This window comes from Lepisma saccharinum, chromosome 1 (assembly GCF_977018435.1).
Source record: "Lepisma saccharinum chromosome 1, izLepSacc3.1, whole genome shotgun sequence".
Lineage (NCBI taxonomy): Eukaryota > Metazoa > Arthropoda > Insecta > Zygentoma > Lepismatidae > Lepisma > Lepisma saccharinum.
Genome location: NC_139229.1, coordinates 21898323 through 22036819, shown reverse-complemented (window position 1 = coordinate 22036819; position 138497 = coordinate 21898323). Strand labels below are relative to the sequence as shown.

Here is a 138497-nt window from a genome sequence, read left to right as displayed (position 1 = left end):
CTCTATAGCTGACTGATTCAGGGAATCTAATTCTTCTTCCGCAGTTACAAACTCTTCATCATCCACACCATGGGAGTCTTCTTCTTGTTCAGTTAGTGTCAAAGCATCTAGAATACAGAAAGTCATCACTGGAAACATCTTGACTTTGAAACAAGAGTCTTGAAATGAGCACTCTTATTCTCAACCTGAAGAAAGTCTGTTTTTTTTTGCTAGTCTTATATATCACTCTTTTATGGATATGCAAATAGTCAGCACACTTCACTCTCATGTGGCCCCAGTCAGAAGACATTTCAAACTCAGACCTTTCCACAAAACATCCTATACCTCAATCAATCAGCAGAATCCTCACAAAAGGTTACAGGTACTGTTGGATTATAAATTTGGTGAACTGCTCTCTTTGTTTGCCTGTTTACAACTGAACTGTGAATTCATGTGTCCTCCCTTTTATGTGCTAGGCAAAACACACAGAAGTATCTGGATGGTTCCAGAATGCTCTAGAAGGTTCTGTTACATTCTGGAATAATCTGGATGGTTCCAGATTGTTCTAGAAGGTTCTGTTAAATTCTAGAATTATCTGGAAGCTTCTACATTGTTCCAGAAGACCTTTAATGATTTGGAAGGTTCTATGTAAAGAAAATCCAGAAGAATAAAAACATTTCACCAGTTCCAACTTTGTTTTGTTTTTACTCCATCACATTGAGCACATTGGTCCGAGAGTGGATTTTTTAAAAGAACATTATGTAAAATTCCAGAACCAAAGTGGCATGTTCTCCTTTTCAGGATATGTAGCACCCTTAGATATACAACTCCTGTAAAATTCTCAGAATTCTTGAGATGGAAGTTTTTGAGACAAAAAAGTTTAAAAAAACTGTAATATAAAGGGGTCTCGTGTTCGATATCCGGTGGAGGCACATAGTGTTTCGGATCCCAATTTAAACTGTAGATCCAGTCCCAATTAGCTTATGTGTGCATAAAGTGGACTTTAAACAACAATTCAATCAATCAACAGTTGTGTGACGATGAATTATGAGACTGCCATAAGAGTTAAGAAAATTGTCATCAGATACTGGCTGGTAAAACTTCCATTTACAAAGTGGATGTAGTACAAAGGAGAATCAAAAAGTAAGGTGCATATTGAATTTATTCCGAAACATGAATGAGTACAAATACGAAACTGCAGTATGTTATCCACATAGTATCACACTACAATTCCACATAGTCGCCACTGCAGTCGAAACATTTATTCCAGCGGGAGACCAAATCATCCATCCTGGTCGCAAAAAATTCTTGCTCCAAACTGTTGAGACAGGTTAATGGTAGCCTCTTGCACTGTTTGAATTGTGTCAAAATGTTTACCACGGAGGTGTTTCTTCAAAGGTCCAATCAGATGGTAGTCCGAGGTCCGAGAGGGTGAGATTGGGACTGTACGGAGTGTGTTCGAGAACCTCCCACTTGAAACCACTGATGTGTGCATGGGTGCCATCTCGCATTGTCGTGCAAGAATACCACACCCTGTCGTAGTGCTCCTCTGCATCTTAATTATTATTTTTTGCGTATGGCAGTTTTAAGTTTGTCCATAGTTTGGCAGTACCTCTTGCTGTAATTGTTGTACCCTGTGGCAGGAACTCCACATGAATAACACCGAATAAATTCAATATTCACCTTACTTTTTGATTCTGCTTTGCATGTCAGAATTAGTGGTGGTGTCATTACAAGGAAGAGAAGGGGTGTGGATACATTGAGCTCACACCCAAGTAGCCTCTATAAAAGACATTTGGACAATGCAATAAATATTCTAGCAACTTGGTTAAGTGATTATAGCATAGCTAAAACTTTATTGTGCAAGTAACGTAGCATGTATCTACTTCAACATCGAAGTTGATAATTCCAATGTTCCAGTGTATATTGAAAATTGTTTTGGAATTATTGTTTTACTGTCCCAACGCAAATTATATATATTTGATTGTGGTACAAGAGTTAAACAAATAATTCCATAAAAAAAGGTGAGTGCTAGTTATCTAAAGGAGTAAGGTAATTTGCTTTATATTTATACATAAATTATTTATTTTGGTAGTGCACATGGTTGTCTTCTCCTAGTGACATTTGTTCTGCTAAGACTTTGTTTATAAAATACATAAGAAACCAAACAGTAGCATTAAGAGATTAAAATACAAGAAAAAATATAATTAAATGAAAACTCATAGAGGACTAGGAGGTTTGTTCCTATCGTTTATATTAACTTGCACTCATATGTGTGATTGTTTCTTTGTCATGATATTTGTCACGGACATAAACAGTACATTCCCTACAATTGTTAAATGCCACTTCAAAATGAAACCAATCAAATGCAATATGTCACTTCACTATGGTATGAAAGAATGCAATTGATTGGATCTTTTTCAAGTGACACATATCACTCCTTGCTTCTTAGTTCAGTGTGAAAGAAGCCTAGACAACTGATGTGTCAGACTATAAGTCTACATCAACATGTATTGTCTACACATAATCTATGTATAATTTACATTGATGGATAGTTTATATAGCCATCAATGGTGCTGTATACAGCACTAAAAATTAATTTTTAACACTGTTTAAGAGGAAACGTGAACTCCTTCAATCATAAAATAGGAATTGTAGCTTTCCTGGCGACGTGATTCGAACAGGTGTTCTCGGGTTACCAGCCAGGTTAAATTGGAGTTAGCTTCCTTTCGAGGGCATACATTGCTCTCATCTTCAGGGAATATGCACATGAGAGCAATATATGCCCTCGAAACGTTGGAAGCTAACTCCAATTTAACCTGGCTGGTAACCCGAGAACACCTGTCCCTCCAATCATGTTGGTTCATATTTGACAACTATCATATTTACAACAAAATAATTGTCCCATATTTTCTCCTCACCAAGGTGAACTGTAGACAAGAAGCACATGGCAATGATGAGGGAAAAGTGGAATATTTTCCCATCAACCACAAGAATATTTCAGTGTTAGCTACTTAGATAGAAATTGTAAATGTGAAGAGGAGTGCAAGACAGCTCATCTTTCTTCAACAATTGAAACACAGGATACTCATATTTCATTTCTGCAACGCTAGTTGTTAAGCCCACCTCGTCACCATATTGTCATGTGCATTACATAGCATCGTATGAGAACCAGAGGAACATAACTTTTAAAAATGCAGTCTTTGGTTTTGTTTAATCTATCTCCTCTGAGGAGCTCTATTTCAAGTCGGATCGATAAATCTCCTTTTCTAATCCTTAGCAGTATGGTAGAATCAGGTTATCTCCAATTTACGGACTCTTTTTAAGAGTCAGACATATTCGCAAGAATGCACTATTTCCTCTCTCCTGTAAATTTGATAAATTGGGAGTCACGTCTATCTGGTTTTCACACGACAATAGTTTACATTGTGTATGTGTAGATGTAGAAGATCATTGTTTACATATACCTAGGTATACACACATTACTGGACTAGACATGCCATTTGTCCAAACTGTAAAGGACTCTAGGGTATATTATTTTCATATTTTAATTTAGTTTACTTTCTTTGGGATTGCATGATCGACTTACATCTTAACTTGTGATCTTTATGGTAGTTTGCTACACTGTGCAAACATTATTTTATCTATCCATTGTTGACTAAAGCCTGTACGGCAAAAGAATAAACTTCAAAATTCTATTTTTGTTTTTTCCATCGAAAGCCAGGAAGGGTCACATGAACCACTTAACCAATTGGCTTGGTCCAGTTGCCGTGGTGAGGGAAAATTCTTGTGGTAATCTGCGTTGCCAAATGTTTCGTCTTGCGTCATTTTTTAAACAGGTGGCACCCTCAACAAGATCAAGCACGGCGAAGCCTAATGGTTGCCCCCACGTAGCAAGCAAATGGGTCTCCAATTCCCTGCCTCTCTCTGAAATGCTAGCAAAGGGTGCATGTTGACAGCAAAAGGTATTGTGTAAAACTGGACAAAATCAAGCATGTAGCAACAGCACTTTCCCCTCCCTCTTGAAACTCTTACAACTGGAGGCAAAATGTCTGGGTTTCCTGAAATTTATTCTTTGGCTGATCGGAGATTCTTCACTCTTAATTGTTCAATCATGTTATTCTCTTTTTATTGTCAAGGATGATGGTTCTTTAAACATTTCCTGGTTACTACACCTTTTCTCCCAACATAATTGCTTATAATTTGATTTGAAATAAAATGTTATGATTGTGATTACATCACATGCCAATTAAAATTGTAAATGACAAGATAAATCTGCAGTTATCTTCGTTATCATAAGATACCAGACTGTGATAAATGCATTTCTCCCTCAGTTGTTCTCAATTTTTTTGCTAGTTTACAGCGCATTCGGTTTAGCCTGAGCTCTGGCATGCGAAAAGCGGGAAAGGTTTGTCGTCTGCAGAGGACACCACGTGACTCATAGAAGCAGTGTTGCAATTCACGGAAGTTACAATTCTACTAGACATGAAACTGCAAAGGCTTTATGCTGTTGTCTCATTAAAAAAAAATTAAAAAAATAATACTTACGAATCTAAAGTAGGACTCTGTCCTTCATGATCATGAAATTCGTCAATTGTTCTACGAATAACACCTTTGTCAAATTTGTTCACATCACTTTAAATTCCTATCTTTTGCGTGGTTTGCTAGGTGCTACTAATCTCTTCCCAGTTACTTTGTTGTGATCATTTTCATTTTAGATCCATTTCGAAGTACTTAATGACATGTCAGTACCAGCGGAAACATGCTTTTGCATTTGTTTAACATTCGATGCAAGGCCAATGTCAGCTTCTTTCTTCATAAACTTATGCACGTTGAGATAATTTCTCTACTCTGACTGTGAATCACTTTGCATTCTCTGCAACACAGGTCAACAATCACCTTACTAGTGTTAACAGAAATTCCGCCCCTCCCTCCCTGGAGGGGAAGAGGGAGGATTCCTCTTTCGCTGAGGGGGCTTAACAAATGAGTGTTTCACTGACAAAAAGAATCCTCCGTCATTCTTTTCCTTGAATTATCCACCTTCTCAAACTGCCACTTTAAAAAAATAAACTAAATGCAAGTACCAAACACCCCTAGCAATAAGCTCTGACGTCAGATTATGGATGTAGGAAATTGTTAAGGTGGTTAGCAACTCTGCTCTCAGTGAAACTCTCGCATCGTCGCGCTGACGGAAGGCTTCTGCGCAGCTGAAGGTCAGAGCTCAAGCTAAACCGAATGACCTGTACTACATTTAATTATGGAATTACATTGTATTTTATATAAATGTATTTCGTGTGTTCCTTTTGAGAATGTATCTCTCTCTGCATGTGTGTGAGTAAGAGAGAGATCTTAAAATAATGTCATTTACATATATTTTGTGTACACAATGGTGTAATTTAATTAATAAAACATAAGATACAATCCTTTGATGTTTTATTTCAATACATATTAAACACATACATGACTTAAGAGGGAGGGACGTACAAAGAGCCACTGTGTAATAGCTGGATAAAGTAAATGCCACACAGGTAATACAGATGGTGGTATTTCCTGAAAGTGATGTAGGGAAAAATCCACCTATCTGCATGCTTGCTTCTAGTAAATTAATTCGCAGTCCAGAAAACTTGACGGGAAGCCCACTTTCTGTAAAGAACAGGGTACATTTTTGTTCTTTTGATATGCAACTGTCAAGGGGATACAAATTGTAATCTATGATAATTCATAGGCACTGGGTCGACTTGTATAATTGTTCAATGTGGTGCCAGCCAGAATTCAAAGAAATTACTTAAATTTCTAGGAAGAAACTTTTGTTGCAGACTGTACATGTGGGGATCAACTTTGTGTTTCTTGCAGGTGGGCCCTTGTTAGTTTTGTTACGCAACTGCACCATGCTGGGACTGTAGATACAGCGTTCGGTATGACTTAAGTACCGGACCCCTCTCCGATTTTCTTCATATTTGGCATACTTACTAATTGAGGCCTGCTAATGACGAATCTGAAGTTAAAATTTGTCGGAAATGTCTAGAAATTGCTAAATACTTGCAAACCATTGACGCTAGCCCCACAAACCATTGACGTGTAGTTAGGTTAGTTTCGGTTAGGTTAGGCAAACATGGTTACAATTTCGTGTCGTGGTAGTATCAGGATCTAGAAATTGCAAAATAATTGTGAACTATTGATGCTAGCCCCACGAACCATTGGCGCTAGCCCCACGAGCCATTGACGTGTGGTTAGATTAGTTTCGGTTAGGTTAGGCAAACATAGTTAAAATTTGGTGTCATTGTAGTATCAGGAATATATATAACAAAATATATGAAACAAAAAATTTCGCGAAAATCGATGGTTTCCATTTCAAAAACTAACACCTTATTTTCGCTTATTTTGCAATTTCTAGACGTTTCCGACAACTTTTAACTTCAGATTCGTGTAAAACTTTACTATAACAGAGACTGATTTCTTCAAATTTACAGGAGAAAGTACTTCCGCAAATCATTTTCTGTAGCGTTGTTGATGTTCGTGAATGTAGTTTTGATCCATTTTAATTCGAATGCATGTGGTTTTCAACGAAAACCTATTTCCAATGCGCTATTGCTGCTGCCGCCATTTGCTTTCTGCACGAAAACACAATACGCTCTCGTATTGTCCGTATAGGCTAAATTGAATGAAAGGGGTACTAATGGAACCTAACCTAACAGGCCTAACCTAACCTAGTAGTCATACCTAGTCCCCGTGATGGTTCGTGGGGCTATCGTGAATTTTTGGGCTAACAATGGTTTTTGGGGCTACCCGTGGATGGTTTGTGGGAAATAAGGAACAACAGTAAGTACTCGTTAATGTGAGAAATAGACATTATTTTCGTTAGAAATTCATTATTTCACCTAAAGAAATGTTCCGCAATACAGAATAGTACGTTAGCAATGTAAAAAATTGCGAAATAAATCATTGATAGGTGTCTCCAGTATAGTAAAGTAGTAAAAATATGCGTAGCCCCACACACCATTCTCGCATAGCCCCACGAACCATTGACACATAGCCTCACAAACCATTTGCAGAAACGTACGTTCTTCAGTTACAAAAACACTTTTTTTTTAAAAAAAAAAAAAAATTGATCAAAAACGTGAATACACGTTAAAAAATGATCCGCGAAGCAGATAGGTAAGTAGAAATGTCAATAATTGACGAAACTCAGAAGTTATAGGTGTCCGAAGGATAGTAAACATTTACCAAAATCTGGCCAAATACTATATAAAACAGATTCACTGCTGCGTTGACTTCACAGAGTTAAAATTCAAACTCTGCTCCCCGCGCAAGGATTCCCAGCACAGAGAAAGATTGCAAATGCGAGCACTTATCGCACAACATTAGAGAAACCTTGCGTTCTAACGCCATACGAGAAAGAACTACGTTGTTAAGTTAGGTCTGATTATATATATATATATATATATATATATATATATATATATATATATATATATATGCTAAGAGAACTAAAGCTAGCTTGCTTAACTTAACAACTTAGGCATTTTGCCTAATAAAAGAAACTTTCCCGGAGATGTCAGAACGCAAGGTTGACCTAGTGTTGTTCAAAAAGGGAGACCCGCGCGGGAATCGGGATACACCTGATGCTGATAACAATTGACAAATGAATTTGCGAAGTATGGGGTATGTATGCTTTCAATGTGCACCAACTATAACAACAAAGCACAAAGTAAGGGCAACATTTTTTTTATATAACATAAAGTTTGACAACTGTGGTGTAGCTAATGATTTGCTCAATTTTTATTATTTTTCACCTTTTACACCTGCATTGTAAGCATCTGGTACGTACCACAGTACTTTTCCTAGGTTGCCTATTTGCATGACGTGAATTTTAATAGTATTCCCGGCAGGATTACAGTGAAGCTGGTTCACAGGTTAGAAATAGTTGTTGCAGGTATGTGCTCTAAAAGTACCGGAAGTGGGAAATGCCTGTTCCGGTAAATAAAGAGTCCTCCCTTGCTCACTCGGTGGCCTAGGAAGTTAAATCGTTAGCTTTTTATCTTTTCACCGAAGTTTCCGGTTTCGAGTCCCCGCTTGTACATCATGGTTATTTTAGGTGTTCTTCATATAATCGTTGCAATTATCCAAAAGTGGAAGAATGAGCAACATAAATTGGGGGAAATATAAGGGGTTCACTTGGCCCAAGTTCCGATTGTTTAATTCAGAACTGATCATCTTATTCTCGCACATTTAACGTGATACGATGTCTGCTCGAATTACACACTAAAGAGCTAAAGAGGCATAATGAATACTTACTAGCTGACCTCCATGGCAGATTGGTTAGCACAGTGTGCTATGATGCCAGGGGTTCCAGATTCGATTCCCAGCCTGGGCATGGGTGTTCTTTGTGAGTGTGCAATGATCTTGCCTTACAGAAATAAATTCACTTTTCTTTACGTATTTATTCCATTTATATTTTTGTCAAAATGTACTCCCCACCAAAATGTTTATATGATTAGAGTGTGTATTATTTAACACTTTATTTCTCTCTGTTATGTACACAATACATTGGTAAAACTTTGGTATGGTGCCAACAGATTTCTTCATTTTTACACAAGAAACTACTTACGGAAATGAGTTTCCGTAGCATTTAGAAGTTTGTGGAGGTATTTTCTTTCATCGTGGAATCGATTTCACCGGGAAATCATGTAGGCCTATTTTACAACAGAAATATCTCTCCGATGCACAATTGCTGTTTCTTTCTTGCTTGCACTACGTGAACCAAATGTTGCGAACGTTTGATGACTAAACTCCCTGTCAGTGTTTACAACCAAGCCGGTTTCTTGCAAGATGATGACAATTTTAACTATGTTTGCCTAACATAACCGAACCTAACCTAACCTTGCCATGCATAGTTTGTGGGGCTAACCGTGCATGGTTCGTGGGGCTATTCATCAATTGGGGCTATCCGTGAATGGTTCGTGGGTATTTTTCAGTTGACAAGGTTGGAAACACTGCATACTCACTGATGATCTACCACTCGTCAAGCTGTCTCGCCATATTGTGTCGTATGGAAGCGCAAGAACAATGATTACTCCTCATGTCACAAATTGAAATTATTTTCGTGAAAAAAGCAAAATAACACCTTGAAGAATCTTTCGCAATGCAGAATACGTAAGTACGAATGTTAAAAATGACGAAACAGACGAGTGAGAGGTGTTGGAACTATACCGAAGTTTTACCACATTGTTTTAAAGCAAGAGAAATATGGTGCTGATTACGTCACCTACACTATAGGTCAGATAAGAATGTGTGGGTGTATCAACATTAATGAAATGTTTGTGCAAATCTTGTAGTGTATTCAAAATCCATATATGTTAAACTTTAATCAGTTCTCTTTCGAAGTTATTTGGTTGGTTGATTTGGTTTTTAAGTCGACTTTATGCACAGTAAGGCTAATCGGGACTGGACCTACAGTTTAAAGTGGGATCTGAACCACTTGTGCCTCCAATGGGTATCAAACCCGGGACTCCTTGATTACAAGGTGACAACACTACCACTGTGCCCTCTTTCAAAGTTAGTGTAGATTGACATACAGCAATATGGTTGTTTATTTTGTTTATTTTGTGTAACTTTTTCTGCCATTTTGGCTAATTGCAACAATAAATTCATGTAAACAAGTTGATATCTTTCAGCTGAGCAAATAGAAATAAAATGGATCTTGAGAATTTTATTTTGGACCAGAAAATGAAAATCTGGAATGATAAGCAGAAGTTACGATTGAAGAGACAATCTCTGGAGCATAGTTTTTCCTCTTCACTGGTAAGTAATAATTTTTATCATTTCTGACACTCTTGTAGACAAATAACAATGTTTCGTCATGTCATGATATGCATGATTACACTGTAAATAATTTTCAAAATAACATGTCCATCAAAGCTAGCAAAGCAATAACAACTGTGATAAGCAGATGATAATCATCTGTTGCCTTAATAGTTACACGTGACACGATTGTTGCCTTGTAATCAAGGGATCCCAGGTTCGATACTCAGTGGTGGTTCGGATCTCACTTTAAATTGTAGGTCCAATCCTGATTAGCTTTACTGGGCATAAAGTGGACTTAAAACACAAACTCATGTGACACGATCGGCTAAATTATCTTGCATGTTTTTTTAGCTACTCTTATATGTATGTGATGTAATTTTTTAATGTTGTACACTAGAAAGGGAAATACATTTATTAGATTGTGATTGCCAAAGTGTGAAAATTCATAGGAACATTCGGACAGTAATTCTGGGTAGTATGATGATGTACAGGGTGCGGAGAAATAACTCCTGGATTTCATATGTAAATAACAAAGCAACGGTAGATGTTATGCAAAATTTTATTTCATAGTTGGAAAGAACAAGGTTTACCATTTTGTGGCTCATTTCCGCCTTGTTCGAAATGCTAAAGTTACTGACAGGAAAACCATTTTGTTGTGGGTGTAAACGTTCTGAAGATAAGGCTTGGCTTTAAAAACTAAGCCTCCTAGCAGACCTCACAGCGTACGGACACCACAGAATGTTGAAGCAGTGAGACAGGCCATTACGAGATCACCACAACGGTCGGCCTGTAGGCATGCTGCTGGTATTGAAATTTCTGATCACAATCTATGGAGAATTTTCCACTTGGACCTACATTTCCATCCTTAGAAATTGATGGTTGTGCAGGAACTTAGTGAACGTGACTGAACTAACCGATGTGAATCTGCTGACGCTATCCAGCAAAATGTTCCACATAACGTTATTGTGCTCTCCATTCATGAAGCACACTTTCATTTGTTGGGCTGTGTGATCAACAGAACTTTCGCTACTGGGCTCCGACTAATCCTTGACAACTCCATAAACGCCCTCTCCATAGTGAACATGTTACTGTGTGGTCTGCTGTTGCTGATTTTGGTGTAATAGGCCCCATCTTTTTTTTTAGCAAGACTGCTGACCATTATGTAGGGATGCTACACAACTTCCTGCAGCCGCAATTGAACGAACGTGGAAATTTGGTTGTGTGGTTCCAACAGGATGGTGCCACAGCACACACAGCATGCATATCGATGAACGTGCTGTGTGAAATGTTTCCAGGGTGTCTGATCTCACTTCGAGGTGACAATCCATGTCCAGCTCGTTCCCCCGATCTTCCACCCTATGACTTATTTCTGTGGGTGTACCTGAAGGCTAAAGTTTGCCAAGGAAAGCCGAGGACAACCAAGAAGCTGAAAAATGCTATCCGACAGGAAATCACAGCAATAACACCAGGCATGACTAGGAGGGTAATGCAGAGCTTCAGGGTGAGACTTCAGAAATGCGTAGATTGTGAAGGTCGGCACTGGACGATATTATTTTCAAAAACAAAGTGAACTACGTAGAAATTTGTAACACACATCTCCTGTGTGTGCCTAATCTACAAAGTGAACTATGTCACATAAATGATGACTTGTGGCCAGGGTCGGATTAAGACTAAATTGGGCCTGATGCTGTCACATCAAAACCTAACAATGAAATACCATCAATTTTTTTTCTGTACAAATAACTTCCAAGGTGAAAAATTTACTATGTCGCACGTACCGAACAATAATAAAGTGCCAACAATCGCCAAGATATTGCAAAAAACGCAGCTAAATTAGTAAGTAAACTGTTTAACGTAAAATTGATAGCATTAACTTGAAATCTTCGATGAACAATAAACACAACGATCTTATAGTTATGTCACAGAAAAAAAAAAAGGTAAAGTGTTCCCCTGTGCATAGCACCATGCCATGAAGGCGTATAGGGGGTGTGGGGGTAACGCCCCACACTTTCTTGATCTGGTCGTGAGTGGGGTGATGTGATCAGCATCACGCCCCTGACCGCCTTTACCCCCCAAGGTTTCCCCCAGGTACCCATGTTATTCGACGCTGGGTGAACGCCGGCGCCGCTTCCATCGTTAGAAAAGTTCCCGGATTTGAACCGGCCGGGGATCGAACCCGGGACCTTCAGCATGGTAGTCAGACGCGTTACCGACTGAGCCACCGCGGCCACCGAATAATTGTAACTGTATAATAAGTAAGGCTGTGTCTAGGCGTTCGAAATTGGGGCTCCAAATTTCATTCCAAGATTTATTTTCAGGTTAATATAGCAAAAAAAAAACTGTTCAGTTTCGGAAATTTGTCGTCTCTTTTCATCTGGGCCTATTTCAGGAATGGGCCTAATGCTGCAGCATCAATAGCACCCACCTTACTAGTTTATTTAAGGTACCAGGACACTAAGCACATACTACTCGCGTAATTACTGCTCCTACCTACTGCAATTCTGTAATTCACTTTCTTAGTTTGTATTTTTTTTATTTTATATGTACTATGTACCATATACATATAACTAAATAAATGAGAAAATAAGTTCAGAAGATTTGACATCCTAGTTTATTTAAGGTACCAGGACACTAAGCACATACCCTCAAATGTATGCGGGTGGAGGTGGGCTTACTTCGGGGTTCCCTCATTTTTCTTTCTTTTTTCCTCCCTCTGTCTGTAGAAGAAAAACCTTCCTTTTTTTTTATTTGCTCAATAATCCTTGTCCAAACTCTTTGATTGCAATATTTATGGCACTGTAATTTCTGTTGTGGTTTTGTTTCGTAGGAGATTAATGGAGCAGTCTCTTATCCCTGTCATGCACAGGTAATTATCTACCTTAGCTACATGCAAAGAGCTCAAAGGGATATATTGATTAATCCTGCCGGTCATGGCCAAGCACCTGTCAGCTTACCATCAGAGTTATTGATTTTTGCATTCTACCAGCACATACCAGTTGCTCTTGCCAGGATGGCTGCTTTGTTACTAAGTTGTGAACAGTGAAAGTTGTCCATTTTCAGAAATAAGAAGTTGTTTTTTTTTTTTAGTGTCAGTGTTGCAGTGATAAACAACATAGATTTGTAAAGATTGTCATTTTTATTTCAGGAGCATTCTCCAAATGAACCAGCTTCTGCAAATCATGAGAATGTGGAAAATATTGATCCATTGCAAAATTCCTTACTTCCTGTAGATAAAAATGATATTTATCAAACAAAGCATGTGCCATTTGTGTGCCATAGTGATAAGTCGGTAGATATTAACTATAATGGAGCAAGTGGAAATTGTTTGCAAGAAGTATATAAAGAGGTGAAACGTGCTGAAAATGGTGTACAGAGGAGAACATTGGGTGGCACCAAGGAATTAGAGGTAAGTTTTTATTTCTTATACTTATCATTACAATTATTATTTCATTTTTATCAAAAATATAGTGTATGCACTGCTGGAAAATGGCAAAATATAGCACTTCATCTACATAAAATGTTTACATAAGGACTGTCTGCATGTGCTCAGCACTATACAATTATTATTATTATTATTATTATTATTATTATTACTTACACAATTAATTATTAAATGCTAACTGAGGTTAGCATAAAATTATTATATTTCAAAGAATCCCACAAATTTGTGTAACTAAATTTTAAAACTATTTTCTTCTCTTGTATTATTTAATATATAGTATGGCTCTGTAAATTCCTCACCATGACACTTGATAAAACTTGATCAGTAGTACATTTCACTTATTTTTAGTTACTAGGTGCTTATTTCAGCATTAGTCTGCCATGTAAATGAAATAAATAATCTTGTTAAAATTTAATTGATAAGCTTAAAGCGATTTAGAATGTGCTGTAGAGTGGATGATTTTTTTTATTGTAGTAGTGTGATTTGTAATAGTACTATGACACATAATGTGAAAAATATATATATATGATGATCATGAAAATTGTAGGATTTTAATAATGTGAAACATTTCTGTCTTGTGGATTACATTACCAAGAACACAATTTCAGATTTAACATTTCACCTTAATTCAATATCAATAGCCTCATTTTTCTTTTCGTTTTAGTAATATCAGTACCGAATTTCAGGAGGTAAGTGCATAGAATACAATGCATTTTTATGCACATACAACATATTGTAATACATTATTGCAATACAAAATCATGCTGATTTTTTTTTTCAACAAGAAAATGCTCACTAAGTGTGAGTTCTTTATTATTTTTATTTAAACACAACCATCTTTTTTCACTTGTTTTACAAAGATTGTTTTCATGCTGTGGCTTGAAGGTGTGTTTTAGTGTTCTCCAAATTCAAGCAAGTGGTTTGAATATATTTATGCATGAATATTAATATTGAAGTATCTTTGGTTGTGGTGTATTTGCACTTTTTTGATTAGTGTTTCTGCTACATTTTATTTAGTAAAATAAGAGATGTGTGAGTCTTTGACACTCCACACATCATTTTTTATTCATGAGCCACATTGGAGAGTGTCAAGATGGATAAAGTTGAAATTTTTCTGATCCTTTCCTCGATCTAGGGTTCACTTAGCCTCCAATAAATGGATGCCTGTGTAGATAGGGTAGTAAAGGCAGCCAGAGGATGGTGCTGATCACATCACCTTCAAAGAAAAGTGTCTTGACATATGAATGTGTGCACCCCTACCTTCACATCATTCCATGTCCCTTCATGATAAAGTGCAATCATCACAGGGAACTTACCGAACCATATCTCCTCATTTATGTCTGGGTGGTCATCACAATATCTTCTGTACTACTCCCTAACACAATTGTCAGTTCGTAAAGTTTGATCTCTACGCTACACTCGTCTTAAGATTATTTTCAGCCACATTATAGCCTTCTATTTGCTAATGGTTCACTGTGAATTTCAGGCAACCACCATGGCAGAGTGGTTAGCACAGCATGTTATGATGCCAGGAGTCCTAGGTTCGAATCCTGGCCTGGGCATGGGTGTTGTTTCTTCATTAATTTTATCATATCATCGCATCATCACGATAGCCAAAAGTGGCAGAAAAACAACGCTAAATAACAAAAGTCAAATTACTGTGAATTTCACTTTCAGCAGGTTTGCAACATTTAAAAAAGTAGGTGCATGTACACTGAGATCATGTGCAGATAGGCAACATGTTGACACCATGCTGGAGCTAGGTTACCTGGGTTCATGGCCAGAAATTTGTTTCTGAGTAACCCTCCCATATATTTCACGTAAGGGTCATTCCACATGAAATCACCCAGTTGAGAGAGAATAAGTTGCTTCATAGTCATGGATTTGCTTTTTTTTTTTACTGATAGATACACTTCGTCCAATATGACAAATATGGAATATTAGACTTGTCCAGCAAATATGTTGAAAGTTACAAATGTTTGAAAATTTGAAGATTTTCAGAAATTAGGTGGATAAACGAAAGCACCTTGTCACACAATATGTGGAATATTGTGATGATTATGGTATTGTTGGAGAGGAGGAGGACAGTCATAACCGAAAATATCTGTTCCCATTCATACCTGCTTAGAAAGTAGAAAAATCTTCCAAGAAAGTACTGTAATGTGTTGTGTTGAAAAGAACACTCCAATTCGGGTAATTGTTTGATAGGGAATCCCTGCTTTTCCCACAATAAAAATTGTTACACAGCATAATCAATACATGCTCAACATAATATTAAAAAAATTAAAAATAAAATGTAAAAATATCACAGGTTTCAGTATTCAGTGTATGAACCAATGTTTCCACTGGCACACAGTTATATTTTTGAAAAATGGTGCTAAAACACTCACAAATTACCACTAATATGTGTACACATAATATTGTTAGTAATGTTGAATATGTGGGAGAGGCAATTACTATGATGATTATTCACTTTTAGCTCACAGAAATTGTACTAAGACCAAAGTTTTTGTCCAGAATGCATATGGGTCAGTCCGTACCGAATGGTCCAGCACTGGTTATTTGACCATTTTTAAGAGATTTCATATTTTTGTGGTTCTAACCCCTATTCAAGGGTAGTTCAAAGCAGGCATTATTTTTCTAAAACTCGGCTTCGTTTAAAAATGGTTGTCATTTTTTATTTCATGACTACTGGCATTTTTGACCTTTGCAGACAGTTGCGAAAATTATGATTACTCAGCTAAGAAAAATGATAGAAAGCTGTGTTAAAACACATTATTTTCATTACATTTTAAGCTTTATTGTATGTTGTGTACTTTTTTCACCATCTCTAATGAAAATGGCAAAATTTTAGGGCCAAAACTGATATTCAATGTTGAAGAAAAATCAAAGTTAATGAATGTCTCTTCATGAATTTCATTATATCATCACTAGGGATGGACAATATTGTAAATTTGATATCGCGATATATCATCAAGAAAATATCATCACAGACGATACAATATTTCCATATTTTTTACATATCATGATATCGGCAATATATCATCTCCACGATATGTATCACCAAATATCGTGACGATGTATATGATGATGATGTTATATTTCTCTTATGACAAATTGTCTTTTAGTTTCACTTTGTGAAGAATTTTAGTGTTGTCATTAACTTCCATAATATGTAAGAGCAACTGGCTATCCTATACCTTCTTGCAGGTCGAGAAAATGGTTAGATTTGGAGAGTACTCACCTAACAACCCTCAGATTTCTTCTGGGAAACCATTATTGGGTTTAGGAGCATACGAAGAAAGGCACCAACAGTTGGTTGACAAGAAGAAAAAGGAACTCAAAGATAATTTAAGCCAGGTAAAGTTTGTCCTAATGTTTCTAAGGATTTTTAGTAAAGGAAACATACGGGAAAAAAGGCCTAACCCAGAAATAATTGCAACACAATTTTTTTTGTGCCAGATTGTGCGGAATGGTATAGTAAATAATATATTGAAAATCCTCCATCCAAATGTTTGGGGAAATACCGCCATCTTGGAAAATGGCAACAAAAATTCAACTTGAAAATAAATAAAATTAATATCGAAAACGTGCATTGTACACAAAAAGTAAAGAACAGCAAATTTGCTAAATTATGTTTTTTGTTTGATAGAGCTATCATAAATCTTAATTGAATTAGAAAGATTAAAATATTTTCCTTAATTTTTAGAATTAGCATAAAATTTAGTTTGTGACAAACAAAACAGCAAATATGTAAGAAACTATATAATTTACTTATTGAAAATGGAATTCGGGCAGATGTTTTTGGGTCAAATCCACTGGTAGACCAAGCTTAGCATTGAGCAAGCATTCTTTCTAATTGCACTAAGTAGAAAGTAAACTGTCTTTGTCCCTCCCCCTCGCTCAGTTAAGACACCAAATAGCTGCCACTGTGTGCATACATTTTTAAACAACAAAAATAACATGTAAGTAACAAACGCCACGTGAACGAAACACTGCACAAAACAATGTATTATGTTCTCACCAATATCATAATTGCACTACGACGACAGGGGTATCTGATTCGAATCCCGGCCTGGGCATGGATGTTTGTGAGTGTCCAGTCATCAATTTCATCATAACATCACTCATTCCCATCTTTGCAAATTAGCCAAAAGTGGCACAAAAGTGAAGTAAAAAAAAAATCAAATCAATCAATCAACCAATATCATAGGAAATGGAACACACAAATTTAGGGAAACACATTAAATTACATATCTCCTCAACCCCTGACTCTAAAGGCACGAAACAAAAACTAATCTTTAGAGGAAATCATAATCTATGAATTTGGTTCAGTGCGATTAGGACGTAAATTACATAGTTTCTTACATATTTGCTGTTTTTTGTGTCAGAAACCAACTTTTACGCTAATTCTAAAAATTAAGGAAAATATTTTAATCTTTCTAATTCAATTAAGATTTATGATAGCTCTATCAAACAAAAACCATAATTTAGCAAATTTTCTGTTTTTTCATTTTGGTTTTCTTCACTTTTTGTGTACAATGCACCATTTTCGAGATATTATTTTTTTTAAATTTTTAAGTTGAATTTTTGCCGCCATTTTCCAAGATGTCTGATTTTCCCCCAACCATTTTGATGGCCGATTTTTAATATATTATTCACTATACCATTCCACACAATCTGGCACAAAAAAAAATGGTGTTGCAATTATTTCTGGGTGAACTGTATATTTCCTCTACTATTTAGAGTTATCACTGATTTGTCACTTGCTTGTAGGAGGATGAAAGTAGAAATTGTAGTTTTATTATTTATTTATTTAATTTATTTATTTATTTAATGGGACAAGTTAATAAGTATCAACTGGAAATGGCATGTGTATTTGCAAATTTTCAATTAATTGTCTAATACTATATCTACTTCTTTAGAAGTAAATTCATGTTGTTTTTTTTTTTAATTCTAAATATGAAATCTTGTCAGAGCCATCTTGAAATATACATTTTTTTTCAGTTGCTGAACACATCGCGTTCTGAACTAAATATTGTTCATTTTAAATTAGAATGCTGCACTACCATTTATCAATTTTGGTAAATATTATTAAGAGGAAAATAAACCATCTGGCCATTATAGCAGTGGAAGAAGTAGAAAAGTTATTATTAAAATCCAGTTTAGAACACATTTGTAGAGATGTCTTATATGGTTTCAACGCATGTTCAAAATGAGAATATTGTTTCGAAAAAACATTTTATACTCCAAATTTAGCATTGGGTATTTCCTTTTTCTCGGTTTCTGGTGAATCTAGTTTGGAAAGAAATAAAATGAAGCGAATTTACTTTCTTGTCATTCATGTTGTCAACATATGAGGTGCTTAGAATCGAAAAACCCTCCAAATCCATAGCAGTCAGATTTTCGAGAAGTGCAAAAAAACTATGTATAATAAACCAAACAGTGTAGGTCAAACATTTTAAATCACGTTGAGACATTTACTTTACAAAAGTAGAGTATATTAATTATTCCTTTATATTCATAAAAATATGGACATATCGGTTGTTAAAATTATTGGCAGTTTTACCGATACAACAATATGACTATCGACTCATAGCAGTAGATTACTGATTACTCTGTTACTTTGATAGTAGCAACTAAACATCGTCATTATAAAATTCCAGGTTACTTGCAGCATGAATACTGAACCACTGAAAGTGAATGAAATGCATACTTCAGTACGTGTAGAGCTCATATTTATGGTGAATAAAAGCTTCAGATTTTGGTACAAAAATTGGTACATTTTGGGATCAAAAGTGATATATAAAATGGCATTTTGATGTTAAAATGGTGAATAAGACACTAAATTTGATTTACAAATTCACTTATTACACTAAATTAACTACCCTTCTTATGTAGTTGTCAGAATATTAACTTTATTGCTGTGTAAAGGACTCAATTTTTGCTTCTCAAATACCTTATTGGCCCGAATATAAGTCACACCCTAAAATTTGAGTAGAGAAAATAAAATTAAAGATTATACCCGAATATAAGCTGAGGGAAGAAAAGAAAATACCAGTAACCATTTACCAACAGATTCAGGGAAATATAATTAGGTAGGTACATATTTTATTTTATCATAAATACAGGACATACAAAATACAGTATCATTATTGAAAAAATAAGGTTACAATTGTGTGCTATACCTACTTCTAAGATAGCTTTCTGTTAACTACCAGCACAGTACTTATTAGTACGCCTTATTCCCAGGCTTGATGATGATTTCTTCTCCACACGATCGTTCATATTGGCGACAAACCTGTAGATCCACTTCAGTAGAAATGAATACCTGTATAAGCTTAGAGAAGAACAAACACAATCTTAATAAAAGCAAAGAGTATGTTATCAAGAATGCGGACAGAGTTTTTACAATGCCCAGTTACAAACAACAATGCTATTGTTGCGTTATCATTATTTCAAATGATAAATCAGTACATTTTTAACAGCATATGATTTGACGAAATGTCATAATTTTTTTAAGGTCGCGAATATAAGATGCATCCTAATTTTTCACAATTGAAATTTGGATGAAATGTACGGCTTCTATTCTGGCCAATACGGTATTTACTTACTGCAGAATTAATCAATTTTCCGTGATTTGCATAACTTGCAAGATAATACACACCTCAGAAAGTGTTGTGGTGGTAAATAAACTCTAAATTTCATGTTTAAGAGTTATTTTGTATCATTTTCTGACAAGACATGTTAGTAAAATGCACCTCACAGCTTTCAGAAACATGAAAAATGAACATCACAGTGCGTTAAATCACATTTCGTGTTTCCATTGAAAACGAAATGTGTATGCCTCTATGTAAAGCTAATTATTTTGGTTGATTTCACTTTCAGCCTATTGAAACACAGAAGCACAAGGAAACACCAGAGACGGGGCTTTGGTTTACAGATGAAGCAAGAAGTGTTCAAGCAGTTCAGGCTCAGCCTCCGGCTCCTAGAGTGATCTATATTCAAAGGGAAGATCCTAATCCTCCACCAAGGTTAGAACTATTTCTTATTTCATTGTTCATTTCATAGTATGTTGGCCAACCGCCAGCTTGTTTTGTCCAATGGTGACAGGTATGAGGAAGTTAAGGAGTCAGCAAGGGTTGGAAGGCATAGATTTGGTAAGAGAGAAAGAACGTTGGGAGAGACAACATGGCGGTTGGGTACAAAATACGAGGAAAGAGAAACACGATAGTGTTTTCTTTATTTTTTTTGGTTGAGTCTACAGTCGAACTATGCAGGTAAAACATCTTTCTTTCTATACACCTAATGCTAGCCTTCCTTATGGCGTAGTGATAACGTCGTCGCCTTGTAATCAAGGGGTCCCCAGTTCGGTACTCGGTGGAGGCACATTGCACAGTGGTTTGGTTCATACTTTAAACTGTAGGTCCAGTCGCGATTAGCCTTCCTGGGGATAAAGTGGACTTAAAACAACAAATCAATCAATCAACCTAGCGTAGATAAGTTATTGCATTAATAAAGGTGTCTGTAGGAACTGCTTGATCGTTTTGATCCTTTCAATTACATCCCTGAAAGCCGCAGAAGGCTACATGGTGGAGATGCGAATGATCAATGCAATTCTTGCCGGCACTTTGATTAGTACAAGGTACAGTCAAATAAAAACCTTAATTTGTTTTTGACTTTTATGTAGCAGATTTCTTCATGTAAAGTTGCACACGTTTGCTGCATGTTAGCATGCTGATTCACATATATTTTCAAGTCTGAGTTATTGCCTGTATACCTCAGGAAGAAGAATCTTTGGAATTTATGTGCTGTCAATTATGAACCACCGCGAAGGTCTTTCCACCCATCTGCATGTGGACTGAGGCCATTGTCGAACTTCCTCCTGTGGCATGGCGAGCATGCACAAAGACATTGAATTTTCATTTGTCATAGGATGTCTATTCGTTTTAGGCTTCCAGAGGGCAAGAAACCACTGTTCTTCACTGGTGCATGTCTATGTAGGAGGCGCCATCTTTAAAATGACAAAAATGGTGTTCCGAAGCTTACTTGATCAGTGTTGCAGTCTTGAGGCCATTTTGTAAATAACAGTTGATACATCATGCAAATTTGAGCTGTTTACATTCTATCCTGGAATTTTTGTCAGACGTTTAAGATTTCAGTTGACTCTTCCTCATAGATTTATGGAAATGTATGTTATTAAAGATCTATAAGGTTATAATTAGTCTGTGCTTGCATGCAACATACATATAGCATACAACAATTCTATGACGCACATTGTAGGTGACCATGAATTGGATCATTCATTAAATGTGATCCAGAGGTTAGCGGAACAATCGTTTCCCAATAATGAAAGCCTAGATCTTGACAGAATTGAATCTCCAATTTCAACTTGTTCTCCAAATCTCATAACCAGGAGTAAATCTAGAGTAAGGCAAGTAGTAGTAGGCGAACAGACAGCCCCACTTGATCTCTTTACGGCTAAGCGCATAGGGTGCTGTTTCGCACAAGGAACGCATTTATTTAACTTCCATCAAATTGCATGCAAATATTGTGAAAAAAGAAGATATAACATTCTAGGTTAAGTGTCCGCCACATGTTGCAGTTATAAGTTGATACTTAAGCTAGATAAAGCTTATTAAAAATATCATTAATGAATATACTTCAATTTCTATGGCGAATGAAAACTCATGCTCTTCAACTTAAGTTTTCACAAGTTTCATTTGTTTTTATTACCAAACTGTATACTACTTTCTGGATGTGCCTCGTATTAGAAGCGTAATTTGTGAACCAATGTGAGAATATAACAATACATCTCCTATTTCCAAGCTCAATGTTTAAATGTAGACTTTAATTTTTAAACATTAAAATATGCAGCCATGTTAAAAATGTAAACTTTGAAATATGCAAATCAGTTAAAGTATGCAGTTTTTCCAGTTAATCAATTTAAGAAATGTAGTCATTGTATGCATTCTTTTGATTTCATGTATGTGCGAAGGAATACCACAGCATAATATGTTTTCTACTTCCAGGCCACCACCTGTGGTTGAAATTGTTAGAAGGAGGGACCGTGCTACCTCACCACCCATAGTATATAAGGAAAAGTATATTGTAAGTACTTCTGTATTTTATGGTGTACTGTCCTGGTACTGAGCATGATGAATAGTTGAATCAGTCTCACCGTGGACGGTTCCTAAGTATGGGCTTCGGTTTACTTTGGCAGTGTTTCACAATTTTGTCTAGTAAGCATTCTTCCTCTTCGTTAAGATACATGAAGAGGAGCAGGAAAGCAACACATACAATGAAAGAAGAAAATATACTGTAATAATAATAATTCAGTGAAGAGTCATAGTGGTCTAGAGAGTAGGGTATCTGACTGCCGCATGGGAGATCTGGGTTCGATTCCTGGGATGGGGGATCTAAGGTCAGAATTTTTCCAACCTTGTCCCCACATAAATGGCTCTGGGGCTCATCCAGCCTCAAATCAATGGGTACCAGGGGGCAACCTGGGGGAGTAAAGGTGATCGGAGTGTGGTGTTGATCACATTACCTCCAAAATGGCAGAGATGAAGAATGTGTGGGGCCCTACCTCCACATCCCCTGAATGTGCCTTCATGACATGCTGCTATATGCACTGGGAACTTTACTTTACGCGTATCTTAATATTTCAGTGCTAAGATCTGTTGTAGTTTTCTTTCATTGATTAGATGACGATATTTATGCAAATAATTGGAACTTAATGTTCGTAATGAAGTATAATTTAATATGTGTATCTGAGTTGATGAGAGTGGACTCATAATTTAACTAATCTGTTTCAACAATGTGGAAAGCATATATTTGATTTATTTCAAATCTTGAGCATAGTTGTAAAAATCATACATTGAGTATAGGATTAAGGGCATATCAATTTGATGAAATTACCAATCATTTTACTGATCTAATATATCCATAAATAGCCTATAGGTAACATTCTGAATTTTGTGACCTAGTTACGAATATTAGTAAAGGGAATATTTGCAATTTTATCTCAAAATGGTAGAATTTCAGTGTGTGTGTGTAAATTCTAAAATAAACAATGCTTTTTGATCGGGTTTGATTTGTATTTTCTATTTATATTATTTAATGCTTTTTTTCTGAAGTTGAAAATCTCTCCAAGTTTGCAGTAGCTGAGAATAAGTGCTCATTATTGCGCTAGTTATGTAACAAAATATCAAGTACACTGCTCTAGACCTTTAGGTATTTTCTAGTCTGCGTTTGTGGCATTCCAACATTACGTGTGTGACATTTCACACATAAAATGTAAGGTTCTAGACATGAGATTGGATTAAAATATTCATAATGAACTGATTTCATAGATTTGTGAAGTACTTTGTGGTGCCTACTATCAAATGGAAAAGAACTTGAGTATGATGCCATAGCCTGAATGCATGAAAAGTGTTCAAGAAAATGTGTTACCTGTTTGACGCTTTAAAAATATAGCAAAGTTTGACTTCATTTGTCTGTCAAGCATATGCTACACACACTAGTATTTTTTGTTGGTGGAAATATGCAGATTATATGCATTCGCAAACATTTAAACCTTAATGCAATTAAAAACAATAATAAAAATGCTTTATTTTATTATTTACATGGGGTAGGATCACTTTTCGTGGAATGCCGCATTTGCTGTTTAGTTTTTTATTAAATATTAGGGATGGGACAGATTAATCGGTACTCTATCAATATCACCTGATGTAGGCATATCGGTGCATAAGTTTATCACTAAGATGACCGATTACACTGGGGAACAAAATGGAACTATTCTTTTGGCACATGAGGGAAAATACCTGATCCTAATAGAACTTTTCACACTGAATTCAAATATGTAAGTAGTTTTTCTCCATCACCCACAGTTTTTTTGTGACACCCAGGTTAAGTGTGAACATTTTTTATTTACTTTTTTCATATATATTTGGTATGGTCAATAAATAACTGGCTTAATGCCGTGAAAAAGCAAAATAAAGTGGCAGAGCGATGAAACTTACGGGATATGTAGGCCAGGCTGGGGTACACCACATGTCTGCGAGACGAGTTCCAGACCACGTCGCTAGGTGGCAGGTCTGGCAGGGAAGGGAGGTTGTGTATGTGCAATTTACCTCCAAGGTGCCAGTCAGTCATTCAGTGAGGTGAGTCATGGCGTTCACAGTGTCAGGTGCCTCAACAACGCAGGGGAGTATGCCATTACAGATGAGTCCATTTCTGCTGTTGATGACCTCATACTGGAGTGTCGGGGGATTAGTCTGAACCAAATTGCAACCGAACTCGGCATTAGTCATGGTACAGCATATACTATTGTTCATGAACACCTTTTGCTGTCAAAAACTGTATCACGGATCGCTGAACCTCCTTTGTGGCACCTGACACTATGAACGCCATGACTCACCTCACTGAATGACTGACTGGCACCTTGGAGGCAAATTGCACATATACAACCTCCTTTCCCTGCCAGTGCTGCCACCTAGCGGCATGGTCTGGAACTCGTCTTGCAGACATTGGCGTATCCCAGCCTGGCCTACATATCCCGTACGTTTCATTACTCTGTCACTTTATTTTGCTATTTCACGACATTAATCTGGTTATTTGTTGACCGTACCAAATACATGACACATAACACTATTCAACTTACCTAAAATGTGAGAGTTGTTGATTTTCTTCTATATTTCGCATCTGGAAAATCCCTCTTCAGCATCCAACAGTAATCAACAAGCATTCTTACACTCCATTGTCCCTGGTACTTCTGTTCTATGACAGAGATGTCTTGGTGGAAATGCTCCCCGTGTTTGTCGGGGAAGAAATCCAGGTGAGAGTCCAAGAAATGTATTTTGAGGGACATATTACACCCCATATTTTGGTATGGCTGTAGTAAGAGTTCACCCACAATTTCATGGTAGTTCGGAGCTTTACAATTTCCTAAAAAGTTTTGCACAACGCTTTTAAATTATTTCCATTCTGCTTTTCAACTTTGTTTAACAGACCGTCGAATTTTTTATCCTTTAACAAAGCTCTAATTTGGGGACCCACAAAAATTCCTTTCTTGATTTTAGTGTCACTAACAAGAGGAAATTTTTCCTTCAACTAATGAAACCCAGCACCATTTTTGTTCATCGCCTTAATGAAGTTTTTGAAAAGCCCTAACTTGATATAAAGTGGAGGAAGAAGAATCATATCAGTGTTGACTAGTGAGGAATGTACAACATTTTTCTGTTCAGGTGTATTCTTGTTTTCTTGATGTAGTGATTATTCTTGTCCCTGCTGTCCTATTCGCACAAGAAACAGCAAAAGTTAGTATAGTCGAGCTGCAAACCCTTTAACAAGGCAAATTACTTTCAAATTGCAACATATGATCCAGCAATACTTGTCATACTGAATTTTTTCTAACAGCATTTTCATATGTTTGCTTCATGTTAGCTGTATATGCTAAAGGCACAGAAGGAAATGTGTTCCCATTGTGCAAGAGGACAGCCTTCAAACTAGTTTTTGAGGAATCAATGAACAGTCTCCACTCTGTTGTTTCATGTTCATCAAGTAAATCCATCACAGCACCAGGGTTGCTACGCGAGTGGAAAACCGGGAAAAGTCAGGGAATTTGGTTGGTCAGGGAATAGTCAGGGAATTTTGCATATTTTCTGGAATTTCCACGCATTTTGGAGTTGCAGTAGAACCAGTTACAAAATGAACGAACGGTTCATTTCCACTTCCGAATTCGGTTCTTGCCATTCCAGTCCCCCCAAAAGATTCAGTTCAGAAACTTGTTCCTCTCATCATTATGACTTTTAGTCTGTTATGTACAAAATTATGGTTCCTTCACATTTCGATTCTATATTTATTCACTCTCGGATCTAGGTTCTTGGATCCGTTCATTTTGCGACTCGTTTTTGTGAACCTGTTCAAGACCGGAATTTGGAGAGAGGCGTGAGATTTTTCTTTAGAGAACAACCTAGTCAAGATGAAACCTACGCACCAGCCATCCTCAGAATTTCTTGCGGAAAAAATGTTGCTTTAGCTTTGTGTGTGGTGAGGAAATTTTTTTTCTTCAAGAACACACTCGTTCTCTTTTAATATGTGAAGCGGAGCAGGTTGGTGTTCGGACAGTTCATTGGTTTTGAATCTGCAATAAAGCTTGAAGAGCAGAATTTCATGTAACTGGCTGTGTTGACGTCACACTGGACGGGTGTGGATGCCAAGTAAAAACAAGGGACTCACTACTTCGTTCCCCACGTGAACCCGTTCTGTGAATTTGACTCCTTCGTTTGCGACCCATTCAGAAGCAACCTGATCAACTAGTTCATTTCCTCGTTGTCGTAGTTTTTACATTGCAGAGATGTGTTACACTCGAGAAATTAGTGAATTTATGCAGTATCAGTGACGTCATTATTCGAATATGCACATGTTTTGCGCATGTAGAACGAATTTATTTTTTAAAAACTGGTGCGAAATAGAGGAATTAAACGTACGCTGGTCACACATCGTTGTTAGGTTATGAATGTTTGTTTGATGCCGATAGTAATTTTACGTATTTTTTGTGTGTAGAATGAAATTATGCTGAAAAGTGGTGAAAATGGGCCCAAGTTCCTTTTGTTTTATTACGATTTCATCATTCTACAAATGCAACTTTTACATGGTTCGATTTCGATTTATGTCTGTTAACACATACTGCAGAGTTTTAGCGATTACTTAAGATTTTGTCAATATATGCTTTTGTGGTTAGGTTAGGAATGTCAGGTTTGGTTGTCTTAGAATTAAAATAGACCCTGAATGCACTCTACTAAGGTTCCGATTTATTTCTCCATTCATTCTCACTAGTTTACGATACTTACTGTCGCTTGTCAACCGGAGAATACCTTGTCCGTGGGAAGCGTGTATGATATGATTGCGTAAGGTCATTATGAAGTTTTCTTTTCAACATAAATAACTTTTTTCGGATCCAAATAGTGCTCATTATTTTAAGGAAGGTTCAAATTTCGTATCACAATGATTGCCAAAATTCTATGATAATTAGTCTTCCTGCAAGGAAAATTTGAAAAAAAAAAAAATCATAAAACATTCAGAACTGTTACCACGTAATATGTACTATTATTATCAATAAATTAAAAAATATAATCATTAAACTTATTGCATTTTCTAAATGTAAATGACCTAATTTTCTGTTGTTTCTCATTTGTATTGATATAATTGAGGTTGTATGCAGGTTACATTGTAAAGCTTTGATATATGCCACATTTTTTTATTAATTTTTTTACACCACCTTAATTGTAATGACTTAGTGAAAATGGGGAAGTACAATAGTTATTTATTTTTTCATTGAATAGCATTATATTAATCACTTGGTAAATTTTCAGCTAATAAGTGTATATTCATATTCAAAATAATTAACGTGCTTGCATATTTAATTGAAAAACATGAGGTTCAAAAGCAAAAATCATGACGAGAAACATGTTTGGAAAAATTTCATTTCTGGCCTGGAAAACCTGGAAAAGTCAGGGAATTTCATAAGCAAAAAATCGTAGCTACCCTGCAGCACAAATATTATTACAATACACTAAATCGTTTCCTTTGGAATAAAAATCTTCAAACTCTTCCTGGTGGTTATGAAAGAAACACACTTTGGTATCTTTCTGAAGAAGATTCCATCCTTTCAGTCTAGATCCCAAAAGTTCGGCTTGTTTCTTTCCCAATTTCAAATCCCGAAAAAGGTAGTGTAATTCACCTTGTGTTAACAGATGAGGTTCACAGGAAGAGGCTTCGAAAGTATAATGATCTTGCTTGTCATTTTGAACTTCGGTAGCTGCCTCATGTTCCCATTCATCTTCTACAGAAAGATGTGTAGGAGATGTGGTACAGGTAAGTCCTCACTGTGAGGTACTGGCCTCATAGCAGATGGTAAATTTGGATACTTTATTGTGTATTTGGATTTACTACTTCTTCCTTTTACCTTTGTAATACAGAAGTAACAGTTCGATGTATGATCTCTTGGTTCACACCACTCAATGGGTTTGGCAAAGCTCATGTGCCGAGAACCCTTAAGCCACTGTCAGACGTTTCACACAGGTCGAACAGCAGATATGAGGTGCCCAGTTCTTATCTTGATCCCCCATTTCACAACCAAAATATAGTTCATAACATTATTTAACCAGTGGAGTCAAACTTTGTTGTTGATCTTTAAATCTCCACACACATAAGAGAAGTTATCTGGATGATTTACACACTTTCTTGCATATTTACTCACTATCGAACATAACACACTTAAACATTAGCTGTAAATCACTAGACGAAACAAAATTCAACCTCACTAAGTACATACATACTGAATGTCCGTGCAATAGTGACACAATTATGAAGCATAACTCATATGACTCTGCAGGCTGTCTGGCACCATGTCAAGATGCAGCGCCACATGAAATATCCTGCGCATTCACTGCCTGTTGCTAAGCACATACAACAAGGACATACCTGTGAGGGGAAAGGGGTCTCGTAGGGCTACAGTCCCCCCCCCCCCCCGAAACGAAATTAATCGCAGCCCATTATTATTTAAAATTTTCCACTCAAGGCACATCAAATACGAGGTTTGCCCCCAACACACGCAATGTGATTCAGCCTCCCCCCACAAAATAAAATCATACCTGCATCATTGTGCATTTGTAAATATTAAATTGTTTGTCCCCACCTTCTCTTCCAAATCATTTAAGACATTGTTTTACATATATACATATATATGTACATATATATCACAGAAAAATACATAATATTCCAAGAAAGCAATACAGAAGGTTGTTCGCTTTATATCCGTCCATTTTTGACGGGTACTCACCTTAAGAGATACCGTGCCGCCACCACCGATCATGTTCTATTGGACCCCCAGCATTGTGGACTATCGCCCGGCATCGCAGTTTCCATTGCAGCAAGCTCCGGCGCAGGACAGGCATGGGAATTCTGTCCCACTCCTCCCTTCAAGCTTTCCATAGACCATCCATGTGCACAGGTGGTGATGTTGAAGACGTCGTTTCAACAGTCCAAATGCGCAAAAATCCATTGGACTGGCATCTGGGCTTTTCACAGGAATGTCTTCAAACGAATGACACGAATTCCTAATTCCTCTGCCATTTCCTGATAAAAACGTAGTGATGTTCTGGCAGTATGACTCGAAGCCTTGTCCATATGGATCATCACCTGGTTCGCTTCCATTCCATACAATTGTGGGATGTCTCTCCGATAGATAGGTGTCAGAATGGAGTCTTGGAAGTATCTGGCATTCACCTTCACGTTTTTGTCCACCTTGCGTATCATCAACTTACCCTCATATCCGAATCCCGTCACAACCATAAAGCCATGAGAGAAACTTTCCCTGCACTGACGAACAAAGTTGCTGTGCCCCTTGCCATCAATGTCATGGTATGTGATCGCCCGAATGTGACCACCAGCAGTGAGATGGACATATGATTCATCCATTGTGACAACTTTCTTCCATTTGGAACCTGCCAGGTGCCAGGTACTTTTCATACAGTTTCCTGCAGTTCGTCTTACGTTCGGCAATGTGACGCGGTAGAAGGTGGTGTACACGGGCCTTCTGCACACACTTCAACCTGAGGCGCTTGCAAATTGTTTTGTTCACAGTTGACGGTGCGAGATGAAATCTGGGGGGCCATATCACATTGAGTCGGGGGATTTTCTTGGCACGCCAATCAACGGATCTCCTTCGCACTACGGGTGACACTTTGCTTGCAGCCCTTCTCCTTGTGGTTTTCGTGGTTGAATGTTTCGCAAGAAGAGCCTGTTGTGTGTAACGGGCTACAATAGCTGAGTCCATACTTGAATTCAGTGTTAAAAGTTACATTAGAAACACATTTATACATTTCATGTGCCAAAAACCATGTTCCCTAGTATTATTATACTGATCCAATTCTGGCATTTTGTTATAATTTCTGCAGATAATATCCATTCCCTACTTTTTAAGAAAGTAGATATCTAAATATGCAAATTCTTTTGCATTGTAGTAACCTGGAAATACACATTTGAAGGGTTCAGGTGTAAAACATGGTAAGTGACATTTTGGTCATTTTAGAGTTACAAAGTAAAATGTGCCATCCTTCAAATTTTGAGTGGAATTGCCATGCCACACAATTTGGATTGGACTCAATGAAGCTTTCTGAAATTGGTAAACACAACACAGAAACAATTATGTACAGTATAGTGTCTAATAACCTTTTTTATTCATGAATTCAGAAATGACCAAAATGTCACTTACCATGTTTTGCACCCGAGCCCTTCATTTATTAAGGAAGTAAATCAATCATTCCGCTTCTTCAAGGACCATTTAGAATTTTGTATCAGATTGGTAGAATATCAGTTATTAGTATCGGTAAATTTTATGTCAGTATTTTATCGGTATTGGCCAACATCTCATATCGGCCAATCCCTAGATTTTTTATTAAATAAAATTAGATCACCATAATGTACAAGAGTAAGCATAATGACAACTCATATATATTTTTTTTGCAGCAAACTTCTACTCAAGTTGATAATGCAGTGAACACTGTTCCAATAGTGCAGCAACAGCAACAGCCACCAGTGCAGATCATTGTTCTTAAGGATGAGTCTGTTGCACGGAAATCATTTTCAGCTCCTCAGGATCATGTCTCTCAAGTGCCCCCTGTTCCGATTGTGAAATACAGTAGTGCCTCATGCAGAGGTAGGTGCGCTAGGTGCAAATGATGCTTTAAGAATAAGAAAAAGATTAACCTTTCAACTGGCAAGTGGAATTTTGCATTTTTTTTTTTTTTGTGGGAGGCTGGAGCTATTTTGATGGTGTGTACAAATATTTCTAGGGCTAGGATTTTTATGACTTAACATTTTTTTTTGTTAAGGCAGGGGTTCCCAAACTTTTTCGTTTCACGGTGCCCTTAGTGTTTCAAGATTTTTTCTGCGGCACCCAAGTTAGAAAGTAGGCCTATCTATCACTTGCAGCACTCAGTTAGTGTGGTTAGATTGCTTGCCTTAAGTTAAAAAAATAAACACATTTCAAATTGAGAAACAAATTTACACATAAAAAGTACTAAATAAGCACACACATTGGAATAAGTGTCATTTCAGTGAAAATATTAGAACATTTCGCGGTGCCCCTGAAAGCCAGCCACAGCACCAGGGTGCCATGGTGCACACTTTGGGAACCACTGTGTTAAGGTGATGTGTTCCCTAAATATATAGAAATTCATAAATCAAGGGCATATTTTGGGCATATTTGTCGATTTCTGCATGATAGAGCATATTTTGATAGATTTTCGGTCATATTCAGCATATTTTTGCTTTTTCAAGGAATATACAGCCATTTTCGAAGTGGATTTATTCTTACTCCCTGTTCACTCAAGTTGTTGATTTTTTTTACAATTATACGTCCCAGTTTATTCCCTGAAAAATGGTGAAAACCAGTCTCCTTTTCTAATAAAATGAAATTGGAAAATGGACCCAAAATACGTAACTCTAAGCAAATACGAGGGTGAATCAAATATGAACGAGCCTTGATTGGCTAAGCGTCGGAATGGGTAGCAGGGTGTGATAGGGCATGTGCGGCCGGTTGGTGGGGCTGTCATGAGTCAGGAACCAGAACAGCCGGTGTGTCGCATGCTTCGTTTAGTAGCTCTCATGATGAGTGAGCAGTGTGTGCCAGTGTCTGTTGCGCAACCCATAATCATCAAGTTCCTCACCCTGGAAAACGTCAAACCGGCCGAAATTTACCATAGACTGCAGGCCCAGTTTGGGAATGGTACCCTCTCGTGGGCAAAAGTGAAGGTGTTGTGTAAGGAATTCCAGCAAAGCTGTGAACGTGTTGCAAATGAAGTGCACCCCCGTCGTCCTCGCACCAGTGTGACGAATGACAACATGGCTCGTGTTCGTGAGCTTGTCGAACAGGATCGCCAACTCACTGTGAAGCAAATTGCAGCAGAACTTGGTGTGAGCTATGGAAGTGTCCAATCAATCATCACATAGCACTTGGGCTTCTGCAAAATCACAGCTCGGTGTGTTCCCAAGCTGCTGAATGTTGCTCAATTGCTCGCCAGCTTCACACTCGTTTTGACGTGGAAGGGGAAGCATTTTTGCATCACATCGTTACCTGTGACGAGACATGGGTGCATCATTACACCCCAGCATCCAAGGGTGCCAGCATAGAGTGGAGGAGGAAAGGTGAAGGAAACCCCGTGAAGGCCAAAGTTCGGTTGTCTGCAGGGAAGGTGTTGGCCACGGTGTTTTGGGACTGGAGGGGGATCCTACTGGTGGATTTCTTACACGAACGTTGGACCATCAACGCACCCTACTACTGCGACCTCCTGGATCAAGTTAAGGTGCAGTATTGGCGGAAACGACGAGGCTGTCCCATCTGCCAGGTCTTGTTCCTCCACGACAATGCCAGACCCCATACAGCAGGTGTTACGTGGCAGAAACTGGTGGAAATGCACTGGGAACCGTTTCAGCATCCACCGTACAGCCCAGACCTTTCACCATGTGATTTTCACCTGTTCGGACCCCTCAAAGAAGCACTTGGGGGCGAGCGATTTGCGACCAACGATCAGGTGGAAACCTTTGTGCGCAACTGGTTGGCTACCCGCCCAGCTTCATTCTACGAGAACAGCATCAAGAACCTACCACAACGTTGGGAAAAATGTATCACTAAGGGTGGAGACTGTGTAGAAAAATAGGATGTGGCAATGTCTCTGTTTCCTTCAATAAATTTTGTTTTTCTGCACAAGGTTCGTTCATATTTGATTCACCCTCGTATTTGCTTATCGTTGAATTTCTTCGAAATGTTGATCACTGTTTATTTTCTGCAAAATTATGATAACTACCTTCCTCCCCTATTGCAATGCAGTGCACAATATGGACTTTACCACAAAACTTCTGTGCAAGCATAAAGTGAACTAAAAATAGTATGTGAAAATATCTCAGCATATGTTAAATATTGATGTTTGAAACAGTTCAGTTGTAAGGTCATATTTTTCAAATTATAATGCATGTTTTTTCAAAAATTTTAGGTCATAAGAGTTATTTTGTATATTTTGGTAATTTGTAGGTCATAATAATCCTACTCACATGGCCTGTATAATAACACTTTTCAGTTGCTTTTAAAACTTAACTTTGTTACATACTCAATAGGAGCAAATAATGTAATAGTTTGCCAAAGAGATTGCACCAGGCATGCAAGATTAAGAATTGGCATAATATATGTGAATAACTTTATAAATAAGAACAAAACAAATCGGAAAGATGAAAAACAATAGAATATAAACTTTATAAATAAGAACAAAACAGTTTTTCTTGTATGTACGCATTGCTTGCATTATAGAATTATTTTCTTGTAGTTTACGGTTATTACAAGCATAAGAAAAACAGTTTTTCTTTGTGACGTTTCAGGAGAACACACGCTCCTTTCATCAGACATTTATTTTCATTTTGACTAAAGATACAGTTATAACAATGGTTAGTAATTTTTAAACAAAAAGAATCCGTTATATAATGGACGTTGTCAATGTTACATTGTTGTAATATAGCAACTTAACTGTGAAAAAAAGCAGTCTGTTGTATTTTTATTTGAGATTTTTTAAATTATGAATCCCAAATATCATCAGGTAATTCAAATTCATCATTGTTTTCACACAGTCTCTTGATGTTTTCTGTTACATTAAATTTCAAAGATGGTGGCTTACTCCATTTGTGAAAAAGAAAACTCCAAACATCAAGAGACTGTGTGAAAACAATGATGAATTTGAATTACCTGATGATATTTGGGATTCATAATTTAAAAAATCTCAAATAAAAATACAACAGACTGCTTTTTTTCACAGTTAAGTTGCTATATTACAACAATGTAACATTGACAACGTCCATTATATAACGGATTCTTTTTGTTTAAAAATTACTAACCATTGTTATAACTGTATCTTTAGTCAAAATGAAAATAAATGTCTGATGAAAGGAGCGTGTGTTCTCCTGAAACGTCACAAAGAAAAACTGTTTTTCTTATGCTTGTAATAACCGTAAACTACAAGAAAATAAGAACAAAACAAATCGGAAATATGAAAAACAATAGAATATATTATAAGAAGACAAAAAATAAATATAAAAGAAATAAATTAATATATATATTTGATAAATCAAATCAGTGATCATATGTAAGTTAATACGAAAATTAAAGAAGTCGAAGCACTGATACAAGTTTGTGTCTTTGAACAGATATTGCATCTGTCTGATTGATTTACCATTCACATAGCGGAAATTTTGTTTACATCAGTGGTGGCACGTTCCAGTCGACGCCCCACAGCACTTTTGGTTGCGCGTTTCAACCGTAGCACCTACTTGGATGCACGTGTCAGTTGTTTGGCACCAAGTATACACCCTGTTGTACCCAGTTAGTGTTGGCGCGTTCCAATCACAGCCGCAAGGGAGGATATTAGTATAATTCCCAAAGCTTAAAGGATAAAGGAATTCATTAAATCGTCAAAAACATAAATAAATGGAAATCCAGGGGGAAGTTCACAAAGAAGACAAGAAGGAAGTCCAGATCCAGAACGTCCATTAAGAAGGAAGTCAAGATCCAGAACATCCATTAAGAGGGAAGCCCAAATAGAAGAATATACAAATTGAAGAAAAGAAATAATAAAAAACATATTGAGATGAAAATTGCCTGTGTATGAAAATTACAGAAGAATGTAGCTTATCATGTAAATATTCTTATTCCATGTATCCTGTGTTCAAATAATATATACATATGTTGAAACGTCTGCATTGGAAGTCATCCTGTCTGGTTTCGTTGTCTACAAAGAACCCTACCCTGAAGATATTCTAGCTGAGGTTTAAGATTAAGATTTATGCACCTTGTACCAAATAGAGATAGCAATTTCTATACCATCTTTGAGATAACTCACAAACCAAGATGGCACAGACTTTCCAGAATGCTAGGAAAACTCATGCACACATTTGTTTTTGAAGAAGCTGTGTATAAGTTGTATATTAATCTGATACACGCGGCCTGATTAATCTGATACACACGGCCTGCAACAGGAGACACCCTGAGAATCAGTTTGATGCGCATGGCAGGTAACTTGTTAAGGGGAAGTAGGTGTGAATTTCAGCTACACCAATACCATTGAACTATGCCCAAGGCAATACTGCTTTGAACTGATGCCGACACACTTTCCAAAAAGTTGTTCAGAATATTGGTTAATATTAACCCAGCTTACCCAAGGGGGAGGGCTGTCAGGCCCACCCCCTCTAGTTTTCAATTTTTCAACTCTAAAAATTTTTAGACAAAATTAAAAATAAATTACATTGTTTCCTAAGGTTTTTCCAAAATTTCTGTATTACTTTTGTTCTTAAGAAAATAAAAGTAACGTACGTAGGAGACAAAACTCACTTGGTGGGCGAACCAGCCACTCCCTTTGTTATTGGACCCACTCATGCCATTGACAGTGTAAAATTGGTTGGTAATGATGATAATTTTTGTAATTATTACAATTATTATATAACTGCATCTATGTAAAACAAAGTGGCCGCAGTGGCTCAGTCGGTAATGCGTCTGACTACCATGCTAAAGGTCCCGGGTTCGATCCCCGGCCGGTTCAAATCCGGGAACTTTTCTAACGATGGAAGCGGCCCCGGCGCCCACCCAGCGTCGAATAACATGGGTACCTGGGGGAAACCCTGGGGGGTAAAGGTGGTCAGGGGCGTGATGCTGATCACATCACCCCCACTCACGACCGGATCAAGAAAGTGTGGGGCGTTACCCCCACACCCCTATACGCCTTCATGGCGTTGTGCGAAGCACAGGGAGGCACTTTACCTTTTTTTTTAATGTAAAACAAAAAAGCATTGACGAAAAATTAATATGTTTTTTGAGAGTTTTAGTGGTTGATAAAATATGTATGTGCCACTCATTCAATAATTGGTTATTAATTATGGTAATTTTTGTAATTAATGGTGCCACCCAGGGGGGGTATTGGCAGCCAGAGCCTAGTGCTGATCACATCACATCACCTCCAAAGTGGACGAGATCAAAAATGTGGGGCTCTACTCCCACATCCTCTAAATGTTCCACGGTGCTATATGCATGGGGAACTTTACCTTTGCCTTAATTTTGGTAAGTGTTATAATTAATAAATAACCAAACTTATATAAACAAGGAAGCAGTGATTCAATAACAAAATGATGAAAAACAGGGTGGGCCTGTGCCCCCCCCCCCCCAAGGTAAGTAAGTTTGTTGTACGGCAAGGGTAAGCTAGGGGTAATATATAAGTTTTCTACTGAAATTGTATGCATCAATTTAAAAAAAAAAAGCTTTGCTTCAAAATTCTCAAAGAATTCCATTGGAATATTAAAAGAACTTTAACCTTATAATTTGGCACATGGAGGAGATTAGTATGCAGACATTTAAGAGTAAATGCAAGCTTGACCAGGACTTGAACCTGGGTCTGACATATTCCAGCCTTTGTTCCTGCTGCAAGTTCTTCTTCCCTGCGGTTAGTCTCTTTACCTATTGTTTCAGACATTACCCAAAATTCTAGAAATCCCTATTTTTCTCAATATTATAGGATATCTGTTATGAGTACATTGCTCTCCAAACTTACTTCTTCATAATTTGTAATTAAAATCCAAGTCTTGTGTAGATAACACTGGAAAGATAAGTGGAAGCATGTAAAATACATGTAGTGCACAGTGGAACCCCCATTTTATATTCCGCGGTTTTACACTTTCCCGCATTATAAAGTCAATCTTCATGATCCCAACATAGCAAAATATTGTTACATTTTCCTGCATTTGGTGTGTAAGGGGTGACTCTTCCATGTAGTACACCCAAATGTCAACCTCACTTCCACGTAGCACACCCTGGACTGCATTTTGCAGGCTAACGAGGCTCTGGTGTCTGGACTCACAGCCAGTATAATCCTCTGTGGGGCTGTGTGTGTGTTCTCCTGTGTTTTATCGTTACGTGTGATGATTACCCCTTTACAGCCTCAGCTTTTATCGTAAGTAAGAATGTTTTAGTCCTCCTACATTACAGTTATGTTACTTGTTATATTTTAGTTAAGGTGGACCCCGTATAATGTGACAGATGCAAAATAGTGCTGGTCCCCTGAAAAACTTAAAATCGAGGTACCACTGTACTTGGTGAATATTTTGGCAATGTGTAGTGAAAGATTGTATTTATTTATCTTCACAGATCAGCTGGAAGCAGAACTTAAGAGGACAGGTTCTGCTTACCAACCAAGTTTCTTTGAAGACCAGGCAAACAGAAGGGAAGCAGGTGAGTTCATTTTTGGTTGCGGAGATAATGTATTGGCATGATAATGCCTAAAGAATGTTCCTGTGTTTTTGTTATGCTATATTAGCAATTGTTAGGTCAAGGTTATTGTCTTGTAAATAAATGTTTTTGACACAAATACACAAATTTCTATTAGGGACACACATTTCTATAGTTTGGATGCTGTGCATGATATACAAGGTATGTACTGAAAGTAATGAGCCAAGTGATATTTCTCAATGTCAGAAAACACTATTTTTATTCTACCTATGGTAGTATATAATTTGGACCTTGTTGTTACTTTTACACATAACATCCAGATCGGTCAACACATTTGTGCCACCATAACTGGAGCTGGAAAATGCCACTCTTATAGAAGTCTGTTTCAGCACGACGTAACAACCGGTGAAACATCCTTTACCTCGTCATCGTTGTCAGACTTGGTACCTCAAATGCTGTTTGTTCTTCACCTGGGCAAACAAGTGAAAGTTGGATGGGGCTAGGTCTGGGATGTATCGAGGGTGGGGCATTAGCTCCCAGCACATCTTTTCAATTTTCTGTACTATGCACCCAGCTTTATGGGGATGGGCATTGTCATGTTGCAAAATTACATTGTGCTTTTGATGACCAATAGCCTTTAGATGTCCTGCATAGCACTGTGTCCAATGTTCAGATAATGTGCAATTTCTCGTACAGTTATTGTCCTGGCACTTTGGATAAGCTCGTGAATCTGGTACGTGTTGTTGCGCGTGGAATCAGTTTTCAGTCTGCCACTACAAGGCTTATCAACAATGTCTCTGTTAGCATCTCTAAAATGTTTCACCCACCTTTTCATTGTACTGTAACCCATGCAGACATTTCCATAGAAGTTCTGTAAAGCTGACGAATTTCTGCAGCTCCAATATTTTCACTAACAAGAAATTCCATGACAGCACATTGGCGAATTGAACCGATGCCATTTTTCTCCTACTGACAGCACTGACAGCAAAATTTTGCATGCGCCAGCATGTGGTTCATGCAGTGAACAACAGATGGCTGTACCTGCCATACTTGTGGTTTCAATCGAAATGGTCAAAGCCCGAGAGTAATCGAACAAGGCTCACGACTTTCAGCACATGCCTTGTACTATTACAGTTTGTTTCTTAAAATGTCCCAAACTTTAAAATCTCTCTCAAGTGGTGGAGTATTGTACGTATAATAAACTTTACAACTTATTAAAAACCGATACAGAAAGCTATGCGGTAGTGTTGCAGTATGCAGATATAAAAAATATAACAATTAATCACATTGGATCACACATGAAAATATATTTTTTTTATGTTCATTGGTCTCTTTTTCATATGTAATGAACTCATATACATAATTTGATATGTATTTTCTTTTTGTGCATTATCTATGTTCCAATATAACTACAATGGCTGTTCAAAAAGAAACCAATCTTTTATAAAATTGAGAAAATTGTAATATTCACCAGCTATTTGGACCTTACTCCTTTCACTGTGCACACACTGCTCCGACTGTTTCTTCCAGTCTTGGAATGCCTCCTGGAATTCCAGGTTTGGAATGGCCTGCAGGTCCCGTAGCGAAATCTCCTTGATCTCTTTTATTGTCTGGAATCTGTGACCTTTGAGGGTTGATTTAAACTTGGAAAAGAGGAAAAAGTCTGCTGGTGCCAAATCGGGGAAGTAGGCTGGGTGTGGGACAACAAACGCTTTGCTAAAAACTCCCAGACAATGAGTGAGGAATCAGCAGGTGCATTATCACGATGAACCATCCAGGACTTGTTCTTCCGCATCTGTGGCCTATTGCGCTACACCTTTTCTTGTAATCAATGCATGATGTTAAAGTAGAATGCTGCATTCATTGTGGAACTCAAAATAGACAATCCCCTGCCAGTCGAAGAACACGATCAACATCTCTTTAATATGGGATCTACTCATTCATCATCCTTGATGGAGGTTCGACCCGATCTGAAATGTCTTACTATTCGTAACACTGTGCTCAACCGAAACATTCCTCGGCATAGGCTTCATGCAACATGTCGTATGTCTCTTTGAAAGTTTTCTGCAATTTCACACAGAATTTCACACAAACTTGCTGCTCTTCCAGTTCCTTCATGGTAGGGTAACTGAAAATCGCCATAGGCACCCAACGCGATCTATTGTGTTACTGTGGTTTGCAACATCTTTGAAAATATAGCATTTTTATAACTACGGACACCATTAGGTACCACAACAGTTGGTTCTCTTCAACAAATTTATATACCGTACAAACTTTACAAAAGGAGTTTGGTTTCTTTATGAACAGGCATTGTATTTCTCATGTATGCAGGTATCTGTGTGTGTTGTTTGTTTGTTCCAAACATGAATTAATGATAAGTTCATACTCATTTTTTGCTCACATACATCATGCACATAATGAAGTAGAGTGTTACTTACTGTTCCTTGGATTATAATGTAGGAAACATAATATCCAACAATGTAAAATTGGGTTGTAAATTTACATTTTGTTTACCTTAATAAAGTAAATATTTCAGGTAGTAAATTGAGTAGAATATTTCTGAACTTTCTCCTTGTCTCCTTTCAGGTCCACGTCCTAGAAACTCCTTCAATTATCACATTTCACAGGTATTTATTATTTACTTTTAATTTTAATTATGAGCATGTTCTACGAGAACAAATAATAATTTATTTATTTTATTTTGAAAGTCTGTCCGAGACTATATTGATGATTATGTACCAAAAGCTGAAACTTATTCTCCGAAATCCAGTTCAGTATCAAAAAATTAAATGTTAGAACTAATGTACATGAAAATTGTAACCTTTTTAGAGTTTGAAAGCAAAGGAAACATACTTAAATGTAGTAATTCTTCTTGAAGTTACAGCTTGTTTTGTTACTCTTACACTAACACTTTTATTTCAGTACAAATAAAACAAGCAGAAAAAAGTTTTGGTAGCGATTTCAGCTTTATGTATGAAGCTTTCATCAGGCTAATTGATTATACAATGACTTGTTTGAATGAATGAATTGTTGGTTTAAGTTCACTTTAATCACAGATGGGCTAAGGACTGGATTTACAGTTTAAAGTGGGATCTGAACCACTGTGCAATGTGTCTCCAATGGGTATCGAACCTTGGGTCTTAGGTCTCTCTTGATTATAAAGTGATGATGTTTCCACTACAGCACTGAGGAGGCCCACAATGACTTATGACAAAGCTTTTCAAAATAGCTGTTTAAACTGACAAATTTAAAGGGCAGGGGAACAGTTTCCACCAGGCTCTTCCATCCAAGTCAGTTTTGCCAACTTAACCATTTTGGAGCCAGATCTGGCTCTTTTGTACACTCGTTTGGTTGTGAACTGAGGAACCTGCCACAATATGTTGCCATCATTGGCTCTGGCTCACATAGACCAATTTAATGCCATGAGTATGTGAAATTTTGCACATGACGTGATATTGTTATATTGACTACGTCACCCCACCCTCTGTTATCTACCCAGCTACTTTTTTATAGTACCATGGCGTACTGTTCCCAGTGGCACAGTGGTTGCATCATTGCCTTGTAATCAAGGGGTCCCGGGGTCAATACCAGGTGGAGGCCCATAGTGGTTCAGATCCCACTTTAAACTGTAGGTCCAGTCCTGATTAGCCTTACTGTGCATAAAGTGAACTTAAAAAAATTCAAATAGACATAATATTGGGTCATTCCACATGAAATCACCCAATTGAAATCAAAAATATGCTTCCTAGTTATGGATTTGCTTGCAATTTTTATTACTGTTAGATACTTGGTCCAATATGACAAATGTGTAATATTAGACTTGTCCAACAAATATGTTAAAAGTTACAAATTTTTGAAAATTTGAAGATTTTCAGAGATTTGGTGGACGAACAAACTCAGCATGTGACATAAAACATGTCATATCTCGGAAACTATGTGGAGTATTGTGATGATTTAAGTATTGGTGAAGAGGAGGAGGCCAGTCCTAACAGAAAATAACTGTGTTACCAGTCTTACCTGCTCAGAAAGTAGAAAAATATTTAACCTTTAGCCGCCTGACGGTCGATATTTCGACTGCCACATGTCAATCCCTTAACGTGGGATGGTCGATATTTCAACCAGCAGTATGCAGCAGCAATTAGCGTGCAATTTCTCACTACACACGATATTTCAATTCTGTCTTTTTTTATCTTTATTATACTTACGAAGGTATGATGTACTCGAATTACAAAACAATACATCCATTCTTACTACTATTAACAGGTGAAGTTTGAAAAAGTTCTTTGTTTCCCTTTTGTTACTGCCTTATTACTATGGGATAGATTTCTAAAAGTGTCTATAACTTGTATACTGCTTCACCTTTCTGAAAAAAAAATTCTACAAACTATATGTGTTTTATCTAAAAAAAATATAGCTCTGATATTATATTACTTCCCTACTAAGAAATCCGGAACTTCGATTCTTGTTCAAAATTGAAAATCAATTTTAGCCTTAAATTTCATCCATTTTCATTAGAGATTGTAAAAAGAGGCACAGAATATAAAATAAAGCTTCAAATGTACTGAAAACAGTGTTGATTACCACAGCTTTCTATCATTTTTCTTAGCTGAGTTATCATAATTATCACAACTGTCTGTAAATTCCAAAAATACCCGAATTCATGAAACAAAAAATGGACACCATTTTTAAACAAAGTTAAGTTATAGAAAAATAATGCCTGCTTTGAACTACCCTTTCATAGGAGCTAGCACAACAAAAATATTGAAAATTTTAAAAATGGTCAAGCAACGAGTGCCAGACCATTCGATATGGACTGACCCATATGCATTCTGGACAAACAAACTCTGGTCTTAGTACAATTTCTGTGAACTAAAAGTGGATAATCATCATAGTAATGCTTTTCCCACTTATTCAACATTTCTAACATTATTATGTGAACTCATATTAGTGGTAATTTGTGAGTGTTTTAGGGTCATTTGTCAAAAATATAGCTGTATGCCAGTGGAAACATTGGTTCATACACCCAATACTGAAACCTGTGATATTTTTACCATGAAAAATATTACCTTTCTGATTTTTTAATATTATGTTTGACATGTATTGATTATGCTGTGTAACAATTTTCATTGTGGTAAAACCTGGAACTCCCCATCAAACAATTACCCAAATTGCTTTCTTTAAAGATTTTTCTACTTTCTGAACAGGTAAGAGTGGGTAACACAGTTATTTTCTGTTAGGACTGTCCTAAGAGGAACAAAGACAGAAAGGAAAAGTAAGCATAAGCCATAATAAAATAGATAATTTTACCATTGTGATTTTGTGTGGTATAATGTGCATGTCTCAACTTTATATTCTATTCATGTTACGGAACTTTAGATGCTATAAATTATTTATGCACACATGCACTGTGCTTACGTATCCACATACCAGTTTATTGTTTTCGATTAATTTTATTGGCCACATCCACATGGGAACTTATAGTCATTATAGATGCATGTGAATATGAAAGCATGATTCATATGTATATATATGTGTATAAAATAAGAAACAACTTAAATTTTAGTGCTTATCATGGTTGTGATTCTACGAATGTACTTTAGACAACTGACCAGCTACCCGATCCAAAACCTCGGAAGGAGGTATACCAGAAGGATCTTCTGAGGCAGATCGAGGAGAGGAAAAGAGTAGAGGCTGAAAAGAAGAGGCAGGAAGCTCAGGAGGAGGAGTTGTTTATGAAGCGAGTAGTGGAGCAGCAGGAGAAGATGCAACGGGAATTTGAAGAAGAGCAAGAAAATAAAAAGTGGAAGGAGGAAGAAGTAAGATGATTTTAAGTATTGCTGATTTTGTGTGTTGTTTCTTTGAACACGTCTAATGATTTACCTCATAAGCATTATATGTACAGGGTGAGGCAAGTCAGTTTACAGAGGAGAACAAATACGTACATAGAAACATACACATGATTAATATGTAATGGTTACAGGTACGGTACATGTTCAATATGCACACCATCTGCTTGAATGCAAGCTTCGATTCGATGCTCTCAGTTGCTTAAGACGTCTGCTAGTGTGGTGGGGGTGATTTGGGAGATGGTGGTGGTCCAGGTTCTTAATTTTCTTAACGTAAATCATGGCCTTTATGTGTCTCTACAAGTAAAACAACTCCCACCCTCTTGTATTTCAATAGCATGTCAGTAAACGCAACAAATGAATACATATGATATCACCTATGTAACCTGACTTTTGCTTCACCCTGTAGATTGGCAGTTAAAACTGAATCATCCAAAGTGAAGGGGTTTCATTCTTAGCAGGGGTGCATTTCAATGCTTCAGATTCAACTTTGCACTCTAGTTGCAATCCTGATTAAGCACTAATGAAACAAATTTTGTTGGACAGTTCAAATTGAGAATTCATCACCAGAGTCTTAAATACATTACTTTCCACCCATGCTTCAAATCGTTAAATTCTAATCACTATTTAAAGATGCTGACAGCAGGCTTCTTTTCCCAGAATGTCAGGTCAAAAAGTTTCTCACAATTTTTGGTTGTGTCCAAAATCACAGATGGGCTAATTAGGACTGTGCCTCCACTTTGAAGTGGGACCTGCACATCTGAAAGCATCAAAAATCTAAGTTTGTGGTTCCAATACATAGAGATTTCTGTAACATTGGTACCTAATCAGGTAAGTAAAATGGTTATAGCAGGGCTACCAAAATTATGGCCTGCTGGCCACCTCTGGCCCACCTGAATACTTACATAAACATGTAAGTATATTTTGAGTCTTTATTCTCAGTGTAAATATAATGTAATGTGGGGGGCTCTGACAAATTGCTCAATTAGTAGCTTGGCCCTATGTATAAAAAAAGTTTGGGTGACCCTGGTTACAGTATTTAGAGTGGAATGTACCAGGTATCCAAACAAGTTCATGCCATTTTTGCAGTGAGAAATAAGGACACTGTAATTTCTGGCAAATTTGTTTTATTCAGCAAAATAAGCTCCTTCAGCTTCAATTACATGTTCCCAACGAGATACAAGCTTATAAATACTGTGTTTGTAAAAGTTCTTGTCCCTAGAAGCAAAAAATTGTCCTATGACCTGCGTGACATGATCTCGGTTTCGGAACTGTTGCTCACGCAAATGGTTATCCATGGCCAAAAACAAGTGAAAATCGGATGGGGCAATGTCTGTCGCTTTCGCCGTATGAGGTCTAGCGTTGTCTTGAAGAAGGATCACTCCTTTCCTGTTGACTAGTGCTGGCTGCTTCGGACACAATGCAGCTGCAACCCTTTGCAACTGGGACGAGTACACCTCGGATGTGATGGTTTTGCCATGCTCTAGCAATTCAAAGTACACAACACCAGCGCTGGTCCACCAAACACAAAGCAGTACCTTCTGTTGATGAATCTTTTCTTTGGGGGTCAATGCAACAGAACCAGGGAACGACCAATGATGTTTTCTTTTGCGGTTACTGTATAACACCCATTTCTCATCACATGTTAATATCTGGTCCAGGAATGGGGCTTTCTTGTGGCGTGACAGCAATGATGCGCAAATGGTGAGCCGCTGGCGTTTGTTTTCCTCAGACAAAACGTGAGGAACCCACTTACTGAGCTTCCAAGTCTTCCCAAGGTTGTGCAGATGCAATCGAATGGTCTCCTCCGACACTCCAAACCCTTGTGCAAGTTCTTTGCACGTTTGCTGTGGATCACGCTCGATGGTGTCCTTCAGCAGGACTTCGTCGATAGTCCAGCTCGAGGCTTGTTCTGGAGGCTCTCATCGCCCGATGCAAATCGACTGAACCACTTTCGCACTGTGCGCTCACTCACTGATGCCTCCAAATGCAGAGCATATCTTTCGAGCAGCAGTTGCAGCATTGCTGCCCAATTTAAACTCATACAGTAAACACGGCCGTAAAACGTACTTTGACACTGACATGTTTCCTTCAGGATTGTAGTTCCTACAGACCTGCTGTCTATGCAACTGACACGCCTCCCAACTCTGCACTGACTGACGGTTGCTGAGAATGTAAACTTCTGACATCATCCAGACAGGGTTGCCAACACATGCCGTTTGACTTTCACTTTTCGTTCCAGCAGCACAAACTTTTTTGGATACCTGGTATATAATGTTCACTCTGGTTTTTGATGGAGAAAAACGACAAACAATTATATCTCGTATATAGTCCACAGGAGTGGCCGCGGTGCCTCAGTCGGTAACACGTCTGACTACCATGCTAAAGGTCCCGGGTTCGATTCCCGGCCGGTTCAAATCCGGGAACTTTTCTAATGTTGGAAGTGGCCCCGGCACCCACCCAGTGTCGAATGACATGGGTACCTGGGGGAAACCCTGATGGGTAAAGGTAGTCAGGGGCATGATGCTTACAAGAGAATATGGAGGTGAAGCACCTGATGAGAAAACCATTAAGGCATGGTGTGCAAAGTTTTTGGCGACTGGAAGTGTTAATTAATAAGCAATGCGGAGGTTCTCGCTGACGTGTTTTGGACGAGAAGGTGGAAGAAATTTGAGTGGGATTTCAGAGAAGCCCTGATAAATCACTTTGTTTCCATGAAGTTGATGATCCCTGTTCATACGATCCAGCATTTTACTAGCGAATTTCTGTCGTTGTGGCTTATCATTTAGCTTCAATTGTTGAACAATTTGCACTTTGTAAGGGTACAAATGAAGCCGCTTATGAAGCACTCTATGCAGTGTTGGTGTCGGCACTTTGAACTGCTTGGATGCTTGGCTAAGTGATTTACGCGGCCTTCTCTGAAATCCTGCTCGAATTTCTTTCACCTTCTCTTCTGAAACAAGTCGACAAGAACCTCCGGATTGTTTATTAACACTTCCAGTCGCCAAAAACTTTGCGCACCATGCCTTAATGATTTTTCCATGAGGTGCTTCACCTCCATATTCTCTCCGGTAATTTCTTTGCACTGTAATGATTGATTTGGTCTCTGCATACTAGAATACAGATTGTGTGCGCTGCATAGTGAGAGAATAGTGAACTTCAAGGTCATGCAATAAAATTCTTTGAGTTTCTCTTTCGTCTAGTACCACTCGCATTCCATTATGTTTCATAATCTTTAAGCAATGATGAATTGAAATGTGGGAGGTTTGAACGGAACACGCTGTACATGGGGTTGTAAATTTTAAAGTGGTAACACTGTTGGAAAGACGTAATAACACCACTCGTGCACTATCAGGCAGTGAGTGGTGTCAGTTGGAGCCTGTGTCTATGTGTGCAATGCCAAAAGTGGTCGGTGCCCAAGTGCTGTTGTGTGTATGCAGTTGAATTGAACAAAATGTTATGCACCACCCTAAAACATGTTTAGAAAGGTAGAGCAGCAATTGTGGATCAAGAACCATGTGGCGTGTGCCAAACATGCACAAGAATTTCATCAAGACTTATGTGGAGCCTGTAGCAACGATGCCTTACTCCTGTCTGATGGTTACACAATGAGTAAGTGCATTTTGTGGGGTCAATATTGTCAGTGGAATTACTGGAACAGGTCGGCCATCCATTCCAAGTAGAGTCAGTGGACCTCCTTTCCATAAACTACCACTTGACAACCCAAGAGTTATCTCCAGAAGTTGGTCTCGGTCATCAGTGTGCCATACGATGAAGACCCATCTCGGCATGAGAAAAATTGTGTCATGCTGGGTTCCCCATAATGTTACCCATTGTGCAACTGCCAGATGTGGTAAGGTATCATTGCTGCAGGCTTCATGTAAGTCTTCCTGGCATTCTCGTGCATTTTCGTCTTGGGTCACCTTGGATTTTGATTCACAATCACTGTTCAACATTTTTAACCATGTGGCGCAGAGGTTAGCACAGCATTCTACGGCACCAGCAGTCCTGGGTTCAAATCCTGGCCTGAGTATGGGTGTTCTTTGTGTGCATGCTCTCGTCATGTCATCAGTCATCCTCATCTCCGTGATTAATAAAAGTGTCAGAAAAGCAATGCTGAATAACAAAAAAAAATTAAAAAGTGGGACAATAAAAGTTAGTTGATCTAAGCTTGTAAATTATTCCTATTGTCACTGTTACATATTCCATTTATTTGCATACATATTCCCATATATTTTCAGAGGAGAAGGAAAACTGAAGAGTTTCACCGGAGGCAGGAACAGATTAAGAAAGAGTCGGAGAGGTTAAGACGGGAAGAAATACGAAAAAGAGTCGCAGACAAGAGAAGGAAATCATTTTCTATCGAGGAAGATGACACGGACATCAAACAGCCAGAAGAAGAGAATTTCACATTTGAAGAAGTGCGAGGTAATTCACCGCCGGTTCCTTCGCACCGAGCGAAGGCCGTGTATCGCTCTAGCAGCCGACTGCCTCCCGCCGGTAGTACTCCAATGGACATGCTTGAATCGAAGTGGCAGGTTCCGATAGATGAATTAGCCCCTTCGGGAGGTGCCATACTGTCGGAAAGGAAAGTTCTCACGCAGCTTGGTGAAGTGAGGAGGCATTTGCAGGATCAACAGGTGCAAATGGAAGATGCCCTTCAGAGAAAGCAGGCAAGTTTTGAAAAGCAGTTTTTTACAGCAAGGTGACAGAATGAATATTGAACTAAAACTAACAGTTCACTGCATGGATAACAAGGGCATCAGTAAGTTTTTGCAATCTCGATAACATCAAATATATCTATCTGTCTCTCTCTCTTTATCTCTAGTAGCTAACTAATTCCCTGAGCCAGGTGGTTAAAAATGGTAATAAATTACAAAATAGATGAAGCTGCGGTAGCTCAGTCGTTAGGGCAACTAACTACCATGTGAGAGACCCAGGTTCGATCCCCAGCAGGGAGAACCGGGAATTTTTCCACCTGTTCAATCGGCTCCGGCACCCACCCAGCGTCGTATAAAGTGGGTACCTGGAGGAAACTTTGGGGGTAAAGGTGGCCAGGGGCATGGTGCTGATCACATCACCCCCACCTTCGGCCGTAATCAAGAAAGTGTTGGCCCCTAACCCCACACCCCCTACATGCCTTCATGGCATGGTGCATAGCACAGGGGAGCACTTTACCTTTTTTATAGGGGAAATAGTTTTATTATATGTAACGTTATGCTATCAATTAACATAAATCAATTGTATTTGTTTTACATTCTTGTTTTACTTGTATTGTGCATACATTGTTATTGGTGAGAGAGGGAGAAAGATAGATAGAAAGAGAGAGAGAGATATGCACACAAAAACCTACATTATCCTTCGTGTTTTTATGTTTTCCTTGGTAAAGTATATTTGAGGTCAAAACTATTTCCTTATCTTCGTTGTTATTTTTGGTGGGGAAATCACCCCTTTCCTCCCATGATTTTGCACCCTGTGAAGTGAGAGGGTGGGGTGTTCTCTCCTCTTCTCTGGCTTTTCTTTACCCCAGGAAACTTGAACCATAGCCAGAACCCAAAGCATGACACCTTACAGTGCACGGCCACTGTGCAGGACTATGGATTACATACATCCTGTTATTTGAAATGGCAAATTTTGATATAAATGAAACTGAAAAGTAAAGAAAGTACAGTGGAATCTCGATTTTACGTTTTTCAGGGGACCAAACTGAAAAAACTTAAAATGTGGTAAAATATAAAATCAAGGAAAATTTTATGGCATTTTGTTATTTTGGAACCATCAAGATTGAATGTATAATGGGAAAAATGTAATACATTTTGTGGTAAAAATAACACCGAAAGAGAAATCAGAATCCTGTGCATGAGTCAATATCTTAGAAATAGACAGCAAATATTGTGATTAGGACTGACCTGAATCAACCATGTAAATTGCAATAATGACCGACAGTTCTTCATGAAAGCAAGAGGACTGATGTATTCCCTGGAATACCGATTCATGTTCAGTGACAAACATAAATATGCCATACCATGTCTCAGTATATTTTTCTCATCCTTCAACAAAATAATACTCCAAACTATTCTTCATTGATTTTAACTAGGGATGGGACGATATGAAATTTTGGCCGATACCGATAAAGTACCGATATAAAATTTACCGATACCGATAACCGATATTCTACCGATCCGATATAAAATTAGAAATGGTCCCGGAAGAACATGAAAGGTTCATGGACCTTAAAAAAATGTGTGTTTCAAAGAGATAGCAGTGCAAGAGAAATTGTATATTTTGACATTTACTTTTTAAAAAAGTAGGGCATGGAGATCATCCATAAAAATTACAACAAAAATGGCAGAATTTTGCACTAAACTATCAGATATTTATCGATATATCAGATCGGTAAAATAATCAGTAATTTTACCGATACACCGATATGCCTATATCGGCCAATACTGATAGAGTACCGATTAATCGGTCCCATCCCTAATTTTAACTATTAAGTATTTTCCCCAAATGCCAAGTGTTGTCACGTACTGCTGCTAGAATATTCATTAACCTACTCCCAACTTAGTTTCTAATATATATTCATCTCATTGCAGGGACCTCATTCTCAGGAAACAAAAGCTTCATCACGAAGGAATGAAGAAGAAGAAGCTGCCAAATATACTGGTAAGCTAGCCTCAGTCTTTGTATCTAATATAAAAGTAGGGAAGAATGGAGAACTTTTTGAAATTAACTTGTCATTTGAATTTATGTTAAGAATATTGCCAGCTAGAAAACTAATTTCATTGCTACTTGTAACTCTCGGTTGATTGGAGTTAGGGCTAAGCTGATACCGATGCCAATGTATCGGTATCAGAAAGTATCGATTGGAATTTATTTACCGATACCATCATCGCCTTGTAGTCAAGGGATCCTGGTTTTTTTTTTTAATTGAATTGAAAAGTCTTTTTATTTACTACAGAGCGAGATTCAGCCTTGGGCTGCTCTACCACCTAACTCTGGTGAATAAAAGTTACAATGCATATATTTATAATACTGAAATCAAATATCTAACATAACATGAATGAATTTGACATAAATGAAAAATAATAAAATTATAAGAGAATACAATGACAGATACATTAACACACACACACACGCACACACATACTCAAGTGTACATACCCAATTTCCAAATCGATACCAAAATAGGATGCACACTGGTTGAAATATTCGTTGTGTCAGATAAGTGTTTGCTAAATACATGGTTTTACTTTACTTGATTCCTGTCGCTTAGCCGTACGAGCTAATGCTCAATTGTTGTCTTTGCAATAAAAATAATACGACTTGTTCTTTGAAGTTTTTGGGTGTTGTTTCAAAAGAAACATAATTCGGAAGAGCATTCCAAACCTTTGCAGACCAGAGGGAGAAGGAGCCTTCGAAACTGACAGCAGAGTGGCGGGGAATGTCGATTTTTCGCCGACCTCTAGTATTGTATGGATGTATGGAATTTCTAAATGCCAGTTTCTCGTGGAGATAGCTAGGTGTTTGCAATTTTAATACCTTATATATTGTAGAACACTGATGCAGAAGACATCACCTAGACATGTTAAGGATTTTGTATGTATTGAGCAAGGGTAGGATGTGCTGATTTCTCCTGATCGAGAGAACGTAACGAATGCAAGAATTCTGTATTTTTTGTATTCTGTTCGATATTTTACGTTGTAAATTCGTGCCGTACACCACATCACAGTAATCGAAAATAGGATATGTTAGGGTTTCGATGAGATATAATTTCGTTTCTCTAGTGAAAAAGTCTCTCCTCCTGTAGAGTGATCTCATTATTGTTAGTGCTTTTGTACATTGCTGAGATATGCGCTGACCAGGAAAAATTGGGATCGAAAGTAAGGCCTAGATTTTTAACCGTTGATGCATAAATTATGTTTTGGTTTTTAATTTTGATGTTAATTGCATCATAATTTACTTTTTCAAGATAATAGTTAGAGCCTAAAATTGTGTATACGCATTTATTCTGGTTAATTGCGAGCCCATTTGCATTGAGCCACTTGTTAAGGGTATGTAAATCATTGTTTAGATTATCTATCTTGTGTAACAAATCCGATGGTGATGACGATATCATCAACTGCGTATCATCCGCGTAACAATGTATATTACAATGGCTGATGGTGTTTGATATATCAGCGACGTATAAGGTGTATAAAAGGGGGGGCCAGAATGGAACCTTGCAGGACTTCTCCATTTAATGTTATCGGTGATGATCCGGTGTCGGCAGAGTAAAAAACCCTTTGTCTTCTTCCGTGTAGATATGATTGGAACCAGTTTATTACAAGCTTCGAAAAACTGTAGTATTTCATTTTTGCTAGGAGAAGGTTATGATTGACAAGATCGAAAGCTTTGGAAAGGTCTAATAATACTAGTATAGTTAGTTTTTTTATCGTTAATCGAACGTAAAATATTGTCTGTGACGGATAATAATGCCATGGTTGTATTATGAGAAGTGCGGAAACCTGATTGAGAATCAGGTAAGGTTTTATATTTTGCAATGTACTCTTTTAATTGTATAGATACCATCTTTTCTGTGACTTTTGAAAATATTGATAGAAGACTGATTGGTCTTAAATCGCTTAGAGAGGTTAACGTCTGCTTTTTGGGGAGCGGAATAACTCGAGCTACCTTCCATGCATTTGGAAATTGGCAGGTTTTCAGAGAAAAATTTATAGTATGCGTGAGTGCCGGAAGTATGAAGGGAAGGGCCAGTTTAAGCATTTTGCACGTAATGTTGTCCACACCTGCAGCATTTGATCGAATGCTGTATACTGCCTTTTCAACCTCAGAATCTTGAACCTGGCGAAAGGATAATTCTTTTGCATCGTTTCGAAAGCAGTTCTCTAAGAAATACTTGCACTCCTTTGCAATGATGGCATTGTCTCGAGGAACACTGTCGTAGACATTTGCAAAATGTTTATTAATTTCAGGTGAGGCGGAAGTTCTCCCGTGTTCCATTTGCTACCGATACCAATTGTTTTCAGGCTATTCCACATATTCTTTGAATTTCTCTTATTGTTATTTACAACAAAAGAAAAATAAGTTTTTCTCTTGCCTCATAACAGAGGTGGTGACATTTCTTAATCTTTTATATTCGTCCCAATGTAAAATTAATTTGCTTCGCTTGTATTTACGCAGCGCAACATCCCTAAGTTTCATGAGCAGCTTAAGATTATCCGTTAGCCACGGGGCTCTTTCGTCACCCTAACCGTTCGTAATGGGGCGTGAACTTTAAACAGGTCGACGAGATTTTTCTGAAGAAATTCTATTTTAGAATCGATGTTTCCAAGTTTAAACATTTCATTCCAATTGATGTTTACAGCATCTAGACAAAAATTTTCATATTCAAATTTCGTAAAATCTCGGTACGTAACGTACTTGGCTTTATCCCTGGGTTTTGCACAATGCAGTGACACGCTTGTCAAGCAGTGGTCTGAAGTTCCGATTGGACTCGCGATTTTGAAAGAAGATACAATGTTGGGGTTGTCAACAATTATTAAATCTAACAATGTTTTGGAAGATTCTGCTATTCTAGTGGGTTTATCAATCAATTGTGTTAAACTATACGATTTTATAATATCTTTAAGAAACAGGGTCTCCGCTTTTTGTGTGCTGAGCATGTTGCAATTAAAATCGCCTAGCATAAGGAAAGTGTCTACACTGGCATAGTTATCTGAAATAATTTCTTCTATGATGGCGAGATTTGTATAGGGTACATTAGGTGGATGGTAAAACGTGCAAATACCAAGTTTTAAGTCACTTACACTAACTATCATGCTAATATATTCAATATCATTGGCTTCAGATGGACCGAAGTCTATGAATTTTACTGCCAGCGCTGAGCGGATAAATATGGCAATGCCCCCGCCTTCTTTCTTGTTTCTGTCATTACGGAAAACCAAGTAACCGGGGATGTTGATTTCGTTCGTCCCGTCTGCGCTACAGAGCCACGTTTCCGTTATTATTACGATATCGTAAGCACGTTGGCGTAACATGAACCTCAGTTCGTCTATTTTCGGAATTAAAGAACGAACGTTTGCATGTGCTATGCTGACTAACTAACTAACTAACTCTCTATCCTTCTTAAACCCGAAGGTTCATGGCTGCAGCAACACAGGCTTTCCATGTTTCCCTATCTTGAGCAAGATCTATATACTCTTTTCCATCCCTACCGATTTCCTTTAGGTCCATCTCAACGTTGTCCCTCCATCTTCGTCTTGGCCTTCCTACAGGTCTCTTACCATCAGGTTTCCCAACAAGAATCCTGTAAACTCCTCTTTCCTCTCCCATTCGTGCCACATGTCCTGCCCACCTAAGTCTTCTTGATTTAATTATTCTAATAATATCTGGACATGAATACAAATTATGTAACCTTCTCCACTCACCTGTCTCCTCATCCCTTTTAGGTCCAAAGATTTTCCTAAGGATCTTAATTTCAAATACTCTCAATTTATGTTCCTCTTTCAATGTAATGGACCAAGTTTCACATCCATATAATACTACAGGCAAAATTACTGTTTTGTATATTTTAACTTTTAGTTTCTTAGATATTAAACGAGAAGATAAAAGTTTATGAAGAGAGAAGTAACATGCATTTCCTGAATTAAGCCTACTTTTTATTTCCTCTTTAATATAATTTTCATTTGTTAATATTACTCCTAAGTATTTGAATTTGGAAACTGGTTCAAACGAGTTGTTATCAATAATTAGATTTTGATTATTACCTAACACTTGGTTTCGACCTGTAAGCATATATTTAGTTTTCTCTTTGTTAACTTCCAAACCTATCTCTTTAGCAGTTTTGAAAAATATTTTAGCATTATTCTTAATTGTATTCACATCATCCCCCTGTAAGTCTACATCATCTGCATATGCTAACAACTGAGTCACACCATTTAATTTTAGTCCTTCTTTAGTTTCTTTTACCTTCCTAACAGCATATTCTAAGGCAAAATTAAAGGGCAATGGAGATAATGCATCTCCTTGTTTTAACCCATCATGAATTGTAAATTTGTCAGACATATTAATACCCACACGAATTTTACTTTTTGTTTCACTGGTGCATACTTTTATCATACTAACAAGCTTCTTAGGTATTCCAAACTCTACTAATATATTATATAGTTTATCTCTTTTGACCGAATCATATGCTTTTTTGAAATCAATGAATAGCTGATGGACATTTTGATTATATTCCCACTTTTTTTCAAGTGTCTGTCTTATGTGAAAAATTTGATCTGTAGTTGATCTGTTACGTTTAAATCCACATTGATAATCACCTATAATTTCATTAGCACTTGGGGTTAGTCTTGTTAAAAGAATGTTAGATAATATTTTATATGTTGTTGAGAGTAGAGAAATTCCACGGTAATTATTGCAGTTCATTTTATCACCTTTTTTAAACACAGGAACAATTATGGATTATTTCCACTGTTGAGGGATTTCTTCTTTATTCCATATTAAACAAATTAATTTATGAATTTGACATATTAATGAATTTCCACCATATTTAATTAACTCAGCTGGTATTAAATCAATGCCAGGTGCTTTGTTATTCTTTAGCCTTTTAATAGCATCTTTAACTTCAGTCAAGTTAAGTTCTGGAACTAAAGGTTCTGCTGTGTGTACTTCATTCACTTCTGATTTATCTCCTACATGGACATTTAAAAGGTCATTAAAGTAGTTCTTCCATCTATTTAGAATATCACGTGGGTCAGCTAGAAAATCACCCTCTTTATCTTTTATCAAGTTTACTTTAGGTTGCCACCCCTTTCGAAACTCATTTACACCTTTATATAAATCTCTGATATTTTTATTTTTGCTGTTTGTTTCTATTTCGTTAATTTTGCTTTTCAAGTAATCTCTTTTTTTACTTCTGAACGTGCAGTTAACTTCTCGCTTTATTCTATTATAATTGTTTAGATTTGTATCATCAGAGTTAGTTAACCCCCTAAGTCTAGCCTGATTTCTTATTTCTATTAGATTATGACATTCATTATCAAACCATGGCTTACTTTTTCTCGGTTTATGGTATCCTATACTTTCTTTAGCTGCTGATTCTATTGCATTACGTATGTGCTCCCAATTCTTATTTACGTCTGTTTCATTTATATTTTCATCATCACTTAAATCCTGCAACACATCAAATCTATTTGACAGTTTAATTTGGTAATCTTTCTTAATTCTTTCATCAGTAAACTTTCCTGTATCAAATTTTAGAACTTTTAGATTTTGTTGCTTATAATTTATCACTGAGAGTCTTTCTCTTAATTTAGCAATTACTAAATAATGGTCACTGGCACAGTGAGCACCTCTATGTGTACGAACATCAATTATACTAGTATGCCTTCTCTTATCAATGAGAATATGATCTATCTGATTATGAGTTTTACCATCTGGAGAAGACCAGGTATATTTATGGATATCTTTATGTTTAAAAGTGGTACTTTTCACAATTAAATTCTTTGAGGTTGCAAAAGTAATCAATCTTATACCATTATCATTACTTAATTCATGAAGACTTTCTTTACCAATCGTGGGTTTAAATGTCTCTTCTTTGCCAATCTGTGCATTACAGTCACCTAACAGAATTATCATATCATACTGAGAAAATTTATCAAAGACCTGTTCTAACTCTGTATAAAAATCATCTTTAGTATTATCATCTTTATCTTTTGTTGGTGCATGTATGTTTATTAAAATAATTTTACACCACCTACCCTGTAAAACTGCATATGATATCCTATCATTAATAAATTCTACTGTTTTAAGAGCCGAGATAATTCTATTATTTATGAAAAAGCCTGTTCCAAAATTATGATTTTCAGTACCACCATAGAAAAAAGTATAATTTTTAGTTTTACAATTCCCTTCTCCTGGCCACCTAACTTCCTGGACAGCTACTACATCTAATTTATACTTAACTATTTCATTAACTGTACACTGAAATACCCCAGGCTGGTAAAGGCTCAGAACATTCCAGGTGCCTAATTTAATATCCTTATTCCTAATGTAGATCTTATCCTTAGTCCAGAGACCTCCCAAAGTAGTCCCCACCCTGAGATCCGAACGGGGGACTATTTTACCTCCGGAATATTTTACCTTGGGAACATCCATGGCCTTATATTGTTGTTTCTTGACATGTCTTTTTACAGTGCAGAGTTGTCAGCTCTACGCCTAACCCCCAATATGAATGGAGGAACTACTACACAAGACAAACACAAACAAATTAGACAGCACAACTACTACGCAAGACAAGACCAACATACTAGACAGCACAACTACTACACAAACATACTAGACAGCACAACTACAACACAAGACACATACATACACACCACCGATACTACACAAGACAAACAGAAACACATTAGACAGCATAACTACTACACAAAATAAACACAAAAAATTTTTTTTTTACACAACGAGTTTAAATTTGCCATACAAAAATAACATTTTGGCATTATTATAGTGAACAAAATTCAAATTTTATTTTGAAGCTTTGCACTTTACTACAAAATATAAAAATTTACATCCAAAATTGGCAATTTATGATTATCATCTTCCTTTGTTTACATCAAATGTATGAAAGGAAACCCCACAGAAGACAAGCACAAGCCATTAAAACCTTGCACACCTCTTAAATAACTATATACTCCCTCTGTCCCATAATTATTGTCCGGTACACCTTTGTTTGTTGTCCCATAATAATTGTCCGATATTCAAACTGTGACATTGGTGTATACAGAACAAGGAAATGAAATACGGGAATGAGTCATACAACTTTATTACTCAAGGATCAGTACAAATTGGCCGATCAAGTATCCAAAAGAACCTAAATAAAAAGTAATCAATCCAGGATCAATACAAAGTGACCAACAAGTTCGATACAATAAAACATCAAGACGAAAGAGATTGTTGGTCCAGGAAGGTTGTCATCCCATCAACGAGCTAGATCTAGTGCTGCAGTGTTGCTGAAGTCGGATAAATTTGGCAACCTCTGCTTCCGAACCAGGGTGTCGTGGGTCTTTGACCAAGTAACGGGAGTTGAAACTGTTTGATGGTCAGGCGGGTAGGGGTGGCTCTCTCTCATGACATTTTCACCCATTCTTGAAAGAAAAAGGTGCTACTGTTTCTCCTTCCCTCGCCTCTCTCTGCGGCCGATCGGAATACGTAGCTGTGGGGACATTCTTTGATCGAAAAAGCGAACAATATATCAAGGCAAGCACTTAGCTGACTTACATGAAAATTTATAATTTCTATATCTAGGTTATTTCTTCTCTTCATCGAGTGGAGACGAGTACACAAACAACGACACACAATCACACACACTATTGCTTGAGACGAAGACACAAACCCATAATATTTTAATGGCAAAATAGAATTAAACATATTTAGATTATTAGTTTTCATGGCTCTTGTAGAATACATTTCCTACGAAGCACTTGCTGCTATCCAAGAGTTTTTTCTTGTTTTTTTTCTTTTTTTCGCATATTACGGCTAGATTGTTTTACAGGTTTGATAGTTGTCTACACGATGTGACGTAGTGTTTCGTGTTACCTTTCCTGATCACTATTTTCCCATCTTCCGTGTACACCTGTTTGAGATCGAACTTCTCGATGGCCTTCCTGAGAAGCTGCAGCCGTCCACTGCAGAGATCTTCTCTTATGGAGATTCCAGAGTTTTTTAGTTTTCTTTTGTTCCTGAAAACTAGCGACCTTGCCCTGTAATTGGTAAATTTCACGATGATGCCTCTGTGAGACCCGGGAGACTTCGGACCTACCCTGTGTGTGCGGCACAAATCACCGTTGCTTACGTGAACCCCTAAATGCTCCTCAAAAAGAGACAGGGCGATGTTGTCGGTACTTCCCCGTTTGGTCTCTGGAATTCCGAAGATACGTATGCTATTTCTTCTTTGGTATTGTTCCAGATCCTCTGTTTTTTCTTGCAAATTTCGGATATTTTCGTCTGTCCGCGAGTTCCACACGAAGGGAGTTGACTTCTTCCGAATTGAACTTCATTGTTTCTGTCAAACGATCCACCACAGCTTTTGTGATCGATTCAATTATGGAATCTGTGATCAGTTTTAGCACTTCTGGGGTTTGCACCGCTGATTTCACTTGTTCGCAGATCTCCCTGACCAAGGCCGCTGTGTCAGGGATGACTGACCTCCAGCTGCTGCTGATGCTCCGCATTTTCTAGGCGCCATGGCTGCTGGCTGCTTTGTTCGCGTTCACAAGCGAGACAAATTATTCAATATTTCGATAGAGTGACTGCGGTGGGAAAGTATATCTATACAGAAATCGTTCACACTATCACTTGCAAAACAGTTTCTATGAAACAACACCGCTTATCCTCTTTACACCTGCCTTTGTATAACGAAATTCTGGGAGCGCAACTTACACACGTTCACTCGGCATACCTCGTCCCCTGCTGCTTGATACCCAATGGAGGCTCACAGTGATTTGGGCCACACTTAACTATAGGTCCAGTCCCGATTAGCCTATATGTGTATAAAGTGGACTTAAAAACAACAACTCGGTCAGTACCTGTTGAGTTTTTCCTGGCATTTCAGTCTTTCACGAAATCCACAAAAATTTCATGCAACATTCCTGGAAATATTGCAAAATTTGGTTTCCATTTCTTTAGCAGCAATATAGCATGAAAAAATCTATTTTGTGATTATGTTACAGTTTCTTTTAATATTCTAATGTAATTCTTGATTATTTGAAGTTGGTAAATTTATGCTTTTAATTCACATGGAACTCTCTCACTAATATTAATCAATATTTTGAACAACTTTTAATTATTACTATTTTCTGTATCTGTAAGAGTATCGATATCACTGTAGGTATCGGCTCAGCCTTAATTTGAATTTTATAAAAATGTAAATAATTTTCAACACAATATCAAAATTTTCAATAATGTAATTATCACTTATGTAACATTTGGCCTGATTCAAACTTCATGTGAAAAAAACACTAATAGTGTGTTGCTTGTTGACATGATAAACATTGTTTCTTTTGATTACCTGTTTTTAAACTTATTTTATTATTTCATTGCTAACATCTTAAAATAATTTAAACATTTAATGTAACTCATAAATTATAAAAAAACATGGTGTTGTTTTAGTATTCAAATTGTGTACAATATGGTACCCCTCTAATATTTTTATATTCTAATTTTTAAAGTAATGAATAAAATCTAAAATCATCTGAAACTATCCAAGTATTATCTCCTAATGATGATTTAAGCATTTTTGCTAATGTTTTGTTATGAATTACATAATCTAAAAATGGTAATAACCTTTTTTCCATCATTGTTACAGGATTTCAACCAGTTTATCGCCGGTAAGTTATATGATACAACTGTGATTCTTTTCCTGCACGAATAGTATGGGTTTGAAATTAATTCAATTTTCATTTATAAATATTACTAACTATAAATATTGCAATAGTTTAGTAACAAACTAAAAACAAGTAAACAGTAGTTAATTAGTTAAAACATTGCTTACACCAGGGGTTCCCAACCTTTTTTGTTTCACAGCACCCTTAGTTTTTCAAGATTTTTCTGCAGTGCCCAAGTCAGAATGTAGGCCTATCTAACGCTTGCAACGCTCAGTTAGTATGGTTTGGTTGCTTGCCTTAAGTTAACACATATTTCAAATTCAGGAACATTTTACATATAAAAAGTACTAAATAAATCACATACATCGGAATAAGTGTCATTTCAGTGAAAATGTTAGAACATTTCGCATCACCCCTGTAAGCCATCCAGGGCACCGTGGTGCACACTTTGGGAACCACTGGCTTACACCTTGTGCCAGCATTATTAAGGGTAAATATTATAAATTATAGTTTTAACTTACTTCTATTACTGTTTGTGCCTTATATTTGATTAATAATGCTATTTACAAAATACTTACTTTTACAAATTCAGGGTATGTTCATAAAAGTAGGAACAGAATGTCAGAATTTTACAGTTACAGAAATATTAAAATAATCAGCAATTTTACTGACACTGATTTTGGCTGTGTCGGGTGATACGTAGTCAGGCCATAAATACTGTTACAAAAACTGTCAGCTTGGACTATACATTTGGTAGTTAGGCTCATGAACCATGTTTGTGCTAAAGTTCACTCCTGACCATTGTGTGTTCAGCTGTGAAAGAGCAAGCATGTATCTTCTTGTGCTTAGCATGGAGTGGGGCAAATATGAAAACAGAGTAGCTGTAATTGCTCTGCATATGGTTGGGAAGTCACTCACTGAGATTTTCCAGTCCATAAAAATCCCGAAGATCAGCTAAAGGTTTGTGTATCAGACAATCCAGAGATTCACTGATATTGGTAGCATGAAAGATCGCTCAAGAGTTGGTCGACTTCACATCGTATGAACAGCTGCGGCTGTTAAAGTAGTGATGGCTCGCATCCGCCGAACTCCCATCTGGAAGCAAGTGATAATGGCACAGGAGTTGAACATTTCACAACAATCAATATTCAGGGTACTTCATAAAGACCTTGGAATTGGAGCTTACCGGTGGAGTATTGGAAATTTCCTGACACCACAAGTGAAGAAGCAGAGGAAACTGAAATCGAGAAGGTTCTTGCAGCGGTACGTTGCCAATGTTCATTGCAGGATTATCTTTACTGATAAGAAATTTTTCACTACTGAATAAAGTTTTAACCGCCAAAATGAAAGGGTGTATGCTACAAACTCTCAATAAGTTTGTGAAAGAGTTTCCAAAAATCAGAGATGCCACCAGCCCTCCTTAGTCATGGTTTGGTGTGGGGGGGGGAGCTATAAGAGTTCCACCAGGCCTCATTTTTGAGGAAAGGGCTTTAAAGCCATGCGAAAGTGTATGTGGAAAGTGTCTTGGACCCTCTCGTGACACTGTTGAACCAAACAATGTTTCACAATGAATCCTGGATGTTCAAGAAATATTCTGCCCCAGCTCATAAGGCAAGGATGACGCGACGGTGACTGGAGACAAGTGTACTCGATTTCATCTCCACTTTTGATTGGCCATCTGATAGCCATGATCTCAGTACCTTGGACTGCAAACTGTGCCCAGAGCTAGAGGGGACTGTCTGCAAGAAGAGGCACCCTATAATTGAAAGTTAAAAGCATTCCTTGATAGCAGCAGTGGCAGACTTTCCTATCAAGACCATCTGTGCTGCAGTAGATGCCTGTCCAGGGAGACTTCGAGCTTGTATGGTGGCAAAAAGTGGGCATTTTGAAAACTGATAGGTGCTATTTGTGTGTAATATATGTAAGTGTAACATACTAAAAGAACATTTAAAAATCTGAAACCATATTAAATTTTAACACCATTAAGCCTTGTTTCCATGATATGAAAAACTAAATAAAAACAAATGTAATTTGTACTTGATACAGAGTGTGAAGAAGACCTTGCTAGAAGGTTGAAACGTTACGTTTAGTTTATGTTTTTAATAAAATAAATTACTGCCTTCGTCAGCATATTTAGTTTTTCATATTAAATTTATTCACAAAATAGTGTGTAACAGTATTTATGTCCAGACTAGATATTTTTTAAAAGCATGTAGATAAAGTTTCACATAAGGAATTAAGTTTCATTATTTGCCTGTTTTAGGATAGTTGAAGTAATTTGTGTATGTTGCCACACATTTATTATTGCAATTACTAGAAATGAAAATGTTTAAATATGTTTCTTAGCATTTGAAACTGAGTAAATTAATTAGATGTTCTTGATTTTTCAGACACCCAAAAATTGTAATTACTGGCCTGATGGATGGCTAAGAAAATATAAAGTTTATTGGTAAGTACCGAAATTTATTAGGTCACTGCAAATCGAGTGTTACAGGGATTTTCTTTCCTGGTAGTAGTTCAGATGCTGGTCTGTAATATGCAGTCAATGTTGCTGAATCATTAAGTATTTCTTAATTGAATCTGATAAACTATAGGGAACTTCAATTTGACAGGGTCTTTGGCTAAAAAAAATCATGGGAACAATTATCCTTAATCTCGTGTATTGTTTGATGAAATATTACTCTTGTTATATCATGCTAATTCATTGTCATTTGCTGAGATAAAGTATGATGATATACTTTCTTCGTTCTTCAATTCTTCAATGCTAAAAGTAAGCAAATCTTATTTTTTTTGCAGGCTTGCCTCTAGATGCTGTTCTTACAGTGTACTAACAACTACCCTTAAACAAATGTTTAGAGGGTAAAAATGTGATAGATAACCTTGTGATATTGTTGATATTAAGATTTGTATAGTTTCTATTCTACCAGTGACAGTCGAGGAGAAAGAAAGCTATTTTTATTATGTAATAATGTTAATAGATTGTATGACATGTGATCATGAGCATGTGTTTTTCTTGTATGATAGGTTGTTTAAATAAGAATTTACATTCTAAAATTTTCAATAATAGAAAACTTAAATCGTAATATAAAGTATTGAAATATATATATTTGTAAATTGAATGAAAATCATCCTTATTGTGATGATAAAGAGTATGTCCACATTGGATAGCTTATTCATGAAATAACGAATCATCAAAAAATGTTAAATTTGAATTTTCAAGTTCTAACACATGACTGATATTCTCTGGGAATCACATATGGAGCAGAGGAAGATTACAAGATAAGACATTAGTAATGAACAGAAGTTTATATTCATAGCACGAACACAGTTGAAATTCACTTCTTACACAAATATGTAATAATTCTGTGTAATTTTTGCAAAAGTTGAATTTAATTCACCTCTCGATTTCGGTGACCCACTGTCACCATTCACTATTAACCACATTCTGTGAATGTTGAGAGTGAAACACTGAAATCAATAGGAGAATAAACTAAGTTTTGAAGGGCTAAATATCTTCATTATTTGCTGCCAGGAAAGCTTAAAAAATTAAGTTTTTTTCAGAAAAGGTATGTGAATTTTTTGTATATTTGTTTAAGAAGTGAATCGAAGTTGTAATTTAAATACAAATAATTCATGAAGATATTGTTTTTAGTAAGATCAACATTAATACAAACTAGGGATGGACCGATATGAAATTTTGGCTGATTCCAATAAAGTACTAATATGAAAATTACCAATACCAATAACCGATATTATACCGATCTGATATAATATTCGAAATGGTCCTTGAAGAACCTGAAAATCCACTGACCTTCTTAATAAATGTTTGTTACCAGATGACTGCAATGCAAATGAAGCTGCATATTTAGACATTTACTTTAATGATTTGCTAATTATATGTTTATATCCATAAAAATTATAACGACATTGCAGAATATTGCATTAAATTATAAGATATTCATAGATATATCAAATGTTGTCCGATACCAATGGAGTACTGATTGATCTGTCCCATCTCCAAAACAAAGTAATAATAATCTCTAAAATTTATTGATAGTTATTGAGAAATGGGATTTTATCAATTAAGGAGTAAAATAGTCTTAATTGGAGTTTTGCTTTATATAATTTCCTGTTTGCTAAATATGTTAATTGATCAATAGTTGTAACAAATAGAAGTCTACATGTTGAATACATAACAACTGAGATTAATGCAAATTTGTTATCAGGCATAATGTGGGACAAGAGCTTCGTATCGTGATATTGTGAAAATGTTAAAAATATGAAAACATTTTCTTCACGCTATGAAGCATCTATAGAAATACCATAAGAAAAATGTTGGAATGTATGTCACTTCAGTTTGGTATAGTTCATCTCATTTTTTATTTCAATGTGAGTTCATTGAGCATTGGTTCTGCAAAAATCTTGAAGCACTTTTGCTTGTAGTCAACCCTCATTTTGGCATCTTTTCCTACCTTTGATGTTCTTTTTTTTAGGAGTACTGAGCCAAAGGGAGGGGTTATAACCCCCACCAACCCCCCCTTGGGCACACCACTGATTAATATGTATGTGTATGGATATGCATGGAAAAAAAATAAACATATTGTTTGATTATATATCTGAAAGCAACCTCAAAGAGTTACTGGTTGGATAATTTCATTCTGTATCATTAAAAGCATATTTTGTTTTAGGTGTACGTTTCCATTGTGAAACTTAACATAGGTTTTCATTGAGGAATTTCAATTATGTGAATAATGTTCCATGTTTCAGGGGGAAGAAAACATGGTTGCAAATTAATATACTGGATCAAGTAAATACTCTATCCACGAAATGGCTTATTGATCTATTAATTTCACTGGCCATTGCAACTGCACACTCAGAATAATGCTAAGTGTTTGGAGGCAATGGCCACCAAAAATACGAAACCTTCATAAACAGTTTCGTGTATAAAGTAAGTACTTGATTTCAGTATATTTATCAGTTGCAATTAGCCAAAAGTGGCAGAAAAGTTATATTAAATAAAAGAAATTATCATCAGTATATTTATCTGAACGTTAGTTGAAAATTAGAAGGAAAATAGCTATTAGAAATTATGGCACAAATTGTGTTCACTTTTTACACAAATTGCATTAGTTAATAGAAAAGTAAACACAATGATCGTTACATAAATTGTTTGGTAGTGAATCATGAATGAATTTCGTGTCAAGGCAGTAATTCACCTGCTTCTGTCAAAATGGGTAATACCATTTCATGTATTCATATATTAATATATGCAAAATGCAAGTTCGAGGCAATAAGTTGTTACCCCAACAGATAGAACTTTGTGGACAACGGATTTGTTTCCAGTGAAATTGCAGTTGTCTGAATCCACCCAAACAGTGTTAGCTTTTGTTACTTGCAATGCTGCTGAATACAGTGGAACCTCGATTTTATGTTTCTTAGGGGACCAAGCTTGAAAAACTTAAAAATGCGGGAAAATGTAAACTCGAGGAAAATTTTATAACATTTTGTTATGTTGGGACCACCAAGACTGAATGTATAATGCTAACTAACTAACCAACCTGTGGTGCAACATCCCTTGAGGGACAGGGCCTCAGGTGGGAGATCATTCAACCAGTTACGGAGTGATATGTGGTCAGCATGACAAACCCCCAGTCATGATTGTATGTTTCCGTGACTGGGTTACGCTACTCATCCGTAGCTCCCCAATTTCATCATGATGGTGGATGGCCACCGGTCCCATACACAGCCTGAAATATCAGGAGAAAAGTTGATTGCACTTCCCCAAGGAGACTCAAACCTGTGTGAATCCCGTAGCCAGAGCCCAAAGCACGATGCCTTAGACCACTCGGCCAAGGTGCGGGACAAATGTATAATGCTAGAGAATGTAAAATCGGGGTTCCACTGTAGTTTCATTATTTAAGAATCTCAATAAAATGTTAGTTTGATGATATGTTTCTGTGTAATTGAAAACAAAAATCTTCCTTTTTTAAATTTGCACTTTGACAAAACATAGTTAGGTGCAACCCAATTTACTGTTCCATACACTGCTGTAGATTGCATTAATCTCATGATGGGATGGTACTATACTTTCGAACAACTGCAAATTCTTACTTTCGCCCACTATAGTTTACATCTTAGGCATATTTCTGTATAACATTTCTGTATAACATATAATTTGGTATCTGTTGCACTGACCTCCATGGCAGAGTGATTAGTGCAAGCTGCTTCATCTTCGTGATTAGCCAAAAGTGGCAGAAAAGTGAACAATCAATCAACCTTTTTTTGTCAAACAAGTTCTGGGCTATTGTAAAAACTTATTCCTAATTTCTACTCCTATACATGTTTACAACAAAAGAAAACAAGAATAAATTTACCATTAAAATGAAGGAGAATGATATGAAAATACAAGAAAATCTAGTGTTATTTTTTAAAAATTGTCTTAACTGGATAAACAAGGTAAATAAAATCACTTGCATGATAGGCATCAATGAAATGGAAATTGTACAAAAGAAAAATGTATTTTTCATATTCACTCATTTTTATTGTATTGTTCATTAACATACATTTTTAGATACATTCTGTCATATATGAAATTTACTTTTAAAAAAGCATTTTCTTATGTTCATGATTATCATAAATATATCAAAATATTGTATGTAATCATTTATTTTGTTAAAATATGTTTTAGATTCTTTTTTTACGTGTTACATTTTTACTTTTTTAAATTGAAGAAACATTGTATGAAGTATTGTATTTTTTTATATGAACCAATTATTTTTATTCATAGACTTTTTATCTTTTTAACTCAAACTTACTTTAGATTCTGCACTAGTTTTTTTCCTTAATTTAGCCCATGTATTTCAGGGTAATCAGTGTAAAAATAAGAGAATAATGTTGGATGTCGTCAATGTAGATCAAACAGATGAATGTAATGTTAAAAAATGTAGATTGCAAAATAAAATTACAAACTGATTTTATACAAATTATTTGATCTGTTTATTATACCTTTTGATTCATATAAAAGGCATGCAATGTATTTTACCAAAGGTAACTAAATGTGATTTGAGTATTAAATGAGCAATGTTTTATTGCAGTGTTTTTACCCCAAATACACATGAGGAAGTCTCAATTGGCCTGATTAAAATTAATGTGTGTTTGTATTTGTGCATATAAGCATGTTCTGTTACTGAGACTGCCAAAGTTATCCCATCCTTTACGTGGTGTGTGTGTGTGTGTGTGTGTGTGTGTGTGTTTTAACCCTCTGTTAGGCTCATGGGGTGACCAGTGTCACCCATCAGTATTCATTGCAAGATTGCAACACTGTGAACCATACTACGCATGCATGCTTTTGTGCAGCTGAACGTTCTTTCTTTGTCTTTGTTCTATGCTCAGCTGTGTAATTTTGTTGCTCTTCTAAGCGACGTAATATTATTATTCATTATGGGAAATGAGACATGTGGTAGTAGATAAATACCGAGAAAATAGTACTCACTTTTTCCTTGAAATTGTTTTATTTGTAGTTATATTAATTTCAGTGACCACTGCCACCATCCTCGTTGGAACTTGTTGCACATGTGAAGAAGCACAACAAGTTCCAACAAGGATGGTTGCAGGGGTCACTGAAATCAATAGAGCTACAAATAAAACAGTTTCGTGGAAAATGTGAGTACTATTTTCTCGGTAATATTATAAAGTTAGTAAATTCTTGAGTGACAGTTTTCAACCATCCACCTAAATAAGTAACAAGTAAAATGTCAAAGTGTTGAAAGACTGAGCACACATGAGATTGAGATGTTATACAGAAGAGGACACAGATCCATGTGTGACAAGAGTGGACGTGACACTGCTTCAGTTGTTATGTATTAGGAATGTGGTAGACAAATGTCACCCAAGCATGTGGTTGATGTTAACTATTACTTCACTTGGAAATGCAGCTGAGCTTAAAACAAAGGAAATTCAGCTGCACAAAAGCACACATGTGCAGTACAATGTATTTCATGATTTAACCCTTAAAGGACGGGCTGTGACATAGGTGTGTCAGCAGGTATTTCCCTTAAGGACGGCTTGTGACACTGGTCACAAGCAGCTTTTTCTCGTAGTAAGTTACTTTTTTAACATACTGTAACTTGGATAATGATCGGAGATACATGTTTTGAGTTCTGCATGAGTGTATGTAATTAACAATAATTAGTAAAGTTTAATTTCGTTGTTACTATTTGGGGGGGCGGGGGGGGGGGGGGGTGATGTCCGAAATTTTGTGATTTGTTTTCCCAATTTATTTTCATTGGTTTCAAAAACATCGCTTCTTTCTCAATTTTGGTGTTTCAAAACACACTTTTTTTTCTCCGAAAGTATTAGCATAAGTGCGTCAATTTCTTTGTCCACATCTATGGCAAACATACCAGGCATTATGCGGGTACCTTTTGGAAATTCACATCCTGGCATAGCCTGGGTGGGAGTCAGATGAATTTCAAATTTCGTGTAAAAAATAGCTACTTTCCCTTTTTTTTCTTCTCACTGATTACGGATTTTTTTCCCATCAGGATTATAGCAATATATACTGCTGGACAATGAAAACCGGACACTTTAATATTTGACATCTGAATTGCAATAACAGCTCGCAGGTATATTACAGAATGTTCGGCAGATCATGTAGTACCATATGCACCATTCATAGGCTCGGACTTTGTTTATGCATTCGTACTTAATTCAGTTTCTGCAACATTTAGTTAGCCCTTGTACCAGAGCTTTTATCGACCCATTGCGTTATCACAAAAAATGCAAGTGTCCGTTTTTTTTTGTCCAGCAGTATATATATATACTGAACAAAAGTAGGTATCATTTGTACCTCTAACATTCTTAGTCCTGGAAATATAAAATTTAATTTAGAAGCATGCAGAATTTCAAATTTTCCGCTGAAAACATGCTCGGCGTTAGTGCAAATACCTGGAAAATCTGCCTTGGCGTCTAAGGTTTAAAAATAGTTGAAGAGTTGGGCAACAGATGTCACCACATGCCTGAGTATGTTACAGAAATTTGTGCTCCTAATGCAGGTTTAACACACCAAGTCACTGCCTTGTTCTTGGTACTACTACTGCACAGTAACTGAACATGTGATTTTGAAATCATTGCTGTAAATCAGGCTATGTCCCTCATTGATTCTAGGACCAATAGTTTGTGAGCTGGATATTGGAATGTGCCCAATGTTTTGTTGAGATTAGCATGCTTTGTTTGTTCTCTGGAACCAGGTAAGTTCACCCAAAACTATATATTCATTCAAGTATATATTCATTCAAGTAGAGAGGGCCTCCCCCATGGTGCAGTGGTAGCGTCATAGCCTTGTAATCAAGGGGTCCCGGGTTCGATACCCGGTAGAGGCACAAGTGGTTCAGATCCCACTTTAAACTGTAGGTCCAGTTCCGATTAGCCATACTGTGCATAAAGTGGACTTAAAACACCAAATCAATAATAACAAAATCATTCAAGTAGAGAGAGAGAAGGTAGCCATGAGAAAATTCGGAAGTTGGTCAAAATATAGCATTTAGGAAGTGCTTATTTGTTGTGTGGTCAAGTTGTGGTCACATAGATATAAAATGTCATGCTTCAATGCAGCCTATATTATCCGAAGAAAAAATATGGGAAATTTATAAATTTATTAGGGATAACCTAAAATTAAAATTTAATAGATTCTGATCAAGTCCTCGTGTTAAATTCACCTATAACGATATTCTACAAATTCATACAAAATGTGATGCATTTAGATGCCAAGGCTGTTTTAAGCACAAAATTTGAAGTTCTACTAAAAAAAATATTTATATAGCTGAAACTAATGACAGTAAAGGGTGAAGAATGATACTTCAGATCAGTACATAATGTCATACCAATGTGTTAATAATTAGGAGCAGAAAATTTAAGAAACTTTTTTTCTTTTTAGTACAGATCATTGTGTAACATTTTGGTTGTTTATGTTTACATGTTGTTATTGATTAATAAGATTTAATTAATTTGAAAAGTTCTTGCGTTATATAGGAGTCAGACTAAAAATTCTGGTGCTTATTGACTGTTTTCTATTGTCTAGGGTTGCCAAAATTCTAAAATAAAAAAAAAATGGGACATACAGATTATATAGGCATGGATATAGTTAAAGTTATTATTTATAAGATTTTATAACATTACAAAATCAATTGCTGTTTAAAGTATTGTTAATCCCTAATTTTTAACATTTTGAAAATATATTAATATTTGAGTGAATTCTTTGCGTCCTTTATATGCATTACTATAAAATTCAGAACACGACTTATTCTTATTCACTTATTATTTCTTTAGCTAAATACGAGACAAATGGGCATGCCGAGAACATTTTCTGGGATACCGGGACCATAGGCACCGACTCCATGGGGCTTGGGGGGGGGGCTCGAGCCCCCCCCCCCTCCCCCCAATGTCAATGACGTGGGGGCAGAGCCCCCAAATAATTTTGCTTTAGAGGATCTAATGTATTATTTTGCTTCTCTTGTAAAGTTTACTCTGAATTGTGCCACATGAACTTAACTTTAAATACACATTTGAAATGTTATAGATCATCAATTTGGGGATCTGAGACTAGAGGCCTGCACAAGACCTGGAGCAGACCCGTTCGCGAGACAACGCTCCTAAAATGCCATGCAACCTGCGCAACACCCTCGCTTGAGCAGCTTGTATGCCCACCTGCCCAGATCGTTCCTGGCAGGCATTGTAGACCCGCCGGGTACCCGCAGTCTTACGATACCTAGTAGGTCTCAGTTCGTTCTTTCCATCAACTGCAGACCCCTCCTTCTGCATGACGTAGTTGCTTTGAGTAGAAACTGCTCCGGGCCCACACCGTTCTGCAGTGTTGCCAACTGCAATAGATTTTCACTACTTAAAAAAGGGAACTCGAAGCTTCGTAAGCCACATCACCAATGAAATGAGATTTACGAATGTTGCTACCCCCCCCCCCCCCACACACACATTGAAATAGGTTTTCCGTGGCACAGGATCCATAAGTATATGTCGTAAACAACCAATATACGTATATACATGATATAGAGCAGGACTGAAACATGTCACGTTCGACGCTGAGGTCGCGAGTCGAACAACACACTGTTCTACTGCGAACACCAGGGCCGTAGCCAGCCAGGGGCATTGCCGTTACCCTCGTTTGGGGGAGGGGGGGCAAGTACTTGGATAAACGTGCCAACAACAACAATCACAATAATAGTAATGAAGTAGCATGAAAGGCATTATAATCCTCATTAATCACGCAAAAAGGTGGTAGAAGTCGGTTCTCACGCGCATTTGTGTTGAAAGAGACGATTAGAATTTTTTTTTTTTCAACACGTCAATTTCACATTAGCTAATAATGGAAAACAAGCACACAAACTGTTTTTGAAAGAAAGAAAGTGCATGATAAATGCATTCCGAATGTACAGACATATGGCATGTAAAATTTCCATCTACAATATTTTATTTTCACATGGAGCGACGTATTACATAATCAATTCATCCAACTCGTAACAAACCAACATTAATAGCAAATAATATCACGGGCCGCCATAGCATTCTCTGTTTTAAAACTTTTCTCACTTAGATCGTTCGGCGCTCAGGGCCGACTCCCGCTACCCCTTTCCTACGGCATTGAACTTGATGAGACTGTATAATATTTTATAATATATTTCTACTTTCATAAAATTTGAAATCAAGGGGTTGCAATTACCCCTCCATTCCCCCTCTGCAGGTGCCCTTGGCCGTCTGGAATGAAAATGCAAGAAAAATATGAAAATTAATTCCATCTTGAGTACCCTTTAGCCCTGCTACTCTTTAATTCTGCCAGCTTGTTTTTTCTTGTACTTTAATGTTTAACCCCCACCCTGACCCCTCCGCTAGACTTAATTTCCGTCCAAGGTTGTGAGCAATGCACCCTGCCCCCTCTGGTTGCGCCACTGCGTGCCTGGTTAAGGCACCATGCAATGAAAAACAATTAGTTTTCAGTGAGGAGATTTTTGTTTGCTCGATCATTCATTTAGATAAATGAAGCTGTAATATTGCGTGCATTTCCTGGCAATAAGATAAAAACTGCTTACGCTGAACTGAAATCGCTAAGTATATAAATTCTCCTTGAAGGAGAGAGCTCCTCCTAGGACTTCCTAGGATTTAGGAGCTACGTAAGTAGGCAACACTGGCTGCAGCCGTCCACGTGGTGATGAAACACCTGGAGCGACACGCTGCCGGAGTGCTGTTTCCTTCCAGCAGGTTTTGCAGGCGCCCGGGTCTTGTTGAATGCCCAGTTACCTTGTAAGCGCAGAGCGCCTTGAAGACCAAGAACCCGGGTAAAGACGCAAGTCGACTCGTTGCCGTGGGCAGGCGGGCAGGTATACCTGTCCTCGCGGCCAAGCGGGCAGTGGGTAGGTAAAATGCAGACTATGCTGGCCTCTATCTGAGACCGCTAAACCATCAATTTTGGGGAGGCTATGACCAGAGACGGCAAAACACATGACTTACTACTATATACTAAGTATGTAATTATGAGTAGTTAAAATTCTTACTAAAAAGAGTTTCAAGAGACGATGTGCATGAACTAGGGTAGTGGATGGGACGTTGGGGCTACAAATGGCTCTAACATGACATTCTGAACGAGATCATTGATATATTAGGGAGATCTGTTTTGCGTGGTAGCAGATATTAAAAGTCGGGAATATTTTGCTATTATGGTTGATGAAACTTGTGACATATCCATCCGTGGACAATTAATATTCTTCATTAGAACTGAATAAAAATTTTGATATTTTTGAGGAATTCGTGGGCTTTTATGAGATTCCGAACTCTGAGGCCATAACTTAAAAAAGGGAGAGAATGAGTCATTCATTAATTTATTTCAGTGAACAGAGGCCCCCCCCCCAATAATTTTGACAAGTCGGCACCCCTGACCGGGACATTTCTTTAAAAAAGGGGACAATTCCGTATATATGGGACGTCCGGCAACCCTACTATTGTCAACTATTGCAGTTTTAAGAATTGACTGATCATCTCTGTTTATAAGACTGTGGTGTCCACACAGAAACTTCATTTGTTTCCAAATGGCTGCAATATATGAGAATTTCAATCTTCATTTACTTCTACGATTTGGATGTAATTTCTCATATAATAGCAAATAGCATGATGTTTACTAGCCCCGAACTTGACCAGATAGTAAAATTTCCATTCATTATGTTTAGCATTCTTATCCAGTGCTCAAAGTGGAAATTCCTATCTGGGGAATGCTTGGTTGAGTTTGAGTATAGGTCGTACTTATATGGATCAACATGGAGACAATGTAGTAGGTGGGAAGGCATGCTTATGCAAATTATCCTAGCTGGATGATGCTTCATCAAAATATTCTTAATGGGGGTGTAGCATCCCAAAATGTTCCCTCCCACTTCAAGCACTGTTATCTTAAAAGGTGTGTGTCACAGCATCCTACAACACAGGACTTGTATCATAGAGATTGATTAATTCATTTAGGGATCTCAGTAATTAATGGTTTCACCAACAGGCGGCCTATTACATCAATTTCAGATTTTTTGTAAGTGATAGAGTATTGTTTTTTATTACAATTTGTACTATTTAATAAAAATTGTACAAATGCTAATAATAATACATTCTTGCAAACGAATTAGTACATTATGTATATACGTTATGATTTTCTAACAATACATGGAAGATATTACAATCTTTATTTTTCATAATGACATGCAATTAAACTCATCTCAATTATGGGGTGTGAGGGACAACCTTCTGGTAAGGCACCCAAAAGACAACCTTACTTCCACATAGTACACCCCAGTAACTGCAATGTACTAGGCCAATGAGGCTCAGGCATATGGGCTATGGCTTGCATAATCCTCTGTAGGGCTGTGTTGTCATGTATGTGTCCTTCTGTGTGCTGAGTGTCCCTGCACAGCTTTTAATAGGTAAGGAGAATAGTTTTAGCTCATGTTGAGAAATGAATTAATGAATTAGTTTTAAAAATTGAATGTTGATGTGTTATTTTCTTCGTAGAGATCCACCTTCAATTTTGTTTTACGAGTAGTTCAGGGTCATATCCATTCATGATGGGCAAATATAGCCTATGTGCTGAAGTGCCCACCCCCAATATCAATATCAATCATCCCAATTACATAAATCTTCTGTAGTTCTACATAGGCTACATATAATAAATTATCTTCATTTGAGAAATGTGACATTCAGCAGTGCAGACTGAAGTCAATAAGCATTAGAATTCTTCTCCATTCTTAACAAAATGAATTTGAAGAGTTGGATTTGAAATACTGATGGAATGTATTGATTTTTGTTTTCACAATTATAACCACAGTGGCAAGAACAGACCATTTTGCATTGACAAACGTATTGCAGATTTGATATGGTGCGCTCTGTTTAATTAGTCATGGGTGCTTTGTATACAGTGTGATATTTGAAAATTTTACAGTGGGTGGGGAATTTAGTAACTATGGACGTTTGACTGCCATGCAGGAGATCTAAGATCGGAATTTTTCCGGCCCCCTGCATAAAACAAGATGGCCTCACCCAGCCTCAAATCAATGAGCACCTGTGGGTTACAGGCGGTGGAAGCATGGTGCTGATCATATCACCTCTAAAATGGCAGAGATCGAGAAGGTATGGGGCCCTATCCATATCCCCTAAATGTACCTTCATGGCATGGTGCTATATATGGCGAGCTTTACTTTATTCTTTAAGCAGCGTACTTAATAAATACGTTATAAAATAACCCCCCCCAAAAGCCGAAAATTGGCAAGCATCGGGGGAATGCAGGAACAAGAGATGGAGAAATCCCCCACAACCCCCATCGTGGCTAGTAGGCTGAAATTTTAATCCAGAAAACTACGCCAAATTGTTTAAATTCTCATTTGCGTCATTTGCAAATCTCGTTTGGCAAGTGTGAGTTTCGGTTTGGATTAAAGGAAAGGTTTTTTAATAGCCCCACCGCCCCCGATGGTGACGCCACTTTGCCAACATCTTTTCGCTAAGTAGAAAGGGAAATGAATGCATATTTCAATTTTCCAACAAACGATATTTTTCATTACGTGTAAATTAATTTGTAAAAAGCAAAGTAAGAAACTGAAACGTCAGATAATTTTGTTGGATCCAAGAGTATTACTGTGCAAATTGTCCATCACCATGTTCGTTCACTTTATTTTACCAAATAAGAGCTTCAAGAATTAAGAGAAAACTCAAAGTAAGCTGTTGACAACTTCTGCACCAGCATACATAAAAATTCATTGCTTCAAAACACACAGGATGCAAGAGAAAAATTAATGAAAATAGTCATGGACAATTTGCACGGTATTACTCATGGATCCCACTGTAAGCCGTCGTTTCTAACATGGCAAACTCAATAGGAAGGCTTAACGTGAATTGCGTTAGAAATCTGGGGAGAAATTTGTATGCCGTAAGAACATCGTCTACTTCATCGACAGGAAAATCATCTTGGGAACCAGTAGAGAAAAAAACACACACAGGACAGGTAATCCATATGTGGAATTTAGTGTCTTTATTTTTTATTTGTCTAACTTGGGTTTTGTTGTGATTTGTAACTTGGTTCTGTTATGATTTGGTTGTTGAGTATCGTATTTACTGCACAGAAGAAAGGACCTACAAAATATATATATATATATTTACCAAGACTTGGAGCAATGGGGCCCAAGTTCTGATTGTTTAATTCGGATTTCATCATGGAACACAGGCATTTTTTCATGGTTCGATTTATGTCTGTTAACACATACTTCAGACTTTTAGCAATTACTTATTGCGTGCATCTTTTAGAATGTTTGGTAAATATGCGATAATGTCCGGACACCTTTTACTCATTTATTTCCTTAATTTTACCACTGGTACTTACCTATTTTGCCTTGCGGAACATTCTTTAAGGTGAAGTTATGCCTTTTTCCATAAAATACTGTCAACTTTTCATATTACGATTGATTATTTGTCATACTTGTTGCGCTTCTGTAATAGACAATATGGCGTGCACTCGTAATGGATCATCGCATGTCATGATGCGCCAGCTTGTGTTTTGTAGATTTTCAGTGTGCAAGCAGTGTTTCAAACCTTCATGACGGAAAATTACGTACTATTTCGATTTCTTTTTTCATGTTTACCTCCACAAACCATAAACCATAAACCATTAACGTTAGCCCTAAAAACCATCCACAGGTAGCCCCACAAACCATTGACGTTAGCCCCAAAATCCATCCATGGGTAGCCCCACAAACCATTGACGTTAGCCTCAAAAACCATCCACGGATAGCCCCACAAACCATTCACACAAGGTTAGGTTAGGCCTGTTAGGTTAGGTTCCATTAAAACTCATTTCACCCCTAAATTCATCGAAAAAAGAAAGCGCGGCGAACATAGTTAAAAATAGAAATTTTCGTAAAAAGAAGGCACGTTTGGAAACACTGCAGAGATCGCGTGACTTTCAATGCTCTCGCCATCTGCGGCTAGACTCTACTTTACGTCCTTATTACCTTTTGGTGGTAACCAATGGGAGTTAACAACACTGCAGGCTCATCTTTGTGTCCGCGTTGTGAATGCATGTGCTTTGCTCCTTTACGTTCTACGTGGTGATTGCTTCTTTGCGTTCTCGGTGTGTTGTGCGTGTGTATGGTGCATGAAAAGAACAGGTTCCAAAAACTTGTAGATACTATAAAATACGTTTATCCCCAGTAATAAATACCCCTAAATATGTGCTTCATCATCGAAAAATTTCCTCAGTACGTTCAATTACGCATATCCGGACATCATCGGTTTTTATCAATTTCCTCCTCCAGGTAATTTTTCTTCGCTTTGGGATTTACGTTGTTGAATTCCTTATACAATAAGCTTTCCAACGATATATGACACGTATTCCTTAGGAAAAGGACGTAAAGTAGAGTCTTACCCCATCTGCACGCACACAATGGAAACAACGGCATAATGTGGCAGGCAATGCCAATTTCTTACGTAAAAAGTGATTAATTCTTGTTCGGCAGCATTAAACTACGAAGTTTTTACTTTCCGTGATAGAAAATACCTCCAAGAACGTCCAGAATGCTAAAGAAACTCATTTCAGTAAGTACTTTCTCCTGTAAATTTGAAGAAATCCGTCCGGGCGATATTGCATATTTACCGAATGTTTTTCTTTCCATATATTCGTAAATTATACTTCTGGCACAAGTCATTTGTTTACTGAAGTCATTTGTTTACTGTTGCCTTGGTTACAGATTGCTGCTGCCATTTTGGTCACGTTATAGGGGTGCCAAGTGGTTACATAGTTCGGTTAGTCGGGTCAGGTCTAGGGTTCTTAGTATTCAAATAACGGTAACAGTTTAGTATATCGGTAACACATTAAAATCGGATATTTTGTGTTTTGCATGGTTCGTACTTACCAATTGTGTATTGCGGAACATAGTTCAAGGTGCCATTATGCATTTTACACGAAAACAAACACAATTTTTAACATACAGTTGTTTTTTTTCTTTCTTTGTTTCCGTAAAGCACAATATGGCGGCCACAAGTTGACTCATGTTGTGGATATGCAGTGTTTCCAACCTTCTTCATGGAAAAATACCTACTATCGTGTTCGTCATCGCTGGAAATTGTATATTATGGACGGATAGCCCCACGAACCATTATGTACACTAGCTGACGGATAGCCCCACAAACAATTTTTCAATAAGGTTAAGTTTGGTTAGGTTAGGCAAGTATAGTGAAAAAATAAGGTTGGAAACACTGACAGGGGGTTAACGTCATGAAACGTACGCTGCATCAGGTTTAGGTATGGGAGGCAAATGAAAACAATGGCAATTGTGCGTTGGTGAGATATTTCTCTTGAAAAATACATGTTTTCCCATTCAAATATATTCCACGATTAAAGAAAATACCTCGACGAACGTTGTAAACCTTTGACAAACTCATTTCCGTTAGTAGTTTCTTCTGTAAAAATGAAGAAATGTGTTTCCGATATACTAAACTGTTACCCAAATAACATATGTAAATGCTTTTGTGGTCAAGTTAGGCAAGCCAGGCTTAGAGCTCTTTGCATTACAATAATTTTCCTAAATGCTTTCAACATCTCATCACGGTGGTGCTGGTCTCAAGCACGATGCCCCTTCGAGCCTCGTATCAGCAGTAGTATGTGGAATGCCTTGTCCGTGGGAATTGGTGATATTTGGTTATACCTTTTACAACTTCTTTTTGCCAATAAATAGGACTTGAAACTCCCCAACATTGGAAATTGCTTTCACAAGTTTCAAATTTACTGTAACAATCATTTCTACAATTCTGCAATTTCCCCTATGAAGCTTTGAAAAAAATCATGGAACGATTTTACAGTACCGGACACTTCCCCAATTTTGTTCATATTTCGCATACTCAATAATTTAAGGCTCCTAATCACGAATCTGCAGTTAAAATTTGGTGTTCACGTGTGGAACTTGCAAAATAAGGGGGTCCGTGATCGCAACCGACAATGCGTGATTGCTCATTATTTATCACAAGATTTTGCATTTCGAATACTTAAAGAACGAAATATATTCCTGATATTACTACGACCCCAAATTTTAACTATGTTTACCTAACCTAACCTTACCGTGCATGGTTCGAGGGGCTACCCATGCATCATTCCAGGGGTTTTAGGCTAATTGTGACCAGGCACCGTCAAAAAATGTCAGTTTCGTAGCACTTGAGCGACAAATTTTAACCACAGAATCGTGATCAAGTGTCCTAAATTAGTTTGTATTCGAAACATGAACGAATGCCCCCGTATTATTAATATTTACCCAACCGAAACTGACAAAAAATGGCTTTTTTTAAAGCAAAACTTGAAAGATGACATCTTCCTCACGAATAACTGAATGATCCCTACACTGTTGCCAAACTTTATCCACACTCCACTTAAACAACTGTGTCACATGAACATGTTTCTGTTCTGCCATTCTTCCACGCTGAATGCACTCCAACCATGCAACAGTGTGGCAACACTGTAGACAACGTAACAAATTGCGAACGTCACTTGTGCATATGAGAAAACATGGTTTCCAATCGTTGTTTATGTATCGAGAATCGTCGTGGTAATTCACAACGTTATTTTACAATTTCTACACGTCACCACCAAATCTTAACTGCAGATACGTCACCAGGACTCCATAATTAGTGAGTATTAGAATTATTAACGAAATTATGCCTTTTTTTGGTATTCTAAAATCACGACCTTCTACATGTTATTTTGCAACGTCACCACCAAATCTTAACTGCAGATACGTCACCAGGACTCCATAATTAGTGAGTATTAGAATTATTAACGAAATTATGCCTTTTTTTGGTATTATAAAATCACGACCTTCTACATGTTATTTTGCAAGTACCACATGTGAGCGCCAAATTTTAACTGCAGATTCGTGATTAGGAGCCCTAAATTATTGAGTATGTGAAATATGAAAGTGTTCGGTTTTGTAAAATCATTAAACATTTGGAACTTTTACCGGCACGATATTGGCTGTAAAGTAATATATCACAGGTGGAATGTGTTGCAAAGTGTAGATAGTAAATGCCCAAACATGAATAACATCTACAGCGCAGAAGGAATAACTTGACAGTGACGTCATCTCCCACCTTCACCTCTCCTTCCAGAAGCGAAGGCTCATTCACTTAGCATAGCGTAAGCAGCAGGAAGGTACTCCTTGAACGAAACAGCATCGTTGCGTTGCGGGCGGCGATCATTTTTGCGTGAAGTTAAAGTTCCGCTTGCAGAAGGTTTGCTGAAAGCCGAATTATATGAAATAATTAAAATAAACATCTAGCAGTGCTAACATTAAATTCAAGATTGGTAGTATGCACCACGATCTTTACTGCTCGTAGTCTACTCGTGGCATGGTTCCTTTCGTAGTAGTTGGCAACGCTGACTTAGCAGGGAGTGACATCACTGCCAGGTTATTCCTTCCCGGCTGTAGGTGAGGATGTCTTTAGTACCATAAAAACGAGAAGTCACAAGCACCATCAAATGGTTAAATGGCAACTTTGTCACAAAACCATAGCCTCTGCCCAATGTGCAACTTGCAAAATGATTTGCTAAATTTCATCACTATAGTGTATTATTTTTATTATATATTATGCATAACTGTATATTTTAGTTTAGATTCATTCTTCTCTCTGAAAAGATAATTTTGTCTTATTTCATCTCTATCAAAGGCAATTTATAAATAAATTAAAAATATAATAATTTTACAGGTTACAAAGTAAAAATGTAACAATTAAACAGCTGTCTTGTGTTATTTCAAATCCATAATTACAGTAGTGGCATTAATTCTGGATACTTTTAGTAAAATGTTATTTTTTTAAAAATCTCGAATGTAGAAACTATATTCTGTATAGAAATATTAAACAAGTTTAAATGACATTGTTCAGTAACTTCAATAATTGCATCTGAGTGCAGCATTGTAGTCTGATTATAATTGTTATTTTCAACTAACAGAATGCTTGTGTGTGATTGTTGTGTAGTAGGTCAACTTCCTACTGCTACAAATAATGAAGCTCACACTTAACCCACAGTACAATACAGAAAATACCAATAATCAGAGAACAATGCTGCAGTAAGATGAAATTCTTGAAGCTACTGAACAATGTACAACAATGATGCTCCCAGTTGACCTACTATACAACAATTGCACATAAGCGTTCTGTTGGTTTAAAATAACAATAACAATAATAGACTACAATGCTGCACTCAGATGCAATTATTAAAGTTACTGAACGATGTCATTTAAACTTGTTTAATATTTCTATACAGAAATTAGTTTTTACATTTGAGATTTTTAAAAAATTAACATTTTACTAAAAGTGAATGCCACTACTGTAGAAACATAGACAATAATTTATTTATTTAATTGCTTCACAGATAAACAACTTCATTTTCAACCATAATTAATTCACTTCCTTAATTTATATGGTAAAATAGTGAAAAATAATCAGATTGTTCATTTTATATAGATCAGGCAAAGTTTATATTTCATATTACACAGCCTGTAATGAATTTACAGAAGTAGTTTCAATTTGCCTAAAGCCAGAAAGCATCTGACATCAGGAAATGGACACATACGTACTCGTTTTTCTATGTTCAGTTGTTTGACATTTTTCTATGTACATGGTACAACACTGGTACCTAGATTTCCATATTGGTTTCACAGGTAAATGCACCTTCCACTGTCATCACACTTAGCCAGGTGATTTCAGGTCACACTGAAGTAACAAAATCCGCATTTCAAAATACCTTTTGGTAATTGTACAGGTAATTTACAAATGAAGTTTCAGGGGAAAAAAATAGGCAAGTGAGTTTTCTGTTGTAAGTGACATAGTGGTGTCATTTCCTGCCATGTTGATTCTGTGTTAGACTTTACAACACACCTTCTTTCGTTTCATACTTTTGAAACTTCTATTTGTCAAATCATTAAGGCCATAATGTATCGTACCGTTTATTGCATGAATAATTTATAGAATAATGTACATAAGGATTTTGTAGATATGAGAATCACTTTTGGTGAAAGTACATAAATCTCGTAATCATTTAATGGTGTTTAATAGGCTCTAAGAAAGGAAACAAAATGTAGTACTAATGGTGTGAAGCTCATAGGAAAGGAAAGGTAATATGTAAACTGTAAACATACTTAAATGTCTGTTGTTTTGAATTCAATAATTTTTATAGGCAAGATTAGCAATCATTTTGTGTAGAAAAATGTACAAAATACGAATCATGTTAAAACCGTAAATAGTGTCGTCATCATTAAACTGTAAATAAACATGGCAGTTGATATTTTGCAAACTGTCATTAAAGAAATTGCCAAAATTCAGCTACAAAGTCTATGAAAATATTTTAAGTACATTTAGAATGTCTTTATTTTCATTGTAAGAAAAAATATTATAGTTTCACTAACATGCTCAAAAAACATTTCCATAGTAGGTTCATGCATACAGTATGAGAAACAGAAAAATCTATATTTACATATCATTTTTATTTACTTTAATCAAACTGTTCAAATATTTTACAGGACCATTTACTTGAAAATGCCTTTCTATGAAAAGACATATATATGCATGGTGCCAGAAACCATGCAAGCAATTTTAAATGTTTTTTAAAAGTCGATTTAAATAAAAATAATAATAAAAAATGATTTTTTAAAAATAAAATTATGATTTTTATCTACCTTGGTCTCTGCAGCCACCCCAAGTATATGTGGAAAGTATAATCCACATAGTAAAGTTGTCTATTATGTTTTATAATTGGGACCGAAATGTTTGCCCCCTCCTTTTGTGCATATATTCGTTAGACGCAAGGCAAGTTTTAATAGAGGGTATGTAAGTGATTCCATGTAATTAAGAAAATATTACATAAGAACTTTTCCTTTTTTTTTTATCAACTCCTTTCTTCTTTTCAGGAATGGGAAGACGGTGACTATCGCCTTGCTCGTTTTGTTGAAAGACCAAAGCAAGTCAATGAGCAATTCGCTATTAACTTAATTCATGAAGTTGCTCCAATTCCAAAGAAGGAACGCGTCACCTACTGTGATGGAGGTGGTGGGCCTCTGGGCCACCCTAGAGTCTATATTAATTTAGTAAGTGCAAATTTAATCTGATTAGGTTTTATTCAATGCTGTGTGGATATTTTTGAAAGTTGAAAAGGGGCGGGGGAGGATTTGGATAGTAGTGTATCCCTGACTGGGAAATGGGAGTACTCTATTGGACTGAATCCACCTTCTCTGCTCTTTCCTTTCAATTCCAAGGTGTGTGACAAGTGCAAGGTCATGTACAATTCACCCCATCCCATCTGATATTTAGCAATAGCAGTACCGTAGGCATGGACCGGAATATGGAAACTAGCCAGGGGTGCTTGTAGCATAGTATGAGGTATGAGGGTCTGTGATGTGTATTTTACTGAAGAAAAATACCCAGTGATTTATATATATTTTTTTTACACACAGTGGATTGCCTTTTTATTGTTTGCAGTAAGTTTGCACTTAAACCTGCATTATTGATTTTGCATCTTCATGTTTTCTCATTTTGCAAAATGTTAATATTTACCACCATATTATGTATAAGCTAATACTGTATAAGTAAACTATAGATAATGTAAAAGGGCAGTAATATAATCACCAAAAGATACATAATTTGGTAACTACGTTACATGAGTGGGTAACTATATGGAACAGTAAAAAAAAGTGTGTGTTACTACTTTAAAATCATTTGCTTTAACAATGGACCCATTTTGAAAGTCCCACGAGTTCAACACATTAACCTTTTGCATCCCGAGCATCTCAATCGAGATCCTACATGTAACCCCTTGCATCCCGAGCATCTCGATTGAGATCCTCTAGCATAATCGTAATTTTTACGGTATAATGTCACTATTTTTGGCTGGATTTGAGTTTTTCTTCTTTTACATTATTGTTAACACACATATTAAACAATTATGACTCGTGCAGTCTTGTCGAACAAAAAAGGCAGGAAAATGGTGGCTTTTTTTGTGCAGCTTCCTCACAAAAGGATAAAGAATTCCGACAAAAACGGTCGGATTTGTTAGCAATTCTTTTCTTCCACCACTGGAAACTTAGACGGGTGAAAAATTTGCTTTTCTGTACCCAAGGTCACAAGGAATTTTCCCCATGTTGCCACAAGAGATGGGGGGAAGAGGGTTTGAGGAAAACTGCGCTATTACAAAGAAAAGTTCGAAAGCAAGACGAAACCAGGTCTTTGTTGCCAAGCACATGTTTTTCAAGTTGCTGCAATGTGACCTGCATTGTCTAAAAATAGAAAGGTGCCAATAGAACATGACTTGTACTCCCAAAACGACATGTCTGCTCACCACTTGAATTTCAACAAAATGCATAGTTACCTTCAAACAACTGTAGATCGGACTCTAATTGCCGTACACAGACAAATGATATATCGTTTTACTCGGAATGAACCATAGATTCGGACTATATAAAATTTATGCACATTCGGCGTATATATGGAGGGGGGGGAACCTGAAAATTCAATAATTTTTTTGAAAAAATGGGGGTGCTGCATCACGTGTGATGTGCCACTGTGTCTGGAGCCATGTTTTATGGAGTATCATCAGTGAGAGTCATGGCTCCAGACCAAGCATGCGAGCTGCAGCAGCAGAGGTAAGTACAAAAGACATCATATTTGTACTTCTTTTGCAATGACTTTTTTGATCAAATGTGCACTTAATGTATATTCTGAAAGAGACAGTGGCATGCAGACATGTCATTTTGGGGGTACAAGTCGCATTCTACTGGTCATATGATAATAGTGCAATTATTTTCTTGTTCCTAACACTCCAGCGATTATTTCCATGTGTATTGTTACAATGTCTTGTACTTTTTGTTGGGGGGGGAGCGAAACTCCAATTTTTTCTTCAAAAATTTTGGAATTTTCAGTTTCCTTCCCACCCTTTCCTCTATATATACGCCGAATGTGCATAAATTTTATATAGTCCGAATCTATGGTTCATTCTGAGTAAAATGATATATATAATTTTACGATATATATATACAGTATATATCTGTCTACGGCAATTAGCGTCCAATCTACAGTCATTTTTATAAAACACTGCATTTTCCTGAAAATCAGCTCGGGCAGCAAGGGGTTACATGTGAAACAGGCTTAGGTGGCTAAAGGTTAAACGAGTTATGGTAACTGACTGTCCCATAAGTGCTTATGTGCGTTTCATGAGGTTCATTATGCTGTCCCAAAAGTCACTTTCCATGCGTCTCGTGCAAAAACGAGATTCACCAAACGCACGGGCCAGGAGACTGGTTTGTTCGGTGAGAATTGTCTGCTGCCTGCAGACAACTTGTGTGCATGATGGATTCAAACTGCACTAGTTCGGGAATTGTATTATAATTTTAAGAGAGAACAATATGAAGCAGCAGAGTGTGCCTCAACTCTTGTTACAACGTGATTAAAATGAGTATCAGTGTCCGCAGTAGAGTTTATTTTTGCCAGAAGGAAATACCTTCCACTGGATGCCGTGGGGAGAATTCCTACAAACAAAACGCTGCACCTGCATCTAGAGCGTCCCATAGGTCTGTAAAATAACTGGTTTCACCAGGTTCACGAGACCAGTTACTTTCGTTCAATTCGTTTGTTTCGTTATGACTTTCGGAATGCACCCAGTAGTAATTTAAAAACAATAGTTACATTACACAGAGGCTAATGGAGACTGGATTTCATTTTGGAATTTTCTACAGCCACCAAGATTGCCATAGCAGATCACTTCATTGGGTCATTCCATGAGAAATGACCAATGAAGAGGCACTTTTCAATCTCTCACATTTTCATTCATTTGACATTTGGCATGCTGAAAGGGCCATCTGAGAATCCTATGAAACTTTGCAGATCCATATCTTTTGTATTTCCGAAATTACACGGGTGCTAAACGTGAGATTTCCACAAATTATATGACCATCTTGTTAATTTTAAATTACAGTATTTGGACAACCAGAGCTCCTTCGCATGAGATATTACATGCCTAGGTAGGGGAATTTGTGTGGGTGGTGTAATCAAAATTTGGGTAACCATTTTATCAAAAAAAATAATTATTAGACCTAATTTAATTCCAGCATCATCATGCATCTTATACAGCGCCTTTTGTCAGTCAAGTCGCCCACGGAATGGTGGTTAGCATGGTGGAAAGTAAGATCGCATCTGCCTGCAAACAGGATGCAATGTCTGCATAACTGGAGCCGCTAGCTATGTAATGAAAGAAGCTTGTACAATTACATTGACACATTTACGGTATTTTTAAAGGAAATTTTTCACTAACACGTATCATTTCCTCTTCCAAAATTGCTTCAATTCTTGTAATGTATGGTTTTGCGTTTGAAAGCTTGGTAGCTCGCCACTCAGACATCATGAAAATTGTGCAAGGCACCTGTTACAAACAGTATTTTTTTTTTTGTTTCTTTGTTGTGATTGTGTATGATTTTGTATGCTTGGGTTTCTTCCATGGTTCTGTATAGTTTAAAAGAGCCAATAAGGTTTGAACTTTCAGCCCTCCCCCATGCGACGCGGGAGGAAGTATAAATATGGCCTCTGACAGAGGAGAGGAGAGTGTGTTTAGGAACTGGATAGCAGAAGGGAGAGCGATCTTCGGGCTCCAGTGGCATCCCATGAGAAAAAGCATCCCGAGGCAGTTCTGCCGATGCTTAGCTTCCACTTGGTAGTTCTGCCGTGGGGCTCAAGTTAGAGGAATGTAAATACTGTAAATTAGAGAATTATTGGAAGACTCCAAGCCTTGTTTTGTTAAAATTGTAAATAAATGTATAAAGCCCATTTCTGCGAGTTTTCAGCAATCACCCTGCAACATTAATTCAGTAAGTTCTTGCCTGTGATTGAGTCTTTGGTTCCGAGCGCTCTGGTGAGGAACGGGGTGGGAACCCAGGACTAACGAGCCTATTTAGTTGTTTATTGGGGGTTTTCCTGCCAGAAGCGGCCCGGTAAGGGTGGAGTGTTGCGTAACACGCCGGAGGGATTTTTGATCGTTCTTCAAAGTTTCTCCTCATTAAGCACACACAGTTTTACAGTTTGCTTCTTATCAAGAACAAACCCTGATTACCTAAATTTGTTCACAAGTATCCGAACACTTTCTCTGTGAAACTGGAACATCTGGGAATTCTGCTGCAAAACAATAATTTTAACTTCCCTACAAGAATTTGATATGACGTGTTATGCACAAGTGTTGTGCATTAAAATGCTTTGTTTCAAATTGTCGTATATCATGGCATTATTAGACTGCAAAAAAGCACCAGTAATACGTAAACTGAAACATAACAATCTAAAACACTTGTTAACACCTTAACACTTCTCGAACACAAGGGAACTGGACACCAGTTATCTGGATAATGAAGCTCTGGCATATCCAGTGGCAAGTCAGCGTACAGCTGTGTGGTCTAAATGCTGGCAGATGCGATCTTACTTCCTGCCGAGCTAGCTGCCGATCCATGGGCAACTCGACCAAAAAAGGCACTACATTTAAAAAAATAAAAATAGAGAGCTGTGTAACTACTTTGTTTGAAGCTTGACTTTTTCTGTAATTAATATTTTTCATTGTAGGATAAACCAGGAAACCATGATTGTGGATACTGTGGACTTCGATTTTACCTAGAGGGTCATGGAGGAGGAGGCCATTAGATAATTTTTATGGCAGGTTGTGTATAATGTACAATAAGTTGTTTAGTTTCCTGTATATCTTAAGTATATTAAAGGTATGAAATAGTTTATGATGTGTATTATACTTTATCCTGGCCATGGTTAGATCCAAGGGTAAATATGTTAAAAGTCAGTAATCACAACTACAGTATGGCTGGAAAAGAAGTATACCAAAAGTTGGCTACATTATTGTATAGTCAGTATACTTCTTTTCTGGCCTACTGTTTTTTTTATTATTATTATTATTATATAGAAAATTGTTTGATAGCAGAAGCACATCAAAGTTTCAAACTTGCATGCAATGATTTATGTAAGGGAAACACAGAAAAGCCGTGTGCAGGCAGGTTCAAAAAAGGAGGATGTTAACGCGAGTTTTTTTTTCCAACATTGTTTCCAATAGTTTTTCTTGTATGTACGCATTGCTTGCATTATAGAATTATTTTCTTGTAGTTTACGGTTATTACAAGCATAAGAAAACAGTTTTTCTTTGTGACGTTTCAGGAGAACACACGCTCCTTTCATCAGACATTTATTTTCATTTTGACTAAAGATACAGTTATAACAATGGTTAGTAATTTTTAAACAAAAAGAATCCGTTATATAATGGACGTTGTCAATGTTACATTGTTGTAATATAGCAACTTAACTGTGAAAAAAAGCAGTCTGTTGTATTTTTATTTGAGATTTTTTAAATTATGAATCCCAAATATCATCAGGTAATTCAAATTCATCATTGTTTTCACACAGTCTCTTGATGTTTTCTGTTACATTAAATTTCAAAGATGGTGGCTTACTCCATTTGTGAAAAAGAAAACTCCATACTGGATCTACATTACCATTTTCATTATTTAATTTATTCCAGTGTTCTTCTGCAATGAACGAAGCTTCCCAGACATTCAACTCTGTGTTTCCCGTTAATCTTTTTAAAACCCTTCTCTTTTTAATCAAATGTTTCTCTTCGATGATATGAGTTGACAAACCTGTTCTTGGGTTTAGATTTATAATGTCCAAATCGTGTTCGTGCCATCTTATTGCCATTTTCCTTGCTGTTTGTCCCACATAATCCTTTGAACATGAACAACTTATATTATATATTCCTGTGGTTTCCGCATCTGGTAGAGAGTTTCTCATTTTGAATTCATTAAATGTACATTCCAAACTTCTTGGTGATTTAAAAACAATTTTGAAATCAAAACTTCTGAAAATTTTTGCAATTTTATGTGAGAATCCCTTGTGGAATGGAATGCACACAAATTTCTTTTCAACAGATTTTTCATCTTTGTCTGTATTTCTCTTTTCCTTTAGTTTTCTTGCTACTTGTTTTTTGATTTGGTTTATTCTGTTAGTGTGAAAGCCATTTTCTTTTGCTATATTAAAAAGCCTTTCTTCTTCATTTTTGATATCCTCATTATTAGAACATAGTCTTTGTGCTCTCAGGAAAAAATTTAAAAATATGTTATCCATTGTTATACGCGAATGTATAATACAACAATGTAACATTGACATCGTCCATTATATAACGGATTCTTTTTGTTTAAAAATTACTAACCATTGTTATAACTGTATCTTTAGTCAAAATGAAAATAAATGTCTGATGAAAGGAGCGTGTGTTCTCCTGAAACGTCACAAAGAAAAACTGTTTTCTTATGCTTGTAATAACCGTAAACTACAAGAAAATAATTGTTTCCAATTAAAGGAAATGTTGACATCTTAGATGAAGCTTTGGCCGATGCCAGGGCATCTGTTTTCAATTTTTTTTTCTTTTGATATTCCAAAATCTGAAACATTACATATGCTTAGAATTCTTTCTAGAACAGTCACGTGAATTTTCATGTGGTTTTCTTTCGCTGTTGTCTAGATATTATCAGTACTTCAATAGACTTATGTAATGAAGAAAGAATTGAGAATATCTAGGCAACAGTGAAAGCGAACCACATGATGATTCACGTGATTGCTGTAGAAGGAATTCTAATCAGATGTAATTTTTCAGATTTTGGAATATCATAGCAGTTTTTCGAAAGGAGAGGATAATTCAAAAACAGCTGTCCTGGCACCGGCAAAGGACCAGCCGAGCCTTAAAGGCAAAAGTCAAAGCTAATCACATTGCAACGTGCGATGAAGGCATATTGTGGGGGAGTTGGACCCACACATTCACAAGCTTCGCCATGTGTGGTGATGTGATCAGCAACACACTCCAGCCACCTTTATCCCATTACCCATTTTATGAGATCAGCTTTATGCAGGACTTTGTCAGATAAATAAATTGCACCTAAGACCACTTACCGCAGACATCAAATTTGGGTTTCTGTTAATAAATGATACTGCAAGTCTTGTGATGTGATATTGTTTATTTACAAAGTGTTTGCATTACATTACACTTGTAGTAATACATGTTAATATTAGACAAACAATGTTTTTCAAAATTTTCATCTGTGTATTGTGCTTGTTCACTGCCATTATTTTCAACTCTCAAACAAACTTTTCTTTGCAACGTTAACATAAGAAACTTAGTTAAAATGTGTAAAAATCTTTGTGATTGTATTTTTTTGTGTGTTCATTTTACAATTTTTCTATCTCCAGTTAATTGCAAAAATGCAGTTGAATTGATTTAAAATAGATGGCAGGCAGAACAAACACAATGGAACTTGTTTTACGCAGGATTTGAACCTAGGTTTAATACACACTATTCCAACCACTCTGCCACAAAAGCTGACATAAAAAATCTTCGTAAAATAGATCCAACTACTTGGCTATATCTTTATTATGGAGAATAAGTTGCAGATGGTATATTTATAACAATATAAATATCTTTTGAGGCATTTGGAAACCTTGACAATACAAGGTTTTACAAACCTAATTTTCTCTTCGAGAGGGAAAGGGTGTTGAACAGTTATTCTTGTAACCACACTGATATTTACTATTCTAATTTGAGTATTTCTATTTTGTCCTACATATTGATACTGCGGCTATATTAGTTTTTCATGAATCATACCTGCATATTGATTTGTTAAATTTTTGGTACGAGATCTGAGAGATCATGAAAATGGCTTGGTAGGTTCTTTTTTATCTAAGCTGTGGCAGTTGTTGTTCTTTAGATACAGTCATTCTTAAACCAGAAAGCATCCTTTGTCACACATTGCTCAAACAATGAACTCTTACGCTCTTCTAGTAAAATTTAAAAAGCCTACTAATTTAATGTAATATCTTCTACATGATAGCTTTGTTACTTTTCTCACTTTCTTCTAAGACTTTTTACAAGACCCAGTGTTTATAAAGAAAGCTTCATTAGTGACATAACTTCATGTTTGACACTTGATTGATTTTCTTGTCTTTTCATTCTGCATTGTCATGTTTATTTTACGTTATTTTCCATATAATGTCCTCAGTGATGGACGGGATATTTTTCCAGTTCCGGTAAGTGGCAAAGAATCAACGAATAGCACTCCGCCTTTCAGATGCTTATAATAAGGTGTTTGATCTGAAAATTAATTGAAAAAAAAGTATTAGTACTAAATATATCTAACCAAACTGATAAAACCAGATTACAGTTTGTGCTAAATGTTTCAGAATCCAATTAGATGAAAGTTCATAATTGAAGATTGATTTTCTCTGTTGGGTAAAATAATTGAAATTGATTAGTGTAATTCTTATACAAAGAAAGAATGGAAACTTCAATTGACCAATAAGTAAATTATTGTCCCATGCCATAAAAGTACCCTGGAATAAGAAAGACCCCAAATATTACGAAATGTTATTTATTTTATTCGCTCGATGACATTAATATAGCATACAACATAAATGCAACAGTAAGTCTTTAAGCTTTCTGCGCAACAAATAATGAATAAATTCCTTTAGGCACTATCGACCAGGTCAATTCTGGAATAATTTCCAAGCTTTCGAGAGCTAATATCACTCTCATCTTCCTTCTAACCTGAAGATGAAAGTTATGTTAGCTCTCGAAAGCTTGGAATCTGTTCCAGAATTGACATGGTTGATAGCCCGAGAGAATTTATTTATAAATGCAACAGTCAACTCCAAAATGTTATTAAAAAATCTAACAATAATACATCTCTCAGCACAGACCAAGGAAGAACCTATCAACTTTGGCATCTAATTTTAAAGGGCGATGAAGAAACACAGCACAAACAACATCTCATGAACTAACCTGAAAATGCACCAAGTATGGTCTAAACTTTTCATACATTTGTACTTAATGCATGGTGATAGATTTATGTGTAAAATTATGGGCATGTCAGCACAGTGACTATTTGCTCCACACAATAGATTACTTCTTAACAAACCATACATCGAATGACAAAACCTCCATATCTATAGTAAAAGTTAAGTTGAGCATTCAGTATACTTACAGACAAGTCACAGGACAACACAAAGCCTCACAGAGGTTTGTACTGGCTGTGGGTCCAGGTATCGAAGCCTTATTGGCCGATACAATTCTAGGTTTTTGATTGATTGATTTGATGCATTTTACTTCACTTTTCTTGCCACTTTGGCTAATTGCGAAGATGAGGATTAATGATGAAGGAACACTCACAAAGAATATCCATGCCCAGGTTGAGATTCAAACTCGGGATCACTGACATCAAGGTGTGCTGTCCTAACCACTCTACCATGGAGGTCGGCACAATTCTAATTTGTATTACATGGAAAAGAAATTGACTATTGAGTGACATAGAATGAACCATATATTATTAGTAGCAGTAAGTCACTGAAATGGATATCGATAAAAATTTTTTTTTGCAAGTAACATGAAATTATTATTCAGTAGAATTGAATTATAACCGTTGTTTGTAATGTGAATATAAATACAAGGATAACTTGCATTTCCAGTGATTAAATTACCCATGCATGCTGTTTTGAGAGGAATCTGAGTGGACCGTAGAATCATTACAGGGGGGAAAATTTGTGGAAATAGAACAAAGAATCCTCTGTGTAGACGAGAGATTTGCATATATCTACCTGCAATAAACTTCTGGATCTCTTCCTCTGTAACAGAATGGCCAGGTTTCTTGACAACAATAGCTCTAGCAACAGCTGTGCATGTTGGATCAGGAATTGCAATTACACCTGCAGCCATCACGGCTGGATGGGTTTCTACCAAGGCTTCCAGCTCAGTCGGAGACACCTACAATACATTCAAACAAAGAGCATGAGTGAAGATTATACATAAGCCTCCTCCTGTGTGTTGAATTCAATGTTAATGTTTAGGATAAAAGCAAAAGGTAAGGCTATCCAGGCGAAGTAGGTGCAGTGGCACTTCAGTACATTTGAATGTACAAAATGTTTTCATAAATTATCCTTATCACCAGGGATAGACAAAATTAAAAATAATTCACAAATCAGGCACCAGCACCTTTTTCTCAAGAGGAAACTTTTTTTTTCAAATATGGACTAAAGAAAGCCATTAATCAATTAAGATAAGCTACGAAATGCGATCGTAAAGCATTTAATTTATTAATTAATACAAGATGGATGAAAAGTAATTATATCTGCCAAAGTGGCTTTCCTAAAGGTGGCTCAACTTATAACAGAATGAATGCCATGCAATACATTCTAATGCATGCCCTACTCCACCATATCCCTGCAGATTTAAAAACAGTGCGAAAATTTATAATAGCATTTTTATTGTTCGGATTTAGTGATAACAGTTGGGCTGAAAAGTTCGTAGGCTGACTCATAGATGGCGTTACTAGAGTTAAATCCATGTGATTTTTACTTAGTACTAACCTTCAAAAGATACATGTATAAATTTCACAGCTGCCGGATAATTAGTTCGTGAGATATAGCATTGTGAGTGAAGCAGCTTTTGTTATTGTGAAAAAATGGATAAAAAAATGGGTGCATTGCTTTTTTGGCGAAAAAAAATACTGTTGAAGCCAAGGCTTGGCTTGATAAACATTATTCGGACTCTGCACCAGGAAAATCAACCGTTGAGAAGTGGTTTGCTAAATTTAAACGTGGCGAAATGAGCATCGAAGACGATGCACGCAGTGGATGCCCCAAAGAGGCTGTTGCCGACGATAACATCTAAAAAGTCCACAAAATAATTTTAAATGATCGTAAAGTGAAGTTGATCAAGATAGCTGAGACTTTAAAAATATCAAAGGAACGTGTTGGACATATTGTGCATGAATATTTGAACATGCGAAAGCTGTGTGCAAAATGGGTGCCGCGCGTGCTCACAATCAATCAAAAGCAACAACGTTTTGATGATTCGGAGCAATGTTTAGCGATATTCAACCGTAATAAAATTGCTTCCCCATCCACCATATTCTCCAGATCTGCCCCCCAGTGACTTTTTCCTGTTTGCAGACCTTAAAAGAATGTTAGCTGGAAAGGAATTTAGCACATATGAAGAGGTAATCGCCGAAACTGAGGCCTATTTTGAGGCTAAAGAGAAATCGTACTATAAAAATGGCATCGAAAAATTGTGTGACCGCTATAATCGTTGTATCGCCCTCGAAGGCAACTATATTGAATAATAAAATCAAATTTTGTCAAACAAATATTTTTTACTATGTTAGCCTACGAACTTTTCAGCCCAACTGTTATGTGTGATACAGGAAACACTTCAACTTTAACTCGCAATTGGTCGCGGGCGAGTGCCGCACTCACTTTAAATTTTAAGGAAGTGCCATTTTAACAGTATTTAAAATATTGGCCTGTGGTGCTCTCGAGCTGACTTTTAGAGTTTCATGAGCGACGTGATTGCATTTTTATGAGATGACATAAACAGCATTATTAGAGAGACCATTGTTGTGGAAATAGTGTTGTCAGAGTGAGCGCAGAACTCGCACGCAACCGATTACATTATATATTTTTTTATTTACATTTGTGCATTATTTGGTCAATACGTCGATTCTGTTTCTAGTGAGTTTTCGTACCTATGTTCTTGTCCTGTTAATAGAAAATTCAAAAAGTGTCGCAGTGATTTTGTATCATATCAGATGAAACTACCTCAGAGGAGCATGTGCTTTTTGTTAATGCTGAGACTTGTTGTCTTCGACGAACTATATTACGCTGTTTAAAAACAAATAAACATTTGAAACAAAAATGTAATGAATAAGAAGGATTATAATAAACAGATCATTACAAGTACAAAACCTAAATTTTAAAAAATTAAAATAGGGTGAAATATGCCTGAAAAGCAAGGGTGAGCGCCGTGCTCACCCTCGACCGACAACGTGACTACAGCGAGCACGACTGATCTCGGGTTAAAAAACACATACTGTACTTGTTATTTAAAAAAGAAAGTAATGGAAATTTCATAACCAATCTCTAAAATATTTAAAAATATATATTTTTGGTACTGAATTTAAAAAATCCATCACCAAGTGAAAATTTTCAGGCTCCAAGCACAGTTGGAGGCAATACATTGGTTAGGACATGTTGCTAGAATGGAGGAAGATCACAAGCCTAAACAAATGTGTGCTGGAGACGAAACCAGAAGGAAAGAAAGCTAGTGGATGATCACATACTCAGTGGGGACACCATGTGGAAACAATCCGAACTTCTAAGTCTTTGGACTGAAGAGGACACGATAAATGCTAAGATGATGATTTAGAAGTTACTAAACTTTGTATTTGATTAAGTCCATTTTAAACTTTTCTACCCATGACCAATGGACACTTATGTAAAATAGTTGCATACTTCATTATTAGATAATGAATTAAACTTTATTTAAAACCTGAAAAAATAATGCTGAATACTTACATGATGGGCTTGGTGTTTGAATGTTTCCTTCACTCTTTCAGTAATGTATAGGAAGCCTTTGCTGTCAAAATATGCAACGTCTCCTGTATGTAGCCAACCATCCTTGTCTATGAGTTCTTCAGTTGCCTGTCAGTAAGGAGTATTTCACATGAATTATGTGTTACTCGCAGACGTTGATAATACAATAAAATATACATTTTTCATATTTACTGTGCAATAATCCAGATTCATTACATGAATTTTCAAGTGGAGCACTGTTTCACGGAATTATATAATTTCCTTTGAGCACTCCAAGAACAGACATCCTTGAACATACAGTGGAAGCCTTTTAAGTTCCCATATTTTACATTTTCCTGCATTATGCATTCAATTTTTATGGTCCCAACATAGCAACATGTAAAATTGTCTGATTATACATATTTAAAGTTTTTTCACCTTGGTCCACTGAAAAATATTAAACTGGAATCCACTGTACTCTTCGTTTCAAATTTTAACACCTGTTGATTGTGAACATTTTGAGTCATTTCTTTAATTTGTATACCTGCGAGAACAATGACAGCTCTGTAATATATTTAAAATATCAGGGTGGCTCTGTGGCCAAACATGTTAAGTGGGTGACTTTCAATCTCGGCACCGAAGTTCCTAGGTTCTGGGTCTTAGCACCTGGCACAGGTATTCTTTGTGAGTGTCCGTTCATCTAATCATCACTCAACCTCGTCGTCGCAATTGCACATCGTGCTACGACACCAGGGGTCCCGGGTTCAAAACCTGTCTCAGGCATGGATGTTTGTGAGTGTCCATAAATTTTATCATATCATCACTCATCCCCATCTTTGCAAATTAGCCAAGAGTGGCACAAAATGTGAAGTAAAATTAAGCAAATCAATCAATCAATCATCGTTGCAATTAGTGAAAAGTAGCAGAAAAGCAACACTAAATAAATATTGAAAATATCTTAATTTTGTGAAAAATATGTGCAGTATGTTACAAACTCAATAAAAACTTACCTTGGGTCGGTTCAAATAGCCAATAGTTTGGTGTGGTGCTTGAATCAAGAGTTCTCCTGGCTGATTGGCCCCCAAACTTTTCCCTGTTTCTAAACAAACAACCTGAAAGCATCAGATGTGTGATCCAGTTCAGAATGATACATATCCATAACCAATTGGTGCAATATTTACAAAAATATATTTTGTTTAATTATTGAAAGAATTAAAACATGCTTTCTTTTGTTAATGATACAAACATAGTTACAAAAATGTTATTTACGAGGGTCACTATTTATATTTTGAGCCTTGGCAACACTGATTGAAGTTAGGTGCGATTTGACGTTTGCACGGAATCGTCTGGCATTATTGACCATAACGTACTTCAAATGTTTTGTCAATAGCTTGATTTGTGTTGTTTATGTTGCCTTGGAGATTGCGCGACAACAATAAAATGGAATTAACTCGTGAACATTTTCGTGCGATGATTTTTTACGATTTTCGACGTGGATTATCAAGACAAGAGTGCATCGATCAACTTACTTCCACATTTAGCGATGAAGCCCCATCCTTTGCCACTGTGAAACGCTGGTATAACGAATTTAATCGTGGCCGCCATTCGCTCACCGACGAGATTCGCGAAGGTCGTCCAAAATCAGTTGTTGTTCAAGAAAACATTGATGCTTTACAAAACCTAATACCGCAAGATCGTCATGTGACATACTGTGAGATTGAGGCAACCATAGGCATTAGTTCCACCAGCATATATAAAATATTACATGATCATTTAGCTGTGAGAAAGGTATGTTCTCGTTGGATCCCACACAATTTGACAAAAACTCAAAAAGACGCTCACGTCAATTGGTGCAAACAAATGCTCAATAAATACAATCGTGGTGCTTCAAAAGATGTATATAAGATTGTAAAAGGTGACGAATCATGGATATATGCATATGAGCCGGAACGTAAACAGTCGACTGTATGGGTGTTTCAAGATGAACCCAATCCAACAAAAGTTTTTCGTGCTCGAAGCACATCGAAACAAATGGTGGCCTGTTTTTTTTTTTCGGGAAAACTGGTCATGTGGCAACTGTGCCTTTAGAGGAACGTTGAACGGTCAACTGTGAATGGTACACAACAATTTGTTTGCCAGAGGTCTTCGGTCAAATACGGAAAACAAACAAAAGCCGTCGGATCATTCTTCATCAAGACAATGCCAGCTGTCACACATCTCGTCTAACAACCGACTTTATGAACAGTCAAAAAATCGAATTGATGGGTCATCCGCCGTACAGTCCTGATTTGGCACCCAATGGCTTCTTCTTGTTCCGGAATGTCAAGAATAAATTGCGTGGACAACGATTTTCGTCGGCGGAAGATGCCGTTGATGCGTTCAAAAACCATATTATGGAGGTGTCTCAAGAAGATTGGAAAAACTGCTTTGACAAATGGTTCGAACTAATGCAAAAGTGTATTGACCATAAAGGAGAATACTTCGAAAAACAATAAAGCAGTTTTCAATGCCAAATTCCTGTTTTTTCATTGTTAGGCTCAAAATATAAATAGTGACCCTCGTAACCCACAATTGTTTGTGCTATTAGCTAAATTGAACAATTCTGTATCTTGATTACTGTTAAGGATATGGAGGTGATGTTAGCATAACATGCTACACAGCTAGAAGTCCCAGGTCAAAATGATCCCTTAGGACATTACTGTAGATATACAATTTGAAATTTTATATGATTTTCACTCATCTTCCTTCTAACTTAGTCCAGTCCTCTTCTTTTACACACTTTCTTTCGGCATCTTCTTTCTTTCACACTTATATACTATTTCCACTCCTTTTCTGTGGTCTTTAGTTTGGTTTCACACACGAAGAAAAAGTTCTTATCCACACTATTTCCACAACTGTTCGCCTTTTGCCACATTTGGCTAATCGCGAAGAGAGAATGAAAGGTGATAAGCTGAAAGTGATGACAATCACAAATGCACACGAACAGGACACAGCACAAAGTCCACAGAAGATTATACTGAGTGTGTCCAGTCACCATAGCCTCATTAGTCTGCACAATACGGATCACTCCCTCATTCCCACACTCTCCCTTCCGGAAATGAAATCGTTTTAAACCTAGTACATTATATATTTTTCAAATTGTTGTTGTTGAGTACCTTTACAGAGCAAAATCACCTTTAAAGAATATAGCATAGCCTACCCATCCCAAGAAAAGTGAACTGCGAGATGTCTGTAAAAATAAATAAATAAATAAAAAAATACACATTTGGCAATCCTAACTTTACACGTCTTGCAAAGAACACTGTTATCATCACTAAGGTCGTGTAACTGGGATTATCATTGTAGGTATGGCGCCTTTCTTCAGGCGCTTCTTTGGTGTAATTCCTACTAACAGTCCCGATTAGCCTTTCTGTGTGTAAAATGGACTTAAAACCACAAATCAATGAATCAATTTTACAACTTATTTTCATTTAGATCGTTTGGCACCCAGGGACGACTTCCACACTACAGTTATTAGTAAAATCCATATCATTGCACATTATGTACCTTCATGTGTGGCATATATTGTGGATTTGTATATTTAAAGTTCAATTACCAGAGATTTTCATAAACATGCAAAATTACATAAAGCATGATGAACCGATTCTCTGGGGCTATCGACTCATCATCAACTATCTGGAAAGGTTCGCGAGCTTTCCAGAACTCACCTGGTTGGTAGCCTCACACATCTTAAAACATGTCAAAAACTGTGTTCCCAGAGTTTATATTTTCTCTCTATATACAGTTTACTTTTTCAGGGACCAATAAGCAAAATGTTATAAAATTTTCCTGGGTTATACAGGGCATCTGAGAAGTCCCCTCCTAGGTTATATTACATAATTAGATATATACAGTGTGTTTCTGTGAAGAATCAAACTAGCAGGGTGGTTGGAGACTGACCGAAGTTCCAATATGAGATAAGGAAACCCAGTCTGGAAACACATAATTAAAAAGTTATAAGCCAAAACTAGTTGGGGCTGCATGTGACAGTGGAATAACACAGCTGCAAGATGTGGCTTGTAAATTTAATACTGTCATTACTACAGTGTATGGTAGCACCCTACGATGAAAATATTACAGTAGTTTAAAATGATGGCCCCCAGCATCGATGCAAGCATGATGGTGTCGTAAGAAGCTGTGTTGCATCCACTCGAATATCTCTTGAGTTTATTCTGAAGATATCACAGGCAGCAAGGTTTCTTGCCAGGAGGGGTGTCCCTCGGCTCACCATATCAGACTTCCCCTCAGCAGTGGATAGGACAAGGAGGTCCTGTTTCTTGGTCAACTCCTTCGCCTGATCTGACCCCATTTGATTTTAACATTGACTTGACCCCACCTGAATGTAAAGTTGAAAATTAAAGAATACTAGCCAATTTTCAACACAGTTGCAACATGAACATGCAAGAATACGGGAATTCTCGGGCACTCTGTACATCTTCATGCATTATTTTTTTTCTCTCACGGTTCCTTGGATAACACACAATCGAAAAACTGCAAAAGTAAGGTCAGGACATAATTTCTGATCAGATATTCATGCTTTCTGTCCTTTACCTTTTCCCTTTCCTTGTATTTATGTGATTGCATCTATTTTCTGAAGAAAATGTCTGATAATTGAGATTGAAATATAGAAAATCATAATATTTGCCACACAACAGCACTTTAAAATTATTTTAATTACAATTATCTCTTAACAGTTTTATGTGAACAACATTTTTATAATACCTGTGCTTTTACATTGGGAATTAACATCCCTGCTGAGTTGAAGGGGATCGCTGAAAAAAGAGAGAAACAATTATGAAATAATAATAATAGTAGTAGTAATAATTATGTATTAAGAAAGTTAAATTTATGGGCATTAACCCTATAAATTGGTAATACAGGGGAACCACAATTCTGCAGTCCTGAATTTTCATTTTCCCACATTATACTCAATTTTCATGGTTCCACTAGAGCAAAATTCTATAATTTTGTTCAGATTTTACATTTGATGCATTTTTCTTTTCACCTTGGATCCCTAAAATCAAGTTCCCACTATAATTTGATTAGTGATCTTTGTAGCTTAATCATACAAGGTGGTGCTGATATGTATTGAGCCTCCAGAAAAAATTGAGCTAGGAGGGTGAAATTTACAGGGTGTACTGGGGAATGCTTTATATGTAATGGTGCAAAAATAGACTTCCTATGATTAAACTCCCCTTTGTTTTCAGGTCCAAAGTGAAAATGGTAGCACCAAGCTCTCCAAAGACATAATTCTGTTGCATGACAATGCCTCGCCACATGCAGGTGAAACAATGGCTACATAGACCTCCTTAGGCTTTCAAGTGTTGCCCCATCCACCCTATTTGCTGACCTGGCTCGATCTGACTATTATCTGTTCCCCCATCTTAAAAAACACCTAATGTGACAACGATTTGCAACATGATGACGTCTTTGGAGAGCTTTTCTAGAGGTGCTGCTATTTTCACTTTGGACCTGAAAGACAAAGAGAAGTTAAAATCATAGAAAGTCGATTTTTGCACCATGACATATAGAAGAATTGACCAGTACACCCTGCAAACTTCAGTCTCCTAGCTCATTTTTTTCTGGGTAAGACTCAATACTTATCAGTCTCCCCTCGTATATGTACTTTTCCATTTGTCTTAAAACATATTAATTTGGCTAGTACCAAAATGTTCAGAAAGTTTTTTGAAAAACATCCCAACTCCTCTCCAACATTATTATTAAACCTACCTACATCTTTTCCATATACACTCTTCGCCACGTTGCTTGTGCATATTCCAAGACACTCGGTCATTGCGTACACCTGAAATAAATGAACACACATATACTTTGTAGCACAATTAGGTTAGCTTATCAAATTGAAACAACAATATTTCAATAAGAATGATGCTGCAGTAAAAGTTCATTCATCTTTTTATATCTTTACATACTTCTACAAGTTTCACTCAAGCTCTAGTTTAAAAGCATGCTAACATAATGAAAATTAATTGAATCTCATTTGGAAATCATTGAGCAAGTAGTTCATGATAACAGTTGATTTTATTGAGCTTGATGACTTTCTTCATGGACCATTAGATACAACAGGAAATATTTTGAATTCCCAAGGATCCAATAGAAATTTCTGTGAAAAATTTAAAGTTGCAAGTTAAATATTATTACTAATAAAATCCAGAAATTAGAGCATTATAGAGTTAATGTATTTGACTAGAAATACCTGTTGAATTTCCTTTAAATTTGGAAATTTTTTGAACAAGTCCTTTTGAGAGTCAATGCTCAGTGGTGCTCCTCCACTGAAGAAAGTATCTAAACTGCTTAAGTCATATTTTTCTGTCTCTGCCGTTTTGCTCAGCCACACAAAAATAAATGGAAAAGCCCCAATGAAAGAAGGCTAAAAAATGAAGATAAAACTGCACATTAACATTTGTCATAAATTTAACACTAAGAATTTTGAACACACTTTCAAATTACTATTAATGTTCAATGAAAACTGTGAGTCTAAATAAAGTTAATCTGTTTTAATTCAGTTTTATTTCAATTTTATAAGCATATTTCAAAATATTTAATTTCATTTATAATTTCAAACTGTATAATTGTTACTTTTAATTATATTTTGTTGGGAATTTTGCACCATTCACTTCTCTTTTCTCTCCCATTTTCAATTATGCAGGTCATCACATTCACAGTTTCTATTCCCACCACAAATTATGATATCATTTACAGAGGGAGGTAAAGGTAATAAAAAAGATAAAGTTCCCCATGCATATAGCACCATGCCGTGAAGGCATATTTAGGGGATGTGCGGGTAGGCCCCACACTATGTATCGAAGAAAATTTTTTTTTCGAAATGTTAAGGTGGCTAGTGCGGAAAAGTGGCCATTTGTGATCAAAAACACGTCTGATTTTTTTCAGATTTTTTGGAGGTCGTTTAGGTGGCGCGCATCGACCTTGAAGTTTTGATAGTGATTTGGTTATGCAACACGCACAACAATTTCACAAAAATGTCATTATTTGACTATTTCATGTGTTTTTTTCTGCATTATGGTCGTTTATTGCTTTGTTTATGGCAAATATGTTACATTCGTGCCTTAGGGGTGGTTTCCTATGCTGTTTACGTATGCTTTTGGTCAAAAATTGTCAATTTGAGGCTAAGAACTCCATATTTTTCTATTGATGGTTTCCAATTGGTTTCGACTGTGTTTTATTCTAAGGTTTTCCCATATAAAAGAGTAAATAAAATATTTTGCCTTTCTAATTGCTAACAGTTCCTCAATTACTGTCCAGCGCTTCGCTTATTTTCATAGCTTATTATGCTTTGAAAATAACCCAGAGCTCACCACGAGGAGGTGGCTGGACTGCGAGCTCCACCCACCCAAATGATGTTGGCAAACATAATTTTACTAAGGGGCAGGCCAAGATTTTCTTCTAGTTTTCTCCTTGAACTTTATAGTCACTCTTTGTTCGAAATGTCGGCATATGTTCTCTAGATTCGAATTTCGCTTTGATGTAGCCATCACGTGCGCTGGCACCGAAAACGGAAGAAGCAGCCTCTGTGATAATTTTCACAAGTCGCTCCACTCCTTGTGTGTGGCAGGGGAAGTCTTGAATTTCCGCTATATTTTTGTTTTTATTGTAGTCATCTACTTCTTCATTTGTAATATTATTGGCCAACGTAGGCTCGTGGAGGGAGCATGAAGCCCAATCAACCATGTCATAGTATTGGTCTGCATTAAAATTGATGGGTGGTAAAACAAAAGTGCGAATTCTTTTGTCTTTTTTTCAATCCTCTTGCTTTCTTAATTCTTTGCCAACCAAAACTTCTTATTTCTGGGATTTTGTGGGTTATTGAAGCCAGCAGGAGATTTTCAGGATGGGCCAAGAATGCGTTTTGTTGAACGACCCTATTAATCAGATCTCTCAAGTGGTGTGGGAGAAATCGGGACAAGTAGATCAAATTCCACATACTACATAATGAAGGTGTATGCACCGGTGTGGTTTGGGATCAAGAAGGAACCATCGATAACTGACGGAGCCCGACACCTCTGGAATTTGATCCACTTGTCCCGATTTCTCCCACACCACTTGAGAGATCTGATTGACCTTTTGCTGCCCAAGCCCTTTTTCAGAAGTAAGCCTCGGTTGCCCAAGCCGATTTTGAGCAAAATGCAGAGTTTCAATTAAATGAGTGTAGATCGGAAGCTAATTGCCCTAGAGAGATGAGTGATATACCGTTGTACGCGGAATGAACCAGAGATTCAGACTATATGAAATTTTTGAATATTCGGCGTATATGTGGCGGGGGGAGGTGGCTAACTCTCAAAATTCCAAAATTTCAGAAAAAAAAATTTGGTTCCCCCACCCTCCCCTCAAGAAAAAAGTACATGACAGTGTCGACATGCATATGGAAATGATCGCTGACATGTAAGGAACACAAAAATATTTGCATTATCATCATATGACCAATGTAACTTGAGTTGTGCCCCCAAAAGGAATGGTCGGCACGCCACTGATTCAAGCTTCAAAATGCAGTGGTACCTTGAAATGGCTATAGCTCAGAAACTAAATGCTCTAGAGATATGAAAGATATACCGTTGTACGCAGAATGAATCACAGATTTAGGTGATATATAATTGATGCACATTCGGCGTATATATGGAGGGGGAAAGGGGGAAATCCCCTGAAAATATTTTTTTTTTAAAATGGGGGTTCGCCCCCCCCGCCCCCCGAAAAAAAGGATATGAAAAGTTCAAAATACACATAGAAATTATCGCTGGCATGTAAGAAACAGAAAAATATTTGCATCATTGTCGTATGACCAATGTAACTTGAGTTGTATCCCCAAAAGGAATGGTCAGGACGCCACTGATTCAAGCTACAAAATGCAGCGGTACCTTGAAATAACTATAGCTCAGAAGCTAAATGCCCTAGAGATATGAAAGATGTACCGTTGTACGCAGAATGAATCACAGATTCAGACGATATATAATTTATGCACATTCGGCGTACATATGGAGGGGGAAAGGGGGGAAATCCCATCAAATACTTTTCTTTAAAAAAATTGTTTCCCCCCGCCCCGAAAAAAATGTCAAAATGCACAAAATGCAAAATTTATGCAAATTTGGTGTATATATGGAGGGCGAAGGGAGAAAACCCCCAAAAATTATTGTAAAAAATTGTCAATTCACCCAAAAAATGTCCTCGCACCTTAAAAAGAGAAGCAAAAGAGAAGTCCCTTTTCCCGCCTTTCCCCCTCCATTTTCATGAAGACAAAAAAAATGCAAAAAACCATTTCTGTTAAATACATGTGTTAGGAACAATATAAAAAAATAAAATCGAAATTCTAGCCAAAAATAGAAAAGTTATAAAACTAGGACCTTGACACAGCATCTCGATCGAGACGCTTGGTCCCGTGAGGGTTACTTTTGGGTATCTCGATCGAGACGCTTGGGCAGCAAAAGGTTAATAGGGTCATTCAACAAAACTCATTCTTGGCCCATCCTGAAAATCTCCTGCTGACTTTAATAACCGACAAAATCCCAGAAATAAGAAGTTTTGGTTGGCAAAGAATTAATAAAGCAAGAGGATTGAAAAAAAATCAAAAGAATTTGCACTTTTGTTTTACCAACCATCAATTTTAATGCAGACCAATACTATGACATGGTTGATTGGGCTTCATGCTCCCTCCACGAGCCTACGTTGGCCAATAATATTACAAATGAAGAAGTAGATGACTACAATAAAAACAAAAATATAGCGGAAATTCAAGACTTCCCCTGCCACACACAAGGAGTGGAGCGACTTGTGAAAATTATCACAGAGGCTGCTTCTTCCGTTTTCGGTGCCAGCGCACGTGATGGCTACATCAAAGCGAAATTCGAATCTAGAGAACATATGCCGACATTTCGAACAAAGAGTGACTATAAAGTTCAAGGAGAAAACTAGAAGAAAATCTTGGCCTGCCCCTTAGTAAAATTATGTTTGCCAACATCATTTGGGTGGGTGGAGCTCGCAGTCCAGCCACCTCCTCGTGGTGAGCTCTGGGTTATTTTCAAAGCATAATAAGCTATGAAAATAAGCGAAGGGCTGGACAGTAATTGAGGAACTGTTAGCAATTAGAAAGGCAAAATATTTTATTTACTCTTTTATATGGGAAAACCTTAGAATAAAACACAGTCGAAACCAATTGGAAACCATCAATAGAAAAATATGGAGTTCTTAGCCTCAAATTGACAATTTTTGATTAAAAGCATACGTAAACAGCATAGGAAACCACCCCTAAGGCACGAATGTAACATATTTGCCATAAACAAAGCAATAAACGACCATAATTCAGAAAAAAACACATGAAATAGCCAAATAATGACATTTCTGTGAAATTGTTGTGCGTGTTGCATAACCAAATCACTATCAAAACTTCAAGGTCGATGCGTGCCACCTAAACGACCTCCAAAAAATCTGAAAAAAATCAGACGTGTTTTTGGTCACAAATGGCCACTTTTCCCCACTAACCACCTTAACATTTCGAAAAAAAGTTTTTTCGATACACCCTACCCCACACGTTCGATCGTGCCCATTTTAGAGGTGATGTGATCAGCACCATACTCCAGTTGCCTTTAACCCCCATCCCCCTCAGGGTTGCTCCCAGGTACCCATTGATTTCAGAGGGAGTCCATAAGAATATCATCATTTATATGGTATGCGTTCAAAGTGGTAGGCTGATACCTAATTATTATTACATTCCTCTTGCAAGCTTGTTTCCTTACAACCCTATCTTATGTCTTCCTCTAACATTTTTACATTTTCAATGTAAGAACCCAAATTCAAAACCATGCAAGACAAAATTGCAGCAAAATTTAGTTTGCTTTTAAGGATGAAATTAAATGTTTGTGTTAAATATTCACTAAGGATTTGGTTTTACAATGGTACACAGTATTAGAAGAATGAAGAAATTACCTTATATTCCTGTACAGCTTCAAGAAATCTTTGCTCAGAGAATGTAGGCATTGTGTATAGTGGAACGCCTTCCGTAAGGTTCATTAGTCCCATCAAAAGGCCAGCTAAATGGAAGTTACTGAAGGTAATTAACGTGGGGCGTGGCTCAAATATGTATCTGTAATTATAAACCAAAATGCAAGGATATATGTGGGGTGACTGAAAAGTTTTGAGCCTAACACAGAAAATGGGTAGGTAGGCAAACCAAATGGTATTTTTGATAATGTACCACTCTTCATTAGTATCATGCCCCATGTTCATGTTTCTAACGTTTCTATTATTATTATTATTATTATTTGGACAACCGGTGATCTTACATGATCATGTCCAGAACAAGTCCATATTTTCTTTTGTAGTGGCAGTTGCTGGTCTCCCTTGCCCGATTAATTTCTTGTACCAAGCATTTGTATATGTTATGTGAAGGTGCATTGTCATATTTATTGATCATATCTTGGTGGATTTTTGATGGTGACATTTCTTAGAGATGAAGATATTTGATCACAGCAAGATACTCTAATTTCTTCATTTTCAAAAAAATCACTGCACCGTGTTCACTTCAAGAGCCTGCAGCAGAAAATTAGATACATGAGCGTGGGACAGTGTTTGGAAGTAACTAGTTATGAGTAACAGTTACTTTTTGAGGAAATGTAACTGTAAATAGTTACTTTAAAGAAAGTAACTAACAGAGCTAACTTTTTCCCCAGTTACTTTTACAGTTACTGTACAACACAAGTTGATATGTAAATTATTGGCGATTTGAACCAGAACTCAGTCTCTGATGCAATACAAAAGTCCATCCTTTGTTACATTAATTTTTGCAAACAACAGATGAAGGGAAATAGAGAAAGTTGTTCCTGTTGGTGGAAAGTAGGTAGGCTCCAGGTGCCAGGCATTTCATGGTGACAGGTTTATCACATGTTTCATCTTTCGTTTCATTGTCCTCAATTCCAAAGTGATCTGCATACCTCAAAAGAGGTGTGGATTTTCCTGAAGTGGGAAGATAAGCTTCTAGGATGAGAATTCTTTTCTCTTTCTGACAGTTTGCCATTGTCAGTTGTGTGCTGTGAAGTGTGTCTTTTTTTCTGTAGTTTGTTCCTTTGTGGCCTTTTCCCCATTGTGTAAGCAGAATCTGATAGTTTTTACTTTACTAGAATACTGAATTAAAATGAAATGAGACATACTGCAATATTTCAGTATTTTTATGAAAGATGGTACTGTTACTATGAACGAAACTGAAGGAAGACGATAGCTAGCAAGTGTACATGTGAATGGAAAACAATGTAATTGTTTCTATGTTATTTAATTTATCTCAATTCCCGATAAATTAAAAATGGAAGTAAAAACATTTCTTGTAGAATTTGCTTATTTGCAATTATTCAGCATTTCTGGAAATTTTGAAAAAGTAATATATTTTAGTAAGTGCTATTCGTTTAAGATCAAAATGAGAACCCAATTTCTTGAAATGACACGCGACAGATCTTTACTTTGGATGCAATAATAATAATAATAATAAACACCATTGTTATTGGCATAACAGTGAATTACAATACTCATGTGGCAAACCAAGGAATCAGGATGACCCTAGCCATCATTTTTGCTTGTTTATGTAATCGTCTCAGAGAGAACTCAAGGTGTAAGTTTAAAATGGCATTCTTACCTTCATTGATAAAGCACACTATGATTTTCTGGTTAATAAGCACTTGAAATTGCACAGCAAATGTATTTCTCTCTGTCACACTCTTTATGCGAAACAAATCTCCCGATTTGTGTAATTTGTTTACAAGAAAATATCCAGCAGAAAGTAACCACATTTATACATTACAAATTCAAGCTATTCAAATACTATTATGAGTATGATAACCTGCTGAATCACCTAGAAATAGACAGACTTGATGTCAGAGCTGAAAAGTAAATTATATCTTATATCGAAGGAATCTTGGAGAGAAATTATATGGTACCAAAACTCCTTCGTATGATATGGCTTAAGGTGAAATCATACAATTTGAGAGGAAATAGCGAATTATTATGTCTTGATAAGAACTACAAAAATAACAAGTATCTTCTGTATCTCAAAAACAGTTATAATTTGAATACCGTGAGATAGATATTGATAATGTTGTTAAAACAATTTTAACTTCATATATAAGGATAATTATTTAAGAAATCTTTTATACATAGTTCTATAGTTGAAATGTAACAATTGTATTTTCTTTAATGCATTTTTAAAATTCTTGTAGTTTTAGGTTATGTTTGCTAAATATTTTGAAATTCTCTCTTGCCCAGTACTGTGGTTTTGGATACCTTGTAATATGTAACCTTGTAATACTGCCGTATTAAGGCTGAATAACTGTTGTCGGCAGTTTAAAAACACTTTTAAATATATAAATAAATAAAAAACTAACTCTAGTTACTTTTTAAGCAACTAACTGTAACTCAGTTAACCTTTTCAAAAGTAACTTTCCGAATACTGGCATGGAACATGTCACTAATGAGGAGTAGTACATTATCGGAAATATCATTTGGTTTGTCTAACTACCCATTTTCTGTGTTAGGCTCAAAATTTTTCAGTCAGCCCACATACACGTACAAGAAATTTGTATTATACTGAAGTGTTATGTTTTATTTTGTAATTTGATGGTAAAAGAAAGTAATAAAGAGTGGAAATGCAATTTTAAATAATGGCAATGAAGTCCAATATCCAAGCTCATACTTGCAATAGAACCAAATTACAAAAAGGAAAGTGATTCATGTGATATGTTCAAGAAATAAGTGTTTGTAAATTATGAGCCCACTTTACAAGTTGGTGCAGAGTTTCCAATAGAATACTTACGGGCCAACATGAAAGACAGAGATCAGATGACAATGTGAATATTGGGCTCCTTTAGGCAAACCTGTGCTGCCACTTGTGGTAGGTAGGTAAATTATGTCTTTCATAACATCCACCTCTAGGTTCTCATTGAATGCTTAAAATATACATAAAACAAACTTGATTACTTGTTAGTTACCCCCATTTTCTGTTTTCAAACATGCAGAAATATGATTAAATTTATATAAAAAAAGAAAAAAATCGTGGAAATTGTATTAGACCTCTGAATATTAGTGACAAATGTTATTTATTAGCATGCAAATTGTTAATTGAATATTATCCATTGACTAGTGTTCCTACATTTTCTAACACTGTGTGGTGCTTGAGAGAGGATGTGCTCTTTCAAAAAGTAGTGTTAAGAGTAGTTAAAAGTAGAAGAAACTGTACTTACAAGAACCATGCTAACACCTAAAACATCTCAGGTACTGTTTTCGTAAGAAACATTTTTTACATTCCATTTCATTGTCATCATGTTAAACCATACAAGCACCCCCCCCCCCTTTTCCGCCCTCACAGTTCAAACATTCTCCACCTAATATTCACTTCATTATATAATCTCCATATTCGCTTATCAGAGGAGTATGTGTTCCTTGAAACAAATTGTAATTTTCTTGAATATTCATGTAATGTGTAGAATATTCATGCTAATTCTAAATACAGAAATAGAAGAAAATAGAATGCTTAAACATGCAAATATGTTTCAAATATTACCTATTTTAAACAGTTATTCATAGAATTACTTAATTAAAATCTTATCAATATAGATATTTCAAGACTATTTTGAGGACAATTACTTTATGTAGTTGCAATATCAGGTAGTAAATCTCCACTAATCACAGATTTAAATTTCCTGAAAGCACAAATCCAAATATTTTTCTTCTCAATATTGTAAATATTTGTTGCATTTATATTTCAAAACAAGAAAATACATAAACAAACACTAATTATATTTCTTAAATTTTTGTGTGAGAAAAACACTATGGAATTATACTGCAAATTAAGAAATGCAGTATTTGTTTACATAATATATCAAATATCTTATTAAAAAAAACTTTTCATGAATCTATCATGAAGAAGTTACAGGTAGGTGAGACAAAACCCCAATCAGTTCAAATTCAAGAAAATAATTTGAAAATGTTGTTTTTAATATGATGAGCATGTTTGAAATGTAGAGCTTACCTTTACCATCATCCTTCAGCAGTTCTTTCAGAGGTATAGCTCCCTCTACATCGTCTATGGAAAATAAGTTTACATTCCATTCCAAGTTTGATATAGCTGCTTTCACTAATGATTCGGTTTCCTTGTCACATACAATGAAGCGTGCATTACTTTCTTTCATGAGTATAGTTTGGTCTTCTGCAAAGATACATGAAATAAAAATACATAAAATGGATGATTTGGTACTTGTGTGTGTCCATAATTTTTCTTCCCTAAAATACTGATTAAATAATGTGAATTATTGTTTTAATTTTATGTGCAAATTTAGATAAGAATTTAGTGAAATAACAAATTCAGTGTTAATTTCACACGCCCATACCTTATGAAAGTATTGAACCCATAATATTCATTGTACAACAATTGTACTACTTTAAAATTAAACTATATCCGTAAGTCACCAAATTGAAATTAATAATTACTTTTGTACATGCCAACTGTAATGGACAAAGTTGTTGTTTGCAAAAAAAAAAAAATTAAATTAAATTTTAGTATTCATACAAGGAACATTCAAGTCAAACAGGGACTTCAGATTTTTAAAAATAACAGAACACACTCAGATGTATATAAATGACTTGTAGGAGATAAGTGTATCTTTTTCCTACATCAAAACATGTTCCTGTTTGACTGGAACACTCCTTGTATATTCATGTTAGGAGCAAATATTTGTATGCAGTAATTTTCTCAAGTATGAGGGTTATTCCTGAGTAAACAAAAAAGAATCGATCAGACAATTCGATTATAGATGTTGGGGAAAGAACTTCCAGTTTGGGCAATTTTTCAATGTAAACAAGTGGCATACAGATCGAAACCGAGTTTATTTTCTTATAAAAGATCGGATACAAAATGGATCACTTGAAATTGTTGAGTGATATAGAGAAACAAAGGTCCCTAGAAAAGATTGGCAATTTCCTGGATCCTTTGGATAAAGATTTACAGAAAAATAGTAGTCTTTTCCAAGACAATGTTGATCTTCTACTAACAGTTTTGTGTTAGGACTTAACACAGGTTAACTTGCAGGTTGAAATAAAGCTTTTGTAAATTATAAGCATTGAAATACTTCAATTTTACAACAGTAGAATGTATAATTTTCGACATTGTTTAGTCAAACACAGCCCCTTCAATTCTTTCATAGGGCTTAGAGAGAGCGTCGTCAGAAATTTGTGTAGGGGGTAAAAGCCAGTAATAAAAGTAGAATAGTAGAAATAATAATAATTACAACTGTTATAAATGTTATACAATAAATAATTACTAAACTAATGAAATAACCAAATTTTATTCTAAATTTATTATTATTATTTATTTATTAATGCTATTCGAGTGCATATCCAGCACAACAGTTACAATACTGAAATGCACAGTTATTGTATTTTATTATTAACTTTTGCAAGTGTCGTTCAAGAAAATACTTTAGACGTTAGTAAAACATTTACTAATAAAGTTTATATTGATTATTAAATTATAATTTTTGGAATTCTGGATGATTATAAACAGTTTCAATTTTTAAATATAGTTAACACGTGTGCGATATGTAAAATATTTTCATTTGAATTACTCCGGTGATGTAGTGTCGACTATAGAGCCTATTCCCTCACGTATGTGTCCAGTCTTTTCGCTTTACTGCCTGAATCCACTGATTTTTCCATATCGGATCTGTATGAAAACTATGCATAGATACCTGAGAAAAAGTATTTGTTCCCAACCTCATGTTGTAACCAAAAGCCACACAATGATTGCCACCTTTTCTTAAGACACTGCCTTTACACCTTTGAACTCCATGTTACTCTATTCAAAACCGGAAGTAAAGTTCCCGCCCGCGCCAAGGAAACACAGAAATGTAAACATCCGGTGAATATCCCCCATAGGTGGGTTTCATGTGACATCAGTATCTGCACAGGCACCATGTTTGCGGCCAATTTTATTTGTTGTTTTCATGGAAATATCCACTACGTAGCATTTGTTACATCTGCACCAACTGCATGTTTGTTTTAAATTACTAATGTCTGTTAGTATCTCCCACTTGCACCCTTGAATTCCGTATGATTAAAACAACTGGCCTCAATCATGGCTGCTCGAAGTTACAATCCAACACTTTGTGATGTAGATGAAACACACCTACAAAGACTCAATTTTCTGATTATAATTTATTCAAAATTTATTTTAATTTTATGTGATCACATCAGTAAGAACAAAAGTAGAGCCTGCATGCAGTTCATGCATGTAATATTTTCTATTAATTATAACTTGTCTAGAATAAAGTAGAGTAAAAAAGTAAAGTGCTCTCCTGTGCTTTGCACCATGCCATGAAGGCATATAGGGGGTGTGGAGTTACAGCTCCACACTTTCTTGATCATGGGTGAAGGTGATTTGTTCAGCACCACACCCCCGGGCTGCCTTTACCCCCAGAGTTTCCTCCGGGTACCCACTTTATATGATGCTGGGTGAGCACTGGAGCTACTTGAACAGGTGGATAAAATCCCTGTTCTCCCCTGCTGGGGATCGAACCCAAGTCTCTCACTTGGTAGTCAGATCCCCTAACAACTGAGCTACCATGGCTCTTTCTAGAATAAAGTAATTTGTAAGAGTTAGTTAAATTTTATAGTAATCATAGCTGTAAATAAGTAACATTAAAACAATAACTGTTACTTTTTGAGCAAATTAAGTGTAACTGCAACACAGTTAGCCTACTTTTAAAAAGTAACTTTCACAAGACTGGTAACAGCTGATTATAGGCCACTCAATTGTTAGCTTCTCTTTCTCATGCCATACTCTGGAAATTATAATTATTTCAAGTTATAAGGTTGCCAAATGGTAAAACCACCTAATTTTTAATTTGTGTTGCAATTGTGTCATTTCAATCAACCACATCAAATAATTTAACTATAAGTTCAGAAATTAATTGCATTGCTTAAATGGTTACTAACCTGGTCTGTCAACTGGACAACCACCTCTGATTGCTCCATTGCAACACCATGCTCCCAAAATGAACAAGTCTATCGTAGCCATTTCCTTGGTTATGTAATAGAGGATATCCCCTTTCTTGAATCCACGTTTAGTGAGAGCGCTTGCAACTTTCTTTGACAATGGTTCTACTTCAGAAAACGTCACACTTCTTCGATTTACTGTATCAGTCTATGGAAAAATTAGATTTTCTCAGATGTAATAACAGGGTGTCTAGATTGAGAATTCCTTGAATTCTGAAATTTTTTGCAGGAATTATTGTTTTGCAGAAAATTTTTCATTTGGATTTTCTTTTAAATTGTGAAAAAATTGCGCATATTAATCCAAACATGCAAAAAGCTTCTGATCATAGTTTGTTTGCTTATTTTTCTTTTGTACATAGAAACAGAAAATAGTGACACAAAATAAAAAGGAGCACCCACAAATTGTTTTCTAAGCATTGCTTGTAGATCAGTGACTTCAAAGTATCTATCATACTGGGCATAACTTGGGGCAGGGGACAGATTCAAAAAGTTTTCTAAGCCATGAAAATAGCATCATAGATTATTTTGCTAAATAACTGTTAGGGAGATTTCAGACTGAAGCAACATGCAACACATGTCGCTTGGGAATGAGCCAATCAAGAGCATTACAATATTCTTTATTACTTTGCTCCTCAGGTTACAAGGAAGTAAACAAAAACACACTTTACATGTAAATTTTAACAAACCTGAAACTTTCTGGGATAGGGATGAGTGTCTCCTCCCCCAGTTAGCTACACCTATCTACTGTACAGCTATGCTTTCATTTTTCTGACTTTGGAAATTTTGTGATGCAATTTAACTCGATCTGGTCCCATTGCTGTGGAAGATTTTTAATGTATCATAATAAAATAAACATACTTACAATCCATGCTGAATTTCCAGTCCTTGGTAAATGCTTTCTAATTTTCTCAAACAGATACTTAGTTATAGGAACTTTCGGCAGATCATCCAAGCTGACTTGGAGGCCTGATAAGAATATGTTGTTTTCTTTCGCCATTACAGGAACACCTGAAAAAGAAGGATTTATTTATTCGTTTTTGTAATGTACAGGGCTTAAAAATCAGAGGACATACACGATTTATACAAGACTGTCTTCACAAACTAAAAAGGATACAAATAAAGCAAGAATACTGTCCAGATACCCCTGGACGCACACAACTGGAGTCCCATCACAGCAACTTTCCATTTGTCACAAACGGGGGGGGGGGGGGGGGGCATTTCTTCATGGGCAACTGAGGTCAAGCGTGAGACAACTTCGAACAGCCACTCCGTCACTTACCTATGGTAAGACAGTACCTCCATTAACCAAGAGCAAATGTGTAAAGTTTCAGTCCTGATTCGAACGCCAGTTCGGTATCTTTGACATAGGTCGAGAGGAACCCGAATGGACGCGTATCTTGTTTCGAGCCAGCACCTATTTTTCTGAAATGTGCTGTTGTCACTTTTATCGTACTTGCAGTGTATAGACATCATTCATTCATTCACTGTGACGTTATACTCACAAGGTCTCCACATTGTATTAAAATAGTACAACCTAGCAAAGATAACTCAACCGCAACCTCAAGTTAAGAAATTTCCAAAGAAACTAATTTCGCAACATCTAATTTACTCCACGTGGACTTGAGAAGAGCTGTCAGTTCCTAAAACGGACGTTATTGGTGGGAAAAGTTTGAGGAGAGGATTTGCTGGGCTCCATGGTTGTCAGAGGGGAACTGATCTTTCGGAACTTTCTTTGAAATAAAGTGTCGTTTCAATCAGGCCTTGAACCATACCACGAAAGAGATCATTGAATACACTGGATATGAGTGTCCATACATCACCTTCATCTAATCAGCATTCATTCTCATCGTTGCGATTTGTCAAACGTGGAAGAAAAGCGACATATAATAAGAAGTGTACGAAGACCAACCAACCTAATAAAATCTTCAGTGGCAAGAACCACTCAATGCCTTTGGCCGCTCCGTGGCAGGGGGGCAGGGAGGCATTGCCCCCTCCAACCTTCGACGAAAGTCAAATCTAGGGGGCCAAGCATTTACGGCTAAGGCACCTGCAGGGGGGCACAGAGGAGAATTGCCCCTTCGATTTCAAATTTTATGCAAATAAAAGTACATTACGTAAAATTTTCTTGCTCGCTTCGCTCGTCTCAGTTTCGTCAAGTTCAGAGCCGTAGCTAGGTGATGGCTCGAGTCAGTCATGGGCGCCGAATGATCTAAATGAAAAACGTTGAGAGAGAGAATGCCTTGGCACCCAGCGATATTATTTTATTAGGGGCAAATAGGGGGGCAAGGGGGTGCAAACATTGACGGCAAAGGGGGCGCAGAGGAGAAATTGCTCCATTCGATTTCAAATTTTATGCAAATTAAAATACATTTCGTAAAATTTTCTTGCTCGCTTCGCTCGCAAGGCCTGCTCTTCTCGTTTTCGTCAAGTTCAGAACCTTAGCTAAGGGGCAGTTGTATAAGAGGGAATGCCATGGCGTCCAGTGAAGTTATTTGTGCCCTATTATGTAAATCAATATTATTACAAATTGCAAAATTTGGATCTAAAAATTTTCTTGTTCGCTTCGCTCGCAATATAGTTGTTTTCTGTAATGTAATGTATTTAAATAATGTGTTGTATATATGTATTGAATACACTTTCAATACATACACGTATAATGTTAGCATGTTGCATATATATTTTCTTATTTTATGTCGCTCCATGTTTCCTATGTGTAAGGCATAAAAGTTATACATGTTCCTATGTACAAAAATTATTATCTACGGAATGCATTTATCATTCATTTTCTGCCATTCAAAAATACAGTTTGTGTGCTTGTTTTCCATTATTAGCTAATGTGAAATTGACGGTGTTGAAGAAATATTTCGAATCGTTTGTTCCAAAAAAATGGTTTAGTACCTACCGACTTCTGTACCCCCTCTTTGCGTAATTTATGAGGATAACTAATACTACTACTACTATAATAAATGTAAAATGGCTAACGCTGTATTTGGAATCTTCTATTAAATAAATAAATAAAAATAAATAAATAATAATAATAATAATAATAATAATAGTCATTATTATTATTATTATTATTGTTGTTGGTGGTGGTGGTATGTTTATCCTGGTACAAGTACTTGCCCCCCCCCCCAGTCAAAAATTCGTGGTGGCACCTCTGCTCCGTGGATGGATCATTTTTGGTATTCCATTCATTTCATCATTCGTCATTGTTGCGAATAATCCAAGAGGTAGAAAAGCGAGGTAAAATAAGAATAGTAATAGGAAATGGATATTCTGGAATATATTAAATTAATTTTAGTGTAGAGCACTCGAAAACCAGAAGTCATAACTTCGATTCTTGACTAAATTTCGATTCTTTTTTTTTCTCGATTATTCAATGTCACTCACATCTATCGTTTTCTTCTGTATGTTTTTGTGTACTCCGTCAGTCGAAAATTTTCTGAGTTTGGGCTGACTGAACAGTCAACGTTTTGCTCCAGTCGATCCCACTGCATTTATCACCGTTAACACTTAAATACTGTACAATCTATCCGGTGCAGTGCTGTGCACAATATTATTATGACCAACGCTTGAAGTGGAAAATTTTAGCTGGGGGATGTTTGGTCGAACCTTGGGCTTAGCTGGGAGATGCTCCGATGGTTTAACATGGTGACAATGAGGCAGCTGGGAAGGGATGTTTTGGGAAATTTTTGCTAGCTGGGGGGGATACCATCACCCCTCATTCTGATCACTGGTTATAAAAGAAGCTAAACTCTATAAAATAAAAGGAATATGGAAAGAAGAAGGTAAGTTATTGGTTAAGTGAGTGTATAAGGAACAAAGAAATTCGAAAATATCTATGCATAGTGCTGGGCAAGATATGTCGAGCTCTCTCTCTCATAATTTCAATATGCATACTTTGTTGTCTACCTTCTCCTACTACCTGGGAATAAAAAAATGCACAGTGTACAGTGGCTGATAGGACGCTATGCAAGTATAAAAATCTGGATTTTCATGAACAATTCAAGATATAAATTACCAGGAATTTTATAATGTACACCCAACGGCGAAAGAAACAGTAGGCGAATTGTCCACCACCATTTTCATTCGGTCTGAATTACACGATATGAAAACAACGAATTGAAATAATGACTTCAATAAGCAAAGAACAATGCCTTCTTCGAACCAACACAGTTTATTTCCTTAAAACAACATAAGATGTAGAACCAGGGACGTCGTTAGGGAGGGGCACGCGGGGGCACCGGCCCCGGCAAACGTCCACGTGGCCCCGGGAAACTATTCTGTATTTGCTGGAAATTTTACTTTGATGACAAATATTGCAAAATAATTCTTCAGTAACTTTTGCTTGCAGTTTGAAACACTTCTTCAATTTTCAGTAGCACGAACCCAAGCAAGGCATTTCTTTCCTATTTCCCTCTTTCTTGCTTGTGAACACGAACAGATGTATTGGCAGAGGATGCAGTTAATGGTTTTGTGGTCCGCCCCGGTCAGGGAAGTCTGAGACCTATTGAAAATGCACTTTTCCTCCCTGCTGCACACCAGACCCAGGATCCCCCAAAACCCGCACTTTCTCTTCATCTGGCCCTGCACTGGCACCACGGGCGCCGAAAGGACGACACAAACAGGAGGATTTAGCTACGGGTGGCTAGAACTTTCTGGGTTAATTATTTTATGGTTCAGAAAATATATCCCCATGCGTTTCAAATTCCAAGAACAGAATTCTATTGCTTGTCCCTTTTTCAGCGCGGGAATGAATGACACAGCGGTTCTTCTCACATGCACTCAACCCTCCTGCTAATGACCTGCCCTGCAAAGGAGGGGAAAGGCCACTTTCTGAAAATTCGGAGAAACATCGAAGCGGTCGGTTCATCTGTTGATGGGTGGACAGTTGATATCTGTCAGATAGTTTGAAGTAGGATTTGTGGTCCGAGCGGTGTAAACTTCTGTAAACGCGAAAAGATAGCATCACGAAGTGTTTGTGATCTCGTTTTCCTACATCGCGAGTAAAATGTCGAATGAGAAGCTGCCAGATTGTCTTCCTCTGGAGACAATGGATCAGGATCGACTGATCGACCAAATATCCAACATATTGGCATTCTAAAAGAGAGTCTGACTAACACACAAGATCCTGGGTTCGACTCCCAGGGTGGTTGATCTCATGTATAATGAAGGATAAAACACGTTTCAATTAAGGAAGGAAACTAGGTATGTAGCAATTGTTTTTACAGCCGTCTGTAGGCTCTATGAATATTATGTTACAAAATTTGTATATTTTTCTGACTTTCTGTGATTTTTCTTCATTTAGCCTCCACCTGCAAATGCGGAAGCTGCTGTTGCTTAGGTGGCTAGGTTGGCTAGACATACAAATATAATTAATCTCTAGTCATACAGCGAATAGGGGACTCCCCGATGGCGCAGTGGTAGCGTCGTCGCCTAGTAATCAGGGGGTCCCAGGTTCTATACCCGGTGGATGTACAAGTGGTTCGGATCCCACTTTAAACTGTAGGTCCAGTCCCGATTAGCCTTACTGTGCATAAAGTGGACTTATGGACTTAAAACAACACATCAATCAATCAATACAGCGAATAATACTTATATAATATAATCAGGAGTTATGGAGAAGCAAATTACTTATCAAGCATTTTCTGTTTCTATTTGTTGTGCTGTGGTTAACAATGTGCACTACGATGCCAGTGGTCCTGGGTTCGAATCCCGGACTGGGCGTGTGTTCTTTATGATGGTCCTCTCATCAATTTCACATCATCTTCATCTTCACGATTAGCCAAAAAGTGTCAGAAAAGCGAAGTAAAATAAACCAAATCAATAATTTATATATTTCTATATTACGCCGCTTTTCTACCTTTTGGGTTAAATGCGACGATGAGGATGAATGATGAGCCGAAGGAATGGCGATGGGACAGACATGATACAACCATACCTGTCCAATGTCCGAACCTTGGACCTATGGTTTCGTAGCGTGTTATACTCAGTGGAATTCTTAGGAAGAAAAACTGTAAAAGTAGGGGGAAAAGAAGCAAAGTTGTACGATGCATAAAAAGCCATGTTTAGTTCTTCTAAAACCTTCCAATTATCGAGTTCGTGTGTTAAGTCCACTGTATGCACAGTAAGGCTAATCGGGAATGCGAACCACTATGTGCCTCCACCGGGTATTGAACCGAGGACCCCTTGATTGGAAGGCGACGACGCTACCACTGCGTCATCGAGGAGGCCGAGAAAAACTTACAATTAGCCAGTAAAATTAATATTGAGGGACAAGGCATGCAAAGAGTTCTTTCATTCGGTTGCGCGTGGTCATCACATCGAGTCCCATACGTAGTTTCGAGAGCAGAATTTGCTTCCATATCGCTTTCAAGTACTTCCCAAATTGTCCTCACGATGTTGGAACAGCACAGAAATTTTAGAACTAATACAAGCAGGCACATACCCTGAGAAGGGGCTCGGGGATGCAGTCCTTTCCCGAAATCCTACAAATATCTGATTTTAATAATGTGTAGTAGTAATTAAATTTACTTCATTAACAGGATTAAACATATTGTATATGGTAAGTTGTAATATATCAAGAAATTCATCTTAGCCCATTTACTCCTTCCCCCAACCTCTTCGTCTTTAGATGGCGGCTGCCGATAAGGGATAAGCCACTTCCGAAATCAAATTCTGGCTACCGGCCTGACCACCAGCGATCGAACCTTGAACCTTTCGATTGATTGATTAATTGAACTGGTGGTTAAGTCCACTTTATGCACAGTAAGGCTAATCGGGACTGGACCTACAGGTTAAAGTGAGATCCGAATAACGATGTGCCTTCATTGGGAATCGAACCTGGGCAGTTTGTTGAACCTGCCGAACCAAAGACGAGAGCGTAATTATGTGAGCGTGTGGGAACTTTGGTTTATCCAGTGCCATCATATATTCAGTTTTCCACACATAAATAAGATTAATTTTAAGAAATTAGACGTGTGCATATAATTTGTTATCGTCATCATTTCCCAAGTGAACAATCAGATGCCATAGAAGACTCGGGCCCGCCCTTGAACTAAGAGATACCGGATTCGATTCTGGTATGAACTGTATACATGAGATGCCTAGCTTGAACTCATTACGCACACATTTCATATTTGCACTGTTGCCAATACTTCTAAACCTGGTTCCAGTCCTTCATATCTAAAACCACGGAAAGGGGTTTTATCTACTTCTCAATTTTCTTCCAGCAAATTTACAAATCTAAAGACTAAGAACATTGTTCTTGGTGTATCAGCCATTAAGCTAATGAATTCATTCTGCATTTAGTTTCCCGAATAATGGCTGTGGATTTCGCGAGAGTATATCCCTAGACTGTTGGGTTCTAGAAGAAAATGATGTTCCTTTCCAATTTATTGATTGATTGAGTTGGTGTTTTAAGTCCACTTTATACACAGTAAGGCTAATCAGGATTCTACAGTGTAAAGTGGGATCCGAACCACATGAGCATCTACCGGGTATCGAACCCAGAACCCCTTGATTAAAAGCGACGATGCTACCATGCGCCACCGAGGAGGCCCTTGCTCCTTTTATATATATATATATATATATATACACACACACACACACATACATATATAATGTATGTATACAGTATAGGCCTATATGGTGTATAAATAGTTTGTTAATTTATAATAGTTTGATAGAAAAAATTTAACGTTTGGGCCCCCCCAAACTGATCAACCTAGCTACGTCCCTGTGTAGAACAAAAAATTAATGAAATTAGCGGTGGACAATTTGCCTACCATTATTTTTGCCGTTGACTGTACCTAAAGACTAAGAAAAGTTTTTACATGGTCATTTATTTAATGTTTTCTTTTTTAATACAATTTATGTTTGTGCTAAAGCACTCATGTCAAAAATCAGTGGTGTAGCGTTATAGTACGCCCATAAGCCCGGCGTTCCCTGATTTAAAATTTAAAAAATACGTAAATGCTGTAAATACCGTATAAAGTCAATCTTGACTAATTTCATATATGTTTTACCTTCATGGCATTATAATAGCCATTTATTGCGATCCACTTGCAACGCTCCACTAACACCACTCGTTCCAGCATTTTTTTCAATGCCTTTCCTGCCTGGACGCCGGGCAGGTTCGGCGTAAAGAACTCCATATTCCTTGTTGCCTTTCTGGAGGGAAAGCTTGGATCTCTACAGCACGCGCGCAAATTCTCTCTCGTACGCCAGCATATGGAGCAGAGGGCTACGTGTTTGGTTCATGTGACCCTTCCTGCCTTCTGAAGCAAGACGACAGAGGTAGAATTCCTACCCGGTTCTTCGCGCTCGTGCCACTCGTGCTATGTGATACTACAATAAGCAATATTGACTGACGTAACTTTACCAAACTCAAATATACCATTTCTTAATGACCATTGCATTGTATAATTTATCGCACGAACAGCGATGTGTATTAAAAACTAAAAGATCAACACGGTTTTTGTCAAATAAGTTGGTGAAGTCCTCGTGGTAGAAGTTCAGCCTGTGCCTGCTCTACCACTTAACCCGCAAAACTATTATTTTTTTTTTATTATTATTTTTTCGTTAGTATCTAACTGCTTAATATTGTGTCAATGGAAATGTTTAGCATTCATTTGAAAACTCTTAACATCGAATGGTCTGTGGACAAAATTATTTTAAAATGTTTATCACTATTCCAAGATGCAATAAACAGTGGTCTGAATTCCTAATCGGCACTGTTACGTCAGTAGAGTGTACGATATTTGGATCATCCACTCTGCTTTGCACAGTGCGCCAAGACGACAGAGGTCCCTGGTTCGAATCCCGGCGTTAGCACGGGTGTTCTTTATGGACGTCCCTTCATCAACTTCATAAACATCATCACTCATATTCATATTCGCGATTAACCAGAAGTGGTAGAAAAGATAAGTAAAATAAACCAAATCAATCAGTAGTTGGATACCCCTCAACAATGACGTCTACTGTTGTTCAGAGGCGCTTGTGATTCAGGTAGGTTTTCTAATGGCTTGCGTCATACCGAAAAGTATAAAACACCAGAGTTCAAAACCTTTGTTGCATAGTGAGGCATCTCATTTTCTAGCTAAAACATGCATGAAGGATGTTTTATTGAAAACCCTGCTGACTTCAGGCAAACAAACAATACCTGTGGCGACTAATACCATAAGTAAATTATTAAGCAAAAAAAGGGCCGACCCTTCCTTCGGACTTGGCATTCCCACCCGAAATGCCCATGCTACTTCACTGTCAATACTGTACATGTAACTGATTACTGATTTATGGAATAAAGCAATTATTCTCGCCTTTGGTATGAGCGGTTGAGTTCCGGTAAGCCCTCCCCCCCCCCCAAAAAAAAAATCGGTCCAGCGTCGTGAGGACAATTGGAGAGCTACTTGAAAGAAAAAAATAGCGGGCCCTGGTCTCGAAAGCCAGAAAACAGCGGCGATGGGACTTGTGTTGACCGTGCATCATCACCCAACAAGAAAGCTGCTCTGACAGGCCCTGGTCCGTAAAGGACTTTCGTCATGGATTTTCATTAGGAGTACAAAAGTATTTGGTCAGGACTTATAATAAAAATAAAGCGAAAAATATGAAAGTTGAATATCCAACTTTTATCTTATTCTTTTCTTGCAGTACACTTCATGGTAAAGTTCGATGCATATAAGTTTTCGGTAACGGTTCCTATTGTTTTATGATTTTTTTTTTTCAAATTCTCCTAGCAGGAAGACTAATTATCGTAGAATTTTGGTAATCATTGGCTCACGAAATTTGAACCTTCCTTAAAGTAATGAGCACTGTTTGAATTTTGAAAAGAAATAAAAAGTTATTTATGTTGAAAAAACATCTTAAAAATTACCTTACGCAAGCATGCGAGCTTCCCATTTTCCGTTGACAAGCGACTGTAAGTATCGTAGACTAGTGGGAATGAATGTAGAAGTAAATCGGAACCTTAATAGAATGCATTTAGGGACTTTATTTTAATGCTAAGAGAACAAAACCTTGCGTGCGTAATCTAACTACCAAGGCATATACTGCACAAAAGCTTTAGTAATCGATAAAACTCCACAGCAGGGGTGCCCACAGGGGGGATTATGACGCAGGGTGCGCCATCGAGATTTTTTTTGGGGGAGGATTTTTTCCCTTCAAATAATATAAAATTCAACATTTTTATATTTTTGCCCAAAATATCGAAAGGGGAGGGGGGAGAAATATTCAACTCTTACATATTAGGCCATAATTGACACGTGGGTTCTTGGGGGGATTCTGAAGTAAACGTTGGGGGGGGGGGGCAGTATCCAACTCTAGATCTTAGAAGATTATGGCGGGTATTTTAGTTAGAAGAGGATTGAGCATTAAATTGAGGGTAGTATCCAATTCTTGTGTGTTACTATTGTCTTAGACTGTCGCGGAAATTCTGGTGTGGAGACTGAGAATTAAATTTTTGGAGGAGGCAATATCCACTGGTCAGTATCAACAGTAAGTCTAAAATTGGCATGGAAATTTTGGTGGTAGGAATGAGTATTAAATTTAAAGAGTGAGATAGGAAGCTCTTGATAAAAATCTTAGATGGTCAAGGGATTTCTGTAGTGGAGAGAAAGTTCGAACTGTATTTAGCGATATGGTATCCACATGTTTTCAACCCCGCGGTGGCTCAGTCGGTAACGCGTCTGACTACCATGCTAAAGGTCCCGGGTTCGATCCCCGGCCGGTTCAAATCCGGGAACTTTTCTAACGATGGAAGCGGCCCCGGCGCCCACCCAGCGTCGAATAACATGGGTACCTGGGGGAAACCCTGGGGGGTAAAGGCGGTTAGGGGCGTGATGCTGATCACATCACCCCCACTCACGACCGGATCAAGAAAGTGTGGGGCGTTACCCCCACACCCCCTATACGCCTTCATGGCGTGGTGCTAAGCACAGGGGAGCACTTTACTTTTTTTTTTTTTTTTTTACCTTCGTGCCAAAAGAGAATCTGGAGAAGACTAAATATCTCGGGATCTTAAGAAAGTATTGACACCCCATTAAATAAATATTGTTGAAAGCCTGTTAAAAATGGAAGTTTTCTTGCTCGATGGCTTGCAATAATATATTCCGAGAATGCGTGTTTGGCGCTTTACTGAGGTGAATGTGAAGTTTTATACTATAGCTGCAAAATTTAAGATTTTTATCAAGACAAGCGATATTCTCGATATTCATTAATAACATCACTTAATGCTTAGTGTTGGTATACTGCTTAATTTAAAGCAGGTCATCATTTGAAATGTTATTTGGTTTGCCAAGGTTGAATATTCTATCTTTATCTTAAGTTGTGTAACAATTTGTTTTAAGTCCTACCGTCGTCGCCTTGTAATGAAAGGGTCTCGGGTTCGATACCCCGTAGAGGCACATAGTGGTTCGGATCCCACTTTAAACTGTAGGTCCAGTCCCAATTAGCCTTGCTGTGCATAAAGTGGACTGAAACACCAACTCAATCAATCAAAAATCAATTTGTGTTAAATATTCAAATTGTGAGTTTTATAAACCCACTCACAAACACTATTTATATTCATATTTACATAATTTCATTTACTACATTTAACCAATCAATGTAGGACCAGCTTTAAGTTTTTTTTCGAAAATCGAACAATTAAGACATATGGACAGTTTAACGTGGTATTTCATTGAAATAGGCATCAATTATTATGTATTCATCCGAACTATTTTTTGGGGGATTATGATGAACGATTTCAGGGGCGGTCTTGACTGATGGGCACCCTTGTGAAGGGAGGAGGGACAGATCAAGTATAGTGTTCAACAAAAAAGTAAGGAAAAAAAGTTACTTTCGTAGTATGATGAAATCGCAATAAAACAAAAGGAACTTGGGCCAAGTTTTCAATTAGATTTTAGAAATTGGTCAATAACAAATTTTATACTTGAGCCAAGCTAACTCCCGCCTCCCATTCACAGTGCAGAACGGTTGCGTTGGCAAAATCCTATTTCCCTGATGGTTGCTTCGGGGGTAGGGATTCTAACGTTGCGGCTTGTTGTTGCCCAAACAGGCTTTATTTGAGAGAGGACTTCTTTCTCTTTTCGCGGGCAGTGGTAGGTCAAATCAGCTGTTTTAGTGCAAGTTTCTTCGTAGGTAAAAGAAAGCAGCAAGTACCGTGCCAGAAGAAAGCTTGGATCAAATTTGCGTGCGACTTGATGTGTGCACGCACCCGTGCAAGACACGTTTAATTTATTATCCACATAAGAGCCGAAATGTTTAATAGAAAATGATTATTACAAAGCATCATTTTATCCCCTTACTGCTCCTTCCATTATTTAAATCTGAACAGATAGCAAAATTGCTGCACAGGTTGTCTATTATAGTAAGCTTCATAGTAAACTCAACGCTGATGGTCATTAACAAAGTCTGGGCGCCCGCGGGTGGGAGTCAGGCGGGCACTTCCCCTCTGATATTTCTAGAGAGAGTTAATGTAATTCGAATGATGAAATTGTAGTGATATTTTATAACAAAAAGTGTTATTTTCTGTGACTTACAGGCCGTAAGTTACAGCATCTATTATTATTATTGATTGATTGACTTGCTTTTACTTCGCTTTTGTGCCACGTTTGGCTAATTTTCGAAGATGGGGATGATGGACACTCACAATATCCATGCTTAGGCCTGGATTCGAACCCGGGATCCCTGGCGTCGAAGCATGATGCGCTAACCACTCCGCCACGCCACGGTGTGCGGCTATTATTATTATTACTACTACTACTACCACCACTACTACTATTATTATTATTATTATTTGAAGTAGGGTTACACTTAAGCTTACAGTCTATTTTACACTGATTATCTAGCTATAAACAACAGCTTTTTGTCCTACAATAATTAATGTTCATTATACAGTTATGCAAATTGTATATACACTAGCGGCAGAAAGTTTAGACTCACCTGTAAAAATTTGTAATTCACTGAAAGTAAAGTGTAAAATGTGACAACAGGTGACACTACTGTGCTGGAATTTCACTATTGATATTTATAGAATGTTTTTAAAGCTGTTTTGATATGTCTTGAAAATTTTAATCTATTTATCGAATGATGTTTATGTAATATCAGTGTGCAGTACTCTTCTATAAACTTTTTCGTCAAGTTCTCACTGTCTTTTAATACATTCTCGCTATGTTAATCTTCAACGTTGGAATGATATTACTGATTGTGAGTGGTTGCATTAGTAATATCATTGTATTCTTTCACGCAATGTTGTACACTTCGCAACATCTTATTTGACCGCCCTGAAAAATTTCAAAGTCCGGAATTCGTAAATTTGGCAGCATAGCGCTTCAGAACCAACTAAGAGTAGCCAACTTTGCAACATTTCGTCTTCCTGAATGAAAACGCTCGTATTTTTTTTTTCATTCTTTCACATTCCATAAAGTAAAGATACCCTAAAGCAGTAATAAAATATATGAGTAGACAAAAAAAGGTTAAGTAGAAATACGAATGTTGAAAATATTTCAAGATTCTTCGTTCTGAATGTGAAAATAGGAAAATGTATGTGCATTTTGAAACACTGAACAGGTTCTCATCCACCTGGAAAAATTTGAGGTCACATTTGAATGCAAGAAGGCAAATTTATGATGATTTTATGCGAAATGTTTAGTAAAGACACCTTGCACAACACCAAACGATTCTGCAAAGTGTGTCTTTTCCTTGGTTCTTGGCGAAAGATGGTTCGAAACTCCGGCACAATGTTGCTTCAACTGAGATTAACGTGTTTTACTGAGGTTTGTTTTAGCAATCTCCTGGAGTAGTTGGTTAGGTGACAGCACTCTCGTTTTTTTACTGTTTTCGTCAAGATCGAAACATCGTAGGTTCAAATCCCACCCTTTCCTTATTATTTTTTCCTCTTTATTTACCGAGTACGAACTGTTCTAATAACGTAATTAAATATTATATGATATTACTGTAAATATTTATGCGATGCATGCTCAGTGGCGACGATTGGGTTTCAAAACTGATGGGGCAAGGTGGGGGAGGGGGGAGGGCAAGGACAGTTTCTTTGCCTTGGTAGATAATGTTTAGCATAGTGCTGGGTCATCTGCCCCTCCACACTCCATAATCGTCGCCACTGTGCATGCCTCAAGTAATGCTTCTACTAATGTTTTTAATCTTTCAGTGATTGGTAGGATTTTAGGAAATACTTTTTCTTTCATTCAGACGTTAACACATATTAAAACTTACATGTCAACTTTCTGCATCCGGAAATGCTGGACATAAATCGCATAAATATCAACGGAAATAGTCCTCCTCCGTAGTCGAGCGGGTTAAGGCGTTCACTCGTCTTGAGATCGTTCGCTGCGTAGGTTCGAATCCGGCTCTGGTCGGAATTTATTCGGCCTTTATACGTATAGGGCCGGTGGCAACCCACCATCGTGAGGAAATTGGCGAGCTCCGAATGAGTGAGCGTAACCCGGTCAAGAAGACCTACAACAACGGCTGGGGGTTCGTCGGGCTGATCACCCGTCACCCCAATACTGGTCTAAGACCTCCACGCTACAACAGGTGACGGAGGAACAGTGTGGGAGGGAGACCAGCAGTCGGTAGGTAAGCCAAGGCCCGCCAGGTGCTGTAGAGCTGTAGGGTTATGTTATCAACGGAAATATCCAAGATACGTAGATAAGCATTGTCAAAAAAGATTTTGCAAAGAAGTAGGTTTGAACCCATGACCTTCAATTCCATAAGTAAACGACCCCCCTACTCCAAGCGGTTCACATTATTTTATGCACTCGGTTCGGATCCCACTTTAAACTGTAGGTCCAGTCCCGATTAGCCTTACTATGCATAAAGTTGACTTAAAACACCAAATCAACCAATTCATCTCCTTTCAGAGTGGGCCTTCTATGATATTGTAGTCGGCCAGCATCCGAAAATACAGTTCTGCTTCGCGTATACCAGAGTGTAATTGCGTTTAATATTGTGACTAATTTTACTTTTAAAACTACAGATTAAAGCGATAATAGTGTCCAGAAAAAGAACCTCAAAGTAGATCTTCACGCCAAACGTTTCAGTTAAGAATAATATTATGCTTTTCCATTAACCGTATTTTCGATTCATGGCAAATTTGCTCAAAGGACCATGTCAAGAAATCTAAATATGCAAGTTTTACTAGTAAATGCATTTAAAATGCACGAAACAACAGGGGAGAAGAAAAATAAACCTAAAATATAAGTCAAAATGCAACAAAAACTGTTAAAAATACTGACAAATAAACTAAAAGCCAAAAAGGGCCGAAAAATGCAACAAAAAAATGTAAAATAGAAAGTGTTTTCCGGCTCTAACTGAAGGGAAACGGACATGATATCAGGTTTAGCATTGTTTATAAGGGTCAGAAAAAAAGTTGATTTTTCATCAACTTCCGGACCCTAAGTAGTAATTATGACCATTGAAAAAGTTGGAGGTAACTTACTTAAAATTTTCTTGCTGAGGGATCGTATCGTCCCATATCTCCACTTCATAATAAAGAAAAACATCAACTTCATATTTCGAAAATGACTTGGAGTTTTCCACCACGAAAATATGTTTTTCATGCTTTGAAGTTCGTTAGTATTATCTATCAAGGTTTCAATTGTTTTAATTTCACACATATTTTATATTTCATACGTTCCTCTCTCTTTTCATACAGTCTTTGGAAAAAAGCTGAAGTTTCTTGTCAAACGGGGTCTGGTTCAAATGACTCCTTTTCGCTCTCCTGTTCCTACTTTAAACAAACAACAACATACTTCGTAACTAAACGATTGCTTGTTCAAAACACGGAATTTTTATACAATTTACAAAATATGACAAAACGCCAATAGACATGTTCATCATTTTCCCTTTCAGCGTTTCTCGATTTTATCTGAATTCGTTTCCTCATGAAAATTGCCATGAGGAAATTATAGATATGACATTATGTGTGAATTGGTTTCTTCAAACTGGTAACAAATTTTAACATGAGCTACCTGGAGAAGGGGTAGCGTGCTTGATTCTTACGAGGGAGGTCGTAGGTTCGATTCTCCACCTAGGCAGGATTTTTTTCAGGAGTGTATCGTTGGGTATATCGTTGGTCTCTGTATTTCACGAGAGGAAAGGAAATAGTAAGAGAAAGTTATTTCGATGATAGGAGGAAGTCACATGCCACGTGGAATGCGCAGAATCAAGTTACATAGAGCTAAGTCTGTAATGGTGGTATCGAATATTGCAAAGTTAGTGCGGAAAGTTTGTTATATCTGATACTCGTACTTTCTGTTCAAAGAAGACAAACATTTTAGATACAAAGCAGTGAGGAATTAACGATCATTACGAGGTTTTGAATTTTTTGTTTGTCACTCACTATATAAATACTTATTAGTAGTTTCTTGTCGAATCGGCCTTCGTCGCAATAACAATTTATTTATGTTAATTAGCGATTTACTATTAGTTTTAGACGCATGGTAAGATGGTGGTGAGGGGATTGACAACAGTCATTACGAAGGAACGGACATAAAATTACCAATCTTAGCAATTTGAACTCATTAAACGCTCTCCTTCGTTACAGTAATCATTAATCATGATGTGTGTGTTAACACAACATATGAACGATAACTAAAAAGAAAAGTTTTAACATAAAATCCTGGAAATCTCCAACTTCTAAGGGGAAATATGCGCAGAAGGTACGTCCCTCAAATGTGCATCGGATTCATTTTTTAAATATTCTAATATCAACGGTATCTGTTCAGCAAATAAAAAAAGAAAGAGGAGAGGGTGGGATTTGAACCCGCGACCTTTCACGCTTGATGAAAAATTACGAAAGCAGCGCCTAACCAACTGCTCTACGTTAACTTAATGACGTTTCACCCTTAAAAACATGTTGACGTTTATGAAGACTACCACCTTCCTGAGTTTCAAGCACATTTTCTCGACAAGTCGTGTAAAATAATGTTTTTGAGAACTGTTCGATATTATGCAAGGTATTGTAAATAAAATGTCAAATAAACTCCTCACAAATTTGCTTCTTTCTGCACAAACTTGATGGCAATTTCCTCCAGGTGGAGAAAAACTCTATTCAGTGTTTCAAATCCCCCAAATTTCAAGTCGAGCAAGCAGAATCGTAAATATCCTTCAAGGTTCTTTTTCCGATTTATTATTTCTGTTTGATTGTGTATTATAATAGCGGTTTATAGTTTCTAAGTTCATGGAAAGTGTTAAATTGAAAACCTATAAGAAGAACATGGATTCTCAAGAGATTTAACATTAGTACGCAAGCAGTTTATTGAAATGCAAAATGAATTCCTGTTCTGCCAGATTCAACTTCAGAAACACGAGATTTGGAAACACTTCAGGAAGTAACCTACTTCTCTTCTCGCAAATCTGTTCAAGTATTTTCTCAGCACTTGCTTCAGGTTTGAATATTCATTTTTGAATTTCCAATACAACAGCAGAGCCTGGTTCAGCAATGTACTGTTTTATTTCCGATTTATAGTTAGGTTGATCCTCTGAATGAGAGTTTGCAATAATTTTATTACAAAAACTCTACAATAATGACGAATCATAACCAAATTTTCAATAAATCTTTCAAAACTAGAATATAAAACTTATTACAAGGTAAAATCTCTAGTGTAATCTGTACCGGTTTAAATATCGGATTTTTGCCGATGCCGATGTGTCAATTTCTGCCGATTTTCATACATCTGTAATCGTCTTCGGCACATTCCTACTAAACACACATCAAAATTGTGTAAGCAATATGTCGCAGGAATGGAAGCCGAAGGAGCATTGCAGTCAATGATTTGGCCTTCCAAATCACCTGATTTGTCACCAATTGAGCTATTGTGGGAGGAACTTGACAGGAAGGCAAAAGCAAGGACCCCAAGCTCTGTGGAGGAGCTGTGGCAGTGTCTACTGGAAGCCTGGGAAGGTATGAAAACAGAGACATTAGAAAAACTCACAGCAAGAATGCCACGCATATGCAAAGCTGTCATCAAATCAAGGCGAGGACACATTGACGAACAGGTAGTGTGATGAAAATGCATTTTGATGCCTTTTTTTAACATTTTTAACTTTATGTGGAAAGTTGGTGTCTTCTATAGTGTTATATGTAGGTTGGTGTGTAATATACGCATACAAGTTCAAATATATGCACTATGATGGTTGGTTTCAACTAATAGCATTTTATTTTCATTTAAACTTTCTGCCGCTAGTGTATATGTACAGAATATGGAAATTACAAATGTATGTAATTTAAAAAAAACATAAGTAGTAGTAATAGTAATGTAATAGTATCTAATAATAATAATAAGTAACCCTATAGCGCTACAGCCCAATATTGGGCCCTGGCCTCCCTCCCACGCAGGCCACCAGGGGGGCGTGGAGATCTGCAGCCAGACTAGGGGGATGGGTGGTCGGCCCGACCAACCCCCAGCCGTTGTAGGATTTCTAGACCCGATTACGCTCACTCACTCGGAGCTCCCCAATTTCCTCACGAAGGTGGGTTGCCACCGGCCCTATACACAGGCCGAAAATTCCCGGAGACTGAACCCGGGATCGAACCCATGCCGTCCCGCAGCCGCCGTCAAAAGCATGGTGCCTTAGACCGCACGACCACGGAGGAGGACAATAATAATAATAATAACAAAAATGAAGACAATAATAATAGCACTAATAATAACAATATTAATAACCTAATAATAATATTAATAATAAAAGTTTCTGTGAAGCGCCCCCCCGAGAAAAAGTTCTGCGGGCGCCCTTCCCCCTACGCCCTTTGGCCCAGCACTTCTAAAACAACGTGAAAAAACCAAGCATTCATATTTCCTTGAATGGTACTAACTTAGACACCAAGTCTTTACCATTACCAACAACGAATATATTTTGCAGCCGACGCACGAGTCTGACGAGTCTGGCGGTATGTCTATGGGTCACACCACGTGTTTTACACGAAACACGGTGATCTTCCTCACTCCATAAACCATACAATTCTTCAATTCCAAGCAATTCTGGTAAACACTGATGTGAGATACGGTAATGTTGCTATAACGTACCTTTCCGTTTTCTTTCCTCTTCAACTTCCGTTCAGGAATTTGGCAACCCAACTGAACGACCTCGAGTCTTGATACTCGTCCAGGAACGACTCGCAACTAAGTTGCAGGAAAGAACAACAAATTGCAGTGATGTGACAGCCTGTGTTGTCTTTTTGCCCTTGACTTGTTTCTCTTCGTTTGGCCTTCGTTTTTTTATTCCAGCTCGGAGGAAGACTGATGATCATTTGAACCACTTAATAACATGCATTCCTGGACAAGCCGTCTTACGTAAAAGGCTACTAATATTACTAGCACAATAGCGTTCTTCACGCACAGTTTGTGTCCCATTATACCAACGATTTTCATCATTATCCATACTATGAAACCCATAGATCTGAATCAAGTTGTTCGCTTCAGGCTTAGCAGTGTGCCGGTGAGCGGCGTTCTTTAACGTCATGAATGCGTAAGGGGATGGGAGCGGGGGCCACGCTCCAGGCCATTCCCATACAGAATAAAAATAACGTATTTACTTTTCGAGCAAATTACTGCAAGTCATTTACTTTTAAAAACAGAAAGTTATTTTTTTTTCAGATATTGCTACGTGAGGGCCGGTTTCAGAAATAACATTGTTCTGAGCTGTGAGATTACAAAGTAAGGATCATATTATGTGTCAGAGACGAATGGCTTACAGATGTCTTTGTTGTAGTTCTAGCATGCTTTGGTTATTTCGCTTTTTTATCTCTTGCGTAAATTGCAACGAGATGCCTACTGTTATTTACGAACTGCGATGTCTCTTATTGGTTTCAAATGGAAGTTTCAAATAAGCTGTGAACTGGAGGGCACATGCCCCCAAGCCCCCTATGACGCCATCAGTGACTCCAGCCAACATAGACCACGAAGGAACTGATATGAACTTTGCACGTGATTTTCAAATTATCGGCTTTGTCGTCCAGCCCCCTCCCAGTCATTTTTTTCTATCGCCGTTACTGATGTAAAGATGACATGATGTTATTCTCGGGAATCTTTTTTATTATTATTTTCGAAATCAGACGACCATTGGGGGATTATTGAGGGGAGTCATACGCCCCCTTCCGATTCTAGACGGCAAAAACCAAGAATAAATTGTCATCACTTCAAAGTTGAACGTCATTTTAGCTCTCTTATGCGGACCCGGTTTGGCAACACTGTTCATAAGCCACCACCATCTGTATTGAGGACGTTTTAATCAGCCCTGGCCCAAAACCATGGTAACGGTTGAAGTTTTTGCTTGCGATGACGTGTGACCGGCCAAGTGAATGCATCACTTAAATGTAAAGTCACGTGAAATGACAAAACGACAGTGTTGCAGTATACAGATATTAAACACCAGAACAAGAAAAATGTCTAGATGAGGATGTGTACTACAGGCTGTGGAAGAGGAGATGCGATAGCCACTAACGCCGTCAAACGGTTGGACGGGAACTTTACGTCACATACCATGAAGAAGTAATAGGATCTGAGCTGATTATGTCCTTTGCGATTAGTCCACTCAGAATTAGTTCACTTCATCAAATGATTTACTAAATCTCATCAATTTACATTGTCGAATTCATTATTTGAGGTTTTTTTTTGGTTTAGGTACAACATCTTCACCGAAGAGAAAATTATGCTCATTTCTTTGTTTTCCTTGACCCTGTACATCCAGGGTCAAGGAAGTCAATAATAAGGTGTGTTATATACAGTGTACGTACAACTATAGTTTGAATTGTATCTTCTCCAAATATGATGTATAAAGAAACAAACTGCCGGAGAACTAAGTGAGGTGAGTGTACAATTTTATATTACTATTATAGTGGAACCACAAGCAAAGAAACCTGCGCAGACTCGCGACTCCTGTGCACCGTACTCCAGTGTGGAGGGGAGGGGGAGAGTGGAGCATGCTCTCTTATAGTCCGAGTTGAACGGAAGAGGTGGAAGGTTCTTTTTCTTGTGGTCGCTCTTGTAAGTAAGGGGAACTGTGATTGGCCATTCATCTATTTTATCACTTCTTCATAATCTCAATTGACTTAAATGGCCGGAAGAGCAAAGTAAATTTATCAAATATAAATACAAACACGTACCGTTTAATAAATAACCAAAATGGAATGAAGAGTTAGCAGTTTGTATTTTTATTGCTTTATGTGAATATGTAGGGAAAAAGCGAGAGAGAATTGTACACCAATGGCAAAGAAATGGTAGGCGAAGTATTTACCAGGATTATACTCCCTACATTCCTGCTCATAATAAGGAGTCGAAGGTATCTTGCTTAAGGATCTTTCTTCGATGTAAACCTAAAAGTTGACTTTTCAGATTACGTACATAATCTTCTGGGCAGAAATGCGCACTGCAGATTCTAGCATTAGCATGATTGACGTTAGCGTTTCCACACGAATCCAAAGCTCGGTGACCGAAGAATCCTTTTGAAAAACGTATATATCATGTTCAACGTACTTGGAAGATGTATCTTGTGCTGAACTAAAATAAATAATAATAACAAGTGGTGTGCGGTATCTCGGAAAGTCGGGACCGGGATAGGAAAGAAAAATTCCGTCCCTATCACGACTTCAGCAAATGACTTCCCTAAATTTCTGGATCCCGAGCAGTCGAGAAATACCGAATGGTCATTTCAAAACGGTATTAATTCTTGACGTTTTCTACATTGCAAGTGTCTGGAACTTATCGGAAATTGTTAGTTTTCATTCCAGAAATGCAAAGAAAATAACTTAAGGTGAAAATGAGAATTTGAGATTTCCCGACTAGTCGAGAAATTGCGAATATTTCCCGTCCCGAATGTCGGGATTTAAAAAAAATTCCCGTTCCGATCAAAAATATTCTGTCCCGCATAACAATAAGCACCTATCTATATTTATTTTCAATTTGTCTGAAGCCACAAAATGTAAATGGGTGGAAATGCTCATTTGTGTACTCGATTTCGTGTGTTCAATTTCTGGCATGGTTTCCTATCTGCATAGTGCAACACTAGCGCATAGATTTGGAATTCATTTCATGGATACATTCACCTCTTACCGTCGTTTCGTCATTACGAGTAAACAACGGATTGGCCCAACCTATACTTCTAATAACCTTGGTTTTAATTGTGAATGTGTAGCTAAAAGTCTCCAAAGATTAATTCTATAATTTTGTTGCTGTTGTCCATTCGTCTTGCTTGATACTTGCTTGCATATATCGACGTTATTCTCACAAATAGCTTATTGCATTACGCGTAATTGCAATTAAATCTCGCAAAATGTTCCGAGTAATCTGTGCACGCAACTGATTTTCACAAGAAGTGGAACTCGCATTGTGTTTATTTTTTTCCTATCCCTCGATTCCCTCCCTATTTTATTTTAGTCGTGTATTTACTCTTTGTACAGTGTACTGGTAGACGAATTGCACTCTAGACATGTATTATGCAGCTCCGTTCAAACGTTGAATGCTGACAGTCGCTTCTCTGCTTGTGCTGCTTTTTAGTGATGTTGCTACGTATGTGTTGATAATACTCTGACAGAATGTACGCAAGGTTTGAAGTGTACGTTGGACCAGCAGAAACTTCATTCGTCTGTACAGGTAAGATTTCATTTTTATCCTATGGTTTCATTTCACGTTACTGTACTTTATTTTTGTCAAGATTTCGAGCTGTACTGACATTCGTGTTTGTTGTTTGTCAAAATTTATCGTCGCCATTGAATCATTTTATTTCAGAATGTTTCATAAGTGATTAACGACTGTCAGAAACTAAGTTAATTACGAAAAATTAGGCATATAGTCAAATGGCGGATTAACTACTTTCTCTTGAATCGACACGGGAGGTGGAAGTACAGAGAACGAATATTGTTTTGTAACCTCTTAAGTTGGTTGCACTTGCAATTGCTGGCTACTATACATACCCCCCCTACTCCTTTTTTGGTAAAAAGAGTGTGCTTTTTTCTGACCTTCAATGGTTTATCAGAAATTGGGCTTTGGGAAAATTTTGAGGAAGGATATCACTACGCGCACGCATACACATTATTTCGTGTACCACCTTCAAAAAACATGTACATGTATCGTTCTCTCTTTTTAAGCAGGATTAAATCAGACAATTGAGATTCATTTTCCCCTCATGCCACGGGTAAATTCAACTAATAATTTGTTCATGAGCCTAATTATAATTACCAGCTCATTTAGTCAGTGACGAGGTAGAGAGAAGGCGGTTAGATGGAAACATTCAATTACTTCGTACATCTTTCATCTTCATCGTTGCAATTAGCCTAAGAACGTAGAAAAGCGGCGTTGATATTAAAATAAACCGATCCTACGCTGACATGAAGTGTAAGGTGCAATATCGGAAAGCCTGGAGGTTGCAGTGAACAATTTGCTTATTAGGCAGAATGAATGAAAGATAGAAAACCAATTGTTAAAAGCAAACGTGATTTACAATATTTATATGTAGGTCATGGTTAATATTGCACCGAATTTGATTGCATTGCTTCCAGTAATTTGATATCGCAACTCGAACTTATAATTTTTACATTCTTGCGGCTGTGTGATAAACTTAAGCTTTTGGCAAGTTGCCATGATAAGAGATAAAACCCACAAAAAATGTTATCTCTATCACATACTATTTATCACAACCTCTAAATACAAACAGGACTTTGCTTGGAAACCATGTGCAGGAGACTAGTTGGTTCGACTGTGTGCATTGCATTTACTTCTTTAAAAATGAAAATTCGTAACCATTGTGACATCTAGGATTGAGTAGGGCATATTTTTTTCCACATAATAGCGAATACTCGAATGTAATGTATATATGTAATGTATACAGACTTGGGAGGGGCGGGGGAGGAGCAAGACGTTTTCTAATATGCATTTATGTTAAACCTCTAGATTTGTTTGAAATCCCACCACGTATTTTGTGTTGAAATTAAGGAACATGTAGCCGCTGATTTCAACCTTCCTCCTGTCATTTACTGAGATTTTTAAGATGTATGATTTGTATAGTACTGCACAAACAAAGTAAAATCGTTTTGAGGAACAAACGTTTATTTTCAGGCATATTTATAAAAACCTGTAATTGCTTTAGTTGTAATATTTGTTTGTAACATGTATTACAATAAAGATTTAGATGTGAGTACTTGCACAATTCTTATCGAAATTAAGCTTGATCTGAATTCAAATGCATACAAATACCTCAAGTGTTTGACAAATAGTAATAAACAATTTAAAGGAATTTGGAACTCTGAACCCACAAGGCGACGTTATGTCTAGTCGTGAAGGAGTTTTTATTGCAGCGTGCTTCAAGATCAGATGTCCTAACTCCATAAAAGGCATTGACAATTTCCTTATGAACGTTTTCTTTTAATAAATTTATGGTCGTCGTCGCGATTAACCTAGTGGCGTAGAAAGACAACAAAATACAATAAGGCAAATTCAGTTCATGAGGAGAATTAACACTTCACTTAATAAGTTATTTGCACTTAGGGTGGTTCATAAGATAAAAACTCACCTGGCAACACTTGAAATATCTAGCTGGAGCAAAGGTTCTTGGGAATGTGTTTGCTTGTGTCGAGAGCGTCTGGTACGCCTTGTGCTTCACAAACTCACTGAATGATATAAGTGCTTGCCCGAAAGTAGTACTGCAGTTTTTTGTTAACGCAATTGTGCTTACTCATCGTTATTCGTGAATTGCAGTTTGCCTATCTTCGCACTTGTCAGAATGAACAAACAATTTCGTGTGTAAGCGTTGTCGAAGATTTATTTGCAATCATATCATAAGAGGCTTTCGGGTTCAAACAAGCACATGGCAGTTATCAAAGGCCTTTAAGCGTCTGGGATTAATGGTTGTGTATATTCTGATAGAGTTGCCGTGGGCTGGTATGGAGAAGTTTACTTTTGAAAATGTTTTATCTTGTTTTGGTTATGTTTAACAAAGGTTAATATTAGAACGCTCTTCCTTATTGTCATGTCATCGGGAGATGCGGCGATGACAAGGCAAAGTAATACAAATATTGCTTTTTGAATTTTTTAGAGAAGTAAAAAATAAGTCAGAATATTCGCATTTTTGAGCGTAGTGACATCATGAAACAGCTAGAAATATGCAAGAGATTGGCTAAGTTTAGCGCATCGAAAGGAGAACCCAGTTCTACCACCCTCCCCGCTCTTGTTTTTAAGAGAAAAACTCACATTGAAGAGCATCGCAACGCAACTTCACAGAATACATGAAAGTAATGGTGCATAGAAAAAATATATACAGTAAGTAAGCAAAAGCATAAATTTCCCCACGGTTAGTGCTAGAAAGAACTGAAAAAGAAGCAGTTCTGGAACCATTGTATTTCCTCTTTTTTTTTTTGATCCTGCGGTTCAAATATAGATATCGGAAAAAAATGTTCTTGCTTTACAAAACTAGTACTTCATGTAGTTTTGTGTTTACTATACTTACAAATGACAATGATAAGTACATGTCTCACCTCGAGAACAAAAAATATGAAGACTGTTAAAAATTTTTGTTCTCTAGGTGAGAGACATACTTATTCAGACAGTTCCTTTTCCTAACATATCTTACTTTCACACCAGGGATGACAAAAAATATGAGAATTCTGGAAATTTAAGATCTCGATT

The 138497-nt window shown here is 37.0% G+C and overlaps 3 protein-coding genes across 6 annotated transcripts; 2 read left to right on the top strand and 1 right to left on the bottom strand.

Annotated features, from left to right (window-relative positions):
• The first annotated feature begins 7649 nt into the window (after positions 1 to 7649).
• LOC145993653 (uncharacterized) lies at positions 7650 to 66747 on the top strand. Of its 3 annotated transcripts, none has more exons than XM_083129457.1 (15): positions 7650 to 7687; positions 9654 to 9780; positions 12929 to 13189; positions 16436 to 16585; positions 20114 to 20259; positions 22258 to 22336; positions 30761 to 30950; positions 37467 to 37550; positions 40134 to 40174; positions 43148 to 43363; positions 47635 to 48066; positions 49990 to 50059; positions 59766 to 59787; positions 62175 to 62233; positions 62581 to 66747. In XM_083129457.1, exons 2-14 carry the CDS (start codon positions 9673 to 9675, stop codon positions 62212 to 62214), a joined length of 1839 nt encoding a protein of 612 aa, XP_082985583.1. In that variant the 5' UTR covers positions 7650 to 7687; positions 9654 to 9672; the 3' UTR covers positions 62215 to 62233; positions 62581 to 66747. The 3 variants fall into 3 exon arrangements, with proteins under 3 accessions (XP_082985583.1, XP_082985585.1, XP_082985584.1); XM_083129458.1 differs by lacking the exon at positions 7650 to 7687 and adding an exon at positions 7781 to 7799; XM_083129459.1 differs by lacking the exon at positions 59766 to 59787.
• An 8405-nt stretch (positions 66748 to 75152) lies between these two features.
• Positions 75153 to 87108, top strand: ND-13A (NADH dehydrogenase (ubiquinone) 13 kDa A subunit). Its single transcript, XM_083121353.1, has 3 exons — positions 75153 to 75319; positions 82263 to 82439; positions 86944 to 87108. The coding sequence occupies exons 1-3, from the start codon at positions 75179 to 75181 to the stop codon at positions 87019 to 87021; spliced, it is 396 nt and encodes a 131-aa protein (XP_082977479.1). The 5' UTR covers positions 75153 to 75178; the 3' UTR covers positions 87022 to 87108.
• A 2267-nt stretch (positions 87109 to 89375) lies between these two features.
• Positions 89376 to 137503, bottom strand: LOC145993601 (uncharacterized). 2 transcript variants are annotated; one of them, XM_083129454.1, is made up of 13 exons: positions 137386 to 137503; positions 113723 to 113868; positions 112801 to 113008; positions 109841 to 110017; positions 108626 to 108758; positions 105757 to 105913; positions 101021 to 101194; positions 100537 to 100609; positions 99529 to 99578; positions 95778 to 95879; positions 94771 to 94896; positions 92017 to 92182; positions 89376 to 90517 (listed from the first exon to the last, which is right to left on the bottom strand). In XM_083129454.1, the coding sequence occupies exons 2-13, from the start codon at positions 113855 to 113857 to the stop codon at positions 90402 to 90404; spliced, it is 1617 nt and encodes a 538-aa protein (XP_082985580.1). In that variant the 5' UTR covers positions 113858 to 113868; positions 137386 to 137503; the 3' UTR covers positions 89376 to 90401. The 2 variants fall into 2 exon arrangements, with proteins under 2 accessions (XP_082985580.1, XP_082985578.1); XM_083129452.1 differs by lacking the exon at positions 137386 to 137503 and adding an exon at positions 131907 to 132046.
• Positions 137504 to 138497: the final 994 nt, after the last annotated feature.

Excerpts from the sequence above, each read along its gene's own strand:
- LOC145993653 (XM_083129457.1), top strand. The coding sequence starts at position 9,673 with ATGGATCTTGAGAATTTTATTTTGGACCAGAAAATGAAAATCTGGAAT. Across the intron at positions 9,781-12,928 it reads ATAGTTTTTCCTCTTCACTG|GAGCATTCTCCAAATGAACC; the intron begins GTAAGTAATAAT and ends TTTTTATTTCAG. Across the intron at positions 48,067-49,989 it reads ATGCCCTTCAGAGAAAGCAG|GGACCTCATTCTCAGGAAAC; the intron begins GCAAGTTTTGAA and ends ATCTCATTGCAG.
- ND-13A (XM_083121353.1), top strand. The coding sequence starts at position 75,179 with ATGGCAAACTCAATAGGAAGGCTTAACGTGAATTGCGTTAGAAATCTG. Across the intron at positions 75,320-82,262 it reads AAAAAACACACACAGGACAG|GAATGGGAAGACGGTGACTA; the intron begins GTAATCCATATG and ends TCTTCTTTTCAG. Across the intron at positions 82,440-86,943 it reads CTAGAGTCTATATTAATTTA|GATAAACCAGGAAACCATGA; the intron begins GTAAGTGCAAAT and ends TTTTCATTGTAG.
- LOC145993601 (XM_083129454.1), bottom strand. The coding sequence starts at position 113,857 with ATGGCGAAAGAAAACAACATATTCTTATCAGGCCTCCAAGTCAGCTTG. Across the intron at positions 108,759-109,840 it reads GCTGAAGGATGATGGTAAAG|CATTCAATGAGAACCTAGAG; the intron begins GTAAGCTCTACA and ends GTATATTTTAAG. Across the intron at positions 95,880-99,528 it reads TTCCCAATGTAAAAGCACAG|GTTGTTTGTTTAGAAACAGG; the intron begins GTATTATAAAAA and ends TGATGCTTTCAG.